The sequence below is a fragment of the Papaver somniferum genome, chromosome 4 (genome assembly GCF_003573695.1).
Source record: "Papaver somniferum cultivar HN1 chromosome 4, ASM357369v1, whole genome shotgun sequence".
Lineage (NCBI taxonomy): Eukaryota > Viridiplantae > Streptophyta > Magnoliopsida > Ranunculales > Papaveraceae > Papaver > Papaver somniferum.
Window position 1 is genome coordinate 118,313,553 of NC_039361.1, and position 144,179 is coordinate 118,457,731.

The following is a 144,179-nucleotide window of genomic DNA, read 5'->3' on the forward strand; positions in this document are numbered from 1 at the left end:
AATCATTCATCAACTCTCCAGGCCATGATGGATGCACCTTACCATTCTGGCCAACAGCGATGTACGACCGTGATGGCTGTACATTTCCGTCCTCTGCCAACCCGATGTCCAGCCATGTTGGCCGTCCTCTGCCAACCCGATGTCCAGCCATGTTGGCCGTCCGCTGCCAATCCGATGTTCAGCCATGTTAGCCTTCCCCTACCAACCCAATGTCCAGCCATGTTGGCGGTCCTCTGCCAACCCGATATCCATCCATATTGGTTGTCCGCTGCCAACCCGATATGCATCCATGTTGGCTGAACATTGTCAACACATTGGCCAAGGGCCAATGTTCCTTTTCCTACGCAATGGAAGCTTTGGATGAAGCTTCATCACAAGCAAATGGCGCATATTTTAGCATGATCCATGCTAAAAACACGGGGAGTTACATTGGCATTATCACCCTCTGCCGCGAGAGCCTCCGTTCTCTGAGGCTGAGCATTGCTACCCTCTGTTGCGAGAGCCGCCATTTTCTGACTACATGCAAGCTGAGAAAAGGCGTTCACGCCCTGGTTAAGGAATAAGGAAAGATTTTCAGTAACGAAAAAACTGTACAATCCGACTGAGTGGGCAAGAAAAAGAATACATACCCGAACGTTGGAAGAACTGAAAGTCAAAGAGCCGTTGAATCTGGTCGAAAACCACCCGCGCGATCTTTCGAACTTCGCTCCTTCTTTTGGGTACTGTCCGTGTCCGTGTTAAGAGATTTCCGTTTGGGAGAGGAAGGATCCCTTAACAATGGATGTCTTTCTAAAGTTGCAGCAGAAGGCTTACCACAGGTATTCTTCACTACGTCATTAACGAATTCATGAATGGAAAGGAACTTATCCTGCCAGAATATGTTATACTTAGAAGTTGTTGTCGGATTTCGTGCCGAGAGCAAAAAGGGAAGACTTATACCCGGCGCAAGAGCACTAGCATCAAGAGCAGCTGGCAAAAAGTTTTCTGGAACGGCCGAATGACGAGAGAGGGGGACCCCTTGGTCAAAGATACTGCCTGACAAGATCCTCGAAAGAAAGATGGTACATAACCAGGCGTGCAACTTCGCATGAACACTACCTCGCCAATGCTCGTATTCTTTTCAGAAAGAAAAAATGTATTCTGAACAGAGGAAAAAGTATTTATTTGAACTATGGAGCCGTGCAACGGAGCCCATGGACGAAATTTGATTGTGTAGGAGTTTTCAAGGAAGTCAACCAGGTTCGAGCCAGATCTTGGGCGCCTGTTCACCCAGCGAAGTGTCCTAGAACCACCCCAAGACTCGGGAAGTAAAGCCAGCTATTTGGGAGCGCACTTCTCGAAATGCTCCCACAACCACGCTTGAAGAAAAGCAACATGGACGTACGAGTCCACTTTTATGTAGCCGTTTGAAGCACGCATGTCCGCAACCAGATGATCCAAATTGTGTACAGAGAACCGAGAAAAAAGTCGCCAATGGGAAGAACAACACCTTTCGCTAATTTGATGGCAAACTTAATGAAACCCTATCTTATTTCCTTCTTACCAGAGCCGTCGTCAAAAATGTCCCTGGATAACCAAAGAACCAAGAATGTCGTGACATGAAGCGTACTATTCTTTTGATCTGGATCCGACTCATCTAGGAACCATTGAGACACCCACCAGCTGTAGAAACACCTCGTCTCATTTTCCTTCCGAACAAAACCTTTTGACTTTGCAACGAGAGCAGTGTGCATTTTTTCTTCATCTTCAGACAAGGTGATATCAAGATTCCCTTTTATGGGAAGGTTCAGCAAGATAGCCGCGCTTTCTAAAGAGACCGTCATTTCACCCCACCTGCATATGGCCGTTTGAGTGTCTGGACACCATCGAGAGACGAAAGCAACTAAGCTCGGGATATCTTTCCTGATTTGAAACCGCGGCAGGGATTTTCTCAGGTGACATCCTAACGAAACCTTCTTAAGCTACTTACGCTTTCAACTACAACAAAAGAAAGGGGTTTAAAAAAATTACTACTAGAAGGAGGGTGCACGAAGATTACTTTATCAGCATTGAAGAATTCATTTCGGTTGCAAGCCACTCTTTTTTCAACCACAAGTCGTAACACACATAACCGAAGAAAAGGAAACTAGCGAACCTTACGTAGCCACGGAAAGCACACTCCTTGCCAAAACCGTACCTCGCAGCGGAAAGTACGCGCCCAACCAAGAAAGTACGCTCCACCGCGGAAATTATACACACGGCTATACCAAGAAAAATGGAAACCCTAAAAGAAAGGTTTTCATGGGAAAGGAATTGGTGGCAGTCACCTGCCCGTGCAGGCCTACTATTGCATAATAATTGAGGTGTTTAACGTTATTGCGGTGTTCACGCTAAAATATTTCTACAAGTTCATAGAAGATATACCTATGGATAGGGTTTGCGCCAATAAAAAAAAGAGGAAAGAGATTGAAGGAGAAACCCTGGAGTACATACCTGGAATGCTTGCTTGCCTTATTGCTACCAGTCTGCCGTTAGCACAAGGACGTGAGAACAAGGGTACAAAATAAAAGGGAGAGCAACCCCTTTTATAGGCGTGACACTTTTGGAATTTGAATAAGGAAAGGATTCCCTATTTGAGCCACGAATGGGAAAAGGCAATTGGGCCCGCAAGAACAAGTCTCACGGTGCCCAACAGTCCGCGCCATGCCTTACCTCACGGTGCCCAAACAGTCCGCGCCATTCCTTGCCTCACGGTGCCCAACAGTCCGCGCCATGCCATGCTGGCACCGTGCCAAGAGTCCGCGCCATGCCGAGCGAGCGCCATACCAAGCTAACATTTTGCATCTCAACCAGCAACCGCCCCTACCATTCTCACGGTCTAGCCAGCAAAATCACGGGCAGGATTTACGCAAGGTCGTCAACGCAAGAATCATGGAATCTCAGAACACTCCCGAAAAAGGTTATACGGATCTTCCTGATCATCTTTTCATGACTTGCCATTTCGATTTTGTCCTTGCCTGTCACCATCTTATGCTTACCTCGCAACAATGCTCCTGTTCCGAGCTAAGCAGGGGACTTAATGTTGATGGTGTTTTTTAGCTTAGGGTTAAAATCGTAAAACCTTACATCTGATATGACGTCACTACGACCACTAGCACATTTATCGAATCATTCAACATGCTTACGTAAAAATTACCAGGGTACCTTTTTTTATATATGCTATATTCCACGGTAGAACCCTCAATATTGACTGGAAATATCTCCGCGCCAAGGCTTGCCAACCATGCCAGCCACACCATAGTGCCAATGGCATACCATGCCAGCCTTATCTCCGCGCCAAGGCATGCCAGCCGCACCACGGTTCCAATGGCATACCATGCCAGCCACATCTCCGCGCCAAGGCATGCCGACCATTCCAGCCGCACCACGGTGCCAATGGCATACCATTCTGGCCACATCTTCGCGCCAAGGCATGCCAACCATGCCAGCCGCACCACAGTGCCAATGGCATACCATGTCAGCCGCACCAATGTGCCAATGGCGTACCATGCCATCCACATCTCCGCGCCAAGGCATGCCAACCATGCCAGCCGCACCACAGTGTCAATGGCATACCATGCCAGCCACATCTCCGTGCATGCCAACCATGCCAGCCGCATCACAGTGCCAATGGCATACCATGCCAGCCGCACCACAGCGCCAATGGCATACCATGCCAGCCACATCTCCACGTCAAGGCATGCCAACCATATCAACCACACCACAGTGCCAATGGCATACCATGCCAGCCATATCCCCGCTCCAAGGCATGCCAACCATGCCAGCCACATCTCCGCGCCAAGGCATTCCAACCATGCCAGCCACATCTCCGCACCAAGGCATGCCAACCATGCCAGCCGCATCACAGTGCCAATGGCATACCATGCCAGCCACATCTCCGCGCCAAAGCCATGTCTGCCCTACCACATGCCGCTGGCTGCCAAACAAAGGGTTGTAACAATCAACGGCTACCCTTCTATTTGAGATGAAGATCTCAGCCGTCCAAGTTCGCCACCTAACGTATGGCAACTTCCGGCCCAAGGCCAAACATCACGGTTTTGTCAAAACCCTAATTTTGGCCGCGCCTAAAATATGCCAAAGCCATTCCGTCCCTACCACATGCCACTGGCTGCCAAACGAAGGGTTGCAACAATCAACGGCTATCCTTCCATCGGAGATGCAGATATCAGCCGTCCAAGTTCGCCACCTAACGCATGGGAACTTCCGGCCCAAGGAAAAACATCACGGTTTTGCCAAAACCTTAATTTTGGCCGCGCCTAAAATATGCCCATGTCGGCCCTACTACATGCCGCCGGCTTCCAAACGAAGGGTTGCAACAATCAACGGCTACCCTTCTGTCTGAGATGCAGATCTCAGCCTTCCAAGTTCGCCACCTAACGCATGGCAACTTCCGGCCCAAGGCCAAACATCACGGTTTTTCCAAAACCTTAATTTTTGCCGCGCCTAAAATTTGCCAAAGCCATGCCGGCCCTACCATATGTCGCTGGCTGCCAAACGAAGGGTTGCAACAATCAACGACTACCCTTCCATCTGAGATGCAGATATCAGCCTTCCAAGTTCGCCACCGGCCCACGTCCAAACATCACGGTTTTTCCAAAACCTTAATTTTGGCCGCGCCTAAAATATGCCAAAGCCATGCCGGCCCTACCACATGCCGCTGGATGCCAAAAGAAGGGTTGCAACAATCAACGGCCACCCTTCCTCCTGAGATGAAAATCTCAGCCGTACAAGCTTGCCACCGAACGCATGGAAACTTTTGGCCCAATGCCAAGCCCTAATTTTGGCCGCGCCTAAACTATGTCAAAACCTTAGTTTTTGCCGCGTATAAACTACGCCAAAATCCTAGGTCGGCCGCGCCTAAACCATGCCACTGGATGCAAACGAAGGGTTGCAACAATCAACGACCACTCTTCCTCCTGAGATACGAATCTCATACATACAAACTTGCCACCAAACAATTTATGGAAATCTCTTGGCCACGACGCCGATTCTTGACAAAGACGCCAAAACCCTAATTTGGTCGTGCCAAGAGCATGCAAGCGCTGCAACCATGCCGATGGTTGCCAAACGAAGGGTTGCAACAATCTACGACTACCCTTCCTCCTGAGATGCAGATCTCATCCGTATAAACCTTCCACCAAACGACTCGTGGTAATGTCTTGGCTGCGATGCTAAATCTTGGTCACGGCGCCAACTTGGCTGCGATGCTAACTCTCTGGTCACAGCACCAACCTGTCTACGATGCCTATTCTTTGGTCACGGCACAACTTGGCTACAAACGCCAAATCCTTTGGCCACACCACACGTAGAAACATGCTACACGTTTTCCACGAAAACACTCGAGACATCAAAACATGTCACAAACTGGAGGATGCTCATCAGGGTATTGGTCTGGCGGTTTACAGCGTGCGGCGTACACTACGCCCGTTACAGGAAACTGTCATAAGGGTGAGGCGGTTAGTAAATACAAGAAGTAATGGTGAAACATTTCCTTCATTATGGAAACATCAATTACAGGCGTTACCCTTTACCATTTTCTTCCATTTACTTAACCGTTTCAACTTCTTATGAGACCAGGGTACATTTCGTTGCGACTTGTATAAATAGATCTCACTTATTTCCACCAAAGACAAGTTTTTCTCAAGAGAATACAACACTCAGAAATCACTTGTTAGATTTCCCATCTGTTAGTTTTCCACTTTCTGATACAACTCGTCAAACAACTACTCTGCCCGAATCAACTATTCTGGTCTCAACACTCTTTTCGCTTCCCTCCCTAGACCAACCCTTCTCCTTCACTTTGTGACCGAAGCAAGTCTGGAACGATCATTTCTTGTTTTAGGCCGGATATGTACCGATTGATCTCTCGAATCAAAGTACTCCCTTGCAGTACATTGTTTAGAGTTTAGACTCGTTTATCACCCACACACTCGAAATTACCAAAATCAGCAGAAACTGTTTTCACCCTCAAACAACTGCTATTGCAAGAATTTGATTACGAAATCAAGGATAAAAGAGGTGTTGAAAATATTGTTGCTGATCATCTTAGTAGACTTGTTGTTCCCGAAGAAGAACTTCCTTTACTAGATCGTTTTCCAGACGAACAACTTTTCTCAATTGAAGATTCAACACCTTGGTACGCGGATATAGTGAACTACTTGGTTACAAGACAAGTACCTAGTACGATGTCTAATTTTCAAAAGATTAAGCTTAAGAAAATAGCCAAGCAGTATGTGTGGTATGAACCCTACTTGTGGAAATACGGTTCCGATCAAATCATCCACAGGTGCGTACCTAATTCTGAATTTCAATGTATTCTTACTTTTTGTAATACTTATGCATGTGGTGGTCACTTTGGTTCTAAACGTACCTTGAAAGCGGATTTTATTGGCCTACCCTATTTGAGGATGCACATATTTTTTTCCAAATCTTGTGATAGATGTCAAAGAACGGGCAATCTAGGTGCTCGAAATCAAATGCCACTCACACCAATTCTTGCTGTTGAAGTATTTGATTTATGGGGAATTGATTTTATGGGTCTTTTTGTCAATTCTAATGGAAAATTTTATATACTTCTTGTTGTGTATTATGTTTCGAAATGGGTGGAACCTAAAGCCACCCCTACTAATGATTCTCAAGTTGTTTGTGAGTTTGTGAAGAAATATATTTTTTCTAGACATGGTACACCAAGAATGGTTATCAGTGACGGAGGTTCACGTTTTCAGAAATCCTTCCATGCGCTACTCAAAAAGTACAACATAACACACAAGTTTGGTACGCCTATCACCCACAAACTAGTGGGAAAGCCGAAATCTCGAACCGAGAGATTAAATCCATTCTTGAGAAAACCGTGAACACTACACGGAAAGATTGGAGTTATAGGCTTAGCGATGCACTTTGGTCATATAGAACGGCGTACAAAACACCGATTGGTATGTCTCCATATCGGTTGGTTTATGGAAAAGCTTGTCATATTCCGGTTGAACTTGAACACAAGGCTTATTGGGAGATAAATATGTGCAACATGGATTATGACAATGCAGGGAAACAAAGGAAGTTACAACTTAACGAGCTAGAGGAGATACATAATGATGCTTACGGGAGTTCTCGTATATACAAGGAAAAGACGAAACTTTTCCATGACAAGATGATTTCTCGGAAGAGTTTTGTTGTGGGTCAAAAAGTTCTTTTGTTTAACTCTCGTCTTAAGTTATTTCCTGGTAATCTAAGGTCCCGATGGGGTGGACCGTTTGTTGTTACTAATGTTTTTCCTTATGGTGCAGTTGAAGTTACTAGTCTCACTACGGAGACAACTTTTAAAGTCAACGACCATAGATTGAAGTCATATTACGAGAATTTCCATACGGATAATGTAGACGTAATTGACCTTCAGGATCTGCTCCCTCTGGAGGAGTAATATCATTGGAATGCCAAGTCAGGCTGAGGACATTAAACTAAGCGCTAAATGAGAGGCAACCCATCGGTTTTGTATCTCTATCCCTTTTGTTTTTAATTTTCTTAGTTTTTCATATCATATTTTTCATTCCCATCTTAGATTTTACAAGTCCTATATCTATAAAGAAAGTTTTGACGAATTCTCGTCATAAAATTCTGACTGCGCACTTGTCACGAAAATAGCTCTCGACACTTCATACAGAGTCCGATTTGAGTGGTTGACACAAACTTTTAAATATGAAAGACTCACCTTTCTTTTCCAAAAATAAAATCTGAATTCGGAGTGTATTAAGTTGGAGCGATAGGCCTGGACATTTTAGTTTCGGTATTTTTCCAGAACCTTTTCAGATTGCATGACAGTCAGTCCGGTGGCCATAAAAGTCAGACCATTTATCGAAACACTGTACCCTTTTGGAAACATATAGAAAAGACGTAGACGAACAACTTTAGTTTAGGATGTTTATCCTAGTTCCCTACTTATTTGTACAGTTTTTGAGTTTTTCAGGGCTGTTATGTCAGAAATCAGAATTTTCGGTTTTGAACATTGAGGACAATGTTGAGTTTAAGTGTGGGGGAGCATTTAGTATCTACTATTTGTATATACAAATAAAAAAATAAAAAAATCATACTCTTTGATTTCTTGCATTCTTGAGACTTCATCTTTTGGAGTTAATTATGAGCTATTTAGGATGACACTCTAAACCTTTTTAAGGTTGAAGCAGTTCTTACAACTATAGATTGAGTTCCATTTATCATTCCACAATCCTTACATATATGGTCATAATTGATTGTGAAACTAAGATATGGTAGTCGTTTGAAAGATTCATCCTCGCAATTAATCATTACTGAATCACTTTCTTTTTATTTTTGCAGTTATATGTTTCTCTAAAGTGATTTGGTAGGATCCTGATACTGCCGTGGATGTTTTAGCAAGGTAATCATTGGTTGAGTTTATAAAAGCCCCATAAGACAATTGTCTTACACTCATAAAGAGTGAGGCGGAAAAAAAATAAACATATATAAGGCTCATCTTCATTTATCGACACTTGGATGGAAATACGTGTGAAACATTGTCCCTGTCTCCGTCGCATAAGCAAGCGTGGAATGCAGGATCTAAGGCAACTATCACGTATTTTCTGAAAAGGAACATGCTCTTAGAGTATCTAATCATGTAGTCGATGGAAATAAAAACCTACCATCATTATATAGCAAGTCAAAAAGACTATTGATGAGGTTCTTGACACTTGGGTGGCAGTATGCGTGAAACGTTGTCCCTGTCTCCATCGCCTAAGAAAGCGTGGAAACATGCGCTTAGATTATCTAATTATGTGGTCAAGTTAAATGAGTGCTTCTCTCAAATATTGCGCTATAAATAAGAGTCCTTTGACGACATTTATACAAGTATTGTGGGTAACATCTTTCACTTTAGTCAACATTTGCACACTTCACTTTTCTATTTCCATTTTCTTATCTATCCATGTGATTTCAGTATGCGAGTGTTGTAGCAAACATTTCAACAAGTACGATGACTATCTTAATAGAGTTTTGCAATCAGGTTGAATGTCGCACGTAAATAACTACTTATGTGTCATGATTGGAATGTGTGTGGAATGTTTGTGGCTAAAGAACTTGTGCAAGCTAATTATTTGACTTTTTACTTTGTGTTTATACTTAGTGGTTATTCCAAGGCGAGAAATTGGAGTATGTTTTTTGAGTATACCTCTTGTAATCCCTCACGAGACTATAACTCGTCCACTAGGGACACCTAGGGGTTTAAAGGCATGTTATTCATGCTAAGAGTAATTGTATCCTGACGACATGGATTTGTTGTATTTAGGATTGGTTTTGTTTAGTTTAATCGAGTACTAGCAAAATCTAAGTGTGAGGAATTTGATAAGTGCATAATTCATATGATTTTAGTGTCCATTCCATACTTGTTTTACATATTATTCTTGCATATTTTCGTATTATTACTCTTGTTTTCTCTCATTTTCCTCTAATAGGTGAATCATCCGAAAAGGAGATACAAAGTGATGAAAAGAGCTAGGAAGATAAGTACTCCAAATATCCAAGCACCCAAGACCAAGAGAAGTGGAAGAAGTGCGATGAAAAGGAGCAAAACGCTCAAAATCAAGAGAAGGGACAAAGAACGATCTTAACTCATTCAAATTAAGGATTTCTCATTATTATATTTAAGAGAATTGAAAAATAAAAATAATTCAAAAAGAATGAGTTCATTCCGAGTTCGGATGAAGAAGTTGTGGCCAAAACAAACTTTTATTAAATACCGAAGACAGTAAAGTTCGCGGACTTTACTGAACGGGAATTCATACTTTAATTCCGAAAATTTCTGCTGGAATTTGAAGTTTGCGGACTGGGTACGCGTACTTAGCTATTATGGAAACGTGTATTCATACATTGAAGGCCTACGGTCATGTTTGGAATTGTTATTACGTATTTTTGGGTCGGGTTCTTAAATAGAACTAAATACGTGAAGACCGAGCAATGTAAACCTATAAAAAGGTATTAGGCTATGTGAAATATTATCACATCAAGGGATCACGAACTTTTAAGTCTTGGAGAGGAGAAAAAAATCACACGGAGCGAAAGCTAGGATTTCTGAGCGATTCTCAATCGTAACGATATCTCTAAACTTTTCTTATATGTATATCTTGGATGCTTCTACATCCATGAGTAGCTAAACACCTATTGATTGAGGATGAATTCTAAGTTGTAAACTTGATTTGATTTAATATATGAATCTATTTTGATTTCTTCATATGATTATCGTTTGTTTATACTATGAGTAAATATTATGATTGATTGATTGATTGATCTAGGTGGCCAACTAAGTCAGTTTATTGATTAATCTAAAGCTATTAAAGGGTTAGGATATCCGTGTAATTGTTGAATAACCCTTACACAAGTAGAAAACGTGAAACCTTGCATAGGGATTCTGTGGAGCAATCACATGGAAAAGAGACACTAGAAAGTGGACCTTGCGCTAACAGTCTAAATACTAGGATTAACCTAAGTCACCAAACATAAAGCATTTGACAAGCTACACCTTGAGTGCGCTACTACTTGGTGGTTTGGACGAATAGAATCTAGTTTTCGAGCGCTTCGGTACCCAATGACCAAAGGACTTTAGGGAATATCACTGCTCTAGCTGCTTTTCTATGGTTGGTGATAATCTATGAGTAATGACGAATAGATAAATATATTAACTCATTGACGATTTATATACAAAGAAGGATTACTCGATCATATTTCTCTCTGTTGCTTACAACTTAATATTTTCAATTGTTTTTATTTACTTTATTCGAATCTAAAACAAAATCTCTCCTCTTGTGACACTTTGACAACTAAAACTCACTGCTCTTCGTGGGAACGATCCTTACTTCCATTATATTACCAGTTAATTGTGTGGAAATAAGATTATTAATTTGTTGAGCCTACGAAAACCATCATAATACGTTCATTGAGTCAGTCATTTGATTCAAATCTTATAGGTTGGATCGCACCAAACACAGATTGTTAGATCTTTTTGTGTTTGCCTACTCTGATACCAATTGAAAAGACGAGGGTACCCAAATACACCACAATCTTTTAAATATCAACCTATAATTCTGGTATCTTAAGTGATCGTCTATGGACAGAGTCGAGACAATACACTTATACCTTGTGTGATTGTCTATGGATGAGGTCGGGACAATACGAAATCAAGATATTTGCTTGACAATAGTTACGGTAAAAACTTATTAACTATTAGGATTAATGTCAAGTAATTCGGATTAACGTACAAGTGTATTTAATTTAAATTATAATTGCGAAATAATAAAGTAAATGAAACAACAAGATTTTGTTAATGAGGAGACCGTAAATGCATAAAAATCCCGGGACTTAGTCCAGTTCTGAATACTCTCAGAATTAAGACGCTATACAAAATCTAACACCAACTTCGTATAGTTGAGACCAAGTAGACTACCCCTAGATACTTAGTTTCCTCAGCCTTCGACTTCAAGAGTCATGCACGTGAATAGCTACTCCTTTGGATCGTATTCCAAACAGCAAAAGAATGAATCAGTTTGCTAACTACTCTAATTAATCTTTGGAAAAAGGTATTTTTGAGTTGTTGACTAAGGCTCTTCCGTTTAAATTAATAAACCCTTTGTCTAGTTAGATTAATCCAAAAATTGATTATACCGAAATAACCAATTTCTAGATTGAATATAAAACTCAAAGAGTAACTATAAAGCGATGTCGATCTTACACAATTAGACAATCAAGTCTATCAAAGATAAACATGATTCTAGTTGGATCCATGCCGATCAAGGTTTGTGCACAAAATTCACAAGATACAAAAACTAATAAGAAAATCTTTTTCATCTTCAAATCTTGAATTGCTTTCTCAATAACCTGCACAACACAAATTTGAATCCTCTTGTGATCAATCACACACAGAACGGAGTCTGTTAACAATATATTATCACGAGATGTCTTTAGATCCGCAAATAGTTCTAAATATCCCGTCGATACTTTGATCTAGTTTTAGTGACCTTTATGTCATAAAGGAATGTTCTCAAGAATAAACAAACTAGGTGCAATCAAAGTTTCAACACCCCGTTATTAGTCAATCAAATCAATAATCGAAAACTAATGTAACAATGCAATTATCTAGTTTCCCACAACGGTACTCATAGAGATTATTGATATAACATAAGTATTTAAACGAGAGGTCGTAAGAGATTTCGCCTAATTAGGGTATTTTCCTCTTCGAATAGACGGATCCACCAGAAACAATACGAATGAAGTTTGCCTGGCTCTTAGGATAGTATGCAAGAAATGCAAAATCAAGTATTTATAGACCAAGGTTGTTTGGACAAAAATGAAATTCCAGAACCGAAAATATTCTCAATACATTCATTAAAGTATCTAATTTCGGTTTTTATATTTCCAATTAAATGCCAAATCATATTTCTGAAATCTCTCATAGAAAACTTCTATTATAGATTTGCACATTAACTAATAACCTTTTCCCGAAGATATGCTTTAAGTGCTTGTAATTAAAACATATATATTTGAAAATCATAATTAAATGCTTTTCAACATTTTGTTTTTGGATCACCTTGAGCATCAAGGTATATCTTTGAACAATTAATGATAAGAGTTATGTACATGTTCAAATAACGTCGACATCTAGAAGTTTCTCTCAGCAAACCCTAATTCCGAAATCACACAAAACATAAAGACATATGTGAATGTTGGAAACTCAACTTTGCTCCTTGGGATCGTTTATACCATGACTCACAATTTAAGTTGTGACTGGTTATACCATGCTTTCCAAAATAGGTTGTGACTGGCTAAACCATGCTTCCCAAAATAGCTTGTGATCGGTTACACCTTGCTTCCAAAAGTAGCTTGTGATCGATTACAACTAACTTCCCAATGTAGCTTGTGACTGATTACACCTTGATTCACAATGTAGCTTGTGACTGATTACAACATGATACACATTATAAGCCATGACTGGTTATACCTCAATTCTCAACATAAATCAAGATAGGTTTTACCTTGTCATCTTGTATTGGTCATCCAAAAGATATTCAATAAAGAATCGGACCAACATGATTTCCCTTTCGATTATGAAACAAGTTCATACACCTACTTCCTTAAACCAATGTAATAATACGTAGTTTTCTAGGATGAAATCATACCTATATCTTACACATAATCAAGTAACTAAATCCATAGATTATGTTGATGTCGTATTTACGAAGTTCAAAAGATAAGCGTTATACTTCGTAATTCAATAAATTCCTTGACACTTTGATCATAGTGATATGACCAAGTTTAATCACTAGAGTATTATATATATACAGCTTCGCATATTATGTTTTCAATATAATACGACTTGGAAAATATGTTAAGAATGGAAACATGTCAAGTAAGTAGTACTAACCTCAAGTGGAAGGATTATGTCTTCGTTGTCGTTGTTACTTCTTCACATTCTTCAGGTCTTCAGAGTAATACTTGTATGTCTCAACATTCCTAGACTTTCTAGTCTAACCTAAAAGAAGTTAACTCTAGTATCTAATCAAGCGACTCTAGATGAGTTTTGATATTAAAATATGACAACCAAACTTGACATACCAACGCTTGGTGGGTTCAACCGATCTATGCTCTAACAATTAAAATTACATGGAAGAATATGCACTATGGTCTAAGGTTCTGGAACCGCGCACAATGATAGTTCATGGTGGAATGTATGCCTTTTGAACTTACAAGCACAAGCGATGTTCAATAACACTCAAGACTTAAATCATAATTCGCAAATCCAAGATATTTTGTGAGTAAAGTTATCTTAGCCAAAGAGAACGTCGTTGTGAAACAATTTGTGACCTTCTGCTATGTCAGAACTGGTTAGATATACATACCGGATACAAATAACTCTGGGAAGTTCACGAAGTTATGCTTGAGAGGTATGCCCACCTATGCCAGTTCAGGAAAGTCAAATCCAAGGGATGCGCTTGCCATGTATGCATACCTTCCCTTATTTCTGAACTTAGACTTAAGGGGTACGCATACCGGGTATGCGTACCTCTCCAGTTTGTGGAATTCCAGATTTACTTAAGTATGCATACCTTGCTCCAGACAATTCTGAAAACTCTATTAATAAATTTGAAACATCCCTAATAGCCATAGACAGTTTACACTGTCGTTTGAACAATTTTTAAATGATCAACTTAAAACAAAAATATTTCATGAACAACAAATCTTTCTTAACCAGATTTTTAAAGATCCAAGAACATCCATTGCTTGAATCAATATTTCGAGAGATTTATAAAGACAAGCTTGAACTCTAAATTTCTTCTTTCCAATGTCAAATCTACTAAAATCGCACGACATAGTCTCAAAATATAGAATGGTAAATACCGTGAGTAAATAGGATATGCACGTTTTCACATACCTCTTGTTGATGATGTTCTCGCAAATGTCTTCGTTTGTTCTCCAATCTTCGAGGGTTATTTAGTGATGTATGATACTCAATTACCGTACTATAATCCTAGTCCGAGAGTTGAATTTAGTAGACTAGAAATCAAGATATATTTTTGTGCAACTAACATTGACAACAAGCTTGAGATAGCAAAACTTGCAACTTTTTCCGAGAAGTGCTCTAATAATCTCACTCTTTGTCAATTTGAGTGACAAAACTATCAATACATATGGATTTAATAAAATAAACCTTTCATCTCAATAACCATCATGCTTGATTTCTTGAATCTTCGTCATCTGCTTGAATTCTTCATTCTTCAAGTTCTTCTACGGTTCTGCATATGATCGTTTCATCACCTCTGTTATTGAAGATCCGTAGCGATAACAACTTATGAGAACACTCATTTAAAACTTATGAAAATACTCGTTTAATTTTCTTTTGATATTTATGCAATAGTTGGCAGTGGGTTCTCACTTCGTCTGTTTGTTGTTAACTTAGTCATACTTATATGAATTATTAATGAGTATTAACTTAATTTTCTTTCTTTATTTATTGTCACTGCTCATTGCATATATATTTAGATTTCCTATCTGCATGCATAGTTCACCATTTTCAGAGTTGAAGCTTTTACATTGTATTTTGCTTCATGGAAAACAATATCAGAAAGTTATTGAAAATCCGGACAGTTGGTATATTTGAGGTAAGTTATTTTAGAGTTATTTTCATTGTTGCATATTTTTGACATTAGTCTTCCCTTACATTTCTTCTTCTTGTAGGATTGATTATCTCATGGAAAATTGTTATACATATGGATTTTTTTACCACAAGCAAAGAAGATAAGTGAAGATGGAAGTTGAAGTTGCACTGCTTTTCCATGGTTTGTAGCATATGCAAACCACTCACAGTATGGGCACACGAGCAACGGAAGAATTTCTCAGCTACATGGTCATCAGTTTGATTATGCTTTCAACATCTTCCTCGCACCATTGCAAGGTACCATTTTGCATCTAGAATAGATCCATAGACAATTAATAGGCTCATGTGTACCTCTCTCACACAAAAAACAATAGTTGACACTCTTTTTAATGCTGATTGATATCTCCCCTGAACTGCTACTGCACCATCCATCCAAAACATGCCATGTGTGAATTGTTCCTTAGAATGTACGAAAGAAATGTGTAGTTACGTCTGCAGGGGTTGTAGTTATATAGTGAAATCAATCAGACCGTTGGTGATTGGTCACGTTTTCTAGCCACAAAAATTACCACGTATGTGTCATACAACCACATGGATAAAAGTGCCACCTGCGTGGCTGTCACATGTGATTCAGTGCCACGTGTGTAGACCAGTGTCACCTAGATATGTGGTAATTATGGTTCAACTCATGCACTTAAAAGAGTGAAGGGGAAATATAATCACATAATTTACCGTTTTTCTGAAAACAGTCAAGTCGGACGGACAAATATCATTTTGCAATCACTACTTTAAAGTATGACTATTTTGTAAAACCAATTCGGGGAATATGAGCATTCTGTGAAACACCCTGAAAAAAACACAACAATATTAAAACTTAAGAAATTTATTCAAGTACACTCTTGAAAGATCAATAATCGGTTGATTTTTCGGTCAAGTCAAGCTTAGTTTAATTCCTCTTGTTTCCTTGAACCAAACCAGCTCCATATACACGTGGACGTGAATTAATCGGGAACTGATAGTCATTTTTAAGAAACTAATTTCTTCAATCTATCAGATATCCTTGGAGTCTCTACTCCAGCTCTAACCTGCAAATGAATTATGAAATCATGAATTCAACAAACATAGTTGGGATAACCCTGATCAAGAAACGTAAAAATAGAGGAGCCACTACATATATTACCCCACCTGATTACTATGTGGTGTTTTTGGTCCCTCGCCAAATCTGGTCTAATCCTACATCATCGACTTATATATAACAGGTGCTATACTAGTACAGGATAATGGCAACTGTCAAAGAATGAATGTTATCGGTGTGATATGAATTTACCTGAGAATGAACTGTATAGAAAATCTTGTCATTAACAGTAGCAAAACTAGCATTGACCACTTCAGCTCCTTCTTCTTCAAGGACAGTAATTAGTTGATAATACATGAAATGTTCGTTCATCCCGGTTATCAAAACTACTTCCAAAGTATTACTGTCAAAGTCCCTTGAAGTATCGGCAAATTTAATAAGTTGTCACCAGTCTTATTAAAAATATTTGATGAACAAGTAGAAGTAGCAGCAACAACAGCATTGCTAGTTATAATATCTTGATCACCACAGTGAATATCGATGTCGTCGTGTCTAGTATTATTTGTACACAAAATTAGTTAAAAAGACCAAAATCAACAATTCCTAGGTGAAATGGACAGTTAAGTATTGATATTGTTTAAATGGACAAAAATGTAAAAATAGGCAGGATGTAACCAGTTTCATCGTGCCCATTTTCAAAAGAAAATTCTTATTTTTAATTTACGCAGGATGTATCCAGTTTCATCCTTAGTATCTTTTTTTTTTGGCTATTTCATCCAATTATTTTTTACTCGTCCATTTGAACCGTGATTTAAAAATATTTGGACAAATGACCCATTTTCCGTTATTTGTAGTACTCTGGCAACCACGTTGTTGTTAATAAATCTTTCTTTCTCTTCAGTTTATCTATTCTCTTTCTCTGTTCTTGTATGTAATTAGCTGCTTGATCTATCAGATCTGTCTGTGGTATATCCTGCACAAGAAATAAAGTTTTAAGACGTAAATATGATCCGATGAGATTAGAAAGAGCATATGTATGCAAGTTTGCATATACTCGATACCTTCTTGGAGGAATGGTTTTGGTGGTCAGTACTAGTAGTAGGAGGGATTAGAGAGACAAGTTTGAAACAAAGAGATTTCATATGGATTCTTCTATTCTTTTCAATAGTTTTCCTATCAATTGCTGCTGCACTAGCAGAAGAAGAACCTTTACTTGAACTTTTCATCTCTCTCAATTTCTTTTATATACTGTGCTCAGATGATCTATGTTTCAGAGACAAAGTTTTAAGTTCCAAACTCCAAGCAAGCAGCAAGGAGAGTGATGATGAAGAGAAAGGGTACTGTTTGTTTTTAAAGGAGTTAGTTAAGAGAAACAGGAAGACGTATAGAGTTGGACCATATTTGACAAGGAAAAACCAAGAAATTTAGGGAAGAACCATTGTTGTTTCTTGGAATCACATCTTGGAAGAAGTTACAAGGAAGACGAAATCATCTCTCGTGCACTTAATTGCCTTTTGACCCGTGCAATTTAATACCACGTGAATAATTGGTCCACTCAATAAGTTAAAGACTTGAAATGGAGATTCATAATAATGGAAACTCACCTGCATTTTGACATTCACCGTATGGGCATTTATGAAGGATGATAGTATTCGCTCACGCGATTTTATATAGCAAATGTGAATGAGCCATATTAGAAGAATGTTGTGAGGTAAAACATGAGTCACGCAGGAGCTGGTCCCCGTGAAGTCTTTTTAAGTCAAAATATGTCTGGCATACTTAAAAGCCTGCTCTTTGACCGGCCAAATTGTACCGTGTTTGTTGTGGGTACTACTGGGTTGTCAGCAAAATCGAGGTAATTAGAGTTGAGCCCATCAATGGTTGCAGGTTTTCGCAACCACATCCCACAGGAATAACACCTCATGTGCAAAGACTGAGTCTGGTTTATGGATGTCATTTCACTGTCTTGTGATATGACGTGATGTCTTATGAAAGTTGTTTCAGAGTCTCTTTTAGGAGAAAAAGAATCGTTAACTTGTGATGCAAATTTTTGAATGATCTAAGATTTTGCAAGGGTGCTATGGGGTTATAAGGGCAGTTTAGTAACAAATCAAACAGTCGAAGTTAGTCTAGGACTTAAATGCATCAACCGCGTGTTCTACGGCCCAGATCCTAATATAACTAAAAACATGCGATCCTTTTACAAAATATCTCTTAGTACAACTACAAAGCAAGAACGACCCTTCGGTCATATAAAATTTGAAAACTCTGTATCAGTAGACGTGGGTCTGTGGTGTAGGATGTTAGTACCGGATCGATTGAAACACACACATTAAACAAACTTCTCAACTGGAAGTGTTTTTTTCTCAATCTCTAATTCACTATCTTCAAATAAAACCATCGTTGCCTTATAAAGGCTTACAACTTATCTTGACAAAACCAAAGGAAATAAAGAAAATCTAATCAAATAAAGGAAATAACCTTAATATCTAGCCTAATAAAAAGAATATAAGCTCCTGCCAAAAGTCGAGACATGCTCCTTATTCGCTAGCTAAAAATAACTTGAAACATACCAAACTAAACTAAACATCCAAAGTTATTCATTTCCACGTGCTCGGCGTTCTCTTTCTTCATGATAACACAAGGCCATCTCGTGCACTGCATCATTCTCTCCTGGAAAGAGGAAATTCGTCCTCGAATTGGGCGGGTCGTCAAGCGAATCTCCATAAGGAAGAAGGTCACTCACATGAAATACATCTGCAGCTTGAATATTACTTGGAAGCTTCGGACGGAAAGTATTAGGATGGATTGCTTCAATGACTTCCGAAGGGCCAATCTTGCGAAAATTATCTTTAGTAACTACTGCGAAAACAAAATCACCCACAACAACATCCACAGCTGACGTGTAGTTAATAGAAGATGCAAACAACTTCTGCCCAATAGCGATATAAGTTCCTTGGGGTTTCACCCTTTTTGTCTCATAATTACGTCCCAACAACATATTGGAAGCAACATTAGAGGTAGTTGCCGGGAACGACTCTTTTGTTGGAACCAGTGTAATGCGTGTGGAATCAAATGTAAGTGAATAAGAATGTAATGCGTGTTGACACCAGTGTAATGCGTGTGGAATCAAATGTAATGCGTGTGGAATCAAATGTAAGTGGAACGACTCTTTTGCTCCACTTCTCTATCATATTTCCATGGTCTTCCCAGCAGTAGATGACAAGCATCCATCACGACAACATCACACCAAACACCATCTTCATACAAAGAGCCAATTGAAAATTTCACTAGGCAACGTTTAGAAACGGTTACCTGAGAACCCTTACTGAGCCAATGGAGAGAATAAGGTTGAGGGTGTTTTTCAGTCTGTAGCTTCAACTTACGGACGATTTCTTCCGACACCACATTCTCACAACTACCGGAATCAATTATCATACGACAAATCTTTCCACCAGTGGTACAAGTTGTCTGAAAAATATTCTTTCGCAGCCATGGATCATCATTTTTTGGAGACAAAAACGACAGACGGAGAACCATTAAACACTCACCTTGATCTACGGGCAAAAATACTTCTTGAACTACATCTGTTTTTTCCTTTGTGTCAGCGACAGATTCATCCTTTATATCACCGTATACAAGTAAAGACTTGCCAGGCCTTCCAGCTTTGCGACAATCTTTCGCAATATGACCCGGCTCTCCACAACGATAACAGTTAACAGCCGTCTTTGACGATGAACTAACATCCTGTACTGCGGAAGCATGCTGTGACGGGGTCATAAGAGGGTGAATAACAGCCGAAGTAACATTCTGACCGGTCCATTATTTTTCCAAGCGCAAAGCCCGCTGATGGACTTCAGAAATAGAAAAATAATCATAGGAGGGTGACTAACAGCCGAAGTAACATTCTGACGGGTCCATTGTTTTTCCAAGCGCAAAGCCCGCTGATGGACTTCAGAAACAGAAAAATAATCAAAAAAAGTTCAGAGTATCTTGAAAAATTTGACGCAAACCACCTATGTAGCGATAAACAAGTTGTTCCTCAGGTTCCATAATACCCGACCTAGTAACCAAATCATAAAATTCCTTTACATACTCGTCAATGGAACGAGAACCTTGGCGGAGATTTTGAAGACGAATATATAACTCTTGAATATAATTGAAAGATAAAAATGTTGCATGCATACACTTTTCAAGCCTAGCCCAAGATGATATTGCTGGTTTACCTTGTTGTGTACGCGTTGCTTTTAATTGCCGCCACCAAACAACAGCCCTTCCTCGAAAGCGGGTAGTAACAAGAGGAACCACACGAGCATCCGGTACCCTCTTAAACTCGAGCACTTCTTCCACGGTAGAAAACCAGTCGATACAATCTTCCGGCGTCAATCCACTACCATGAAACTCAGGAATCTCCACACGGAATGCAGATTCCCACCTTCTAGAGTCACGTTCATGATGCAAGTTCCCCCGTTCATGATCAACAAATGGGTTTCCAACATCATCATCATCGGTTCGCTCGATGTCTGATTCATCAATAGGAAGCCGACGGCGCTCATGTCGTCGCAGCAAAGTAGCTACTTGACCGGCGAGCAGCTCAACCGTGCGTGAGAGTTCATCGTACCTAGTTCTCTCCATCACCTCATCAATCAAAGCTTCGCGAGGACCACCCAGACCTCTACCACGAACCATGTTTGAATGATCGATACCAGGATTCTGAATATCAAATGGTGTAGGATGTTAGTACCGGATCGATTGAAACACACACATTAAACAAACTTCTCAACTGGGAGTGTTCATTTTTCAACCTCTAATTCACTACCTTCAACTAAAACCATCGTTGCCTTATAAAGGCTTACAACTTATCTTGACATAACCAAAGAAAATAAAGAAAATCTAACCAAATAAAGGAAATAATCTTTAAAATATCTAGCCTAATAAAAAGAATATAAGTTCCTGCCAAAAATCGGGACATGTTCCTTATTCGCTGGCTAAAAATAACTTGAAACATACCAAACTAAACTAAACAGCCAAAATTATTCATTATCACGTGCTCGGCGTTCCCTTTCTTCATGATAACACAAGGCCATCTCGTGCACTGCATCAGTCTGCAACATTTACACCATCACAATACTAAAGGTTGAGAATCTTGATATTAGATTTGTTCACTTCAAGATTAACCCTGCACTTTCCATATCCCATATGTAATGATTGGGCGCATAAATTTTCATTAGAATTTGCATTTTGAAGACTGTCACGGTCACCTGCCGACACATCGTGTAAACTTTGAGTAGTGATTGAATTTGATTCCTTAACCATTTAAAAAAAAAGGTCCATTAACAGTGCGTCGTCCTTATCATCAGAGCTACTAATTTGGCAACTGTATGGTGAATAGAAAAGCGTAAATATATTTTCATGGGAAAAAAGAAATGCGAAAATTGTATGTAAACAAGAAATGCATGTTATGGACACTACGCAATGTAAAGGCAGAAAACCCAAAAACATCGATGCTAATTCAGCGGGATAAACCAGTAATCACATTCATTTGATGTCTGGGCCTGGGACTATATAATAGAAAAAGATTTTACTATTAGGATCTCAATGAGAGAAGGTAAGGTATCCAAGATTGCTGCTTATTAGCTCATCAATGCATGGAAAGAGGGTTTTAGTCTTTTAGAGTCTCCGGGAAAAAGATAATGACATAGAGTCTACCAAAAAAAAAAAAGATTGCATTAGAAAGAGGGTTTTAGAGTCTCCGGGAAAAAGTAGTTAAGATTAGCTAGCTCATCAATGGGGTATAATGACACGACAACTATATTATAAACAACCTGATCGGCTCATCAACTAAAGATAGACTACCTGCAATCTAAAGAAGATGAGTTGTTTGGTTGAAGGAAAAATAGCGACCATGTTGGAAGCGCTACTCATCGCATGTCCAGGTGTTGCTCCTATTATTTTCTTTTTTCTTGTTGTGGATGGTAAACGACTTTTACGCACCCGAGATTCATGAGATCAAACATATAATTGTTTTCGTTTGGATTTTTGGTATATTTTCGTGGGATAATACGAGAGACAAATAAATAAGCCACCTTAAAGCAGTACCACCAGTACATATTAAAGATATTGGACTACCATTCTTGAACACTCTTTATATCGATCCAATTTAAGTGAAAGCTAGATATTACTCAAAGATCTTTCTTGATTTGCCCATTGGCAATCAAACAATTTGCAAGTACATTCTAGTTGATTTTCTTGCGGATCCTAGTCGAGTCAGATGGAAAGAAGGCTAGCTCGTTGACTTCTTGCTCCTGTAGGGCAAGGAACCGTTGATAACAGTATGAAAACACTTCCCCGAGGCTAAGAGATCAATTGCTTCAATCTTTCACATACCCTTGAAGTCTCGACACCAAACGTAGCCTGCAAATAACATAATCAAATTCAACAAAGCAATGTAAGACGGAGATGGCATGCGAGAAACTGTGAAAGAAGAAGAATGTTACCGAAATGTTAGAAACTCACCTGCGAATGAATTGTGTGGAAAATCTTGTCATTAACAACAGAGAAAGTAGCATGGGTAACTTCAGCACCTTCTTCTTCCAGAAGTGTGATTACTCCATAGAACATGACGTTTTTGTTCAACGCAGTTATCAAAACCACTTCCAAAGTAGTATCGAAGTCCCTTACTTCAAGTATCGGCAAATTTAGCAAATTGTTACTGGCTATAATAATAACATTGCTAGTAATAATGTCTTGAGGATGGTCATCAATATCATGGAGAACATAGGTGTCTTGACTAGTCTTGTTTCTAATACTTGCCATCCCTAGTTGTTGTTTCCTTCTCTGCAGTTCATCTATTCTTCCTTTTAATTTTTGTATGTAGTATGCTGCATGATCTAACTGATCCATCTGCGTACATATATCCTGCAAAAATGGATGAACATCAAATTATTAGCTAGACAGTGATACATCTCAGAGAGATTCATATATATGTATGTTTATACGTACCTTGTTAGAGGAATTCTTGTGACTAGCAGTACCAGCAGCACTAGTTGGAGAGATAAGAGAAACAAGTTTGAAGCAAAGAGCTTTCATATGGATTCTTCTATTCTTTTCAATAGTTTTCCTGTCAATCGTACCACTTTTGCTACAAGTTTTCATCTTCTCTTCTAATTATAAATAAATTAAATCTCAAATAATCAATGTTGCGAATTCGAATACAAAGTCCAAGCTCCAAGCTAAGTAGCTAACAACAAAGAGAGTGATGAATGAAGAGTGTAATTTGAGTTGGGTTTTATAGAGTAAACAGAATCTCGGTTCCAGAAATCATTTTTAATGTAAACGGGGAGAAAGAAATAGGGAAGAACCTTCGCTAATTTCTCCACACCAAAAGCAATTACATGCATGATTAAGAAAGTAGAGTAGGAGTAGGACCACGTTTGAATATTTGATGACAAGAGATAAGAAGATTCTTAGACTTGGAGAGTCACTTATTTGTACTTACAAAATGAAAATGAAATTTGTGGTTGGGGGGATTAATTGCTTTTTCACCTTTTCACAGCAAAAACCAAAGGAAAAACACATATATAGTTGGGGGACAAGAGAAGACTAGAATAGGGAAGGAAGTCAGGAACTTAGACTGGATTTTGACCCGTTGAGCCGTAGACCAACTATGTTCACACAAGAACTTCCTCATCCACCACAATGTACAAAATCTTCGGGTGTTTTATTTTGGTTGTCTGGTTTGATGAACTTACCTTTTTTTTTTATGAGCACATATACAGATACTTATATAAAATGATTATAGCTTTGAATTAGGTCAATTGTGTGTAATATAAAATTGGACACCTCATGAGACACAAGGCCCCGAACAACAAAAGCAGATGACAGCACATCTTGCGGGTGCTCACTGCTTAGAGTGAAAGTAGAGCAAAAAGAACATAAATGAATCAGCATAATTCAAAATCAACGCATTTTAGATTAGATTTGGAGTTGGACCATACGAATTATTGTTTATTTTTATAGGTGGGCATATAGACTATTTTTGTTCACGCAAAAACTTCTTCCATCTCGATGAGATGTACAAAATCGTATGCCTTTTCTTGTCATTATTGTCTCTTTCTAGATGAGTTTAATTTTTTATAATAATTCGATGAATTAAGTACACATTGACAACGAAGAAGGCATCTTTACTTTCTTGCCCCACGTTTGTTTTTGTATAAAAAAAATCAAAAAAAATAAAGTAAATAACATTCCTTCACGTGGTTTAATTACTTCGTTTGGATTTGTTGGCCGAGCCAAATGACGCGGTATTTCTTAATCGCCTAAACTGCAGTACCGGTGACCACTGAAACAACCATCAACGTCGAAGATGTGAGAAACGATGAAACATGCCAGTCGATGCTTTGGCCAATCAATAGCAGTTATGGGAAGATGCGATTTGATCTCTTTATTTGTGGGTCGAGTGAGAAAAATGCTAGAACGTGAGAGAGACGCGCAACAGTTGGATGAAACAAAAAAAAATTACTAGAGTATTCAGCCCAGTTGAGAACGTGGGCATATTTAATTGCGAACTTGTTCGGCGGAAGTGAGGGCAAGGGAGAGAAATTCTTTATGGTAAGAAAGGCTTCGAAGACAAATTCCGTGATCTGTTGCCGAACATATTCACTTCAGCAAGTAGGATGTGCCTGGTAAGGAAAAAACATAGGAAGCAACCAGTCGATCATCATTTTTTTTTGGCAAAGCTGTTCCGTGGTGTGAAAAAGAGTAATGCTATTTTCTTGTGACCATTATTATATGCAAGACACTCAAAAAGATATGCATGGCCATGGTGTGAAGTGATAATCGAACTTTCTTCCAACCATAATACATATTTGGCAAACCTTTCTTCCCAATAACCATCAATATGTAGGTATTGCAGGCACGCTGGTCATTTTCATGAATCATTTTCTATGTTTCCAAGAAGCATCAAGGCAGTCAAGTAACAGTAATAGCCAAGTGTCTCTGGAACAGCAAAAGTGGAAGCTGAAGCATGAGTACATGCAAGTTGGCTTGTGCAAGAACAAAGTTTGAAAGTTGACGATACAATGGGAGGGCCTGAAAAAGAAAGAACTATTCTCAATTTCTTATAAAAGGCATGAGCAACTCCTAATTAAAAATGGTGGATTACAAAAGAGAACACTCGGATAATTTGACTTAGGGCTGTCAACGGGTCCGGGTCCTCCCGGGTAGTACATGGCCCAGAACCGGACCCGACATATCAGCGTCGGTTCCGGGTCCTAGCGGTTCCGGGGCCGGTTCCATAATGTGTTGGCCCAGAACCGGACCCGGTAAAGGTCACGGGTAATCACCGGGTCCGGGTACCCATCGGGTAAAAACACAAACTTATATCAGCTTATCAGTTATATGACTTCCCAAGTGACCATCTTTAACATACATACAAAAGTAGAGTACACTTGAGCTTAGAATCCTTAGATTAGGAAAATCAAAGTTACTTTCCTAGCTATAAGTAAGAATCTGCCATTATATATGATAGATACTAAATACAAAAGTTGGCAGACATGTTTTTAGCCGATAACTGCTCCATCAGTAGATTCAGTACCTGCCTTAATGGATATAGCCTGTCGTATTATAACCACAAAAGTTGACAGACATATCATTCTATAAACTGTAGAAGCCCCAAAAGATAAATGTGTTTTTCCTTCACAAGTACATATACAAAAAAGAAGGATGTAGTTCGCGCACTTCGCATGTTCTTTGGCTATGCCTATATAATATATATATACCAAAAAGAAGTTCCAACCATCATATTTCCAATTGTTCCTGCAAGAGAAACAAAAACAGTTGATCATATTCCCAATTGACCAAACAGAAGCAACCATATCACAATCAAAGACCTTGCCTGTGATTTAGTAATTTGCTCCATAAATCTTCTCTATTAGTATTATTCATTAGGGTTATCTGATCATACGTATGCAAGAAAACTATGAAATGTTGAAGTAATTCAGAGGGTCATTGTAGCAAAATATGTAAGAGGATGATTGAAAATGAATATACATATATACACAGTAACAAGTTTCTTGTTTCTACTCTTTTCATGCACTTTATCTTGTTTTGTTTTTCTACCTTTATTTACTTTATCTCATCTAATTGGAGACCTGGGTACAGGGTGCATATTCCAAGGTTAGCTGGTTATTTTACCTTAAATTGATAGTCAGTCAGTTAGACAATGTGCGATGTTGCATCATCAGCGTCTGACTCGAGCTCCTCCATTGCCTCCAAAAGAGTCTGAAGTGAAGTACTACCTAACCCATATCCCTCATCTAACACAATAAAATAGTTAGTTGACGTACAAGAACCATAGTAAATGAATCACTAACTAAAATTGATATAATAGCAAACATGAATTGAATATGTTACTTACTCTTCAGCGCACTTCTTATCCAATCTTGTGTGCATATCAGAGCTTCAATTGTTTCTGGAAGCATTGAAGAACGAAATTTATCTACAACTCTACCACTGGTGCTGAAAACAGATTCAGAAGCCACCGATGACGCAGGAATTGCTAATATATCACGAGCTATCACTGCTACAATTGGATACATTGGTCCATGAAATTTCCACCACCCCAAAACATCAAAACTAGAATCATTCAGATCAATACCACTTCCTTTACTAATAGGGTGAACATCAGCTGATAGGTATTGCTCTAGATCTGTGCGAACAACGTCATGTTGTGAACTTTCTTCCAGAAATGCCGTCAAACCTTTCCTTCTAGAAGTAAAAGAACTTTGAGAAGATAAAGTACTACCACTACTACCAACTGAATCTTCCATGTTCACTTGATTTGTCGAAATGTTTGCTGAGTATACATGAGCTGAAGAAGCATAATTTGTTGCATATTCATTATACAATCTTTTCAAGACTTCCATAACTTCTAACTTCTTCTCCTCGCTGTTACCAGGATATATTAATGGGAAATAGTAATCCAATAATTTCATTTTAAACCGAGGATCTAAAATGGAAGCTATTGCAAATGTTTTACTAGTAAGTTGCCAATATCTTTCAAACTTTTTCATCATATTCACTGCCATTTTTGAGATTAATGCATCATCGGAATCACACCACTCACGAAGTTCTAAATACAAAGAACAAGCAGTATCAAAATAACGATTAACTGTCACGTATGACGTACCTGAAAAGAGAATGGTGACTTCATAAAAGACCTTCAAGCAGATTGAAAGACTACTTGCATTATTCCAGTCTTCACTCGTTGGAGCAACATTAAGAAAATCAGGTTCAATCTTCCCGAACCGGTTAAATGCTTCCCGAAATAGAAGTGCTGTTTCAAGCATCAGATAGGTAGAATTCCACCTTGTATCAACGTCTTGAATCAACTTTTTATCAGGAGCATTGACTTGCAAGCAAACTTCTTTAAATTTTTGTTGTCTTTGTGGTGAACCTCTAATAAATTTCACTGAATTTCTAATTTTCTGTATTTCTTCTTTAATTTGCAGCATCCCATGATCAACAATAATGGCAACTACATGAGCAGAACATCGAACATGGAATAATTCCCCATCCAAAAGTAATCCATTATCTGGTTTTAGCTGAGCAAGAAGTTCACTTACCACGACTTTGTTAGTTGAAGCATTATCCAGCGTAATTGAAGCTATCTTCCTATATTCCACTTGTACAACTGCTCCATCAGTACCTTTGCAATGTTAACTCCTGTGTGTTGCACATCCACAGCGTTAAAAGATAAAATTCTCTTCTGAATCTTCCATTCTTCATCAACATAGTGAGCTGTCAAAGCCATATAACCTCTATTCTGAGTGGTACAAGTCCACATATCAGTAGTAAGGCTTATGCGACTCTGTACCTTACTAAAAATATCGTACAAATGCTTCTTTTCCATTTGATAAATCTTTATGCAGTCTGACTTCGTAGTGTTCCGCTTCACAAGTTTAATATTGGGTTGTAATGAAGTCAGCACCCTTCTAAAACCAATGTACTCTACAAATGAGAAAGGGAGTTCATGCAAGATAATCATTCTTGCAATACAATCACGAGTTACTTCTTGGTTAAACTTAAAGTTGTAAGCAGCTACTGACCCATCTTGTGTTTCACTAGCTTTCAAGAACATTTGGTTAATTTGCTGTTGTGCTCCTTTGTACGCCATACAACTATTTAGATGTTTCCTCAAACTGCTTGTCCCATTTTTGCTCTCCGCACCAATATTCCTCTTGCAGTGCTTGCATTCTCCGTGTGTTTTCCCTTTTATCAATACCTCTTGAAATTCAGCCCAATACTTTGAGGTTCTTTTGCGTTTACGTGTAGGTGACAGAACCACATCTGTTGTTGCCGCTTCTATATGATCAGAATCAGAATCACCAGTATCACTTGACTCACTGGCTACAGTTTCTACTTCTTTCGGCTCTGTTGAGTTTACAACTTTACTCTTCTTTGCAGCCTTCGAAACGGCAGCTTTAGGAGGCGGCATACACGGGGATTTCGAAACGGTAACTTTAGTCTTCTTTACAGGAACACAATGATCACCAACACTACTTCCTGTTTGACTTTTCATGTTGCCTCTGCAAGGAAAACCCAACAAACATCTGTATCAGCCTATCAGGTGTCATAAAGTAATCCATAACAAATTTTCAGAATCATAAAAAATTGCCCATTCACCAGTAATTCAAAATCACTAAAGTAACACCCAATACTGCAAATTAAAAAATTCTTTCCTCTTGAGTAAGAAGAAACAAAAGGGGTAAATTCAAAACATCCATTCACCATTCACAGATTCAATAATAACATAAAAAAACAAATTAAAACCTAAAATATCCAATTTCATAGACAAAATGTTACCATAATCATCATCATAATAATCCATGTTTTCAAAATCCCCAAATTCATGAAACCCTAAAACGAAAACATAACTCATAACAAAGAAACCCTAAAAACAATATAATAATAACCTGAAGAGAGGATCGATGAACCACCAATCAATCAATCAACGTTCTGCATAACATCATCAGTAGTAAACTTGGTACCCTTATCTTTTATCAGCAGCAGCTCTACCTTTGGCCTTACGAGTTACGATCCAAGAGCGACTTCCTATCCTTATCAAGTCTGAGCTTAGTAATAACAGTATAACACACTTTGAATCTTTGATGGATTAAGTGATTAACGCCAACATTAACAGTAGATCGGATTCATCGTAGTGGGTGGTGAAAGCTCTAACTACTTCTGCAGGCAGAGGCAGGAGAAGAAAGTAGATCGGAATGGGGGCGAGCTTCTCATCCTTTCCTTATATATGACCTAATTTCGTTGGGGATTTTACAAAATTAACCTTTATGAAATACCCGAATACCCGCGGGTACCCGACGGGTAGGATCCGGATGGACCCGTTCATAAACGGGTATATATGGGTAATTACCCGCCGGGTCCAAAATGGTTAATGGGTCCAATTTAAGGACCCGGAACCGGACCCGAATACGTCGGTTCCGGTTCCGGACCCGGGTAATGGGTACCCATTGACAGCCCTAATTTGACTGTTAAAATTAATTCACTGGAATAAATAAAAAATGACATACATATTCACGAAAATAATGGTAAGAAAATTCACAGAGAACAATATGCAATATAAAAAAAATACGCAGCCAATCTGACACATTATAGTTTTAGATAGAAGTCTAAACACTGTAAAATCATTCTTCCATATTTCCAAAATAACAAAGAGAATTAAAGTTATTTAACTTAATAGTCAGATCTTCGATAAATACCAGAAACATAAAAGCATCAACTAAACCCATTACAGTATCTAATCTTCTTATTGTCCCTCTGCATTGCTGAAAGGAACTCAATCATTATCCTGTGCCCATGTTTCGTTGTTGCTGTAAATCTTCCGCACAACTTAGAAGTTCCATGTAGTTGAAGCATTAATTTGAATCCCAACCTAAAATACAAATGGATGCATAAGACTGAGTTAGAAAAAGAAAGAACCTGATGGTCAAATAAAAGAACCCAAAATATAAGTGCAAGGGGAAGTATACGGAATTAGTAAAAAAAAGAAAAGAATACAATTGCACAAATAAAGAAACTTATAATGAGATTGAGTTTAAGTTACTGTACATTGCAAAAAGGCTTATTCTTCAACGACGTTGACGAGTTCATATTCCACCAATGAGAGGTTGTTATCTTCTTTCACAGTGAAACTAGCAGATTCAGTCACCTCAACGTGACCCCATTTGTCCACTGCAAGCCTCATTGATCCTTTGAACATGTCAATTTTAGCATTCCGCAGGATCACGGTACTACCTTCTTTCATCAAGTCGACTGAAAATACGATAAATTGGTAGTTAAGTAACGATGAAAATCATAATAGCTGCATAAAAAGTAAGGTTGTGCCTTCACAGTAGCACGTGTATGTTCTGAAAATGCATATGATCAGTTTCAGGTGGAGTGTCCTACATATCCTAACTGCTTGTTGGGCTCATAGCTAAAGTATGTTAAGAAATTACAGCAACAAAAGTACATGATATTGCTCATAGATACCACCATGAGGAGAGTATTAATAATGATATTACAACTCAACTTCAAAGCATTTTTAGTTATGACTGAAAGATAAAATTTCTTCAGCCTAACCAGTGTTTAAGATCATTTCATTATATACAGAGATTCTATTGTTTGTCTAAATGACAACGAATCACCCAAACAGACATCAAAGATGATCATAGTCAGTGACCTATTTGGAAAGTCCGATAACGAAAAACTCTCAAGTACTATTTAGCAGACAAGAATAAATTTGATAATGAAGAAGATATTGTGGACATACAAACTAACATGTATTTTCTTTTCCTATCCTAATCGGTGATGGAACTAGGGGGGTGGCGGCCGAATTTCAAAAAACCTACCCGGATTTTTTTTAATTTCAAGGGTATTTTCTTGAAAAAAAATTGTGCAGCCCCCTAGAAATTCAACACCATATAGCCCATCCTGCTGTTTTAGCCTCCTATACTTCCAATCCTACTTCCATCACGGATCGTCATACACACAAGCTCAGGAAACTACATCATCCTCATTTTAGTTATGCTGAATAATGCCCCTAAAAAAACTCCAACCTTATTCTGTATATACAAATCAGCAATCTTAACCATAGCGATTAGATTGACCAATTGCATCTATTAAAAGCAATCAAACACCAAGATCTTAACCATAGCGATTAGATTGACCAATTGCATGTATTAAAAGCAATCAAACACCAAGAAAGTATGACATAGTTGGTTGACTACAAGTACATAGAATATATCAAACGACAAAGAGGACTTCCATGGAGAGCATGATTTTATACAAGATGCATTGCATTGAAGTGCAGGATCATCATCTAATTAAACAAGATACCATCAAAACTCTAAAAAGCAATACCTTGATCATTCCTTGCAGTGAAAATAATCAACCCAGTTTCATCTCCAACCAAACATTCAGCAATACGCATTTGACGCATTTGAGGTCCACCTTTCTGTAACACCATCTTTGCATCTACAACCTTCACAGTTAGAGTATGTCCACTAGTCCCCGGACGCAGTTGATCTACCTTAGTAAAAATGGCCTTCCTCATTCCACTCTTTGCTTCAGCCATTTCCTCTACAAACAGCAAACATAACACAATCTTTTCCATCAAAATTCAATAAATACCCAAATAAAACATAAAAAGTAACAAACTTTCTTAATCAACATCACCCTAAAAAGCTAACCTTTAAATAAGAAATCAATCCACCGATGATAACAAACATTAACCAATCAAATCAAAAATTGCATGTCATAGACCCCAGATAAGAATCAAACCCTAGATGCATTAAGAAAGTTAATTGATTAGTAACCAGAAGAACCCAAGGAATTAAAATATTACCTTTGGTGGAGCGGTGAGATTATGAGACTGTAGAGGTTTGGGAAAGAGATCTGCAGAGGAGAAGGAGAAGGAGAAGACGAGAGTTGCTGTTGAGAAAAGAGACCTTCAGAATCGGCTTATACAATGAACAGTCAGAGTTTTTGTAACCGTTGGATGTTGAACCTTACTAAAACCTAATCCTTACCGTACGAGTCATATGGTTGGTGGGATACCATTATGTAGGTGCTGCAAAATTATGGGCTAAACTAATCCTATTCGTAACCAAACTAAGAATCATCAAGTTGTCGGATGGTTCTTCTGCTCACTCCCATACGGGGGAGATCGGTATTCTGTTCGAACCACCCCGTAATTGCCTGAAAATTCCTACTGAACGAAGAATTTAGGTTTAGGAAAAATCCAGGAAGGTATCTGTTAGGAAGTAGTTTGCGACCATTATTTCTTGTTATCGCGAAAAGAAAAAAGAAAAAAATGTAATCAAACTAACAATTTAGGAAGTAGGCTGGGGTCATTGTTTCATGTTTTTAATTTTCCTAACTGAAGAATTTAGGAAGTAGTCTAGGACCCCTGTTCCATGTGATGTAATCAAAAAAAAAAAAAATCGTAATCAAACTAAGGTATTTAATCTGAACGGCCAGGATTATAATTTAAAATTAATATATTAGGAATGAGCGACCAGGATTAATTTAAAACTCATAAATATTAAGAATGAGCTCGTAAAACTTTACCAGATAATTCGTACCTCGGCAACGATTAATCTAGCTAAACCAATTTTATTGTCTAAATCTCTTACCTATGCAATAAGATTTCCGCTTTTTCCAAAGACATGGCGAAATAAAAACCAAACTATAATGCCCTCTGCAAGTTTTAAATTAAATCCGATTTTATGGAGTTTTCTTTTAAAAAATCAATTAGATACCGAATTCTTAAACATTTACCTAAATTTATTCTCAACGGATTATCTCTTTTCTAATTTGTGCGTCAATTTTTTTGTCAAATTGCCAAATAATCAAGAAGTTGCGCTTATCTTCCATGTGTTAGGTGTTTTTAACCTTCAGTTGAATAATGTTCAATCAAAGGTTAGCTACGGTAGACCATCTCCCAACAATTGGCTCTGACCACTCTCCTATCCTTTTCATTTTCAAGCATTGAGATAATGGGCTATCTACACCTTATAGATTTTTTAATCTATGGCTTGATATCCCATAAGATCTAGAAATCATACAAAACTACTGGAATTCTCAGGTTAGTGGTTCCCCACCATTCACAATAATATTATCTAAGCTCAAATTGGTTAAAAAAAACATCTCAAAAAATGGAATAAGAAGTTTTTGGAGCGTTTAGTATAACATCAAACAAAACTTCTCAGTTATTAACTCCCTTCATGACTCAAACAATCTTAGCCAACATGATCGAAAATTAGAAGAAACTATAGCAAAATTAGAATAGTTATACGACCATGGGGATAAATTTTGGAAACGAAAAGCCAAGGATAGCCGACTCAAATTTGGGGATAGGAATACTAAGTATTTTAGTTTTAGTATCCATAGGAGGGGAAGTAGATAGAATCATCACTGTTCTTGATTCTCATGGTGATTCAACATAATCGGTCTTAGCTGTTAATTTCCAAAGCATGTCCATTGAACCTGGTGCTGGGGATTTCACCCCAATTCGCAATCACATATTTGAAACTAACGGGATTATTGTTATCTCTTCCGAAGCAGAAATAACCAAAGGAGTTAAAAACATAGCCTTGGACAAAGTCCCAGATCCTGATGGTATCAATATGCGATTCTTTTATTATCAATGGCCTTTAATCAGGCTTGATATCATAGCCATGGTTCGACATTTCTTTAGAACTAAAATCTTGTTAAAGGAAATGAATGCAACTTTTCTGGCCTTTATCCCTAACATAAATAATGTCATATGCATGAGAATTCTAACCTATTAGTCTTTGCAACTCCACGTATAAGATCATTTCCAAAAAATTTGATAACATACTGATATTAGTTTTAGCCAAAATTATTTCCCTATGCAATCCACCTTTATGCCTAAACAAGAAAATTACCGACAACAATTTGCTTGTTTTATATCATACCATGAATAAGAACAAAAAAGTTAAAACATGGACTTTAATCACTACAACATTTTTTCGGAATAACAACTAAAATTTGTAACAGCTCTTACGCAGTTGCAAATTTGCAACTGATTTTGCAACTCTTCTAAAACTCGCAACTACAGTTAGCCGTTGCGAAATTTTTGGCTCAGTTGCAATTCGCAACGGCTGACCATATCACATGTGCTGCCTGCTTGTGTGCAAGGCAACACCAGAATTGTACGCGTGCGATCCGGCTGTGTGGGTGGGAACACTAGTTTTATTCTACCCTTTCTTCGCTATCGTACATCCAAACCTGACTCCCTTATCTTATTTTTCATCGAGCAGCAGCTTCCTGCATCTTCCTCTCGTTTCAACAGCGCCTCATCTCAATTCTCTTCATCAACACCAACTGAAAAGAGGAGATTTATCAACAACATCATCTTTTCTCTATTATCTTCATCAAGGCCAAATGAAAACGAAGGTTCATCAACAACATCGGTTCTTGGAGTCTGAATCGATGAAGAATAGACGATGAGGATTATCAACAATAATCAAGAGTAATTCTATGTTGTCTAAAGCAATTGGTAATTGTACAAAAACTTAGATTACGTCTCTTCATTAGTAATTTGATGGTAATGGAAACCCTAGATTTGTTTCTGCTTTGATCGATGCTGGTGGTGATGTGAATTTTAGGGATCTATCAAATGGGAAATTTTTGTTGTTTGCAGGCTGCACAATCGTTGAATTCCTAAAATTAACATTTTTGGGAGTAAGTTTTCTCTTTACTTATATGATTTCCTTCACTTCAATTGGATTTTATGTTCTTGTATAATTAGGCATCTGAAAGTCTAATAAGCATTATGATATGTACACACAGGAATCCATTAATTGATGTAGATTGTGCATTTGAACTGATTTGTTGAATGTACTTCTCTTACAGGTATGGGATGAACCAGTTGACCGTGGGGGTTATTATAAGTGTGATGTTTCAAATTTGAACTTCCTATTTTAGTTAATATCCGATTTTACTTGTATTCGTTAAATTTATTAGACATGAAGGTATGTTAATTGTGTATTTGTTGTTCATATTATAAATGGAACATTTGCGTAAATTCAAGGGCACTTGAAAGGTTTCCAGGGTAAGAAACACTTGGAGGATTTTTCTGTTAGGTGCGTTCAAATCTTATTATGATTTTCAATCATATTGGACGCTCTCCTAGCTTGTATCAGCGCATTCGGACGATTTTTGTGACTCAATGTTTGAATCCTTGTCTTAAATGGTTGTGTACAAAATTGTTTGCATTTTTTCCCAAATTTCATTATTGTTTATAAACTACAAATGGTATAACTATTATACATTTGTTAAGTGTTGTTCGAACTTGTGGGGTATCATGATCTTTCCTGGTTGGTAGTATCGCTTGTTCGGAACTTGTGTAATATAAAAGAGGTCAAAACGCAACTGTCATGTAAATTGGAAGCAGGGTAAAGGTGGATTAGTAATGGTTGTTTGGTTGTATTGTGATTCTAGAATTTGCTTTTGAACCAAGCACGTCCTTTTGAACATTCACCATTAGTCATATACTATATCCATGCCATAGCCGCAAGCTCTTCGAGAGTCGACTTTCAATAGAATGAAACTTTATAAATACAATCTTCCAGATGTTATCTTTCTGGACGAGTTAGTAGAATATAACTTTAAAACCAGAATTGCAATCCGGATTCGGGAAAATTTTCTTCTAAAGAGTTACTTTCTTTTGATATTTTAGATTTGTTAGATTGCAGTATCTCAAGACCACGAACTGATTATGTGATGTCAATATCCTATTTCTGTATGTTAGTTACTTTACATATTTTTTTATGGTTGCAGTTTTCTTCGCAACCTAGTTTTGCTGAAATCAAACAAAAGGTCCTTGACATTTTTTCCGTACCTGCGTACATGTGAGTTGGCAACAAAACTTAAACCTCCTTTTTTGATCTGATTTTGAGTATTGACTATTTTATAAGGATCTATGTTACTAAAGATGTTCAATTCTAAAGAGCATTTGTAGATTTCTAAATAGTTTTACTTATGTTTCATTTTATACAACTAATTATGTTTCTTATTGCACGAGAAAATGGGGTCCGTAGGGATGAATTGACGGAACTCCTTAAAGTTCCAGTGGTGAAAATAAAGTAACTATCTCTTTCTCCTTCTCTCGCAGACACTTCAAAAGACTGTTTAACCCACTTTTCCTTCTTTGTTCTTGACATGGAATCTCTTGCAACTCTTGAGAATGAAGGTGCGGTTTATCCAACAATTGACAATTATCATTACAAATATTTTGGAGAGTAAGAACGATATTTCAAATTAGTCGCATAATCTTTATTAAAGTACTCTGAGTTAACCTATTATCTTCAACCTCGTCTTGATGTCTTCCCTCTCAGTTCTTCAAGTGATAGCCACATTTTTTTAAGTAAGGTGTCATGTTTCCATCACTGAGTTCTCCAAGGATACGCAGGAGTTCAGAAATAAAATTTTTGACCCTTGGGTTTGTGAAGTCGCAAGATTCAGCAAATATTAATGATATATAACCATCTTCTTAGAGATTCTTCTTGATGCTAAGCATGATGCGAAATCTCAGGGTGAAGATGGAAGTCTTAAGTTTCACTTCCAATAATTCGTGTCATTCAATGTGTCCAGTAGGTGATATATTCTTTCCTAAGTCAATATAGCTGAATTATGCATCAAAGTTTGTATTCGTATTCAACTCCCTTAAACCTTTCCGTGGTCAATTGTACTAACATCGCAAGTCAATTTGATTGTAGTTCATTGTAGAGAAAACAAGCCTTAATCCTAGAGCACAAAGGAAAAATGGCGGAAGATCGTCAAGATCAAGATAGGAAGGCTACTTCAGCTCAAACAAGACAGTGAAACAGATCAACGTTCTGAGGATGACCTCAGCGAAGTTTTTGGTACATATGGTCTGGTCACTAAGGTATGTAAGTTTTGTTTCTCCTGAAAACCCCCTTTTCCTATAATTATTTATCGATTTTGTTTTTGTTGTTGATTACTTTGGTGAAAGATGGGCTAATCGGGGTTTGACTTCAAATCATCCTTTTAGATGGATTTTAATAATGTTGTATTCTGGTGATTGTTTTGTCCTAGTATTGTGCACAACCTTTAGGTATTGTGGTATTGGACTGTGGATCTATTTTCTGATTATAACGCTTCTTTGAGTACATAAAAGACTGGAAGCTGAGAATATGTTGTACCTAGGCTTTCTTTGGCATTTTTCTAGGTCACTAACATGTTATTGTTTTTATCTTCAAGGCATTTTCAACTGTAGGTACGCCAGATTACATAGCTCCAGAAGTGTTGCTGAATAAAGGTTATGGCATGGATTATGACTGGCTGGTAGAACTTGGTACTTGTAGCTTCACCATCAGAATCACTTAAAGTTGCCTGAAGAGGCAAGGTTGACACCCGCAACAAGGAATCTCATTTGTAGATTTTTATATGATATTGACCAGAGACTAGATATTGGAGGGGCATATCAAATAAAAGTGAGATATTATTCCTTTTTCGAGTCTTTTCATATCATGTAATTTTGTTTCTTGTATTTACTGTAATGGAAACTTCTCAAGCTCATCCTTTGTTCAAAGAAGTTGTTAAATTTAATTTATAAAGTTTGTATGAGATTGAGATGCTGTGCATTTGATTTTGCGTGGAAATGTATCTTAAAGTGTTATCTATAATACAATTTCACGGAGTTCAGCTTCCTCCAGTATCCAGATCGATTAGAATTTGAAACTGCTATGCATTTGATATTACTTCTTACATTGGATATCTTGCTGAAGCGTGATATCGTTTCTTTATGTTATTATTTTTGTCTTGTAGGAGTTCTATGCTTTGAAAAAGCGATGTTCACTGTGAGATGGAAACTCATTGAAGTTCTTTTTCCTTGTTTCGGTCTGTACGTTCGTAGTATATATTACTGCTATTCATAGCTATTCATAGCTTGCTTTTTGCTTTATGTGGATATATTTATAATAGGTAAAACGTGTTGAGCTTACCCAGTTGATAATCATTTTCCTGCATATTATTTCTTATCTGCATATAGGTATATCATAATCTTGTTTCATGTTCCTGCTTTTCTTTTTTGTTGATTTCTTCAATCCCCATAATCTTTTGGTTGATAAATAAAAGTGCATACTGAAGATTGCATATCTTAGTTTCTTTTCCTAGGTGTTGAATCATATATAACTAGAAGAGGATTATGGGGTTAGCCTAGTTTCATCTTACTACGGAATGAGGGACCAATAAGAGGAAACCGATGTGAACATTAGCAAAAGCCTGAGAAGTAAACATGAAGAGGTAAAATATCTTATGCACTTCATTACCTTTGTCGTGGTTCTGTATGTATACAATTTTCAATGAAAGATGACTAGTGAGTAACTTAGAAAGCACCAAAATTATACAGTCCTTGAAAATTATGTTTCTTTATCTGTATAGTATATCTTTGAAAGATGAGTTATTTTCTTATTCACGCTTCAGTCTATAATTCTGAACCCCTTATGATTCACCAGTCATTTATCTTCATTCTTTTGTTCAGTAATATCATCTCTTTGTATACAGGTTATACATTACGAGCTTTCTAACACTTCGGAGATCTTTGTTCATAGGTCTGGTAGAATAAGAAGTGTTGGAAAGATGGTGATAATACAGCAGCATTAAGGAAGTACTCTTCTGATGCAGAACCGATAATGCAATAAAGTGATTCTATTCATACTCCTGTCATTTGTGCTCCCTGCTGACAGGTATGTGTTAATGAACTCATATGCTAGCTTAGTTATAATCATCCATATCATTAAGCTCAGGGTTGGTATTTGTTGAATATGAAGCCATAGTTGAGAATAAAAACTGGTACTACAATCTAGAGAACTAACAGAGACAAACTTATACTTGAAACAACTTTTGAAAAAGAAATGAGAAAAGATGTATCGTTACAAAACAAAATTACAAATTGTGTAACAAATTGGTGACTAAATGATCGTTCTACTAACGAAAGGAGAGTCATTTTAGAATTTGAACTCATAACTGAACTTCGTGAAATTTTCTATCTTTTGTTCATATCATTTTTCATAAATTTAAAAAATGTCTCCTGAAACTGAACTTTATTGGGTATTGATAGTATGTTATTGGCCTGAATATATTGTTCGAATAGAAGACTTTGTTGTTCTGTGTGGCACTCAATGTATCTCTTAGTTGTATTCTGCCTGGATTTGGCCTGAAAATGTAGCAGGGAACTCATGACTAGGTCAATGACAAGTTGATTTGACTTTTTTTTTTTTCTGTTGCAAGAAATTAGCAACAGCCAAAATTTGTTGCTAAATTTAGAACCAGAACAATGAAACCGGGTCCGGCTAAGTTTATCCATTCTGAGGTTTTTTGGTTCTAGATTTCGCAACTGCTCCCGAGATGTTGCGACAAAAATATAGCAACAGCAGCCAAAACTGTTGCAAAGCAGAAAAAACATGGGTGAACCGAAAACCGTTGCGAAAAAAAATTCGCAACGGTTTAGGCGCTGTTGCAAAAAATATTCAACGCCACGTTTCGCAACGGCTGCCTGCTGTTGCAAGTCCATTTTGCAACAACAGGCAGCCGTTGCTAATCCCGAAAAATGGTGTAGTGAATCCTTAAACTTGATATGAGTAAGGTGCTTGATAAGGTCAATTGGGACTACTTAATACAAGTGATGGACAAGTTAGGCCTTTATAGTATCTGGTGTGAATTTATCAGACCATACATAAGTATAATTGTAGTCCTATGCAATAGGATCCTTGAATCTTTTTCTCTCCTTTTAGAATCCTCAGAAAAAGTGACCCACTTCCATGTTACAAATAATAGTATGGCAATTACTCATCTTCTCTTTGCGGACGATTGTCCGATATTCCCAAAGGGACAATATTATAAGTTAGGAACCTTCTGAGCATTATCAACACGTTCATTGCTGCTACCGCACAGATAACGAACTTCCAAAAATCCGGTATGCTTCAATAAGTCTATGGCCAACAAGTTTGAGAAACTACTTATGAAGATTCTGAAGGTGAAAAATATCTCAATCTCAGATAACTACTTAAGAATTCCCTTTTTCATTGGTCCCTCAAAAGTGAAGACTTTGACTCCATGATACATAGATTCAGAACTGGACAAGTAGACTCCTATCCCAAGCTGTTATAAGTAGCAGAGAAATCAACCATGGAATCTTTACAAGTCTATAGCAAATAGGTTGTTTTAAGATCCCAAAAACCATTATTAGCTAACTTACTTCCATCCAACGGGACTTCTGGTGGAGGAAGAAAGAAGGATTGAGAGGGTTCTATACCAAGGTATGGAAAAATTTGAATAAACGTTTACACCTAGGAGTACTAGGATTTAGAAACATCACACCAAACAACATAAATCAGTTAGGAAGGTTAGCTAGAATCTCATCATCTATCATAACATTTCATGGGTTGAAACTCTAAAGGCAAATTATTTCTAAAATGTGAACATCCAGTTCATTCTAAGATCCCTAAGAGTGGATCGTGGATTTGGAATTGCATTCCAGAAAGGTTTGGACCAGATAAAAATATAATGCATATGAGAGGTTGGGTTTGGATTCTAGCATTCATTGTTTCACAGAGAATTGCATTCCACAAAGGTTCATCTCAATATATAACCCTTGCTCTCTTAGTCCTATCAATATTTATGTGAAATAATGAATGCTAGAATGGGGGACACCACTTGCAGTTTGGGATAAGGGAGCTGGTGAATGCGGTTCTCTCTGTGCAACAGTTGTATGACACATATGGAAAGCAAGATGCAACAAGATTTTCAGAGGCACAAATCCAAACCCAAGGATTACTTACACTGCATCGGAGCTGGAATGAGAACTCAATAGAAAGCTAGAAAACCTCTCTCTACTAACCCTTGTCATTTTTCCCCTATTTTAGCTACCAACCAAGGATGGACACCTCCACCTGATAGAGAAATGAAGATAAACACATAATACATGAGTTATTGTTATAATATTAAGGTGTTTTATTGTCTTGTATAGGGAGGTAAAAGTGATGGAGTCACAATCTGGATGAGATGGAGTCCCAAGATACTGTGGAGGATCTCAGCTGGACCAAGGATACTAGTCGTGATAAATTACATATTTAGAGAGCTTGTAGCAGGACTATATAAAACTATTACGGGAGACTACACCATTTTGGACTGAAAGGTTTATCTAGAATAACGATGATTAAGGAAACCATTAATGTTATGCACCTCGCAAGCAAGAATTATTTTTTTATGTTATATATTAAAAAAGATAATTAGGAAGCTTATTTTTTTGGTTTCAAGAACAACTATTATAGTACCTAGTGTTAGAGCATTGCGAAGTTCGAACTCGCAAGCGTTGCTATCTCAAGCTTGTTTTTCAAGTTTAGTTTCCAAAACAATAAGTATTGATCTCTATTCTACGTATAACTAAGTCTCAGATTAGGATAGTAAGTATAGTTGAGATTTAGACTCCACAGCGTTCATCAAATGAAGACGGAGAACTACTCAAGGGAACTTGTGGAACTTCATCGACAAAAGGTATGTGGAGACTTGAACTTATCTATCACTCAAAAGTCTATCTATTCTATCTCCTATTTGAGACAAAAATCGTATTGCTATATAGACTTCGATTATACGCATTTGCTATTTCGAGCCGAGTTTATCTCGCTTATCTATTTCTCGAAATATGTGTTGGTAAGCTTTCGCTTTGTCCAAGTTCATCTTTACTCGTAACGAAAGTCATGTTGATTATTTCAATAACTTGAAAAATGCTTTGATGAAAATAGTTTGTGGATAACAACTATTTTAACATCTTCTAAGAAAGTTTCAATGATTGAAATGAGAGTTTAGAACAAGTAACCATGTTTGGATATAAACATAGTGTGTTCTCACATTTGTGTAAAAGTCCAAAACCGGGAAACTAAAGTATGCGTACCGGCGGTTGTTGGAAATCCGGGCAAGTATGTGTACCCGTACGCATACTGGCAGAAGTTTCACGTCCGTGAATTTCTGCTGGAGTTTGGAATTTAGAATTGGTATGCCCTCCCGTACACGTACTGGCGTAACCAAACTCGGTCCGGCTACTAGGTATGCGTACCCGTTTGCATACTTAAGTAGGTTACTTTCTAAAATCGGTTTGTTCATGAACTAAGACATTTATATAATAAGGAATGCAATCTTTGCAAACCGTGGCTATAATGTTCATGAATTGATTCGAGTGAATCAAAATCGATTTTGCTTCAATTATGTCTTGTATCCTTCTATGAGATCTAAGCAATTGAACAACTCTGTAACTGGTTCATTTGAGTCATTTGAACTAGTTATGGTAAAGATGAATAACGTTAATATGAAAGTTCTCATATGGCTAACCATTGGTTAACTATTGTTGAACCGACTAAGCGTACACGTTTAGGTACGGTTACTCAAAACCTAAATGAAGGTGCATTTCATTTGTGTATAACAAGCTAAGTTCGATCTAACAGTTGAAAGATATTAGCTTGAATCTAATTAGGTTTTCATCTAACGATGAATATTAAATGCTTTGTTACCAAGGTAACTTAGATTGCAAACCCTGATTTGAAATCTATATAAAGGAGAACTCTAGCAACTAGGAAACCTAATCCCCACACCTCCTGTGTGATACTAGTTGTATAATCTAGAGTCGATTCTCCTTTAACCTTAGGTTTTTGACGAAACCTTGTAGGTTAACGACTTGAAGACTTCATTGGGGTTGTGAAGCCCGACCCAACTATTTTCCATGTAGTTGTGTGATCTGATCTTGCTGTTTTCTATCGTGATTGAGTACAATCGTAAGATTGGCTTGAGATTTATATCTCTGATAGGCAAGATAGAAAAGTAGTCACAAACACATTCGTCTCATCGTTTGTGATTCCACAATATCTTGTTTCGTTAATCGATTAGGATTATTGTGAGGTGATTGATAATACTAGGATGTTCTTCGGGAATATAAGTACGGGTTATCAATTGGTTCATGTTCACCTTGATTTATCAAAAGACGGAACAAAAATCGTAGGTATATATGTGGGAGACAGATTTATCTAGCCAGTAGACTTTTCTGTGTGATACAAATTGGTTTATAAAGTCTTCTACTTTGGGTCATAGAAACTCTTGGTTGTGGGTGAGATTAGCTAAGGGAATCAAGTGCGTAGTATCCTGCTGGGATCAGAGACGTAAGGAGCACAACTGTACCTTGAATCAGTGTGAGATTGATTAGGGTTCAACTACAGTCCAGAACAAAGTTAGATTTGTAGTAGGCTAGTGTATGTAGCGGCTTAATACAGTATGGTGTTCAAATCTGGACTAGGTACAGGGGTTTTTCTGAATTTGCGGTTTCCTCGTTAACAAAACTTCTGGTGTCTGTGTTATTTGTTTTCCGCATTATATTTTGTTATATAATTAAAATATCACAGGTTGTGTGTTGAATCGATCAATTGGTAAATCCAACCTTTGGTTGTTAATTGAAGTTGATTGATCCGTGAACATTGGTTTTTGGTACCGTTCAAGTTATTTCTCTTATATTCAATCAGGCTCGCAAATTCTTATTCGCTTGATTGCGGATTGAATTGAGAGATTGAGATATAACTCTTTGATATACTTTTTTTAAGATTGAGTCTAACTGTCTAGTTGATTCTCTTGTAAGTATATTGGAATTAGTCCATACAGATTTCTAAGCGAAACATTGGGTGAGGTTGTTAGACCCCGCTTTTTCACCTAGTCATCAACGTAGTTATCCTTCTGTTTTTATTTTCGACAATCTAACCTTTAGTAGGGTGGGTTCTTAAAACACCACATCTATTAGATGAAAACAATGTCACTACTTTTAATTAAGTTTTTCTTTCGTATCAAAAATAAATAATTAATCGAAGTTTAGCTTTGCCTCTGATTTCCAGTTTTTCTCTACGTTATCCAGTGTAGCCTCGATTTTTAACTACCTTAAATGTATCCAACCATTGGGGAAAGAGGCACTTAAAGTAAATCTTAAATGTATCCCACTTATAATTCGATCCTAGTGTAAATCTTCTTAGTTTTTTGATTTTTTTGGTATTTATGGGGGTAAATATGATAATATGATAGGTATATATACATATTTATTCTTTATGATGTCAAATATGTAAAATTTTGAAAGAGATTTTATTTGGCGCCACCCAAAAAAAATGATCTTTCAGTGCCAACCATAAAACCGGTTGCTCACATATCTTGCCTAAAGATAAATTTGACACCTTATCAGCTGAAAATTCCAAATTTTCAGCAGTTTAAATGCATTATAATCACTATAACATCTCTTCCCAAAAGTTTTTAAATGACATCTCTGTCTATCATTGTGATGGTAAGTTCGACTTAATTTTTTTGAAGTCATGGTCGGGCTCACAACATTATAGAAATCAAGTTCAAACACTTCATAGACTATGTAACCCAAGTCCGTTATCCCCAAGAATGAATAAAACCGCTCATGTGGTTGATATAGACATTTCAGGGAGGGGGACAAAGGCCTAAACTGACTACTCATGAGCCGCTCATAATTCTAGTTGATTTGGAATGTAAGTGTAGCAAATATTACGATTATTAGAACATTGCTCGGTTGAACCCACGGGTGTTGGTATGTCAAGTATGTTATCAAATTTAGATGTTTATTTAAATCGCTTTCTAAATTCAAATTTTGGAACATGTTAGGTTTAAGTTGTAGGGCATGGATACTGCTGAAGCTGCGAAATTTAATGCCAGTATATTCCGTCTTAACTGCACCTGACTAAAGTTTGATAGTAGGCCAGAGCGTAACGACTTATTTTGGTAAATTTTAAAAATTAGACTAGGTTTCAGAATTTTTCTACAGCTTTCCTCGTTTATAAATCTCTCTTGTCACTTTTAATTTTGTACTTCCACATTATATTGATTTCTCTTTATAATCAAAAGTGAAAGTCTAGATGTTGAACACCTTGTATATTCTTTGTTCTTCTCTTTTACCATTAGATTATTCACGGTATGTATTGGATAGGTTAACAAAAATATTTGTGATGTACTGAGTACCCTCATTTCAACAGTAATTTATTCAGTGAAAACATTTATGCAAATAGATCTTTCGGGATTCATGCAGTAATGATTATAGTTACGTTTTAAGGCAGCTAGTATTTATTAACGTGAGGCATTCATGGATGGTCGTTCAAAGAATTAGATAGTAATCTTTGACTTGTACTTAAGCTGAAATACGATGCGCCAATCGATACTCATATTTTTCAGTTCCCACCACTCAAAACCCATGCTAGAGATTCATCTCACAATCTGACGTCCTCTAACCGTAGAAAGTGTTTACGGTTACCAGAACACGAACTTCTAACTGTAGATAATTTTTACAATTAGAAAAAGAAATATTTTTCTAATCGTTGATTGTTGGTTATTATTGTTGAAATTGTTAGTTATGATTGTTAAAATCATGATTTTCTGTAAATTGGTAATTTATTTTCCCATGTCAACAAGCCAAAATATAAAGTTAGAAAACTTCATGATATACTTCTAAATTTTTACACATATATTGGCAACCTACCAAGTTGTTGGAATAATGAAGGGAAATCAGTCAATGTTTGAATAGGTGTAGACTGATCATCACTTGGTAAAATCTCAAGTACCATCTATTAAAAAATTACCACGGAGTTAATCAAAGATAACAAAATTTGCTACCAAAATCGGCTAGGTTTTATGATTATCAACCTAGCCGCAAATCACATTATGAGACAACATGAGAGTCTACAATTACGTATAAAATTTGTACATCTAATCGTAGATTTCATTTTATTCCTAACAACATTTCTGTGCAAGTAAAAGTTTATTCTACGACTAGCTCAAAATATTAAAATCCTAGTCGTAGAAGGTATTTGTTAACTCCCAAGAAAATCTACGACTAGGTAAAAATTATTTCAAACTAGCAAATTATACGTGGCATTAATTATCATTCAATGCTACCATGCATAATCGGTTGGGCCGAAAAAGTCTCTAGCTAGTCGTATACATGAACTACTTCATACCTGGTCAGGTTTTCTTGACAATCAGTTAACAGTTTATGAGTTTTTCAGCTCATTTAAAAAATTGGTTAAGAAATTTTATGGACCTAACCGATTTTGAGGAAAAGTAAAACATATCATAATTTTTACGTAATTTAAACAATCATGAACATTAAAAATAACATACGAGCTAATTTAGAGATATAGCTGACTATTTTTAGCATTTGATTGTTCATTTTTTTTTTAGTTTGATTCTTCAATTGGTTCATGAGAATCATGTATTTCACTTTTACTTTGGGTTAACTAATTTTCATATTAAAATTTGGCTAAGTGAATAGGACTAAATCATTATAGGTTGCCCTGGACAGGGATATGCCTAAAATGTAAGCCCGAATCACCCACTTCAAAAGAAATACATAAGGGGTAAAGTTAAAAACTTGGACAAAAATTGGACCCGCATATGTTGTTGATAAGTGCATAATTCATATGATTTTAGTGTTTATTCCGTACTTTCTTTAGCTATTATTATTGCATGTTTTCGTATTATTACTCTTGTTTTCTCTTATTTGTCTCCAATAGGTGAATTATCCAAAAAGGAGATACAAAGTTCTGAAAAGAGCTAGGAAGAGAATTATTCCAAGTATCTAAGTGCCCAAGTCCAAGAGAAGTGGAAGAAGTGCGATGAAAAGGAGCACAACGCTCAAAATCAAGAGAATGGCCAAATACCGATCTTAACTCATTCAAATTAAGGATTTCTTCATGAAGATAATTGAAATATAAAAAGAATGCAAAAAGAATGAGATCATTCCGAGTTCGGCTGAAGAAGTTGTGGCCAAAATTTTTTTTTATTGAATACCGAAGACAGTAGACTTCGCGGACGAGTTTCATACTTTAATTCCGAAAATATCTACTGTAATTTGAAGTTCGCGGAGTGGGGTCGCGTACTTAGAAAGTGGAAAACGTTTACGCACACCTTGGAAAGCCTAAGGGCACGTTTGGTTTCGCTAGTTCGTGTTTTCGGATCGGGTTCTTGAACCGAACTAAATACTTGGAGACCAAGCAATGTAAACCTATAAAAAGGTATTAGGTTTTGTAAAATAAAATATCATCGATCTCATATCACAAGTTCTACATCAAAAACCTAGGGTTTACCCCTTTAGGAGGAAACTACCATTATTGTTCTTCTTTGTAATATGAGTAGCTAAATCCTTTGTTGATTAAGGATGAATTCAATGTTCTAAGCGTGAAGATTTATTAATAATACAAATCTATTGAGAGTTTTTATCATCTTCGTTTTTTTTTTACCATATCTAGGGTTTATGAGTGATTCTTAGGTTGATTTGGAGTGCACTCTAGATTTATTTATTGATCGTTTTATTGCTAGTGGAAGTTAAGAGATAAGTAATCATCGAATAACTCTCTACACAAGTAGAAATCACGAGACTTTACAGAGGGATTCTGTGGAGGAATCATGTGTGAAAATATCACCAGCACGTAAAACTTGAGATAAGAGTTTAAATACTGGGATTAACCTAATTCACAAAGCTTAAAGCATTCGATTGAATTACACCTTGAGTGAGCTACTACTTGGTGGTTCGGTTGAATAGAATCTGATATTGGAGAGCTTCCGTATCCATGATTATAAGGAGTTTTTGGGATAGCACTGAGCTAGATGCTATTCTACGGTTGGTGATGAATGGTTCTTACGAACAATAGATAAGTATTCTAATCCTGTTAACGCTTGGTAACGGCGAAGGATTCCTTGATCATCTCTTTCTTTTATTATTATCTTTTTATTTACTTTAATCAAACAAACCCTCTTTCTTATTTACTTTATTTTGCTAATACAAATAACCTATCAATTACACAGCTCTCTGTGGGAACGATCTCTTACTACCTCTTTATTACCAATTAATTAGTGGGAAATATATTTATTAATTTGTTGTGCCTACGACTGCCCAACAAATTTTGGCGCCACTGCCGGGGAGCAGTCGCTAATTGATTTGTTATTTGTTTAGCTTGTTTTTAGATTTTTATTTTGATTTTCTATTTCTTGTGGGTCGTAATGTTTCCTTACAGAAATAACATGTACGGAGCGCAAGATCAATCATATAATAGTGGTAATCAATATGGTTTTAATCTTATTCATATGACAACTACCAACCATCCTATGGGTATAATCAAAACCAATTTTTTGTCTATGATCAATATCCCATGGAATCTTATGGATATTCTCATACATGTCAACAACCTTATGACGGGCATGTAAGTGAACAATCACAAGGATGGAAGGATAGTTATGCTTCTGATAAATTGTTTTCTAGTAATGTGAAGACGAAAGGGAGTTATGATACTGAATCAACACCTACTCCTCTTTATCGTGCTTTTCCTTCACTTTTTCCAAAAAAAGAGATACGGACTAGGCGTGTTAATCTTAGAAAACTTTTTACGCAATACGAGCAGCTATAAAAATCTAGAGCATCAGAAGAGACTCTTCAAGAAATTGATAGAGTCATACGAACCGAACTTCAACGTCGTTGGGATATGGAAGATGATGAAGTTGACGAAGATTATGATGAGATGAGCAACCTTTGGAAAGTGTTAGCAACAATGATAAGATTATTCAAACTCCGGATCATAATAAAGATCCTTCACCTATTCAAAAGGAGAAGATTGGGTATGACATATCTATTGTTATAAATGGTGTAACGTACTCAAACGAAGAAATTAGGAGTTGCATCAATGAACTAGATGTTTTAAGAGAGGATTCTGATTCCCATGATGAGGTTGTTGAAGAGATTGAGATTGAGAAAGAAACCAAACTGATTGAAGTCGTGGAAGACCCAATTGAGCTAGATAATAATAGTTCGATAGAGGACCACGATATACTTGAGGTAAATAATTCACTGGAGATAACTAATGAGGATCCGTCACAAGGTTTGTCTAATCCTTTGCTTAATTCTATATCTATTGATCCTTTCCATCCAATTGAAGTAGATTCTAAGAGAGTTGTTAATCCAACTTTTAAGAAAATACCTCACTTAGGATTGGAGTTGTGTTCTTCAAAAGTTTTAACGGATTATTTTTCTTCTAAGTATCCACCACTTAATGTGTTTGATTCGAGTATTGTGCAAGTTCACCAAGCTGAGGAACCTTTTGAAGTTCCCGAATTCTATGTTCTCTATCCACTTCCGAGTGTAGAAAGTACTAAGTGTGGGGAAAACTTCAACAAAGTGATAGGTTAAATATTTATATTTTGTGCTAATGTTTTTGTGAAGCTGTTACTTGAATTGCAGATTGTTATTTGGAAGGATTACCAAATTTTCATATTATTGATGTACGGATGATAACAATAACGTCGGGCTGACGACGTTAAACCAAGCGCTAAATGGGAGGCATGATGAGCGATTAATTCTTATATATTTACTACCCAAAATATATATTATTGGTGCTTATATTGGTATTTATTGTGTTTTTGTAGGTAAATGAATAAAATGGGCTCTTCCAAGAAAATCGGTTAAACCTAGGATTCCAAGAAGAAAATATGGACTACGGAGTACAAGGGTCGTGGATACTTTTGGATCTAAATGGGATAGGCCCAATTTAAGTTAGTGAAGGAGATGATGGGATGAAGTTGGTTTAAGAAATTAACATGCTCGGGCATTTTGGTCTCGTGGATTTTAGGATGAAGGACTTGGTGATTAGTTCTCGAAGGATTTAGAAGGTATCACGTAAAATGAAAAATCCTACTCAATGATTAATGTACGAGGTATGTCGACATGGTGGAGGAAGAAAGGAAACTAAATATCTTTTGCAACTAAAGAAAATTGATTTTGAGCATAATATATACTTCACCACATTAATACATGACATCTGTTTTGGAATTGAGATAATGACAAAATGAGTACTTACCTCGTACATAAGATCAGTATGTGCTCATATAATATTTTCTTTCCCATGAAAAGAAAAGAAAGTGGTCGGACATGTGGCGAGTCTTTATTAGGTGATATTGTGTATTCTTAGACAAGTGGCACACTCCCATTGGACATGACATGTGGAAGAGAATTAAAAGAGGAAGGTTAGATTTTTTTGAAATCTATATATTGATGTCGAGAACAGGAAACCGGGGAAGTTATTGGAGAGACGGTGAGCCGGTAGCTAGTTTCACAATTTTCTTTTATTTCTTTTATTTAGTTTTCTTTATAATAATGAGGAACTAGAATCACATGCTGGGATTATGGAGGAAGCGTTGTTCCAATAACACAGTGGTATTTTATTATTGCAATTTCTTTATGATTATTTGCGCTGAACTATAATTGATTATAATATTTTGATTAATTAGTTGTGTTCTCTCTTGATGGTGCATGCTTAGCTTAGAGCTCTTGATGTTCCATACTTGCGATTAACAATTAATATTTTGGAAATCTAATATTGGAAATATCTTAGAATCAAATTGAACGTATGAATTGTATAAATATTGTTGTTAACTGAATCACTTAAAAATTGGTCAATGGTGGAATCCATAGTCTCAGTTCTTTCCATAATCTTAAATCAATCTTCACAAGTCCGAGAGAACGACAATCTTCTTACCACTATATAAAATTCGATCAAGGTAACCCATCGGTTTTGTATCTATACCCCTTTTGTTTTTATTTTTATTAGTTTTTCATATCATATCTTGCATTCCCATCTTAGATTTTACAAAGTCCTATATCTATAATGAATGTTTTGACGAAGCTATTCTCGTCGGAAAAATTCTGACTGCACTTGTCACCAAATTTTCTCTAGAGACTTCATACGGAGTCCGATTTGAGTGGTTGACCCCAACTTTTAAAGAGGACAGAAATACATTTCTTTTCCAAAAAGAAAATATTAATTTGGAGTCTGTTAAGTTGGAACGATAGGCCTGGACATTTGAGTTCCGGTATTTTTCCAGAACTTTTTTCAGATTGCATGTCAGTCAGTCCGGAGACCATAAAAGTCAGACCATTTATCAAAACACTGTGCCCTTTTTACACCTTATAGAAAAGACGTAGGCTAACAACTTTCGTTTATAATGTTTTTCCTAGTTCCCTACCCATTGGTACAGTTTTTGAGTTTTTCATGGTTGTTATGTCAGAAATCAGAATTTTCGGTTTTGAACATTGAGGACAATGCTGAGTTTAAGCGTGTGTGTGTGTGTGTGTGTGGGGGGGGGGGGGGGGGGGGGGGGGATGTTTGGCTTGCATAAAATAATTTTTTTTTTTATCATACTCTTTGATTTCTTGCATTCTTGAGACTTCATTTCTTGGAGTTAATTATGAGCTATTTAGGATGACACTCTAAACCTTTTTAGGTTGATACATTTCTTACGGCTATAGATTGAGTTCCACTTTATCTTTCTACAATCATCATTATATAGCAAGTAAAAAGACTATTGATGAGGTTCTTGACACTTTGATAGCAGTATGTGTGAAACGTTGTCCCTGTCTCCGTCGCCTAAGCAAGCGTGGAACGCAGGATCCAAGGAAACTATCACATACTTGCTAAGAAGGAACATGCGCTTAGAGTGTTTAATCATGTGGTCGAGTTAAATGGGTGCTTCTCTCAACTATTGTGCTATAAATAAGAATCCTTTGACGACATTCATACAAGTATTGTGGGTAACATCTTTCACTTTAGTCAACATTTGCACACTTCACTTTTCTATTTCCATTTTCTTATCTATTCATGTGATTTCAGTATGCGAGTGTTGTGGCAAACCTTTCAACAAGTTGAATATCTTAGTAGAGTTTTGCAAACAGGTTGAATGTCACACGTAAGTAATTTGCTTGTGTGTGATGATTGGAATGTCTGTGGGATGTTTGCAGCTAAAGAACATACGCAAGCTATTTATTTGGATTTTTTCTTTGTGTGTATCCTTAGTGGTTCTTTCAAGGAGAGAAATTAGAGTAGGTTTTGTGGGTATACAAGCCCTCACGAGACTATAACTCGTCCACTAGGGACACCAAGGGGTTTAAAAGCTTGTTATTCATGCTAAGAGTAATCGTATCCTCATGACATGGAGTTGTTGTATTTATGATTAGTTTTATTTATTTTGCTCGAGGACTAGAAAAATCTAAGTGTGGGGGAATTTGATAAGTGCATAATTCATATGATTTTAATGTTTATTCCATACTTGCTTTAGCTATTATTCTTGCATGTTTTCGTATTATTACTCTTGTTTTCTATTCTTTGTCTCCAATAGGTGAATCATCCAAAAAGGAGCTTCAAAGTGCTGAAAAGATCTAGGAAGAGAAGTATTCCAAGTATCCAAGTTCCCAAGTCCAAAAGAAGTGGAATAAGTGCGACGAAAAGGAGCAAAACGCTCAAAATCAAGAGAAGGGCTAAAGACCGATCTTAACTCATTCAAATTAAGGATTTATTATCATCATATTGAATAGAATTGAAATATAAAAAGAATGCAAAAAGAATGAGGTCATTCCGAGTTCGGATGAAGAAGTTGTGGCCAAAACAAACTCTTATTGAATACCGAAGACAGTAGAGTTCGCGGACGGGTTTCATACTTTAATTCCGAAAATATCTGCTGGAATTTGAAGTTCGCGGACTGGGGTCGCGTACTTAGCAAGTGGAAAACGTTTATGCACACCTTGGAAAGCCTAAGGGCATGTTTGGTTTCGCTAGTTCGTGTTTTTGGGTCGGGTTCTTGAACCGAACTAAATACTTGGAGACCAAGAAATGTAAACCTATAAAAAGGTATTAGGCTATGTAAAATAAAATATCTTCGATCTCATATCACAAATTCTACATCAAAAACCTAGGTTTTACTCCTTTAGGGGGAAACCACCATTATTTTTCTTCTTTGTAATATGAGTAGCTAAATCCTTTGTTGATTAAGGATGAATTCAATGTTCTAAGCGTGAAGCTTTATTAATAATACAAATCTATTGAGAGTTTTTATCATCTTCGTTTGTTTTTACCATATCTAGGGTTTATGAGTGATTCTTAGGTTGATTTGGAGTGCACTCTAGATTGATTTATTGATCGTTTTATTGCTAGTGGAAGTTAAGAGATAAGTAATCATCGAATAACTCTCTACACAAGTAGAAATCACGAGACCTTACAGAGGGATTATGTGGAGGAATTGTGTGTGAAAACAACACCAGCAAGTAAACCTTGAGCTAAGAGTTTAACTACTGGGATTAACCTAATTCACAAAGCTTAAAACATTCGATTGGATTAGACCTTGAGTGAGCTACTACTTGGTGTTTCGGTTGAATAAAATCTGATATTGGAGAGCTTCCGTATCCGTGGTATAAGGAGTTTTGGGGATAGCACTGAGCTAGATGCTATTCTACAGTTGGTGATGAATGATTCTTACGAACAATAAATAAGTATTCAAATCCTGTTAACGTTTGGTAACGGCGAAGGATTCCTTGATCATTTCTCTCTTTTATTATTATCTTTTTATTTACTTTAATCAAACAAACCCCTTTTGTTATTTACTTTATTTTGCTAATACAAATAACCTATCAATTACACAACTCTCTATGGGAACGATCTCTTACTATCGGTTTATTACCAGTTAATTAGTGGAAAATATATTTATTAATTTGTTGTTCCTACCACAGCCCATACAGTTGCCTCATTAAAAAGCCTTACCAAGTGTTTGTGGGTGAAAACTGTTTGTGCTGGTTTTGGTAAATTTGGGTGTGTGGATGATAAACGAATCTAAACCCTAAACAATGCACTGCACGGGAGTACTTTTTGTTCGAGAGATCAATCTGTACAATCCTGGCCTAAACCAAGAAATGGTCGTTCCAGGCTTGTTTCGGTCACAAAGTGAAGGAGAAGGGTTGGTCTTAGGGAGGGAAGCGAATAGAGTGTTGAGACCAGAATGGTTAATTCTGAAGATGCGGCTTGTTTTATGACTTGTATCGGAAAGTGGAACTGGATTGCAGAGTGAAAAGCTATCAGTTCTTGGTGATTTCTGGATACTATGTTGTTGCCGACCAAAAACTTGTTTTTTTGGTGGAAATAGGTGAAGCCTATTTATACAAGTCATATTGAAACGTACATTGGTCTCGTAGGAAGTGGAAACGATTGAGTGGTGGAAGAATGGAGTAACGTGTAATCGTCATACATTATGCTTCCATGATGAAGGAAGTGAATCTCTTTACACCGTTACTTCTCAACATCACTAATTCTCCCGCTTCATGATACTTTCTTGTAACGGGCGCATTGCACGCCGCACGCTGTAAACCGCCAGATCAATACCCTGATGAGTATCTCCCAGTTTGTGACATGTTTGATGTCTCGAGTGTTTTCGTGGAAAACATGTAGCACTTTGCTACGTGTGGCAAGTCAAAGTCATGGGACTTGCCGCAGGAAAATAGCATATGATGCTATTAGGCTCGTTTTGGCTGGTCGCCTAAAACTTGCCACAGGCCTGTCAGTTCGGTAGCGAATTTGGACGGCCGATATTACATCTCTTGAGGAAGGGTAGCCGTTGATTATGGCTATCTTTTGTTGGCGCCTGATAATGGTACAGTGGCGCCTTTAGCGCATGCCAGTGGTACTGCGGCATGGCATAGTTCGTGCATGCCATGGCACAGTGGTGCCAGTGGCGCCTGGCATAGCCATGGACACTGGATTTAGGAGGCTGGTCGCCTAAAACTTGCCACAAGTATGCCAGTTTGGTAGCGAACTTGGATGGCTGAGATTGCATCTCATGAGGAAGGGTAGTCATTGATTATGGATACCTTCTGTTGGCGCCAAATAATGGCATAGCGGCGCCTTTAGCGAATGCCAGTGGCACTGCGGCATGGCTGGCATAGTTCATGCATGCCAGTGGCACGGTGGAATGGATGGCATAGTTTTTGCATGCCAGCGGCACTGTGGTGTAACTGGCGCCTGGCATATCCGTGGCCACTAAATTTTCGGCACATTGGTGTTAGACTCGAATGTAGTGTGGCAATATTAGTTTTAGTGGCCACATCGATCCCAATGTTCTGTGGAATATTGTTTGGCTCGGTTGGCGTAGCAACTTTGTCTAAATTAGGGTTTAGCATGCCGAAACCCTAATTAGAGCATATGTCATGCGGCATGTGGCCGTGGCATAGCGGCGTTTCATGTAAACGGTGCCAAAGCCATGCTAAAAGAACCATAGTCAGGTCGTTATGTGAAAATTGACACATGAGTCAATATTTCCACGAGTGGCATGTTGTGATGCCTTTATTAGGGTTTCATCCACCGCCACTAGAGCATGATCGTGCTTCTGGTTAGGATAGCCAAATTGAAGTCCATTGTGAAGATGGTCATGCACGGAGAGTGGTTTGGCAGGTTTGGCATGCTGTCACGGTAAGTGGCGCGTTTGGCATGTGCACTTGGCATGCCTGTTTGGCATGTGCGATTGGCATGCTCATTTTGGCATGTTTGGCATGCCGTTAGTATGTTGGCGCGGTTTTGGGAAGCTAACTTGGTATGGAGACCTCTTGACACAATTTGCACCTCTTTTAAAGTTGTGGCAGGTTTAGAGTAACCTGATTGGTCAATGAAAGTAGGGGGCCGGCCAAGCACGGGCGTGGATACCCTTTTGGCGCATGTGTTAGGTTTAATGTGACATGATTGGTTGAGATAGAGAATAGGGCCGGCAAATATGGGCCCAAACACAACTCATTGAGAGTGTGGCAGTTTTAAAGCGACCTGATTGGTCGGAAAAGGAATAAGGGCCGGTTGGGTAGCATGGGGCGTGGCCAAGTGGCGTCCGCTAGCCTATGGCATGGCCACGCTTCCCTCGTTGTTGCTCCTACTCCGCGGCTCTGTTTATTCTTTGCTTTATGACTGAGTTTTCCATGCATGGATCTTAATCTTGATACTTGGAAATTTGCGCTACTCTGCTGCGAGTGAACACAAATCCGTCATGCCATACCAATGTTAAGAGTTCTGCTGGGGAACTGAACACGGGAAAATCACTCAGGGAGTCGTATATTAATAAGTAATATAGGCAAGGCGCCAAAATTTACAGAGCATCTGGGATTGTTGCTACATGCGCCAGTCTGGATAAATTTTATATAAACATATTGAACGACTCAATAAGTGTGCCAGCGGAGAGGTTGACACTCATGTCTCCGCTTCCTTACAGAGTGACGTCACATCAGATGCAAGGTTTTACAATTTTAACCCTGAACTAAAAACCACCATCAACATTAAGTCCCATGCTTAGCTCGTAACAGTGGCATTGTTGCGGGGTAAGCATGAGATGGTGACAGACAAGGATAAAAATCAAAATGTCAAGTCATGAATAGATTGCTAGGAAAATTGGCTAACCTTTGGCAGGAGGCATGAAGAATCTGTGGGCTTTGCGTAACCTTGTCTTGTCCATAGGGTGTTGGCGTTGGCACTGCCACTTTGGTCACGGAGCTTTAATGATGGCGTTGCAGGTTCGGCTACATAATGCTAATGATGGCGCTGCAAACTTAGATACGGAATGGTGATGATGACTGAATTGACCATGGAATGGCGGAAACTGGCTTTAGTCCGCGGAATGGTGGAAATTGGCTTCAGTCCATGGAATGGTGGAAACTGGCTTCAGTCAGCGGAATGGTGGAAACTGGCTTCAGTCAGCGGAATGGTGGAAACTGGCTTCAGTCCATGGAATGATGAAAACAACACTTGGAACTTTGGCTACCTAACAGTGAGGATGGAGCCGTCTAGGTCGCAGAATGGGCAGAGATAGCACGGCTTTGATCACGAAGTGCCAGAGTCTTGGAGTGTTGGTGCAGCGAGCCTTGAATACAAAGACGAGTGTTGAGGCGGTGGAGCCTTGAGCACTATAATGTATTGAGGCAGTATGCATGACAACATAGTAGTGAGTGTTGAGGAATTTGCACGTCTCAACACCAAGAGGAGGGGTGTGTTGAGGCAGCTGATAGACACATCTTTGTGACCAAATTGTCCTCAATTTTCAGTATTGTTGGTACTCGATTTTCTACTTATTATGGTGTTTTATGTGTTTGTAGGTATTTTTGGAAAATAAACATTTTTGGAAAATTCGGCTCGAAAAGTTGGTATAGGCACCAGGAGGACACATGTTATTTAGACTCTCAGTTTTGGATAAGGGGCACCTAACTGATAAGGGGCACCCCAAGGAACCAACTGCTAATCGCACCCCATTACTGGTTAAGAGGGCTCCATCTTCTTCCTTGATTTCAAAAGAAAAAATTGGCGGGGAATTTGGTTTCAACGGTAAAGGATTTATTATCTTTAAGATAAGAATATCTTCTTGCCTTACAAACATGAAGTTTTGAAGAAAAAGGAAGTTATCTTGTATTAAACAAGAAAGATATCCTTAGAAGATTTTATCTTGGATTTTATTCTGCGAATTAAAGAAGATATGGGTTTAGTAAAGAAATATATAGAATAAAGAGAAGAAAAAATTCTGAAGATATTTTTAATTAAAAAGAAGAAGATTTTGGAGTTATGGGAGAATATATTTGAGTGATGTGTATTTGTGTGTATAAATAGAGAGCTAGAGAGTTTTTGGGAGAGAAAATAAAATCACTGTTTTATCATTGTTTCTCCCATTTCATCTTTGTAAACACCCTTTGAGCAATAAAAATGAATTTTGAGCGTGTTTCCATGATGATGAGCTAATTCTCGCGCAACCAAGGCAATGGATGAAGCTATCTATGCATGAATGATTGGTAACAATTTTATTTTCTCTAATTTACAATTTATAATTCATTCAATCACCGCTTTTGTGGAGTTCTAAATGTTCACATAATTTTCTTAATTACTTGTGATTCAATTTGATAGATTATACTTTGTTTAATTGATTGATAGTCTATTCTGGGAATACAATTAATATTTGGGAATATGTTTGATTATGTGTGAATTAAGAAATAAAGGACTTAAAGGATAGTTAGAGTTTTGAAACATATTTGGTATCGTTCATTCATGTGTAATAGTGGAATCTAGTGTCTTGGTTACTTTTAATATCTTGAAATCAATTTTGCAATAAGTTTTCTATTTTTAAGTTTTATAAGTCTAAAATCTTTTGCTTTCACAAGTCTCAACGAACTTATTACTACAACATCATTGAAATAAATCATCAGTTTTTGGCGTCGCCGACGCGGACTTGCCTGGCTAGAGTTTTTAGATTTTTTTTTTTAGGTTTTTATTTGTTTTTCATTTTTATTTTATTTGTTCTTCTTTACGTTTTTGAGTTTTTGTTTTTTCCTTACAGATTTTGGAATTTGGAGCGAAAGAAAAATTTGCCAAAGATTTTGGTGAATACTTAAATATTTGGAGTAAAGGCAAAGCGAAAAGAGCGAAACAAAAGGAGAATAAAAATTAACTAAAAAGAAAAAGAGAGAGATAGAGAAATTTTTTTATTTATTTCTTTTAGATTATCTTTTCCTTTTGCACTTTATTTTTGGACTGTGGGCTTTGGGACTTTATTTTTTTAAACCCTAAGGAAGGGTAGTTTAAATATCAACTGTTTGCAGAGAAGGACAGCGATTACGATATCGCCTCGGCCCCTCGGGTTCGTACATGACATAGGAGTCGTGGCCCGAGTCGACTTCAGCGGTTCATCCCCCGTCTGGTATGGGAGGTAAGTTTGTCGAAACACTCGCGAATCTCCTGTCAGCGAGTTACTGTATTCCTTCGTTTGCATATATGATGAGGATTTGAAAACGACTGCTTTAATTTCCTAGTAAAGGGCAAGGACTGGCCATACACGATAAGGGTTCGGATTTCATCACCGTTCCCTTCTTGCCCGCCTTAGGAAAACGAAACCAAACGCGAACCTAAGCCTAAAATTTGACTAGAACGAGACCTATAGGGTAACGAGCTTAATAGGAAAGTCATTCGAAAAATATGGGTTACTATTTTAAGCATGCTTCAAAGTTCATGATGGTTTCTGTTAGTTGAATACGCCGCCTTGTAATGCCGATGAGGCCTTGGGTATCAAATCTCCATTGAGCTTCCCTCGTCTCGATTCAACTTACTTAAACTCGGATTGGTTCTAGAGGGGTTTGCTTAAATTGTAACGAATTCCCTTTCGAAGGATTAGAAGATGGTCTAGAAACAATCTAAGTGGAGCCATCATGCTTTTTGTTTGCTAGAAATCTTTAGGTTTGCTTTGGTGGAGTCAGCCTTGTTTGTGATTGCATAGAACTTCCTTTCCTTTTAGGATTTATTTCTTTTTCTTTTGTTTTTCTAGTGTATGCCCAAGGTTATTAAAGAGCGGGCTTGGAAAAGAAACACTCTAGGTCGTTTAGTGATAAACCTAGTAGTTCTTCTTGTGAAGGCAGGGAGCTCGAAGACTCTTCGTTTGAGAGCCCTGTTTTTGGAAACTTCAGTTTTGAGAATCTGTCTCTTCGTGAGGAAAATACCCCTAGTACTTCAGCTGTGCCAGCGATGGCAACTTTGAAAGATTACATGTTCCCAACTAGGTCCACCCGAGCTTCATGCATTAAATTGCCAGCCATTACGGCTAATTTCGAGATAAAACCTAGTATTCTTCAGATGATCCATATATTCTTAGGGAAAGATGATGAGAACCCTTATTTTCATATTAGGGACTTTGAGGAAATTTGTGGGATAATTATATTAAAATATCTTAATGATGAAGTCTTGAAACTTAAGATGTTTCCCTTTTCTTTGAGAGATAAATCCAAGACCTGGCTAAACAACCTACCATCTGAATTCATTGAAACATGGCAGGAACTTATTGCTGCTTTCTATATGAAATTCTACCCTAAGCATAAAACTGTGTCTGTTAGGCAGAAAATTAGTGCTAGTGTGCAACAAGAGGGAGAGTCTCTTTATAGGTTCTTAGAGAGATTCAATGATCTCCTATCCCAGTGTCCTCACCATGGATTTGATAAGATGAAACTCGTAGAGATTATTTATGATGGTTTAGGCTATTCAACCAAAGCCATGGTTGAGTCTATGTGCGCTGGTGAGTTCACTAGTAAAAGTGCTGATGATGCTTTCACCTTCTTAGGAGCTGCCGCTGAAAAATCCCAACAGTGGGAGTCTTGTGTTGAACCCTCCAAAAGACTCTTGGTCAATAGAAGTAACACCAATGTGGTAGATACAAGCTTCAGGTCTGATGCTAAGTTTGCTGCTTTGTCTAGAAGGTTAGAAGCTTTGGAATTGAATCATCCTAAACATAGATCTCTTGTTGAACCTGATGATAGGTTTAGAGCCTCTCAAGTGTCTAGTTGTGGAGTAGAACCCAATAACTCGTTTTGGGAAGGTCAGGTTAGTGAAGAGCAAGCCCATGCTGTCTATAACAATGCTAGGTTTGAGAACCGACAGAAGTTTGACCCATACTCAGAGACTTACAACCCTGGTTGGAGAAACCATCCTAATTTTTCTTGGTCTAAGGGTCAGAATCAAGGACAGTCTAGTAATTCTCAGCCTCCCCTAGGTTTTGGTTATGCTAAGAACTCTTCAGGTCAACCCCAGTTTCAGAATGAGAAAAAGATCTCCACCTTAGAAGAAACCCTTACTATGTTAGCAAAGAACCATGAGATGTTATCAAAGAACCACTGTGGTTTTCAAGAAGAAACCAGGCAGAATTTTAAGAATAATTCCCAGTCTCTTGCTAACTTAGAACTTCAAGTCGGCCAAATAGCTAAGTTTCTTAGTGAAAGAGAAGATGGAAGGTTCCCTAGTCAAACTAATCCTAACCCTAAAGGAGAGAAATCGTACAATCATGTGAATTCTATAACAACCCTTAGGAGTGGAAAGAAAGTTGACAATAAGGTTGCATGCCTGATAGTGAACATGTTGTTCACCCTTCTGAGCCAGAAAATGAGGAGACTGATAGAGTCTCCAAAGAGACCAATGAGGGTCCTGCTGAGCCCGGTTTGTTCCCAGAGCCCCGTTCCCCCAGCTGCTAGTTCCAACTAAGAGGGAGTCCAACTTTAATGATATATTGGAGGTTTTTAAGCAGGTTACTATCAACCTCCCATTGTTAGATGCGATTAAGCAGATTCCCGCTTATGCCAAGTTTCTTAAGGATATGTGTACGCGAAAGCGAAAATTAGTGTCCAGAAGAAAGCCTTCCTAGCTAGTCATGTGAGTTCTATTATTCAGAATACCACTACTCCTAAGTATAAAGACCCAGGGTCCCCTACTATTTCTTGCACAATAGGTAACACCGTGTCGAGAAAGCTTTGCTTGACTTAGAGCCAGTGTGAACTTACTGCCATACCATGTGTACCTTAAGCTAGGACTTGGTGAGATGAAACCTACCCAGATGACACTTCAGTTAGCTGATAGGTCCGTTAAAATTCCTCGTGGTGTGATCGAGGACGTTCTTATTGAGGTCGACAAGTTTATTTATCCAGTGGATTTTGTTATCCTAGATACCCAACCTGTCCCTGACCCACAGAACCAAATACCAGTGATTTTAGGTCGCCCGTTTTTAGCTACATCCAATGCGATCATTAACTGTCGAAATGGTATTATGAATTTGTCTTTTGGTAATATGACTATTGAGCTGAACATTTTTAATATTAGTAAGCTACCCTCTGAACTAGATGACTCGAGCATAGAAGAGGTGAACATGATAGGAACATTAGTCGAGGAGTCATTACCAAACACTTTGTTAGAAGATCCATTAGAGAAATGCCTAGCTCACTTTGGGATTGATTTTGATGATGATAATGTGATTAATGATGAATGCTTTGTTGGACTCAACCCCTTTGTAGACACTAATAATGGATGGAAACCTAAGTTCGAACCTCTACCCGTTTCTGAGTCTACCCTAGTTCCTTCGTTAGAAAAGCCTCCTAAGTTGGACCTTAAACCATTACCAGATTCCCTGAAGTATGTGTTTTTAGGCCCATCTGAAACTTTACCTGTGATTATAGCATCCGACTTGGATAGTGATCAGGAAAGTAGGCTAGTGACTGTCCTTCAGAATAACAAGGAAGCTTTAGGGTGGACCATAGCAGACATTAAGGGTATAAGTCCTACTGATTGTATGCATCATCTATTTAGAGAGTGACACCAAACCTTCTAGGGAGATGCAACGTCGACTGAACCCTAATATGAAAGAAGTAGTTCGAACCGAGGTTCTTAAGCTGTTAGATGCAGGCATTATCTACCCCATTTCAGACAGTAAGTGGGTCAGCCCCGTTCAGGTTGTTCCCAAGAAATCCGGTATTACTGTAGTCCAGAATGATAACAATGAGTTAATCCCAACCGGGTGACCACGGGTTGGCGTGTATTGACTATAGGAAATTGAACAAGGTCACTAGGAAGGACCACTTTCCCCTTCCCTTCATCGACCAAATGCTAGAGAGATTAGCTGGACGTAGCCATTATTGCTTTTTAGATGGATACTGCGGTTATAATCAGGTTGTTATTCCCCAGAAGACCAAGAGAAAACCACTTTTACCTGTCCCTTTGGTACCTTTGCGTATAGACGCATGCCTTTCGGGCTATGTAATGCTCCTGCGACCTTTCAGCGTTGTATGGAGCATATTTTCTGACATGGTAGAACGGTTCTTAGAGGTCTTTATGGATGATTTTTCAGTGTTTGGTTCGTCTTTCGATGAGTGCTTGCATCATTTGTCATTAGTTTTGACTAGATGTAAGGAAAAGAATTTAGTGCTTAATTGGGAGAAATGTCACTTATGGTTCGTTCAGGAATTGTTCTAGGGCAATCGTATCTTCGAAGGGTATAGAGGTAGATAGAGCCAAAGTTGACCTTATTAAAACTTTACAGGTCCCAAAAACCGTAAGAGATATTAGGTCATTCTTAGGGCATGCAGGTTTTTATCGTCGATTCATTAAGGATTTTAGCTTAATTTCTAGACCTCTTTGCAATTTGCTTGCAAAAGACGTTAAGTTTGTCTTTGATGATGCTTGTTTAGAGGCTTTTGAGAAGCTTAAGAATTTACTCACTACCGCCCCCATAGTCCAGGCACCCAACTGGAACCTACCCTTTGAGATCATGTGTGATGCTTCAGATTATGCTATTGGTGTTGTGCTAGGTCAGCGAGAAAATAAGTTACTTCATGTGATTTACTATGCTAGCAAAACTCTGAATGATGCCCAGTTGAACTATACCACTACGGAGAAGGAACTATTAGCTATTGTGTTTGCCTTAGACAAGTTTAGATCCTACCTCTTAGGTTCTAAGGTCATAATCTTTACTGATCATGCTGCTTTGAAGTATCTTCTTTCCAAGAAGGATACTAAACATAGATTGATTAGATGGATCCTATTGTTGCAGGAATTTTCCTTAGACATCAGAGATAAAAAAGGTGAAGAAAATGTAGTAGCAGACTACTTGTCTAGGCTTGTTGTGGATACCCTTAATGATTCTCCTCCTGTTAGGGATAGTTTTCCTGATGAATAACTGTTCTTTGTTACCCAAGCACCTTGGTATGAAAATATGGTGAATTATCTTGTTACTGGTCGAATGCCCCAACATTGGGGTAAACAAGATCGTTCTAGGTTTTTAGCCGAGGTGAAGCACTTATTTTGGGATGATCCTTATATGTTTAACTATTGCCCAAACCAGAATACTAGGAGATGTATACCTGAGAATGACCAGTCCAGTATTATTTCCTTTTGTCATGATCATGCTTGTGGGGGTCACTTTAGTGCTAAGAAGACTGCTGCTAAAATATTGTAGTGTGGATTCTATTGTCCTTCATTGTTACTTGTGAACGTTACCAGAAATTAGGAACCATTTCCCATAGGAACATGATGCCCTTGAACCCTATTTTAGTTGTTGAGGTCTTTGATGTGTGGGGTATTGACTTTATGGGTCCGTTTCCTAACTCTTTTGGTAACTTATACATCCTTGTCGCTGTAGACTATGTATCTAAGTGGGTTGAGGCGGTTGCGTGTAAAACCAATGACCATAGGGTTGTGATTGAGTTCTTGAAAAATAATATACTTACACGTTTTGGTACACCGCGAGCTATAATTAGTGATGGAGGGTCGCACTTTTGTAATGGACCTTTTAGGCTTTTGATGAAGAAATATGGTATTACACATAAGGTAGCTACCCCATATCATCCACATACTAGTGGTCAGGTAGAGGTTTCCAATAGGGAGATAAAGTGTATATTAGAGAAAACAGTTAATCCTAATCGGAAAGACTGGTCGTCTAGGCTTACTGATGCCTTATGGGCTTACCGTACTGCGTTTAAGAACCCCATTGGAATGTCGCCTTATCGGCTTGTGTATGGCAAGGCATGTCATTTACCTGTTGTGTTAGAACATAGAGCTTATTGGGCTGTCAAGCATCTAAATTTTTCACTTGACAACGCAGGAGCCCATAGGAAACTCCAGCTCAATGAGTTGGAAGAGATTCGTATAGATGCTTACGATAGTGCGCAGGAGTATAAGAACAAAATGAAACTTGTGCATGATAAGAATATTTTAAGAAAGTCATTTTATCTAGGTCAAAAAGTTCTTTTGTATGATACCCGCTTGCATCTTTTCCCTGGAAGTTACGTTCTCGGTGGACGGGTCCTTTTATTGTTCGCACTGTCTTTCCTCATGGAGTTGTTGAGATCGAGACACCAAATGGTAGTAGTTCTTCGAAGGTTAACGGTCAGAGATTGAAACCCTTTTTAGAGCCCTTTCCTACAGGTGATGTTGAGGAGGTCCCTCTGGAGGACCCTGTTTACCCTTGATTGACCATCGAGGCGATTGTATGTTGTATATTAGTTTTTGATTTCTCTCTTCACCCAGGTACTATCTTTCCGAATTCTCTCTTTACTGATTCCTCGTGTTACCTTACTTTTTGGTATTTCTCTTTCATTAGAAACATTGAGGACAATGTTAGATTTAAGTTTGGGGGTGGGGAAAAAACTTTTTGTTAGCTTTTAGTTGCAATAAATAAACTCCAGAGCCTAGAAATTTATGCTTATTAAGGTTGGCACTAACCAATCTAAGTGGATGGGAACATCTTGGTTGTAGGAGTTGAGGAACCAATCTGATTAGAGGGAAACATCTAAAGAGTCTATTCATAAAAGCACAGAGCTCAGGTGTTAGAATTAGAAAAAAAAACATGGTAGTTTCTCCATAACTCGTTGAATCATAATCCCTTCTGTTTTTATTTCTTAAGTGATTTTGTGGGGAACACGACTCAAGTTGTTGCCTTTGGTAGGGTGAAATAGGGTGATTGAGATACCTATAAAAAAAAAAAGTTTGAGACCAGACCATCAGACCAACCGGAATAAAATCAATAAAGTCGACCACTGGTGCCCTTGTATATGCCAGTTGTGTTGACCTAGAGTTAGGTTTATCGACCTCTGGTCCCCTTGTATATGCCAGTTGTGTTGATATTAGTTAGACCGGTATCTCAGTCCATTAGGATAGGTTCATCTTGGCAGAGGCCTTCAGACAGATATGGGAAACACCGTTCACTTTGAACCATCTATTTTTCTCTTTATCCATCCTCTTAATCTTTCCATGTGATTGGTTGACTCCGATTATGATGTCTAGAAACTATCTGAGTAGAGCTCTGTCACTTATATATGAATTTTAGTATGCTGAGTGCAAACTCATGTACAACAATTGGAATTTCGCATCAGGGTACTTCCTCCTATAGTCAATGATTGTATGCCAACCGAGGAGATTCTTTAGTTCCTTCCAAGGTTCTGCGTACATAGCTAGGGTCTGGAGTAAAGGTTTTTGGGTACACCTTTGGTAAACCCTCCGGAGACAACACTCCGCCGCTAGGGCCACCTAGCGGTTTAACGGCTTGTTGCACGTGCTAAGTGTAGTCATTTTTATTTTTCTAGATTAGATTTGCTCGAGGACTAGCAAATAATAAGTTTGGGGGTATTTGATAGACACATTTTTGTGACCAAATTGTCCTCAATTTTCAGTATTGTTGGTACTCGATTTTCTACTTATTATGGTGCTTTATGTGTTTGTAGGTATTTTTGGAAAATAAACATTTTTGGAAAATTCGGCTCGAAAAGTTGGTATAGGCACCCGGAGGACACATGTTATTTAGACTCTCAGTTTTGGATAAGGGGCACCTAACTGATAAGGGGCACCCCAAGGAACCAACTGCTAATCGCACCCCATTACTGGTTAAGAGGGCTCCATCTTCTTCCTTGATTTCAAAAGAAAAAATTGGCGGGGAATTTGGTTTCAACGGTAAAGGATTTATTATCTTTAAGATAAGAATATCTTCTTGCCTTACAAACATGAAGTTTTGAAGAAAAAGGAAGTTATCTTGTATTAAACAAGAAAGATATCCTTAGAAGATTTTATCTTGGATTTTATTCTGCGAATTAAAGAAGATATGGGTTTAGTAAAGAAATATATAGAATAAAGAGAAGAAAAAATTCTGAAGATATTTTTAATTAAAAAGAAGAAGATTTTGGAGTTATGGGAGAATATATTTGAGTGATGTGTATTTGTGTGTATAAATAGAGAGCTAGAGAGTTTTTGGGAGAGAAAATAAAATCACTGTTTTATCATTGTTTCTCCCATTTCATCTTTGTAAACACCCTTTGAGCAATAAAAATGAATTTTGAGCGTGTTTCCATGATGATGAGATAATTCTCGCGCAACCAAGGCAATGGATGAATCTATCTATGCATGAATGATTGGTAACAATTTTATTTTTTCTAATTTACAATTTATAATTCATTCAATCACCGCTTTTGTGGAGTTCTAAATGTTCACATAATTTTCTTAATTACTTGTGATTCAATTTGATAGATTATACTTTGTTTAATTGATTGATAGTCTATTCTTAGGGAATACAATTAATATTTGGGAATATGTTTGATTATGTGTGAATTAAGAAATAAAGGACTTAAAGGATATTAGAGTTTTGAAACATATTTGGTATCGTTCATTCATGTGTAATAGTGGAATCTAGTGTCTTGGTTACTTTTAATATGTTGGATTCAATTTTGAAATAAGTTTTCTATTTTTAAGTTTTATAAGTCTAAAATCTTTTGCTTTCACAAGTCTCAACGAACTTATTACTACAACATCATTGAAAAATATCATCAGCAGCATGCCTGGCAACACAGTAGTGGTGTTGAGGAATTTTCTCATCTCAACACCAAGAAGAGGGGTGTGTTGAGGCAGCATGCCTGGCAAAACGGTAGTGAGTGTTGAGGAATTTGCACGTCTCAACACCAAGAAGAGGAACGTGTTGAGGCAATTTGCATGGAAACAGAATAATGGTGTTGAGGGATTTGCACGTCTCAACACCAATAGGAGGGTGTGTTGAGGCAGCATGCCTGGCAACACAATTGTGGTGTTGAGGAATTTACACGTCTCAACACCAAGAGGAGGGGTGTGTTGAGGAAGCATGCCTAGCAACACAGTAGTGAGTGTTGAGAAATTTACACGTCTCAACACTAAGAAGAAGGATGTGTTGAGTAAGCATGCCTACCAACACAGTAGTGAGTGTTGAGGAATTTACACGTCTCAACACTAAGAGGAAGGAATTGTTGGGGAAGCATGCCTAGCATCACAGTAGTGAGTGTTGAGGAATTTACACGTCTCAACACTAAGAGGAAGGATGTGTTGAGGAAGCATGCCTAGCAATACAATAGTGAGTGTTGAGGAATTTACACGTCTCAACACGAAGAGGAAAGGTATGTTGAGGCAGCATGCCTGGCAACACAGTAGTGAGTGTTGAGGAATTTACATGTCTCAACACTAAGATGATGTGTTGAAGAAGCATGCATAGCAACACAGTAGTGAGTGTTGAGGAATTTATACGTCTCAACACTAAGATATTTAAAACTTATTTGATATGAATAATAGATATAAAACATTAGTTTAAGGATAATTACTTAGCTCTGTATCCGCTAAGCATGTCCTTCACGCATGACTGGGCTTTAGGCGTATCAGGCTCTCCCGTGAGTAAGCAGCGTGACAAAATTCCTCATATGTAATTATCCTGAGCTTATTTCCTCGTGGAAAATGTGCTTCCATTGCATTCGCTGGTAAAGCGGTGACTGCGTTTAAACTTCTAAACGTGAAGGAGGCTTCAGTCCCCAAGTGTAGCTTACTTTGATTGTACCACCTTGAATCCATGCCTCTGTGATTTGATACAAGTTTATCGTACTCTCCTGGATGGGATGCTTGGAACATCACATGGACGAAATATTCTTTGTAGTGGTTGCTGCTATGGTGAAGCTCAAACGAGCAGCAGCGGTTCTTGGAAGCATCTTGGTAGGAAGGAGTGGCGGCTTCTGTAGAGAACGTCGAAGCGGCCTCTGGAGCGAAACGTTGAAGAGGAGCGGCTTCTGGAGGTGAGACATTGAAGCAGCTCCTGGAGAGAAATGTTGAAGCGGAGCGGCTTCTGGGGAGAACGTTGAAGCGGCTCCTGGAGTGAAACGTGAAAGCAGAGTGGCTTCTGGAGAGAAACTTTGAAGAGGCTCATGGAGTGAAACGTGGAAGCGGAGCGGCTTCTGGAGCGAAACGTTGAAGAGGAGCTGATTCTGGAGGTGATACATTGAAGGGGCTCCTGGAGCGAAACGTTGAAGTGGAGCGGCTTCTGGGGAGAACGTTGAAGCGGAGCGGCTTCTGGAGCGAAAAGTTGAAGCGGAGCGTCTTATGGGGAGAATGTTGAAGCAGAGCGACTTCTGGAGCGAAAAATTGAAGCGGCTCCTGGAGCAGAGTTCGAAGCGCCAACGCAACACGGGTGAGAGCTTAAAAATATATCTCGGTGCTGCACCTTGGAGAAATAAAAAAAGTCTCACACACATGCTCCATCATAGATTACATGGTTTTATGAACAGAGTCCCCAGAAAGCATTAATGCACAACTCCACCAATTGTTTTTGGGTCACATTTGGTTTAAGACAATCTAACGCCCGAATTCTGAATCCCTTGACTAATCATTCAGATGTTCATTGTTTCGCTCCTTTTGAGTTGTGGACATGTCCGTCTGAGCCTTAGCAAAAACTTCTTGTATTTCCATCAAATCAGCAATGGTAATAGGGGGTTGGCTTCCTCTGGCTCCTATGGTCTCTCGTCCTGATGGTGGAGTGACAACAGCTCTGGTGACGACTGGGAGCGTCACACTTGAAGAAACAATGGGGGTGGCGGCAACGACTCTGTCTATGGTGATCAGAGGTCTAATGCCTGAGGGAACGTTTCCTACGTCACTGGTATTGGTGGTAAAATCTGCGGCGCCGTGGGTGTTGATCATGCTGACAGGTGGTACATTGATGTCACTGGAAGGAACGTTGATATCAAGGGCGTTTTCAGCGCCGGTGGCATCAGGGTTTGTTGCTGACCCGGACCTGAGCTCTACCATCTTGAAATTGGGATTGAAAAATGAAATTGGAAATTAGTATTGCAACCGAAAGATTAGTTTCCTACTGCGGTCGCCAATTGTTTGTGGGTGAAAACTGTTTCTGTTGGTTTTGGTAAATTTTGGTATGTGGATGAGAAACGAATCTAAACCCTAAACAATGCACTGCACAGGAGTACTTTTTATTCGAGAGATCAATCTATACAATCCTGGCCTAAACCAAGAAATGGTCGTTCCAGGCTTGCTTCGGTCACAAAGTGAAGGAGAAGGGTTGGTCTTAGGGAGGGAAGTGAAGAAAGTGTTGAGACCAGAATGGATAATTCTGAAGATGTGGCTTGTTTTATGACTTGTATCAGAAAGTGGAACTGTCTTGCAGAGTGAAAAGCTATCAGTTCTTGGTAATTTCTGGATACTACGTTGTTGCCGACCAAAAAATTGTTTATTTGGTGGAAATAGGTGAAGCCTATTTATATAAATCAATAAGTCATATTGAAACGTACCCTGGTCTCGTAGGAAGTGGAAACGATTGAGTGGTGGAAGAATGGAGTAACGTGTAACCGTCAGACATTATGCTTCCATGATGAAGAAAGTGGATCCGTTTACACCGTTACTTCTCACCATCACTAATTGTCCCGCTTCATAACGCTTTCTTATAACGGGCGTATTGCACGCCGCACGCTGTAAACCGCCAGACCAATACCTTGATGAGTATCCCCCAGTTTTTGACATGTTTGATGTCACGAGTGTTTTAGTGGAAAACATGTAACACTTTGCTACGTGTGGCAGGTCAAAGTCAGGGGACTTGCCGCGGAAAAATAGCATGTGATGCTATTAGGCTCGTTTTGGCTGGTCTTCTAAAACTTGCCACATGCCTGTCAGTTCGGTAGCGAACTTGGACAACCGAGATTACATCTCGTGAGGAAGTGTAGTCGTTGATTATGGCTACCTTCTGTTGGCGCATGATAATGGTACAGTGGTGCCTTTAGCGCATGCCAGTGGTACTGCGGCATGACATAGTTCGCGCATGCCAGTGGTGCAAGTGGCGCCTGGCGTAGCCATGACCACTAGATTTAGGCGGCTAGTCGCCTAAAACTTGCCAAAGTCTGTCAGTTCGGTGGCGAACTTGGATGGATGAGATTACATCTCATGAGGAAGGGCAGCCGTTGATTATGGCTACCTTCTGTTGGCGCCTGATAATGGCATAACGGCACCTTTAGCACATGGCAGTGGCACTGCGACATGGTTGGAATAGTTTGTGCATGCCAGCGGCACGGTGGTGTAAGTGGCGCCTGGCATAGCCGTGGCCACTAAATTTTTGGCACATTGGTGTTAGACTCGAATGTGGTGTGGCAACATCAGTTTCAGTGGCCACATCGATCCCAATGTTATGTGGAACATTGTTTGGCTCGGTTTGCATAGCAACTTTTCCTAAATTAGGGTTTACCATGTCGAAACCCTAATTAGCGCATATGGCATGCGGCATGTGGCCGTGGCACAACGGCGTTTCATGTAAACGGTGCCAGAGCCATGCCAAAAGAACCATAGTCAGGCCGTTATGTGAAAATGGCCACATGAGTCAATATTTTGCACGAGTGGCATGTTGTGATGCCTTTATTAGGGTTTCATCCACCGCCACTAGAGCATGGTCGTGCTTCTAGTTAGGATAGCGAAATTGAAGTCCGTTGTGAAGCTGGTCACGCACGGAGAGTGGTTTGGCAGGTTTGGCATGATGTCGCGGTAAGTGGCTCGTTTGGCATGTGCACTTGGCATGCCTGTTTTGTATGTGCGATTCGCATGCTCATTTTGGCATGTTTGGCATGCCGTTAGTATGTTGGCGCGGTTTTGAGAAGCTAACTTGGTATGGCGACCTCTTGACACAATTTTCACCTCTTTTAAAGTTGTGGAAGGGTTTAGAGTAACCAGATTGGTCAATGAAAGTAGGGGGGCGGCCAAGCACGGGCATGGCTACCCTTTTGGCGCGCGTGGTAGGTTTAATGTGACCTGATTGGTCAATAGAGAATAGGTCCGGCAAATATGGGCCCAGCCACAACTCATTGGGAGTGTGGCAGTTTTAAAGCGACATGATTGGTCGGAAAAGGAATAAGGGCAGGTTGGGTAGCATGGGGCGTGGCCAAGTGGCGTCGGCTAGCCTATGGCATGGCCACGCTTCCCTCGTTGTTGCTGCTACTCTGTGGCTCTATTTATTCTTTGCTTTCTGACTGATTATTCCATGCATGGATCTTAATCTTGATACTTGGAAATTTGCGCTACTCTGCTGCGAGTGAACACAAATCCGTCATGACATACTTATGTTAAGAGTTCTGTTGGGGAACTGAACACGGGAAAAGTACTTAGGGAGTCTTATATTAATAAGTAATATAGGCAAGGCGCCGAAATTTATAGAGCATCTGGGATTGTTGCTACATGCGCCAGTCTGGATAAATTTCATATAAACATATTGAACGGCTCAATAAGTGTGCCAACGGAGAGGTTGACACTCATGGCTCCGCTTCCTTACAGAGTGACGTAACATCAGATGCAAGGTTTTACAATTTTGACCCTGAGCTAAAAACCGCCATAATCAGCGGCTACCCTTCCTCATGATATACAATCTCAGCCATCCAAGTTCGCCACCGAACTGACAGACTTGTGACAACTTTTAGGCGACCAGTCGCCTAAATCCAGTGGCCATGGCTACGCCAGGTTCCCCTTGCACTACTGTGCCACTGGCATGCGCGAACTATGTCATGCCGCAGTACCACTGGCATGCGCTAAAGGCGTCACTGTACCATTATCAGGCGCCAACATAGGGTAGCCATAATCAACGGCTACCCTTCCTCACGAGATGTAATCTCGGACGTCCAAGTTCGCTACCGTACTGACAGGGCTGTGGCAAGTTTTAGGCGACCAGCCAAAACGAGCTAATAGCATCACATGTTATTTTCCTGCGGCAAGTCCCCTGACTTTGACTTGCCACACGTAGCAAAGTGCTACATGTTTTCCACGAAAACACTCGAGACATCAAACATGTCACAAACTGGGGGATACTCATCAGGGTATTGGTCTGGCGGTTTACAACGTGCAATGCCCCCGTTACAAGAAAGTGTCATGAAGCGGGAAAATTTGTGATGGTGAGAAGTAACGGTGTAAACGGATCCACTTCCTTCATCATGGAAGCATAATGTCTGACGGTTACACGTTACTCCATTCTTCCACCACTCAATCGTTTCCACTTTCTACGAGACCAGGGTACGTTTCAATATGACTTGTATAAATAGGCTTCACCTATTTCCACCAAAAAAAACAAGTTTTTGGTCGGCAACAACATAGTATCCAGAAATTACCAAGAACTGATAGATTTTCACTCTGCAAGCCAGTTACACTTTCTGATACAAGTCATAAAACAAGCCACATCTTCAGAATTAACCATTCTGGTCTCAACACTCTCTTTTCTTCCCTCCCTAAGACCAACCCTTCTCCTTCACTTTGCGACCGAAGCAATCCTGGAACGTCCATTTCTTGGTTTAGGCCAGGATTGTACAGATTGATCTCTCGAATAAAAAGTACTCCCGTGCAGTGCATTGTTTAGGATTTAGATTCGTTTCTCATCCACACACCCAAATTTACCAAAACCAACAGAAACAGTTTTCACCCACAAACAATATGTTATCACAAGCAAGTTGTGGAGGTTGAGTGTCTTCATTCGTGATAAAACTATCAATATATGGTGTGAAGTCCTTCTACTAATAACAAGATTGATGGAGGTGTCACGATAACTCATATAAGATAGAGAATTTATCCTGTTGCCGGTTGAGAGTGTCGCAATAGGCTCTTCTGCAATCAAGGATTTAAAAAGTGAGAAATGTATCTCCGAAGAAATACAAATAGTTGTGTCACGATTTGTAAAGTCGGACCTAGTATATAACCAACATTGATTTCAACATCATGATGTTACACAAGAGCTGTCAGTTTTCCAATTTTTAATTTAAATTGAATAATTCTAAAAAGGAAAAACTCATAATCTAATAATTCATCCATTACAGGATCGTTGTCAACCGGCATGTACATTTTCTTTAATTTGCAAGATAAAAGTTCACCCACTTTAAATTTCTCATTAGACTCACCAATTCAAACCAACAGGGGTTAGTCTAGTTGGCCAAGAGCCTAACTCTAACTCATTAACTACGAAATTAATGTTGGGAAAATGAGTTTATTGTTTTGGTTTTATGATCTTGATGGGAATGGAACTTAGGACCTTTGGGTCTCTAAGAGCACTTACTCATTTTCTTAACAGTGCTTGCAACGGGCAATTTTATCATGGATATGACTTGACCGCAGGGTATAGGCATCACTCATTCTTGAGGCGTACCGGTCAACTATCGTGTTACGAACAGCGTGTTGAACACGTGACTCTGTCCTCTGTTTGCTGTCAATTGAGTGTTTATTTTTGCTTTCTAGAAATTTATTTCTAAAATTTTTCTTTGAGTATTTTATTGTTACAGTTGCAACAGTTAATCCTACCAACCTAATCAACAACTAACAATTAATTAACTTAACTTAACTATACTAATTCATCAACAAATTATTAAGCAGGGATAATTTAGTATTCCAAAAAAAACAATTGAATAAGGGGTTTTCCTATCTTATTTTGTGATCACCCTATCTCGTCTTATCGTGCGGCCTCTTTAAAATTTCTGCACCTCTTAAAGTAAAGTCGTCTTCCATCTTATTTATTTTTTCCTGACTCATCTGAATCTGATTCGTCTGGTTCAATATGTTTGTTTTTTGAGTCAGATCTGACTCATCTGATTCAAAAATATGTGAGTCAATAGCTTGGTCCCATGAGACATAAGCTTTTTTTAAGAGATTAGGTCTGAGTCAGATCACGAGTCAGATCTGACTTAAGATAAAAAAAAGCAAACGGGTTACTCAGATGACAAGGCAAGTCGGCAAAAAACAAACGCACTCTTTCGTTTCTGGAAAGATTCGGTTCTGGTCATACAATTTAACAGTTCTAAGACGGTCTTTCGTTCCAATTTTTTTTATCTTCTAATAATGATTTTTTTAAAATGGCCCCAAAAGAGAGAAGATGATAAATCTCTCTTAAAACAGCCTTAGAACTTGTTTGTTTGCAGCTGACTCGGCGTCTGAATCTGAGTCAACCCCTGACTCGGACCGAGTCAGCAGTCAGACCGTTTGTTTTCCATTTTGAGTCAGATCTGACTCGACCTCTGACTCAGACATAACCCCTGACTCGGACTCATTTGAGTCAGGTAACAAAATACCCCTGACTCATGGGACCAAACCACTGACTCACTTATTTCCGAGTCAGATGAGTCAGATCTGACTCAAAACAAACATATCGACTCAGATCCAGATGAGTCAGGTGATTTCACTCAGATCCAGATGATTCAGATCCAGACGACTCAGATGAGTCAGGAGTAAACAAACATGGTGTTAATTACCTACAAAACAAATTGCAACCAAGGAGAACTATAATAAACCTGACTGCAATTATACACATATCTGTATCCACTTCACCAAGCTGTTTACAAGATATTAGTAAGAAACAGAAAAAAAATCATTAGCCTGATGATACTTATCTATTACAACGTTGAAAAGTGGTTGGATGGGCTCCAATAGGTTGGTATAGGGACCAGAAATTGCAGGCGGCAAGGGTTGAGATTTGGCAGTCTTTGACCAGCTATGCTGACACACAGAGAGGCCGCTGAGGCAATAACACGTGTGGTAGTAATCTCGATGCTTTCCAGGTTTATCCTTGAGCCCTCCATGTGGATCCTGCAACAGCCAGTGATGGAAATTATTAGATGCACATTAAGACTCAAAAGACCATTCAGCAACAGATTCATGTTTCCCAAACTTGTCTGACCATAGCTAAAAAGTTGTTCACTTCACAGAACACTGTAGCAACCTAATTCCTAGGTAAGTTAATATGTAAAATTAATTGCGGTTTCCTCCATCAGTCGGTCGACTTTTTTCTTAGCAGTAAATAGCACCATAGACCTATGTTGTATTAGGCGCTAAGCGAGACGAGGCGCCAAGCCATTCGCCTAGGCGCCCGAGGAAAAATTTGAAAACACAAAAATTAGTCACACTTTCGCGCCATGGGCGCTTAATTGTCTAGGCGCGCCCCCTGGGAGACTAGTGCGCCTAGGCGAGCGCCTAGGGCGCCTTTTACAACATAGCCGTAGACTAGGTGCATGATATATATGTACATGTCATTCTCTATTGTCACACACCAGCACCCTACTAGAGTTTCAGACATGATACCTGAGAACATAAAAGTATGTATCGCTGCAGACCAATGGTGTCGAAGAAAGGATCTGCTTCTGCCGATCTATTCAGAAATGATAACCCAGCATCTGAAAGATTGCCTGCATAAAATACTCATGGTGATCCAAATGAAAAACAAAAGAAATTTGAAACAAAAACACAATGCACAGATCCTAGAGTATCCCGTCACATGTGATCTCACGGAATTACTAGGTCATGTTTAAAATGAGGACTTCCCTTACCTTGAGCAGGACTTCCAGCTGACGCGCTTCCTCCTCCAGACTCAAATTTGACAGAAGCTTTTGTTCTCCCTGTGGTTTGTTCTCCTTCTCCAATGAATGAAGACCTCATTTGAGCATCAATAAGAGAAGATAATCTTTGAAGTAAGGCCATTGCACCCCCCTGATTTATTACTTTATATATTAGATCACAATTCAGAGAATCAAAAGAAAAACACACTCATATTCAAGAACACACCTGCCAAAACGAATAACAACCGTCGACTAATTTGTTTGTTCTACCTTGAAATCCACTTTCAACCCCTTGACGAAATGCCATCCAGTCCTACAATTGAGCAGAAAAGTTACAAATACAAACATAACATGAAGTTATTACACATTGAAGACAATATGACTTGGTTGATCTCCTGGATTATGACTTACAGAGTTAACTTTGAAACAAGTAACATATTGCCAACGAATAATTATTTTTTATTGAAAACAGTAGTGCAGGCTTAAAATATGTGGTGCATGAATTCCTAGAACCATGTAATGTCATTTCTCAGTAGCATGAAGATCTTCGTAGGTCCAAGGAAATACTAGGTGGAGGTTGTCAGTTCAGTTGGGTTTTCTAAGATTCCAATACTACCATCTCAAAGTTGAGGTGCTAGTGGATATATGGAAGAACGCACCAGATTTTATACTGAAATGGTATTACATTACCTAATAAACGCACAAGATCACAAAAACACAAAACACAAAACAAAACAAAACAAAACAAAACAAAACAAAACAAAAATAAGAAGAAGAAAGAAGGATTTTTTTTTTTAGAAACTTATTACTCACAATTAGACTAAGCAAGTCCAACCGATCAACTTCATTAATCAAAATCATCGTCGCCAACCCACAAAAGGTGTACCTATTGCAACAAGAAACTGACGTTTTAAGAATTTAGTAGAAAGATGAGGTGCAGTTTTGAATGAAACCAAAGTTCTTTACACAGAAAGGCAACTTCTTCTGACATAAAAACATTTTAAGAAATTATAGATACAAAAGGAAGTTTGAAGCAGAATTTCTGAAACGTACCCACCATGAGCTTCAGTGCCAGGCTCCCCAGCAATACCACCTTCATAAGTCTGACAGCTGAAGAGAAGATGGGACAGAGAAAAAGTAATAAGCAAGAAGGAGAGAAATTCAAGTACAGAGTGCACAAAACAAATTGCAACACAGAGTATTGGTAGTTGGCAACCACCTTAGAATGTAATTTCCGACGTTTTCAGTTAGCTCCTCATCCAAAATGTTTAATATACTTGCTACCTGATAGAGATTGAAAAGAAAAGAAGGGATCCTTGTCAAGATACTGTAAAAGTAAAAGGAAAAAAGATACAAAAAAGGTTAAGGGAGAGGTAGCTGGAAGCAAGAATACTCACAGAAATGGCAGTATAACAAGCCCTAACATCAATTTCACCTGCATCGTGCATTCTGGGGAGAGAAATAAACTTAATATAGGATCTTTGACTCATAATGTCTCAAATACTTGAGATAAATGCCAGAGGTCTTGTGCTTGCAATTACAGTTGTTTTGTAGAATGAAAAGTCTAACCGGAAAACATGACACATACCTAAATCCACCAGATGAAACTTTCATCCTCAGCAGGAAGTTGTGCAGTTTATGTCTAAATATTCAAGGTAAAATAATATCAGGATATATAGCAGAAGTATTACAAAGCAAAAAAATCCGAAAGCTCAACTTAGTAAGAAAATGCACCTATTAATAGATGATAGTGCCTTGTCGCCACCCAGAGTAATCAGTGAATTTACCGCAGCATAAGTTGTTGCTAGATGGGGCAGCTGAGCATAAGATGCATATGAGTTAATCGTCAAAGGAAACATAAAAATACGTGATAGCAAAAAATATTACACGGAACATAAACTCCGACCAGACTACTACACCACGGAAACAATTCACAACTGCTCTGCGAAATTGGTAATGCAATTAATTTCAAAGAGAATGTATTCTCTGTGTAAATGAATCAGCACCATGACCTTGAGAGGAGATACAAAAATTAACAAGTCTATTATTGTACCATCCGAAAATGAAAAATAGCATGTGCAGTTACCGGTAGATTTAACTGTGTATAACAAACGCAGCGGATCTGTGGAACCAATAATGAACAAGCATGCATGAGATTAGAAAAAGAGTATCTTGCAAATGAGAAGAATGTACTTGCCTGCCCAGGTCCACCACCGTAGCCACCATCAGGGTCCTATATGAATTCGATAAAATTCTAAGTTAACTTGTTGGCAGATTATGAGTTTTACATGCAAGTATCAGAACAACAGCAAAGAAATTGTCATCGCGAGTATTTTCAAAGAAAAAAGGGGCTAATTGCAAAATACAATTGTTACCAAATGAAACTACTACGAGCTTAGACAACTAGGTTTATGAGCGCCAGCAAAAAACAATCTGATAGCTTTGAATACTTGAAAACCAATTCCACAGAGGGGCCTCTGGGTCACTGAGAATTTGTAGGAAAAATAGATTATAATTTATACTTATCAAGATTCTTTGATTATCAATCAAACTCACCAGAATCTTGATCCTTATCCAATTTATAAGGCACCAAAAACAAATACAATTATACAAATGAACTTTGAATAGGTCTGTTATCTAGATATTACCTATAAAAGAAAAAGGATTCTCATAGGATCACAATTCTCTAACTGAGTTTACAGGAAAACAAATTCATATCTGGTCTCAGATTTAGGATATTTGCTTTAGAGTTTTTCATTTTTGTGAGGGAGCTACTTTAAACTCTTCTTCTGCTTTGCTATCTCCGTGCTCTTCAAAAATGGTTTATCAATTATGTGTCCATCGAATACGATGAACTGTTGGCTTATTTCTTAGCATTTTACAGGTTGTGCCAGATTTTACTGGTTATGTTGTCTTATTAATTACAATTTCTCCGAAGAATTTGTAAAAGTGCCCCAGTGAGATAAAGTTCAAGTTTCGTCCTTGTTCTATCAAACTACTTACCGAAACATTGTTTTGCATCAGTAAACTAGCAAAGAATGTTATTTGTAATCAGGCAGTCTATAGAAAGTTTGAAACTAAGCTAAAACATATTCTCGTACTTTCGTATTTTGTGGGTTGCGAAATTACTTCAACACAATAACAGGAAACTCCTCGAAACCCAAGCTAATGTAAGCACCAAGAAATGGATTCCGAACCTGACAATGACTTAGAAAATCAATAGCATTATCCTCCAGATCACAATCCACAGACTCTCCCAGTAAAGCAATTGAATGAAGTATCCAATAACATAGCCAAGGTCGACTAGAACAAAAAAAAAATTATTATTTAATATTATTTACATGTCAACCTAAATCAATAACTGAAACAAGAACAAAAATATCTTACTTAGCATCTAAACAACAGAACCCAGGTCCAAGATGTTCGAGACCTTTAGTTAAATACTCAATATGATTATAACGCTGAAGTGTTAACCTGTAATAGAAAACAAACCCAAATTATACATCTAATAATTGAATCACAATTATTTTCTAACAAAATTAGGAAAACCTAATAAGTAATTTGAACTTTACCATTGGTTTTGCACATGATTAGGAGCTGAATCAAAGTGCTTGTACGCATAAAAAACTTCAGTTTGCACCTTCAATTGTTCAGATTGTGATGGAGTTTGTTTCTTTGATTCTTCCATTCAGAAAACTCGTCTTTTTCTATCTCCTAGACCAATAGTTCTTTTTACACGAATCCTATTGTTGGGCTCCAAGGATTTGGTTTGAGGGCTTAAGTAATTCCTATGGCAATGGCCAAATTCATTTTTTTGTTGAGCCATGTGGATGGTCAAACTGGTTTTTCTTCCACTATGGTAAAGTATTGTGCGTTAGATAACTAAGCGCGCGTGTTTGAGACAAATGCTGGAGTTTAAAGGAAAAGCGCGGGCGTTGAACAGACAAACTCGGGCATTGGACAGATAAACTCGGACGTTGGCCCTATAAACGCGCGTTGGTCCTATCAACGCGGACGTCAGATACAAAATCTCCAACGTTCATATCTCCAACGACCATAATTCCAACGTCTATATTTTCAAAACCTATAAATTGGATTAAACTCACTTCATTTCTGTCACACCACTACTATTTCCTTCTTCTAAAACTTTTCTAAATCAAAATTTTTTGATACAATATGAGCGGCCTTTTAAGAAAAGCGGTCAATAGTGTAAAGAAGAAAAGAGATCGAAGAAATAAACCAGCACCGCGGCCTGTCACAGGTGTAGATTTTTCTCAAAATCGAGAAGCAGAGTTTGCTGCGCCGAGTGCCGTTGTTGGTCCATCATTAGTCCAAGGTCATGTGTCGGGGCATCAACATCGGTCTGATAGTTATTTTTATATGAGAGGTGGATTTTCAGACTTAAAGGCTATTTATGAAGTTTTACCCCCTCAAGTCCGAGAAAGGATTGGCAGATATCGCTGGCGTGCGCTTTATAATGTGAAGCCTAGAAGACACAACAACAAAATTCCGATAACAGTGGTAGTAAGGTGGTGGGCGACGACGCACACACCATTTCATTGATTTTGAAATTGGTAAGCTTGTTTAACTTAACTTAAATTATATTTTTTAAATAATTATTAAATAATCAAAAGAATTAATCATAGTTGATATTATACTTGTAATAGAAATTACGTCCCTTGATTTGTATTTCATTTGTGGGATCCCAAGTGGAATAGGAGAGCCGCCACCGTTCCACCAACACGAATGGATATCAAATAGTAAATGGGAGACGCTTTTCCATCGTTTATAGATTCAGGAATACCTGAAGGTTATAAACAGTTGAAAGGAGGTGGGATTAAATGTTCAGCGTTGAAGTTTTTCCTTAACCAACTAAGAAATCCAGAGCATGTAGATGACTATCCTGAAGGATGTTTATCTTATGGGTACTGGGTCAAACGTTATTTCCAAACTCAACTTCTGTTGCTCGTGTTGGTTGGATTCAAGCGTTAGAATATCTTGACAAAGCACCAGATTATGACTGGGGATCTGCAATTTTAGCAGAATTGTACTGTGGGCTGGATGATGCGTCTACATGCGGAGATAACTTCACTGGTTTCTGGGGCATCATAGAGGTAAATATCAAAATTATTATTTTAAAATTTAAATAATTTTTATGAACAAATGTAGATTAAGTCAAAATACTAAAATTATGGAGTAATTTGCAGTATTGGTGGTATACCTACTTCCGTGTTGGTAAACCAATCCTTAACGACGATACCCAAAGATTTCTAATATTGAATATGTACATCTCGACCAACTTAGCGAAGGGAACTGACAGCGACATCTCGGGTTCCAGTTTTGTTCAGAGGTTTCATCAGATGACTCGGAGCCACAACAACGTCATTGTTCACCCTTACATTGATTTTCCTGAGTATGATGCTGATGTTGGACGAAGTATTCTTGATTATTCTCTGTGTAAAGTTGTTTTTTACACTCCACCATTGGATAGAGGGGTTTGGTACCTAGGAGAAAGACTGCAGTACCAAATGCAAGGTATATATGCAATTGCAATTAACCTGCCACAACAGATGCAAACCTCTGGATCAGATTTTGAACGGCTGAGAAGAACCAATTGGGCGAGGTATGAACTAAATACAAAGATGGATATTAATTAAGCGGAATATGTCAAATGGTACGCGTCGATTTCGCATCCTGTAATTGGGACACACAACACCCACATCTATGTCATAGAACTGCTCTTTTATTTATTTTTGGGTTTCTGTTTTAGGCACCCTTTAGACGATTAGGGAACCACCGTAGTTCTGTGAAATGGTTTCGTGTCAACCACACGTACTCAGCACGGGATTCTTGTGTTGTTTGGGATATAGTCTGTAATCGTCTCTTTGGTTGGATAATAATTAGTTAATCAAAAATTGTTTTCTCTCCTCTAAACTTCTTTCCTCCCAAATCTGATCTCTATCCTTAGAGATCCAGAGTTGTCTTTGTGCTAATTTGTAGTGTAGATCACTACAATTGGTATATGATCACTCGATCCGAGTGTTCCTGTGTAACCATGGTGACCCAAAAAGAGTTTGATGCCTTCAACAAAAGAGTGAATGAATTATCCAGAGAACAGAGTGAGGGTTTCAAGGATTTGAGTAAAAAGTTGGATGAATCACAGAATATTGTATCACCGGTGTTACTAGCAGGGTTGGGAAGTTTGTTTGATACTCAGTTGGCGTCGTTGGAGGAAAAAATTCTTAATCAACAACGTCCAGGTGGTGGAATAATGGAAACCCAAATTAAACCTGCAGCTCACTCAGAAGGAAAAAGTCCAGATCCTGAAGGTAACAGACATATTATTAGTAATCCTATTTCACATTCTTATAAACCCAAAATTGAATTTCCTAGATTTGATGGAAGTAACCCTAGATCCTGGATTAGGAAGTGCAATAAATTCTTTCAGCTACACTTGTTAGATGAAGAGCAGAAGGTAGTGATGGATTCTTTATATCTAGATGGCAAGGCTGATGTGTGGTACCAAGATTATCAAGTGGGTAGAGAATTGATATTATGGGAAGAATTTTGTTATGATGTAAACTTTAGATTTCAGGAATTATGCCATGATGATATAGTGGGTGAATTCAACAAATTGTTTCAGGAGAGAACAGTACTAGAGTATCAGGAACTCTTTGAGGATCTCAAGGCTCTCATGATAGCCAAGAACCATTATCTCACTGAATCTTACTTTACATCCAGCTTCATCAGTGGTTTAAAAGAAGAGATTAGGATGGAAGTTCAGATGTACTCCCCAAACACTCTTAATCAAGCCATCTAATTGTCTAGGATGCAAGAAGCTCTGCTGGAGAAAACAACCAAGAAATCTAGGTTTGTCTCCAATTTCCTCCACTGTCACTAGGAGGGAGCAGTTCCAAAAGTTTGTGACTACTCCTAAATCAAATTCTCCATCTCCAAGAGGGAGTCAAAAGATACCCCCCATCAAGAACTTAACATATGCTGGGATGAGGTCAAGAAGGGAGAGAGGTCTCTGCTACAACTGTGATAAATTTTATCAGAAAGGTCATAAGTGTGTAAAGCAGCAATTATATATGTTAGTGGGGAAGAAGAAGAAGCACCTAATTCAGAAGCAGAATCACCAGAAAATGCCCCACTGATACAAGAGCTTGAGGAAGAGGTAGTAATTTCACTACATGCATTATCTGGTAATGTATCACAATACACCATCAAAATACAAGGTATACTGTTAATAAGAGACCAGTTACCATTCAAATAGATAGTGGAAGTACCCATAGTGTCCTAGACCCTGAGGTGGCAAGGCTCAGTGGCACTATTATTGAACCCACTGCTGCTTTGCAAGTAGCTGTAGCTGATGGCAACAAGATGTTGAGTGAAGCTAAATGCCCACATTTCACTTGGAGCATGCAAGGACACAAGTTTACTTCTGATGTGAGGCTCTTAGCCTTGGGTGGATGTGATATGGTACTAGGAGTAGATTGGATGAGGAATGTCAGTCCAATTAAGTTTGATTTTAAACAACTCACTATTTTATTCATCAGAGATGGGGAAAATATTGAATTGAAGGTAGTGGTGAATAAGTGAAGATTTATGCTATGTCTGCTAAAGCCTGCAAGAGATATCTCAAGAATAGCACTCATGGGGTTATGGGACAATTATTCTGCATCGCAGCTAAAGAGGTTAAACCCCAAACACCTAAAGTTCTTGAACCATTACTAACTTCCTATTCCGTTATCTTTCAAGAACCAACATCATTACCTCCTCAAAGATTACATGACCATCATATACTCTTACATCCTAATGTTACCCCTCCTAATCAGAGGCCATACATGATACCCTATGTTCAGAGGGAGGTAGTGGAGAAACTGGTACAAGAAATGTTGAAGTCTGGAGTTATAAAGCCTAGCCACGACCATTCTCTTCACCTATACTACTAGTAAATAAGAAAGATGGCAGCTGGAGATTCTGTGTAGACTACAGAAAGGTGAATGAGTTAACAGTTAAGAACAAGTACTCCATTCCTGTCATTGAGGAATTATTGGTTGAACTGAAGGGTGCTAAGGTCTTCACCAAAATAGACTTGAGGGCAGGGTATCACCAAATCAAGGTGTTCTCAGGAGATACTCAGAAAACTGCATTCAAAACATACCAAGGGCACTATGAATTCCTAGTCATTCCCTTTGGTTTAACCAATGCACCAGCCAGTTTTCAAGCTCTCATGAATGGTGTGTTTAGACCTTACTTGAGAAAATTTATCCTACTGTTTTTTGATGGACATACTAGTTTACAGACCTAACATGGAAACTCACCTCCAGCACTTGCAACTAACTCTGGAAACACTCAAGGAGCATTCTCTGTTTGCAAAGCTCATCAAATGTTCATTTGGTCAAGATAAGTTGGAGTACTTGGGACACATTATATTTGAGGAAGGTGTTGCTGCAGACCCAACAAAGATTGAGAGCATGACAAGGTGGCTTACTCCAACAACTACAAAAGATCTTAGATGGTTTTTGGGGCTGACAGGCTACTATAGGAAATTTGTAAGAAATTATGGGGTCATTGCCAAGCCACTCACAGATTTATTGAAGAAAAATAGCTTCCACTGGAACAACTCAGATCAGTCAGCCTCTGAAGAACTTAAGAAAGCAGTCACAACCACTCTAGCCTTGGTGTTACCAGACTTTAGCAAACCTTTGAGCTTTCCACTGATGCATGTGACACTGGTGTAGGAGCAATTTTGATGCAAGGGGGCAGGGCCATAGGGATGGGACCCAGATTCTTGGACATGTCCACTTATGAGAAAGAACTGATGGCAGTAAACAAATGGAGGTCCTACTTGCTGGGAAACAAATTCACTATCTACATGATATATTTTCAAAGTTGTTGTAGTAATATGATTCGTTCAAGACTTGTGAAAGCGATTTTTAGATTTTTTAATAAATAAAAATAGCAAACTAAATTAAAAAGATGTTACGAAAATTATGGAGAGAATGGGACTAGGATTCCACCTTTGGTTGATATTAGTGATTTAATAAAACAATAATTATGCAACTCAACATTCAAATTGATTCTAATAGTATTGCCTAGACATGTAGATTTCCAAAAGAATAGATGTTAATCCAAGCATAGAATATCAAAACCCTAAAGCAAGCATATTCTATCAAGAGAAAATACATCCTACTAATCAAAATCATATAAATTTTTTTTAGTTCAATGCAAAAATCATAATAGAGTTGTTGTAATTAATTACTAAAAATATATCACTTTTACCAAAACAACGGCTTTCTCCATAGCCCCAAGGATTGGGTTTAGCTCCGCATATTGGAAACACACTCAGAATAATTTTTCATTGCTCAAAAGTGTTTACAAGTGATGAAATGTGAGAAAATAATGGATTAAACTGGGTTTGCTCTAAACGATCCCCAAACTCTCCATACCGCTTCTATGTGATCCTAGGAACCTATTTATACCCAGTAGCACCAAGAAATCTCGCTATAACTCAAGATAATTATCTCTTAACTCGGCCTTGATGAAAAATATTCTGGGAATATTTTCTTCCCTAATTTAGCTTCTCACGCTGTTTCCCCACGCCAAATTACTCTCAACGCATCCAGTCATTGTCCAGAAGTGTTCCAACATGCAGCAGCCACGCGAAAATCTCTTGGTCACTCAATCAGGACTCGGAATGGAAAACCAACCCGTGATGCTCTGATTTCATATCTTGGGTTATCTAACCAAATTTGATCGAAACAAACACCCATACCAGCTCTGTTAGGACATATCACAACTACCCATGAAGTTTCAGCGATTGAATCGCACAAAAGCTCCTCCAAAATCCGATCGAAAAATCTGCAGTGAAGTGAAGTTTTTTTTTCCCGCCATTTTTTATTTTTGAAATGTTGAAGATGAAGTGCCCCTATCCTTTTCTGGGGTGCCAATAGCAGATGGGTGCTGAGGAAAAATTTGGGTGCTGAGGATGAATTTGGGCTACGCATAACCTTGGGTGTCCCTTAGCCAAATCTGGGGTCCTTATAGCAAATGTCCTCCAGGGGTCCAAATAGCACTTTTTGAGCAACTTTTTCCACACAAGTGTATTTCTCCAAAAACACCTACACAAACATAAAAACACCATAATAAGTACAAAATCAAGCACTAGCAATACAGACACTGAGGACAATTCAAGCACAAAAATGTGTCTATCAAATACCCCCAAACTTATTATTTGCTATTCCTCGAGCAAATCTAATCTAGAAAATAAAAATGACTACACTTAGCACGTGCAGCAAGCCGTTAAACCACTAGGTGGCCCTAGTGGCGGAGTGTTATCTCCGGAGGGTTTACCAGAGGTGTACCCACAAAACCTTTACTCCAGACCCTAGCTATCTACGCAGAACCTTGGAAAGCACTAAACAATCTCCTTGGTTGGCATACTCTCATTGACTACAAAAAGGAAGTACGCTGATGCGAAATTCCAATTGTTGTACACGAGTTTGCACTCATCATACTGAAATTCATATATAAGTGACAGAGCTCTACTCAGATAGTTTCTGGACATCATAACTGGAGTCAACCAATCACATGGATAAAGAAAAAGATGGTTTAAAGTGAACGGTGTTTCCCATATCTGTCTGAAGGCCTCTGCCAAGGTGAACCTATCCTAATGGACTGAGATACCGGTCTGACTAATATCAACACATCTGGCATATACAAGGGGACCAGTGGTCGATAAACCTAACTCTAGGTCAACACAACTGGCGTATACAAGGGCACCAGTGGTCGACTTTATTGAATTTATTCCGGTTGGTCTAATGGTCTGGTCTGGTCTTATTTTATTTTATTTTTCATTTTTTTTGTCTCAATCACTCTATTCCACCCTAGCAAAGGTAACAACTTGAATCGTTTGCCCCACCAAATCACTTAAAAAAAATAAAAACAGAAGGATTAGGATTCAACGAGATATGACGAAACTACCATGTTTTTTTTTAATTCTAACACCTGAGCTCTGTGCTTTTATGAATAGACTCTTTAGATGTTTCCATCTAATCAGATTGGTTCCTCAACTCCTCTAACCAAGATATTCCCATCCACTTAGATTGGTTAGTGCCAACCTTAATAAGTATAAAGTCTAGGCTCTGGAGTTTATTTATTGCAACTAAAAGCTAACAAAAAGTTTCTTCCCCACCCCCAAACTTAAATCTAACATTGTCCTCAATGTTTCTAATGAAAGAGCAATACCAAACAGTAAAGTAACATGAGGAATTAGTAAAGAGAGAAGTCGGAAAGATAGTATCTGGGTGAAGAGAGAAATCAAAAACTAATATACAACAACATATAATCGCCTCGATGGTCAATCAAGGGTAAACAGGGTCCTCCAGAGGGACCTCCTTAATATCACCTTTAGGAAAGGGCTCTAAAAAGGGTTTCAATCTCTGACCGTTAACCTTCGAAGAACTACTACCATCCGGTGTCACGATCTCAACAGCTCCATGAGGAAAGACAGTGCGAACAATAAAAGGACCCGTCCACCAAGAACGTAACTTCCCAGCGGGTATCATACAGAAGAAATTTTTGACCTGGAGAAAATGAATTTATTAAGATATTTCTATCATGCACAAGTTTCATTTTGTTCTTATACTCCTTAGCACTATCGTATGCATCTCTATGAATCTCTTCCAACTCATTAAGCTGGAGTTTCCTATGGGCTCCTGCCTTGTCAAGTGAAAAATTTAGCTGCTTAACAGCCCAATAAGCTCTATGTTCTAACTCAACAGGTAAGTGACATGCCTTGCCATACACAATTCGATAAGGTGCCATTCCAATGGGGGTCTTAAACGCAGTACGGTAAGCCCATAAGGCATCAGTAAGCCTAGACGAACAGTCTTTCCGATTAGGATTAACTGTTTTCTCTAATATACGTTTTATCTCCCTATTGGAAACTTCTACCTGACCACTAGTCTGTGGATGATACGGGGTAGCTACCTTATGTGTAATACCATATTTCTTCATCAAAATCCTAAAAGGTCCATTACAAAAGTGCGACCCTCCATCACTAATTATAGCTCGCGGTGTACCAAAACGTGTAAGTATATTATTTTTCAAGAACTCAATCACAACCCTATGGTCATTGGTTTTACACGCATCCGCCTCAATCCACTTAGAGACATAGTCTACAGCGACAAGGATGTATAGGTTACCAAAAGAATTAGGAAACGGACCCATAAAGTCAGTACCCCACACGTCAAAGACCTCCACAACTAAAATAGGGTTCAAGGGCATCATGTTCCTATGGGAAATAGTTCCTAATTTATGGCAACGTTCACAAGTCACACAGTAACTGTGGGAGTCTTTAAACAACGATGTGCAAATATGTATAATTATTAGGAGTCTTAGTCTAGATATTTAGGCACCCTGATTCTAGCACAATTCACATAGTGATAAGAAATTTGCACGCGCACGATCTACCAATACATGTATGGCCTCGATCTTCAAGGTGTTTGATAGGAAGTTACGATTGCCAATCACTTTAGAATACTGAACGAAACTTGACTAGCTTATTCTTTGGTTGGTTGGGATAGAAGGTGGAGGTTACATTAAGAAAGACAACCATCGAATTTAACTGGGTGCATCAAAAAGGGCTACCTCTTGCAAAGTGTCATGTAATTTTTTGTTTCTTTTTGTTATGTATCAAAAGAGCTACCATATGTAAAAATCAATTCCTTCTTCAAAAAAATAAATAAATAAATATCAGAAAAAAAAAATATCAGAAAAAAAATCAAAAATCAAGTATTTATCAATTCCATTCTCTCTTGTCCAAAAATAAAAGAGAGTAGTCAATGTAAATAAGAGTCATGTAAAGAGTCATCTTTTATTGTAATAAGCAAGGAAGGGTGTATGCCATTGATGTACAACGCGAGTAATTGTGAAATACCTCCAACTCATTCACAATTCTCGTAAAGTCCGGACAGCTAGCTAGATTTCGACCTTGGTTCTTAGCCTGAGAAACTATCTCTTGGTGATTAGTAGTCATAACATCCGATCTTTCTTTACACATGTGTAGATACACTTTACACTCTTATCACATGTCTTTATTTGTTATCAGTGCTAGGATTGTGCCTTAGATAGCTAGATTGACATCTCCATTTTGCTGCGAGCTTAAACTGTCTTGCACATGTCACATTTGATGGAATCTGAGCTTATATTTTGTCCTAGAACTTTGTAGGTACGTTCTAAGCAAACCTTCACGAGACTTCACTCGTCCACTAGGGACACTTAGTGGTTTAAAAGGCTTATTGCATTCGCTAAATGCAATCGAGAGACCAGCGACAGTGGTATAGGTAGGATTTCCTTAGTTTTGTTTTACTTGAGGACAAGTAAAATTCAGGTTTGGGGGTATTTGATGAGTGCTAAAAAGTGCATATTTCTATATATTTCTCTTGGCATTTAACTCATCTTTTGTGCATTAATTCTACATTTTATCCCATATTCTGTATTTTCATTGTTTTCAAGAATAAATATTTTTCTTACTTAATTTTGCATTTTTAGGTAATAAATAAAGTTTGGATGAATAGCAGAGCGGAAAAGAGCAGAAAAGTAGTGAAAAGCCGGGAGAAATTACACAAGGAAGCCGCGAAGAATGTTGTGCACAAGACCAAAAGGCTAGAAGTGGGCTTGAAGAAGAAGAATTGTCCTTAAAGAAGATATGGGCTTGGCATACCCAAGGCCCAAAACCCTTACTCAAACACATTTCCACTATCCAAGCCCGTCTCGGATTTCAGCCGTCAGATCGAAGCATCTCAGCATCCTACGGTCGCTCCATCATCGCACATCAAACTCCGAAGCCCCCGCTTTACATCGCAACGCCCATCTCCATCTTGGGTCGTCCGTTTTGCTACATCCCTTCATCCGAAGGTCGCTCCACGCTTACCTCCGTATCGCCGTTGGATCCACCTACCATCTTCCCATCCATCGCTCCTTGTCGCAGATCATCAAACCGAGCTATCCCCGCTTCACACCCTAGCATCCAGAACCCATCGACCTAAAACAAGAATCTCCTTCTTCCCAAATCAATTTTCCCCAAATTTCTCTCTTCCTCCCCCGACAGTTGCAGTCGAGCTCTGCTCCTGCCTCTCTTCCATGTCCACTGCCACCCTCTGCCTCACTACCACCACAACCACTCGACAGCAACAAAGCCCGAAATCCCTATCCCCCTAACCTAGTTGTTTTACCATCTCTCACCTTTCCTCACTAAAACCTAGGTGAGGGCAGATAAAACACCTCGAGTTAGGGCATCAGTAGAGTTGTTGGAGCAGGAGGAAGAACAAGTACAGAGGAGTTATGGGTCGACAACAATTTCAGAGAATTAGGTGAGATTTCTCCAATTTCTAAAAGCCCTAATTTCTCAAATTTGGGGATTTTGATTGTAAACCCTAATTGGGTATTGGGTATAAATATGGGTGTGGGATTAGTGTTAAAGACATGCTGGAATAGCCAGTGTCCAGAACTTTGATGTTCTGTTAATGTTCCACTCTTAATATCCTGTTGATGTTCATGTGTGTTAGTTTCTTTCCCTGTTTTAATTTCCTGTTGATGTTCATGTTTGTTATGTTCCTGTTGATGTGCATGTTTTAATTTCCTGTTTTAAATCCTGTTGATGTTCCTGTTAAATGTGCATGTTCCTGTTGATGTTTGTGTTCCATGTTAGTTCACTGTAAATGTTTATTGTTATGTTTAGTTCACTGTTAGGTTTAATTCACTGTCAAGAAGTGGAATGCTAGGTTAGAGCTTAGAAGCATTGATTTGATTGAGCAATGGGAGAAATTAGTGCTCATAGCAAGCTAATTCTCTTTCCATTCCATTTGTATGCTTAGGATGCATTGTTTTGATTGAGCAATGGGAGAAATTAGTGCTCATAGCAAGCTAATTCTCTTTCCATTCCATTTGTATGCCTAGAGCCACTGCTACTACTTGCATTGTTATCACTGTTAGTTTCACCATCTTCCCTGCCCTTGGCTAACGGCCTTGGTTTATTTGGTTTTGTTTCCTGTTAATTGCCACTGATTTTTGCTTCTTTCCCATGATCATTGTTAGTTTGTTTCACTGCCATTGTTAATCCTTTAGTTATTGTTCCCTATTCTTCCCTGTTCCTCATCTCTGTTTGTGTTCTCTTTTATTCTCTTTCTTTTGCTATCTTTTGCTCTTCTAGTTTCTCTGTTTTGCTCCCCATTAGTCCATTGAAGCTCACTGTGGCCTAAGTGCACTGCTGAAGCCACTGCTGCTCTCCCTTTCCCTGCTGAGCATCTGCTGCTGTGCACTGCTTCTGCTCCTGCTGTGCCAATCCACCACTGCTGCTGTTGCTTCCTCTCCAAGGCCCAGACCACAGTTCAGGTTAAGGCCTAAGGCTCAATTCACAGTCACTGTTAGCCCAAGGCTCAGTGCAATTCCAAAAGTTAAAAGCCCAGGTTCATAGCTAAAAAGCCTAGCTCTAGTTCACGGCCCAAATCATTCAAAGGCCCAAGGCCTAAAGCACTTCATCATTACAACAAACCCATTAAGCCCAACAGTTCCAAAGGATATTCATAACCCATTGGTACCACAACCCTTTGATACCTAAAGCCCAATAGCCAACTAGAACCCAAATAGCTAGAAACTCCAAACACCCCCAGTCTCTGTGGATCGACCCGTACTTGCACGAGCTACAACTGACGACCGTGCACTTGCGGTATTACTGTAGGCCCGCGTTTTTATTACGCTTAATTTTTACACGTTCCCGGGCCCACCAAGTTTTTGGCGCCGCTGCCGGGGACTTGGGTCTGTGTTTTTTATTAGCTATTTTTTGCATTTCACTGGATAGCATTTGCATCTGCATCTGCTTCACTTCATTTGTTGTTGGACCTGCTGTTCTGAACCTGTTTTTCCTCTGCTGGGACGCCACCAAGGAAAAGAACCAAAGCCCAACTGGGCTTTTGCAACCAAACTGAGCAGCTGGGCTGTGCTTCAAAGGTAAGCCTAAACCCATTAAGAGAACCCAACCTGTGGGCTTCCATTTTTAATTTGTGGGCTTGTAATAATTTTTGTTTTTCTTTATTTTTTATTTGGGCTTGTAATAATTTTTCTTTTTCTTCTTTTTCTTTCTTTTATGGGTTTGTAATTATTATTGTTGTTTTTATTTTCTTTTATGGGTTGTGCTAATTTATGCTAGGCTAAGTGTAAAAAAAAAAAAATTGCTCCTTATTTCAAAAACCAAAATTTTCCCAAAAATCCAAACCCATTAAAAACCAAATTTTTGAAAACCCATTAAACCAAAATAGTGGGCTTTGTGTCTTTTCAATATGGGCCAACCTCGTGCTCTCCATGAATACATGTATCCCACAATAAAAATTCCATTATCATGTATTGTCTTACCTCAAACCAATAACCCTTTTAAAATAAATGCAAGCATGATACAAATACTTCCTTTATTTCGAGGGTTCGATTCTGAGAATCCCTATACTCAAGTAAGAGAGTTTGAACAAATTTGTCGGACTATGCAACCTGATCATATGTCCGAAGACTCTCTGAAATTGCGTTTGTTTACATTTTCTTTAAAGGAAAGGGCCAAAACATGGTTTTACGGTTTGAGACCACAATCAATCAACACTTGGGACCAACTCACAGATCTATTTTTCAAAAAATTCTTTCCACATCATAGGACCATCGCTATTCGTCAAAGTATCAATTGTTTTGTCCAATTGGATGAGGAAACTGTTTTTCACTATTTTGAACGTTTTAATGATTTGTTGAGTGAATGTCCGCACCATGGATTTGAGAAGTGGAGACTTGTCGTCATCCTCTATGAGGGACTAGACTTTAAATCTCGAACCATGGTTGAGTCTATGTGTAATGGTGAGTTTATTGATAAATCTGTGGATGATGCATGGAATTTTTTAGCCGAGATTGCAGAGAAAACCCATCAATGGGAATCCGTTAGGAAAACAGGAACAACACCACATGATATGAGTCACCCCCATGAATTAGAGTTTTATTCTTGTAATAGCTCCGACCTTAGGATTGAAAATTATCCTAGATTGCAAAATCCCTATCATGATGATGATGATGATTATGATGTTATGTTAGAAGAACATGTCTATACTGAAAATGTTATGGAACCTTTGGGTTCAAATACATTAGGATTCTCTGCCCCGACCTTAATGCATGATATTTCTTCTAGTATTCCATGTGATGTTTCCCCTGATGTGCCGATACACGAGAATCAATCTGTTGATGATGTTGAGGATTCTGATTGTGATCTTGCCAATTTGATTGATGATTGTGAGCATGATGTGACATGTGTAGATGAGTTAGGATATTTTGATTTGATTGATAATGATATGCCTATTCTTCTACCTAAGTCACAATCTGATGGCCTTCCACCCAACCTAGATTTGGTTTGTACCCATATTGTCAAACCGATTTTTCTGAAAATTCCTAATCTAGGATTGGAACTGTATGCTTCCCAAGTCCTTTTGGACTATTTTGCTTCTAAGTATAATATCTTTGAGGAACCACAGTTGGAAATTGCATGTTTGCCCGTCCCTAGCACAGTTCATTTTGAGCTAGACCTTGTGCATGATGAATCCCCAAAACTGCGCGATTTTGTTTTCAAACTATATCTTCTGTAAAATCCAGGTTTGAGGGTAGCTCATTTTGTTTCACAGTTTCACGTGAAATTTTTCCATTTTATTATTGTGTGAAGCTGTTGAAACCTCTACACTTCGTCTTTTGGGTTGATCCTCAACTCTTTAGATTGTTAGTGTATGGTGAATTTTTGTATATAATCCAGTAGATAAAACTTCTTAAAAACCCTTTTGTTCCTTTTGTATATATTTTGCTAATCCAATATGATCTCGGCTGAAATATGTTGGATTTTCTTTCTCCTTGAATAACGGAGTTTTAATCGAGCTTTCGCCGTACAATCGGGTATTCTCTCTCCTTTTACTCTACTCAGCATGTTCCTCTTCATATATTGTTTTATAATTCTTTCCATATTTTGAAACATTGAGGACAATGTTTAGTTTAGGTTTGGGGGTATAGAGTAGATACCACGATAAATTGCCATAATTGAAAACAAGAACTCCATCTTTTTGAAAAAATTGAAAAATTCCAAAAAAATTAAAAAATGAAAAATCATAAAAAATGGAGCTCATTTACCTTGAAATGTTTGACTCTTGTGCAAATATGTATAATTATTAGGAGTCTTAGTCTAGATATTTAGGCACCCTGATTCTAGCACAATTCACATAGTGATAAGAAATTTGCACGCGCACGATCTACCAATACATGTATGGCCTCGATCTTCAAGGTGTTTGATAGGAAGTTACGATTGCCAATCACTTTAGAATACTGAACGAAACTTGACTAGCTTATTCTTTGGTTGGTTGGGATAGAAGGTGGAGGTTACATTAAGAAAGACAACCATCGAATTTAACTGGGTGCATCAAAAAGGGCTACCTCTTGCAAAGTGTCATGTAATTTTTTGTTTCTTTTTGTTATGTATCAAAAGAGCTACCATATGTAAAAATCAATTTCAAGTTCTTGTGCAAAAAAAAAAAAAAAAAAAAATGATGTATATATTCAAAAAAAAAAAAAAAAAATCAAAAAAAAAAAAGGAAGAATGAAAAAAAAAAATCAAAAAATCAATCAAGTATTTATCAATTCCATCCTCTCTTGTTCCAAAAATAAAAAGAGAATATTCAATGTAAATAAGAGTCATGTAAATAGTCATTTTGTTGTAATAAGCAAGGAGGGTGTATGTCATTGATGTACAACGCGAGTAATTGTGAAATACCTCCAACTCATTCACAATTCTCGTAAAGTCCGGACAGCTAGCTAGATTTCGACCTTGGTTCGTAGCCTGGGAAACTATCTCTTGGTGATTAGTAGTCATAACTTCAGATCTTTCTTTACACATGTGTAGATACACTTTACACTCTTATCACATGTCTTTTTTTGTTATCAGTGCTAGGATTGTGCCTTCGATAGCTAGATTGACATCTCCATTTTGCTGTGAGCTTAACTAACTTGCACATGTCACATTTGATGGAATCTGAGCTCATATTTTGTCCTTAGGTTTTGTAGGTACACCTCTGGTAAACCTTCACGAGACTTCAACTCGTCCACTAGGGACACTTAGTGGTTTAAAAGGCTTAGTGCATACGCTAAATGCATTCGAGAGACCAGCGACAGTGGTATAGGTAGGATTTCCTTAGTTTTGTTTTACTTGAGGACAAGTAAAATTCAGGTTTGGGGGTATTTGATGAGTGCCAAATATATATATTTATCCCTTTTTGTTGGCATTTAACTCATCTTTTGTGCATTAATTCTACATTTTATCCCATATTCTGTATTTTCATTGTTTTCAAGAATAAATATTTTTCTTACTTAATTTTGCATTTTTAGGTAAAAATAAAGTTTGGATGAATAGCAGAGCGGAAAAGAGCAGAAAAGTAGTGAAAAGCCGGGAGAAATTACACAAGGAAGCCGCGAAGAATGTTGTGCACAAGACCAAAAGGCTAGAAGTGGGCTTGAAGAAGAAGAATTGTCCTTAAAGAAGATATGGGCTTGGCATACCCAAGGCCCAAAACCCTTACTCAAACACATTTCCACTATCCAAGCCCGTCTCGGATTTCAGCCGTCAGATCGAAGCATCTCAGCATCCTACGGTCGCTCCATCATCGCACATCAAACTCCGAAGCCCCCGCTTTACATCGCAACGCCCATCTCCATCTTGGGTCGTCCGTTTTGCTACATCCCTTCATCCGAAGGTCGCTCCACGCTTACTCCGTATCGCCGTTGGATCCACCTACCATCTTCCCATCCATCGCTCCTTGTCGCAGATCATCAAACGAGCTATCCCCGCTTCACACCTAGCATCCAGAACCCATCGACCTAAAACAAGAATCTCCTTCTTCCCAAATCAATTTTCCCCAAATTTCTCTCTTCCTCCCCGACAGTTGCAGTCGAGCTCTGCTCCTGCCTCTCTTCCATGTCCACTGCCACCCTCTGCCTCACTACCACCACAACCACTCGACAGCAACAAAGCCCGAAATCCCTATCCCCCTAACCTAGTTGTTTTACCATCTCTCACCTTTCCTCACTAAAACCTAGGTGAGGGCAGATAAAACACCTCGAGTTAGGGCATCAGTAGAGTTGTTGGAGCAGGAGGAAGAACAAGTACAGAGGAGTTATGGGTCGACAACAATTTCAGAGAATTAGGTGAGATTTCTCCAATTTCTAAAAGCCCTAATTTCTCAAATTTGGGGATTTTGATTGTAAACCCTAATTGGGTATTGGGTATAAATATGGGTGTGGGATTAGTGTTAAAGACATGCTGGAATAGCCAGTGTCCAGAACTTTGATGTTCTGTTAATGTTCCACTCTTAATATCCTGTTGATGTTCATGTGTGTTAGTTTCTTTCCCTGTTTTAATTTCCTGTTGATGTTCATGTTTGTTATGTTCCTGTTGATGTGCATGTTTTAATTTCCTGTTTTAAATCCTGTTGATGTTCCTGTTAAATGTGCATGTTCCTGTTGATGTTTGTGTTCCATGTTAGTTCACTGTAAATGTTTATTGTTATGTTTAGTTCACTGTTAGGTTTAATTCACTGTCAAGAAGTGGAATGCTAGGTTAGAGCTTTGAAGCATTGATTTGATTGAGCAATGGGAGAAATTAGTGCTCATAGCAAGCTAATTCTCTTTCCATTCCATTTGTATGCTTAGGATGCATTGTTTTGATTGAGCAATGGGAGAAATTAGTGCTCATAGAAAGCTAATTCTCTTTCCATTCCATTTGTATGCCTAGAGCCACTGCTACTACTTGCATTGTTATCACTGTTAGTTTCACCATCTTCCCTGCCCTTGGCTAACGGCCTTGGTTTATTTGGTTTTGTTTCCTGTTAATTGCCACTGATTTTTGCTTCTTTCCCATGATCATTGTTAGTTTGTTTCACTGCCATTGTTAATCCTTTAGTTATTGTTCCCTATTCTTCCCTGTTCCTCATCTCTGTTTGTGTTCTCTTTTATTCTCTTTCTTTTGCTATCTTTTGCTCTTCTAGTTTCTCTGTTTTGCTCCCCATTAGTCCATTGAAGCTCACTGTGGCCTAAGTGCACTGCTGAAGCCACTGCTGCTCTCCCTTTCCCTGCTGAGCATCTGCTGCTGTGCACTGCTTCTGCTCCTGCTGTGCCAATCCACCACTGCTGCTGCTGCTTCCTCTCCAAGGCCCAGACCACAGTTCAGGTTAAGGCCTAAGGCTCAATTCACAGTCACTGTTAGCCCAAGGCCCAGTGCAATTCCAAAAGTTAAAAGCCCAGGTTCATAGCTAAAAATCCTAGCTCTAGTTCACGGCCCAAATCATTCAAAGGCCCAAGGCCTAAAGCACTTCATCATTACAACAAACCCATTAAGCCCAACAGTTCCAAAGGGTATTCATAACCCATTGGTACCACAACCCTTTGATACCTAAAGCCCAATAGCCAACTAGAACCCAAATAGCTAGAAACTCCAAACACCCCCAGTCTCTGTGGATCGACCCGTACTTGCACGAGCTACAACTGACGACCGTGCACTTGCGGTATTACTGTAGGCCCGCGTTTTTATTACGCTTAATTTTTACACGTTCCCGGGCCCACCAGTCACTCTCAGGTATACATCTCCTAATAATCTGGTCTGGACAATACTTAAACAAATAAGGATCATCCCAGAAGAAGTGCTTAACCTCAGCTAAAAACCTAGAATGATCTTGTTTACCCCAATGTTAGGGCATTCGACCAGTAACAAGATAGTTCACTATATTCGCATACCAAGGTAATTGGGTAACAAAGAACAATTGTTCATCAGGAAATTTATCCCTTATAGGAAAGGAATCATCAGGGGAACTAACAACTAGCCTAGACAAGTGGTCTGCTACAACATTTTTCGGCACCCTTTTTGTCTCTAATGTCTGGAGAAAACTCTTGCAACAAAAGGATCTACCTAATCAATCTAGGTTTTGTATCCTTCTTAGAAAAAAGATATTTCAAAGCAGCATGATCAGTATATATGATGATCTTAGAACCTAAGAGATAGGGTCTAAACTTGTCTAAGGCAAACACAATGGCTAACAGTTCCTTCTCGGCAGTGGTATAGTTCAACTGGGCATCATTCAGAGTTTTGCTAGCATAGTAAATCACATGAAGTAATTTGTTTTCTCGCTGACCTAGCACAACACCAACATCATAATCTGAAGCATCACACATGATCTCAAAGGGTAGGTTCCAGTTGGGTGCCTGGACTATGGGGGCGGTAGTGAGTAAATTCTTAAGCTTCTCAAAAGCCTCTAAACAAGTATCATCAAAGAAAAACTTAACATCTTTTGCAAGCAAATTGCAAAGAGGTCTAGAAATTAGGCTAAAATCCTTAATGAATCGACGATAAAAACCTGCATTCCCTAAGAATGACCTAATATCTCTTACGGTTTTTGGGACTTGTAAAGTCTTAATAAGGTCAACTTTGGATTTATCTACCTTTATACCCTTAGAAAATCCGATATGCCCTAAAACAATTCCTGAACGAACCATGAAGTGACATTTCTCCCAATTAAGCACTAAATTCTTTTCCTTACACCTAGTCAACACTAGTGACAAATGATGCTAGAACTCATCGAAAGACGAACCAAACACTGAAAAATCATCCATAAAGACCTCTAAGAACCTTTCTACCATGTCAGAAAATATGCTCATCATGCAACGCTGAAAAGTCGCAGGGGCATTACAAATCCCGAAAGGCATGCGTCTATACGCAAATGTACCAAAGGGACAGGTAAAAGTGGTTTTCTCCTGGTCTTGTGGGGCAATAACGATCTGATTATATCCAGAGTAGCCATCTAAAAAGCAGTAGTGACTATGTCCAGCTAATCTCTCTAGCATCTGGTCGATGAAGGGAAGGGGAAAGTGGTCCTTCATAGTGACCTTGTTCAATTTCCTATTGTCAATATAAACACGCCAACCCGTGGTCACTCGGGTCGGGATTAACTCATTGTTATCATTCTGGACTTCAGTAATACAGGATTTCTTGGGTACAACCTGAACGGGGCTGACCCACTTACTGTCTGAAATGGGGTAGATAATGCCAGCATCTAACAACTTAAGGACATCGTTTCGAACTACCTCTTCCATATTAGGTTTAGTCGACGTTGCATCTCCGTAGAAGGTTTGGTGTCACTCTCTAAATAGATCTGATGCATACAAACAGTGGGACTTATACCCTTAATGTCAGCTATGGTCCACTCTAAAGCTTCCTTGTTGTTTTGAAGGACGGTTACTAGCCTACTTTCCTGATCACTATCCAAGACGGAAGAAATAATCACAGGTAAAGTCTCAGACGGGCCTATAAACACATATTTCAGGGTATCTGGCAATGGTTTTAGGTCCAACTTAGGAGGCTCTTCTAATGAAGGAACTAGGGTAGATTTAGAAACTGGTAGTGGTTCGACTTTAGGTTTCCATCCATTACTAGTATCTAACAAAGGGGTTGAATCTAACAAAGCATTCACCTCATTAATCACATTATCATCATCAAAATCAATCCCAAAGTGATCTAGGCATTTCTCTAATGGATCTTCTAACAAATTGTTTGGTAATGACTCCTCGACTAATGTTCTTATCATGTTCACTTGTTCTATGTTCGAGTCATCTAGTTCAGAGGGTAGCTTACTAATATTAAAAATGTTCAGCTCAATAGTCATATTACCAAAAGACAATTTCATAATACCATTTCGACAGTTAATGATCGCATTGGATGTAGCTAAAAATGGGCGACCTAAAATTACCAGTATCTGGTTCTCTAGGTCAGGGACAGGTTGGGTATCTAGGATAACAAAATCCACTGGATAAATAAACTTGTCAACCTCTATGAGAACATCCTCGATTACACCACGAGGAATTTTAACGGACCTATCAGCTAACTGAAGTGTCATCTGGGTAGGTTTCATCTCACCAAGTCCTAGCTTAAGGTACACATGATATGGTAGTAAGTTCACACTAGCTCAAGCAACGCTTTCTCAACACGGTATTTACCTATTGTAAAAGAAATGGTAGGGGACCCTGGGTCTTTATACTTAGGAGTAATGGTATTCTGAATAATAGAACTCACCTGACTAGCTAGAAAGGCTTTCTTCTGGACATTAAGCTTTCGCTTTCGTGTACACATATCCTTGAGAAACTTGGCATAAGAAGGAATCTGCTTAATTACATCTAGTAGTGGAAGGTTGATAGTTACCTGCTTAAAAACCTCCAATATATCATTAAAATTGGACTCCCTCTTAGTTGGAACTAGCAGCTGTGGGAATGGGGCTCTAGGGACAAAGTCGGGCTCAATATGACCCTCATTGGTCTCTTTAGAGACTCTATCAGTCTCCTCAGTTTCTGGTTCAGAAGGGTGAACTACAGCATGTTCACTATCAGGCATGGAAACCTTGTTGTCTATCACTCTACCACTCCTAAGGGTTTTAATAGCATTCACATGATCAGATGGTCTTTCACCTATTTCATTAATTCCTCTAGGGTTGGGTTGAGTCTGACTAGGAAACTCACCTCTTTCTCTTAAAGACTCATTTATCTGACTAACCTGGGTTTTCAACTCGGAAATAGCCTGAGAGTTAGCCTGACCTATTCTCTTATTTTCTTCTAAACCTTGAGCAACAGATTGCTGAAACTGCACAGTGTTACGAGTTAACAAAGCAAGATACTCTTCTAAACTCATAATCTTCTTATCCAAAGGGTTCTGAAACTGTGCCGGAGCTGAAGGATTCTTAGTGTAGCTAAAAGCTGGGGGAACCTGAGCATTACTAGACTGACCTTGATTCTGGCCCTTGGACCAAGAAAGGTTTGGATGGTTTCTCCTTCCAGGGTTATAGGTTTCTGAATATGGGTCAAACTTCTGTCGGTTATCAAACCTAGTGTTGTTATAAAGAGCATTGGCTTGCTCTTCAACAACATTGGCTTGCTCTTCAACAGCATGGCCTTCCCAAAAAGGCTCATTTCTTCCACTATTACCACTAGAATGACCTAATTCTAAGGCTTCTAACCTTTTGGCCATAGCTTATATTTTGGCATCCGACTCATGAGATCCTTCTACCCTATTAACATTTCCTCTACTTAGAAGTATTGTTTTCTGGGGTTCCCTACTATTTTCCCATTGTTGGGTCTTATCGGCGATTTCATTCAAAAATGTCATCGCTTCATCAACAGTTTTATTCTCAAACCCACCTGTGCATAAGGACTCAACCATGGTTGTTGTTGAATAATCTAAACCCTCGTAGAGGATTTGATCTAACCTAACCTTCTCCAAACCATGATGAGGACATTGAGATATCAAGTCATTGAACCTTTCTAAGTACCTATATAAAGATTCTCCCTCTTGTTGGGAAAAAGTACATATTTGTGTCCTAATAGACGATGTTTTATGCCTTGGGGAAAACTTATGTATAAAGGCAGAAGTAAGTTGGTCATAGGTTTCAATTGACTCAGAGTCCAAACTATACAACCAAGATTTGGCTTTATCTTTTAAGGAAAAGGGGAATAACCTAAGTTTCAATGCATCATCACTTAGGTTTTTAATTTTCAGAGTACTACAAACTTCCTCAAATTCCCTAACATGAAAATAGGGGTTCTCATTCTCCTTCCCTAAAAACATTGGGAGCATCTGTAAAGTCCCAGGTTTCAGTTCATAATTTGCCTCGGTTTCAGCTAACTTGATACAAGACGGTTGAGAGGTCCTAGTTCGGTTTAACGAAGCTTTCAAAGTTGCCATTTCTGGCACTACCAAAGGACTAGGAGTACTAGGGGTACTTTCCTCACGAAGAGACAGATTCTCAAAACTGAAGTTTCCAGAAACGGGGCTCTCAAAAGAAGAGTCTTCGAGCTCCCCGCCTTCACAAGAAGAACTACTAGGTCTGTCACTAATCAAACGACCTAAATTGTTTCTTTTCCAAGCCCGTTTAAAAACTTCGGGCATACACTAGAAAAACAAAATCAAAAAGAAAAGTCCTAAAACGGAAGGGATGTTCTATGCAAACACAAACAAGGCTGACTCCACCACATCAAACCTACTGATTTATAGCAAACAAAAAGCATGATGACTCCACTTAGATTGTTTCTAGACCAGCTTCTAATCCTTCGAACGGGAATTCGTTACAATTTAAGCAAACCCCTATGGAATCAATCGCAGTCAAAGTAAGTTGAATAGAGGCAAGGGAAGCTCGGTGGAGCTTTGATACCCAAGGCCTCACCGGTATTACAAGGCGGAGCAGTCACGCGTTCAACTTACAGAAACCGTCAAGAACTTCGAAGTATGCTTAAAAGAGTAACCAATATTTTTCGAATGACTTTCCTGTTAAGCTCGTTACCCTATCGGTCTCGTTCTAGTCAAAATTTTAGGCTTAGGTTCGCGTTTGGTGTCGTTTTCCTAAGGCGGGAAAGAAGAGAACGATGATGAAATCCGAACCCTTATCTTGTATGGACAGTCCTTTCCCTTTACTAGGAAATTAAAGCAGCCGTTTTCAAGTCCTCAACATATATGCATACGAAGGAAGACAGTAACTCGCTGACAGGGGATTCGCGAGTGTTTCGACAAACTTACCTCCCGTACCATACGGGGGATGAACTTTTGTAGTCGACTGGGGCCACAACTCCTATGTCATGTACGAACCCGAGGGGCCGAGGCGATATCGTAATCACCGTCCTTCTCTGCAAACAATTTATATTTAAACTACCCTTCCGTAGGGTTTAAAAATAATGTCCCAAAATTTAAAGTCCAAAGTCCAAAAAAAAATATAAAGTGCAAAAGAAAAAGAAAGTCTAAAAAAAATAAAAATGTCTCTTTTTTTTTCTTTTTTTATATAAAAATAATCTTCTTCTTTCGCTCCTTTCGCCTTGCCTTTTACTCCAGTCTTTAAGTATTCACCAAAAGCTTTGGCAAAATTTTCTTTCGCTCTAAATTCCAAAATCTGAAAGAAAAAGACAAAAAACCCAAAAACGTAAAGAAGAACAAATAAAAATAAAAACCTAAAAAAAAAATCTAAAAAATCTTGCCTAAAGACAAGTCCGCGTCGGCGGCGCCAAAAATTTGATTATTTTCAAAGTTGTTGTAGTAATATGATTCGTTCAAGACTTGTGAAAGCAGATTTTTAGATTTTTTAATAAATAAAAATAGCGAACTAAATTAAAAAGATGTTGTGAAAATTATGGAGAGAATGGGACTAGGATTCCACCTTTGGTTGATATTAGTGATTTAATAAAACAATAATTATGCAACTCAACATTCAAATTGATTCTAATAGTATTGCCTAGACATGTAGATTTCCAAAAGAATAGATGTTAATCCAAGCATAGAATATCAAAACCCTAAAGCAAGCATATTCTATCAAGAGAAAATACACCCTATTAATCAAAATCATATAAACAATTTTTAGTTCAATGCAAAAATCATAATAGAGTTGTTGTAATTAATTAATAAAAATATATCACTTTTACCAAAACAACGGCTTTCTTCATAGACCCAAGGATTGGGTTTAGCTCCGCATATTGGAAACACACTCAGGATAATTTTTCATTGCTCAAAAGTGTTTACAAGTGATGAAATGGGAGAAAATAATGATTAAACTGGGGTTGCTCTAAACGATCCCCAAACTCTCCATACCGCTTCTATGTGATCCTAGGAACCTATTTATACCCAGTAGCACCAAGAAATCTCGCTATAACTCAAGATAATTCTCTCTTAACTCGGCCTTGATGAAAAATATTCTGGGAATATTTTCTTCCCTGATTTACCTCCTCACGCTGTTTGCCCACGCCAAATTACTCTCAACGCGTCCAGTCATTGTCCAGAAGTGTTCCAACATGCAACAGCCACGCGAAAATCTCTTGGTCACTCAATCAGGACTCGGAATGGAAAACCAACCCGTGATGCTCTGATTTCATATCTTGGGTTATCTAGCCAAATTTGATCGAAACAAACACCCATACCAGCTCTGTTAGGACATATCACAACTACCCATGAAGTTTCAGCGATTGAATCGCACAAAAACTCCTCCAAAATCCGATCGATCTGCAGTGAAGTGAATTTTTTTTCCCGCCATTTTTTATTTTTGAAATGTTGAAGATGAAGTGCCCATATCCTTTTATGGGGTGCGAATAGCAGATGGGTGCTGAGGACAAATTTGGGTGCTGAAGATGAATTGGGCTACGCATAACCTTGGGTGTCCCTTAGCCAAATCTGGGGTCCGTATAACAAATGTCCTCTAGGGGTCCAAATAGCATTTTTTGAGCAACTTTTTCCACACAAGTGTATTTCTCCAAAAACACCTACAAAAACACCATAATAAGTATAAAATCAAGCACTAGCAATACAAACACTGAGGACAATTCAGACACAAAAATGTGTCTATCACTACACAGACCATCAAAGTATCAGGTACTTCATGGAGCAGAGAGTAGTACACCCATTATTACAGCAATAGTGGTTAGCTAAACTAATGGGTATGACTATGTACTGAACACACAAGAAAGGCTATGAAAACCAAGTAGCAGATGCTCTATCAAGAGTTCAATTAGAAGAAGAAGCTTCAGTCCAGAGTTTGAATCTGCTACAACCAGACTGGTTTATATAAGTAAAACAGAGCTACAAGAATGACAATGTTGCTGAGAAGATGATCCCACAGCTTATTGTACAAGGGATAGCAGAAGGTGACTATACTTACCAGCAAGGACTACTTAGGTACAAGGGTAGAATCTACATTGGCCAAGAAGGAGACCTAAGGCAAAAGATCATCCACTCCAGTCACTCTTCTGGTGTGGGGGACACTGTGGAGCCCGAGCTACATATCAAAGAGCTAAGTTATATTTCTTCTGGGTAGGTATGAAAAATGATATTAAGGATACTATAAGGACCTGTGATATCTTCCAACATCACAAGGTACTTAACACAACACCATCTAGCCTGCTTCAACCTCTTCCAGTACCAGAGCAAGCCTGGGAATATATCAGCATGGACTTTATAACTGGTCTTCCCAAATCTGAAGGAAGAGATGTGATACTGGTGGTAGTAGATAGATTTACAAAATTTAGCCATTTCATAGCATTGAGTCATCCCTACACAACAACATATGTGGCCAAGGTATTTATAGACGGTATATACAAACTGCATGGACTACCCAAATCTATAGTTTCAAATAGAGATGATGTGTTTGTAAGCAACTTTTGGCGGGCCCTGTTTGTTAGATTGGGTACAACACTACACTTGAGTACTGCAAATCATCCCCAAACTGATGGGCAGACTGAAAGAGTTAATGCCTGCCAAGAGTCCTATTTAAGGTGTATGACAAGCATCAAGCCAAGTAAGTGGGTAACCTGGTTAGATTTGGCTCAGTGGTGGTACAACACCAGCTACCATACAAGCCTGAAACTGTCTCCCTTTGAAGCTTTGTTTGGCTATGCTCCACCCCAGTTTGGGATCACTACCTCAACACATGGTGTTAATGCTGAAGTGGATAAGTACATTGATCAGAGGCAAGCAATGAAACTCTTATTGAAAGAATCTCTAGAGATGTCTCAACACAGAATTAAAAATCAGGCTGACAGGAAGAGAACAAAAAGAGCTTTTGAAGTGGGAGATTGGGTTTAGGCAGACCTCAATTCAGCTGAGGAGAAACTTAAAGTTGTCTGCTAAGTTTTTGGTCCCTATCAGGTAGAAGAGATAATTGGGAAGGTGGCCTACAAGCTGAGGTTACCAGCAGATTCCAAGATACACCCTACCTTTCATGTGTCACAGCTAAAGCCCAAGCTATGAGCTGGAATAATGCCTCAAACTAATCTGCCAGCTACAACCAAAGGAGAAGAGCTTAAGATGAAGCCATTACAGGTGTTGAGCATTAGGTTGATAAAAAAGAACAACCAGAAAGTTAATCAGGTGTTGGTTTAACGGGAAGATTTTGCTGAGGATGAGGCGAATTGGGAAGACAAACATACTCTGGAGCTGCAATTTCCAAAAGTGATTCTTGAGAACAAGAATCTGGAGAAGGATGGCGATTTTTCATAGACCTGCTCTTTTATTTATGTTTGTGTTTCTCTTTTAAGCACATTTTAGCCAATTAGGGCACCACCATAATTCTGTGAAATGGTTTCGTGTCAACCACACGTACTCAGCACGGGATTCTTGTGTTGTTTGGGATATAGTCTGTAATCGTCTCTTTGGTTGGATAAGAATTAGTTAAAAAATTGCTTTCTCTCCTCTAAACTTCTTTCCTCCCAATCTGATCTTTATCCTTAGAGATCCAGAGTTGTCTATGTGCTAATTTGTAGTGTAGATCACTAAAATCTATGGGTTTTATCTCACAGTGTTATCACGCCTGTCCCATGATGCAAATATAGTTCCTAACCAGCTACATCCAATAGAGCCAGCTTTACCCCACCACAGGTGCAAGTTCTTCATCATATTCGTCAAATTTTCCCAAAATTCGTTAGGAGATGCCAAGTAGTACTTCACAAGGTGAACCAACCACGATCCCCATTGTTTCCCAAGATATGGAACGTGATTATCCTTGCTACAATGTGAATGCCACTGAGAGAGAGTTGAGGATCCAACTGAACAATTTGTATTGGCTGACTCGGCAAATGATAGCTACACACTTGGATGTGTGTCGGAAATGGAACGAGAACACAATGTTTGGATTGGGTCCAACTTAAAATGATGATGGGAAGCGGTCTGGATTGAGTCCAACTGTAAATGATGATGAGCGGCGGTCACAGTATTCCGATTCCACCAGGAGCAATAGATCATGGCACGAAAGTCATGATACAGTGTTGGGAGAAACACAAGTACGGCAGAGTTCTTCTTCACCACACATACGTTACAATACTTATTCACCACAAACTGTGCCTGTATCTCAGCCTCAAGTATTTCGGCTAGATCCTAGGCGCATTTCATCATCATTCTCGCCCTACAACCCAAATGATTGCTACAATGTTATACCACCATCACAACAACAACAAACATCTTATATGCTTGGAGGACCGAGTGCACCGAGTGCTTTCCAACAATCGCCTAATGCTTTCCAATCGCCTAATGTTGGTCAACCAGGTCTATCCCCAGGTTTATCAACATATGGAAATTTATTTAATATGTTGGCACGTGGGGATGTCCCATGTCTATCCGCAGGTCTTGCAGAATTCTGGACTCCAGAAAATAACAATGGGGGAGCTAGCGATGAGCGACGTTAGAGACATTGCAATTTTTAATTCTACTACATATGTAATTTTAGTTTTAAAAGTACGACGGTCTTAATTAAATATAATTACATATGTTTAAAATTAAGCGTTTTACATTAGCTTCACTGAATTACGACGGAGTACATTAGCTTTAAAATTAAGCGTTTTACATTAGCTTCACTGAATTACGACGAACTACATTAGCTTCAAAGAAGGGGTTGAAACTGTTCAACACCTTAAGGATTTCGAAACATTTTTTGAAAGAAAAAGCCACATTTTTCCATCTTCGCCATTCATCCAAAGATCTTGTTACCATCTCAGCATCAGTTTCACCTCTCAGTCTATATCGATTGGCTTGTATGGTTAAAGCTACAAACTCACTTACTTCTTTCTTAATTATACGAAAACGATTTTCTATGTCGCATATAGCACGGCGACTCGGATTACGGGTGTCACTACAGATCCCGTCGTGAATAACCGCCCAGAAATTCACTCATGGATAGTTTGCTGAAGCAAGCTGAGTAAATAAAAAAAACATAGTTTCTGCAAATAGATTCATCTTCTTCTTTAGTATACGGAGCGCGCCGAACTAACAAGGGCCGAGACATGTTCAAGAAGTTAAAAAACTTGTTGAAGTTGAATAATTTTTTAAGCTCAGCAAAGAGTAAAGAAAACTAGATGTGTGAATGTGAATTTGAAGTTGAAATGAGGAGTATTTATAGAACTCAAAAATTATAGCCGTTAGATCACAAGAGTTTTCAGCCGTTGGCACTTCTATGAAAAACGCGGCGCTGGAAGGACAAGCTCTGGCGCATTAGTAAAGACCGCACGCTGGAAAGAAAAGCGCAAGCACTTTTGTCTCAAACGTCGGCGTTTGAGTCAAGCTCGCCCGACCTATCATCAAACGCTCGCTACATCCTCCAACTCAATGAAAAAACTAACAAATTTTTTGGTTTGAATATCCATTTTTTCATGTTTGTTGAGTCCATAGTGGGAGCAAAATGAACAAACTTGATAGTTTGTTCATTCCATAGGAACTGCTCTTACAATCGGGCTATTGGGCCGACTGAACGAGTGAAGCAAGGGAGAGAGGACCTTCAAAAAATATAAGTGATCAATTGACACAAAAAATTGGAAATTGTCAAGGTCTAAAAACCCAAAATGCCCTCTTGAATAAAAATTATCTTTTTTTTCCTTTAGACATTTTTGTCAATAAGCCAAACAGGAAAAGTGGATTTGTCAAATGAAAAAGAAGAAAACTCATAATGTTGCGGGATCGAATCCCGGCCATCTCAAAATGTTAGTTTTTTTTTTCCCCGTCCAAGTTCATATCTTAACTACTCCCATCTTCTTCTCAGAAGTTTCAGTCCACCACCATCATCTCCACCACCATCACCATCCACAACGGTGCCAGATTCTCCATCATCATCATCATCATCACGTCCATCGTTTTTACTATCATCAGAAGATTTAGGTTTTTTATTCCTCTTTCAAGTTAATTAGAGTGACATAATTTCTCTAGAAATTCAGTCCCCTAATTTCTCCGTTCATTGATGTGCAACTTCCCTAACTGTCCTACTCATTGATATGATTTTTCCTTCAATTTCAGTGTTGTTGAACTAATTTGTTTACCAAACATCGAAATTGAAGAAGAAATCGACAGAATTTCACGGCCTAATTGAAATCGACGGAACACACTCACAATCTTCAAAATAATTTTAGTGTAAGGTCTGACATGATTGTTGATTGGTGTTGGAATTAGATTCAAAGGTTTTGAGTGAAAAGAGTTCAGTTTTTGCTAATTTGATTGCTAATTGTCATAAGAATTCTGGGGGTTTGGCGAATTTGTGTAGAATTGAGGTTCATGAGGTTGAGAATTTGAGGGTTTATCATCAGAATATTGATCTTATGTTTGCAGATGATATTATGAAGAGTTTTGTTCAAATGGGTGTTCCGAAATCAATTGCTGAGGTTAGTTTTTGGTGTTCATTTATTCAGTTCAGTTTCCATTCCATATGTATTTGATTATGTGATAAATGTTAGTTATTTCGAAGCTTTACAAATTTATTTGATTGATTGTTGTTGTGCAAAGATGATTTCTGAAGTTGAACCTATGAGAAATGTTGGTGCATTAGGCTTACCCCATTGGGTGAACACTATTTCGAGCAAGGTTTTAAAAAGCGAAAGCGTGGGGCGAAGCGCTCTCATACCAAAGCGTAAAGTGAAAGCGAGCTTTTTGAAATATATAATAATATATATAAATAAGAAGTTATCAACCTAATAAAAGAAACCTAGGAAGTTCTATATAATGAAAGGAATAATTAGACTAACTAAATATATGGCATACTGATATTGCACATTCTACCCAAGAGCTATTTTAATATACTAGCCACGAATGTCTGCATCATTCATATCATCATGTAGATAGTCTCCGTCATCATGATCATCATGACCTATAAATTAAGTTTATTAGTATTTAGTTAGAAAACATGCCTACTGGGCTTCAAAGGCCGACTTTTCACTTTCTACAATTAACCAATTCGTAAAGCGGCGTTCTAGAAGCGCCTAGGACCTGAAGCGCAAAAAAGCGCCCAAGAGCACAATAAATTAGATGACTGTCAGTTGCACAAAGAAACCCAATTATGATGAATAGTGTTTGATCTTGATATGCCTTTTTTTTACACAAAATTGGTTAAAAAGACCAAAATCAACAATTCCTGGGTGAAAAGGACATTTAGATTTTGATACTGTTTAAATGGACAAAAATGTAAAAATAGCCAGGATGTAAACAGTTTCATCCTACCCACTTTTAAATACTTTTTCTTATTTTCAATTTACATCAGGATGCATCCAGTTTCATCCTTGCTATTTTTTAAGTTTTAAGTTAGGATGAATCCAGTTTCATCCTTGCTATTTTTTTGGTGTCCATTTTACCCATAATAATTTTTACCCGTCCATTTGAACCATGTTTTAAAAATATTTGGACAAATGATCCATTTTCCGTTTTTTTTATGCATAATTATGGGTGTCGTTAGATTTGAAGTCTATCAAAAACTGATATAGGGATTCTTTCTAATGTCTGTGTACTTATCACAATTTCTATATTTTTGTATCATGTAGCTTCAAACCAAAGGTTGTGGCGCGTTTGAAGTAGTGGTGGATTTAATAGGTTTATCTGGGCAAAAGGTCTACGTTTCCAATAGCCAGACGGAAGAATTTGCCTTTGAAAACATAGCTGAACAATTTGTTTTTGCTTAAGGGCCATCAAATTATAGTTTTAGAAATCTTGTTGGAATAAAGCATCACTTGTTTCCATAAAATTCAGCCTTTTTTATTTTTTATTACATAACAGAAGAAAAAACAACTAGATCAGTGGGTTCTTCAAACCTAGCCAAACCACCCGTTTTGGTTGTATGTGTAAGTGGTGAATGCCCGAATTATTTAAGTATCAAGTTAGTGCTCTTACCTCATTAGCTTGCCAGACTACTTCTCCTCCCTCAATCTACTGGACTTTGGTGTTGATTTATAAAAGAAACGTTTTTCTTTTTTTTGGTGCTTTTTTCTGTGTCTCTATATCAGATGGGTTTGGTCTAACCTGATGTGCGAAAGAAAAAGAAGCCAATCATTTCGCACTCACTTCCACCGTCTTTATACACCACGCAACATTTTTAAGCTCTTGTTTTGAATGACACTTCCATTCGTAGACCTGACATGGTGGTTTTCCATTTTAACTCCTTTTTCTTTTTAAATCGCAGCTGGTGTGTTAATCAACTAGCTAGTGCATTTTATCCGTTTTCAGTGTTAGCTAATTTCGCATCTCTTCGTTTAAAGGTTATCGCACTACTGCTAATTCTTAAAAATGCATTTTTGGTTGACGTACAAATTATACTGATGCATCTTGTCTATTTAGTTATGGATTGTGACTACGTTTTCTTATTGCAGATGTTGTTTTTTCTTAATTGGTGTTGATGATCTTTTTCAATTGCAAACGGTTGTTGTATTAGATTGGCTTCAACTTTTGTCGAGAGCCTTTTCCCGTTCAGAAGCACAAAAGAAGCAATAAGGCGCCTCACCCAGACATTCAACAATAAACCGAGTGATTCTCATTCTATAGTCTGACATTCGGGTAAGCATTCTCATTCTATATTTACAATTAAACACTTTGTGTTTATCTGGTGTAGATGTAACTAGAAATGCTGGGTTTCGGTCACAACCAAATCAAAATCAGGTACAGTTGAAGTATTGTAGTATCAGTGCAAGCTTAGTTCAGTTGGATTATTGTAGTAGTTCAGTTGGAGTATTGTAGTATCAGTGCAAGCTTAGTTTATGAATATTACCTGATCATTTCGTCAAGTTCTTCGGTCGGCCTTTCCGTGGCAGCGGTTGTACTAGTGTACTAATCCTCAAAACCTTTTGTCTTATTAATTAAAATGCCCTTAATTTGTTAGTGCTAGTAATTAGATTATTTTAAGGGATGTTTTGTGTGTTCCTACCATAAAAAAATTTAATTAGCAATATCTCCCCTCGTTACTTTTTTCATCCAAGATCCAATTAGCTTACTCAGCAATAATGCACGTGTGGTAAGGATAAAAAATAGTTTTCAACGAACTATCTAAAATATCCTTGTGCTCATATAGTGAAATTACTAACGAAGAAGATGAGGGTAGTTTGAAAAATTCACCAAAGTATTTTCATATTTGCCACGTCGTGCACCATTGATGAGTTATCTAATTGGAATTGGATAAAAAAAAAGTAACGAGAGGTGGTATCGCTAATTGCATTTTTCTAGGGGAGGTAATGCGAATTAGCGATCTTTAGAGGGGAGAAAACACAAAATACCCCTTAAATTAATGACTTGATTTATAGTTACATTTAAAAATCAAAATTAAAAAGTAGGATAAAATATATTCTGAACTGAACTTATGGTTAGGCCTATTCCTATGCACATGTTAAACACCATAAGTTGCCACTTTTACAGCCACTATGGGTACGGAAAAGTGGCTACACGTATGTGTCAAAGTGTCAAATATATCACTGACACACATATGATGGAGTTTCCAGCGAGCGATAGAGTCCTCCATCGCTCGTTGGTCATCCAATCTGAAAAGTGGGGGTCTAACAACCTCACCCAATATTTCGCTTAGCAATCTGTATGGACTAACTCCAATATACTTTCAATACAATCAACTAGACAGTCAGACTCAATCTTAAGAAAAGTATATCAAAGAGTTATATCTCAATTTCTCAATTCAGTATGCAATCAAACAAATAGGAATTTTCAAGCCCGATTGAATATAAGAAATGACTTGGACGGTATCAAAAACCAATATCCAAGTGTCAATCAATTTAATCAACAATCAAAGGTTGGATTCACAATTGATTAAACTTACGCACAACCTGTGATATTTCAATTATATAAACAAATATAATGCGGAAAAGAAATAACGTAGTGTTTGAGGGTGAAAACGGTTTCTGCTTATTTTGGTAATTTCGGGTGTGTGGGTGAGAAACGAATTTAAACCCTAAACAATATATTGCAAGGGAGTACTTTAGATTCGAGAGATCAATCTGTACAAATCCGGCTTAAACCAAGAAATGGTCGTTCCAGACTTGCTTCGGTCACAAAGTGAAGGATAAGGGTTGGTTTTGGGGAGGGACGTGAAGAAATTGTTGAGACCAAAATAGTTGATTCTGGAAGAGTAGTTGTTCCACGACTTGTATCAGAAAGTGGGAAGCTAACAGATGGAAAGCTAGCAAATTTTTTATGAGTGTTGTATCCTCCTGACCTGAGCTTGTTGTTCGGTGGAAATAGGTAATGCCTATTTATACAAGTCGAAGTGAAATGTACTCTGGTCTCATTAAGAAATGGAAAAAAGGGTGAGTAAATGGGAGGAGGTGGTAACTGGTAACGCTTGGAATTGATGTTCCATAAAAGAAAGCGTTTCACCATTACTCCCTGTATTTACTAACCGCCTCATCCTTATGACACTTTCTTATAACGAGCATAGTGTACGCCGCACGCTGTAAACCGCCTCATCCTTATGACACTCTCGAGTGTTTTCGTGGAAAAATGTAGCACGTTGTTGTTGTCTGGAAAGTTGAGCTTGGGAGACTTGCCGGCTCGGTGGTGACCTTCCACGGTCGAGATTTTGTATCTTAAGAGGAAGGTAGCCGTTGATTATTGCAACTTTTCGTTTGGTAGCCAGTGGCATGAAAGTATGATCGGTGTGGATTTAATATGGACCAGTTTAGGCGCGGCCAAAAGTTAGGGTTTTGGCTTTGTTTAGGCGCGACCAAACTAGGGTCAAAGGTTGCCATGTGTTAGCTGGTAACCTTGGACGGCTAAGATCTGCATATTATATGAAAAAGTGGTCGTTGATTGTTGCAGACTTTCGTTTTGGTAGCCGCATAGGGAAGGACGACATGGTATGGCGTGACAAGGTGGTTGGCATGCCATTGGCACATGTGGCATGGCATGCCTTGGCGCGGTTTGGTGTGGCCAAAACTAGGGTTTTGGGCCAAAGGTTACCATGCGTTCTTTGGCGACCTTGGACGGCTAGGATTTGCATCTAGGATGGAAGGGTGGCTGTTGATCGTCGCACGCCTTCATTTTGGTAGCCGCGTGGGGAAGGCCGGCATGGTATGGCGCGGCAAGGTGGTTGGCATGGCCAAAACTAGGGTTTTCGGCCAAAGGTTACCATGCGTTGTTTGGCGACGTTGGACGGCTAGGATTTGCATCCAGGATGGAAGGGTGGCCGTTGATCGTTGCACGCCTTCGTTTTGGTAGCCGCATGGGGAAGGCCGGCATGGTATGGCGCGACAAGGTGGTTGGCATGCCATTGGTACATGTGGCATGGCATGCCTTGGCGTGGTTTGGCGTGGCCAAAACTAGGGTTTTGGGCCAAAGGTTACCATGCGTTGTTGGCGACCTTGGACGGCTAGGATTTGCATCTAGGATGGAAGGGTGGCCGTTGATCGTCGCACGCCTTCGTTTTGGTAGCCGCATGGGGAAGGACGACATGGTATGACGTGGCAAGGTGGTTGGCATGCCATTGGCGCATGTGGCATGGCATGCCTTGGCGTGGCCAAAACTAGGGTTTTGGGCCAAAGGTTACCATGCGTTATTTGGCGACCTTGGACGCTAGGATTTGCATCTAGGATGGAAGGGTGGCCATTGATCGTCGCACGCCTTCGTTTTGGTAGCCGCATAGGGAAGGCCGACATGGTGGGGCCAAGGCCAATGGCGCGGATGGCTTGGCATAGTGGGGCCTAGGGTTTGGTACGGACGGCTTGGCATGGTGGGGCCAAGGCAAGGTGCGATTGGCTTGGCATGGTGGGGCCAAGGGTTTGGCATGCCATTGGCGCATGGTGTGTCTAGCATGGTTGAGGCCAAGGCAAGGCGCGGTTGGCTTGGCATGGTGGGGCCAAGGGTTTGGCATGCCATTGGCGCATGGTGCGGATAACATGGTTGGGGCCAAGGAAAAGTGCGATTGGCTTGGCATGGTGGGGCCAAGGGTTTGGCATGCCATTGGCGCGGTAGACGTGGATGGCATGGTTTTCCATTGGCATAGTGGTGCAGCTGGCATGGTTGGCATGCCTTGGCACGGAGATGTGGCTGGCATGGTTGGCATGCCTTGGCGCGGAGATGCGGCTGGAATGGTTTGCCATTGGCACAGTGGTGCGGCTGGCATGGTTGGCATGCCTTGGCGCGGAGATGTGACTGTCATGGTTTTCCATTGGCACAGTGGTGCGGCTGGCATGGTTGGCATGCCTTGACGCGGAGATGTGGATGGAATGGTTTTCCATTGGCACAATGGTGCGGCTGGCATGGTTGGCATGCCCTGGCGCGGTAGCATGAGAATTAGGGTTTGGCATAGATAATGTCGGTCAACGTTAAGGGTTCTGCCGTGGAACATGATACATAAAAAAAAGGTACCCTGGTAATTCTTACGTAGGCATGATGATCGATTCAAGTCATAGTGACGTCATGTCAGTTGTACGGATTTACGATTTTAACCCTAAGCTAAAAACCACTATCAACATTAAGTCCCCTGCTTAGCTCGGAACAGGAGCATTGTTGCGAGGTAAGCATAAGATGGTGACGGGCAAGGACAAAAATCGAAACGACAAGTCGTGGAAAGATGGTCAGGAAGATCCGACTAACCTTTTTAGAGAGGTAAGGAGAGTCCATGATCCTCGTGTTTGGCGGCCTTGCATAGATTCTATTCATGGTATAGACCGTGAAGTGGTGAGATGAAGATCGTCGGCTTAGTCTGGATATGCATCACCTTGGATGGGTTAGGGACCATCATGACGCTGTCTTGGCGAGTTGTCAGTATTGGTGCGGCAAGTCATGGCGCGGACGGCTTGGCATGATGGGGCCAAGGCAATGGTGCAATTTGGTGAGGCAAAGCATGCATGGACATCTTGGCATGTGGGACCAAGGCATGGCGCGGTCCTGGCGAGGCAAGCATGGTGGACGGCTTAGCGTGGTGGGGCCAAGTCACTGGCGCGGACGGTCTTGGCATGGTGATTGGTCTTCGCGGGCCCGGTCGCCTCTTTTCCTTACTTGAGTCAAATAGAAAGTTCTTTCCTTATTCAAACTCCCAAGTATCACGCCTATAAAAGGAGGGCCGGACTCTCCTTTTACTTCACACCTATATATTTTTTTTATTCTGGCCGTGTGGTAACAGTAAAGCAGACGAGCGAATCCAAGGTATGTCTTCCAACACTTCCTCTTTAACTTGATTTTTTTTTTTGTGTGTTAGTGCAAACCCTAGCTGTAGGCGTAGCTTTTCATTTGTAGAAATGTTGTCCTTCTGCGTTGGTATGAATCCTAGACGTAGGTATGCTTTGCACGAACTTGTAGTAACATTTAGGCGTGAATACCGTAGTGATGTTGGCCGCCTCAATTACTGTGCAAAGTAAGCATGCATGAGCTGGTAATTGTCATTCCCATACCGAAAAAACCTAGCTTCTAGTGTTTACTCCTTTTTCCTGGTGTGACCATGTGTATGGTTCCCGTGGTGGGGCGCGCCTCCTCGGCCGGGTGCAAATTTCCCGCTACAGGGTACGGTCTTGGCATAAGGAGGTGATGCAGGGTTTTTCAGTCCCAATTTCTTTGCCTATGAGCATTATGACTTTGAAACAAATTGGCTTGCGTCCAGGATGGATCTCCTGTGTCTGGTAAAATAATTTCCATGCACTTTCCGTAATAATTTCTCTTCGTATTGTTCCATTGTAGTTATTTCGAAGGTGGAAGTAGCGCGGGAGAATTTTCGTTAGGATGTCATTTGAGAAAAGTTCTGTCGTACCGAAAGATGTTGGCAATTACAAGACAAACATAGATGATGAGTTCTTTACAACATCCGCCACGATTAGGAGAAATCATCCCAAGTATGTGTCGATTTTTCTGACTGGTCCGGAAAGTGAAGGAGAGGCCTGCTCGGTTCGGCCAGGAGGTGTAATAAGGTTTTGTCTTCAGAGGAAAGAGTATCATGCTTATCCTATTGACTTTAAAACTCCTGTGAGTCCGTTGCGTCCCTTTGAGAAATGGATGCGATTCATGATGAGCCAGGAATGTGTAAAAGCCAGTTTGACCAAGGCGCAGATCATTGATGCTGTCGCGGCTTCCGCAGTGCTTCAAATTAGGAAAGATATTCCAAGCTTGGTTATTTTATTTCCAGATGGTGTCCAGACACTCACACGGCCATATGCAGGTGGGGTGAAATGACTATCTCCTTAGAGAGCGTGGCCGTGTTGCTGAACCTTCCTGTAATTGGAAACCTCGGTGTCAAATTGTCTGCAGATGAAGAATAAATGCGCGCCGCTCTGGTTGCGAGATCAAAAGGATTCGTTTGGAAAGAAAACGAGACGAGGTGCTTCTATGGATGGTGGGTGTCTCATTGGTTTCCCGATGGGTTGGAGCCGAATCAGAAGAATAATATGCTTCATGTCGCGGCGTTCTTGGCTCTTTGGTTATGCAGAGATATTTTCGATGACGGCTCGGGTAAGAAGGAGATAAGACAGGAACTTATCAAGTTTGCCATAAAATTGGCAAAAGGTGTCGTTCTCCCTATTGGCGGCTCGTTTTTTGGTTCTCTGTACACACACTTGGATCAGCTGGTCGCGGACATGTGTGCTTCAAATGGTTACATGAAAGTGGATTCGTATATTCATGTCGCCTTTCTCTAAGCATGGTTGTGGGAGCACTTCGAAAGGTATGCTCCAAAACCGTTGGCCGTACTTCCCGAGTCTTGGGGTGGCTCTAGGATACTGTGCTGGTCGAATAGGCGCCCAAAGATTGGTTCGAACCTGGTTGGATTCCTTGATAACTCGCACACGGTCAATTTTCGTCCATGGGCTCCGGTGCATGCGTCCATAACTCATATCAGTACCTTTGCTCCTGCTCCGAGCATGTCTTTGTCTTCTGATAAAGAGGATATCAGTGTTGGAGAGATGGTGTTCATGTGAAGCTGCACGCCCGGTTATGTGTCGTCTTTATTTCGAGGATCTTGCAAAGCAGTCTCTTATAATATCGATAGGGCGGCTCGGCATATGGGTTTTGACCAAGGAGTCCCACTTGTTCGTCAGCCGGTTGTTCCAGAAGTCTCGTTGCCAACTGTTCTCGATGCTATTGTTCTTGTGTCGGGTAAAAGTCTCCCTTTCCTGCTTGCGGAACGAAATCCATCAACAACCTCCAAATATAACATATTTTGGCAGGATGAGTTTCTCGTTTTCCATGGATTCGTGAATGATGTGGTAGAAAACCGTCGCGGTAAGCCTTCTCCCGCGGTTTTAGCCGAGCATCCACTGCTGAGGGATCCTTCTTCGCCCAAGCGAAAATCCTTTAGCCCAAATGCAGATAGTCCCCAAGTGAAGGAGCGAAGATCTAAAATCCGTGCAGATGGTTCCCAGTCAGTTTCGACAGCCCTACCGACTTTCAGTTCGTCCAATACGCGGGTACGTGTGATTTTCCTCTTGACTTTAGTTGGATCGTGTATATCCTTGTTTCTTTCCTGAGTATTCGTATTTGTATCTTGCCTAGGGTCTCAGCAGCGTGAACGCCTTTACCAAACTTGCAAGTCGTCAGAAAACATCGCTTCTCGAGACGGAGGGTGGCGGTGCTAAGCCTATCTGTGGCGATGGGGAACCATAGAAGGATGAAAGCTCAGAGTTCAGTGATGGCGAGAGTAGTTCTTACGACAGCAGTGATAAATCTTCCTCTAGCCAGTCTGAAAGCGAATCAGTGAGTCTCCCGCATGTTTTTTTTTCTTTCTCTTTGGAAAATATCTAATCCGTGATGTCATAGGGGGAAACCGTTTCTGAAGATGGCCCTGAGACAGAGACTAATGGTGATACAGCTTTGTCTCCAATTGTGGCAGTCGCACTGGGCGACCTTGAAATGGATGTTGATCGAGATGAAAACGTCGTTGTGACTAAAATAATGGAGAGTACTCCAGTGGCCGCAGGTGCAATTGTCGTTAGGAATCCCTTGCCGGTTGCCGATGTAGACGCGGGCGCCACTTTCAACCCTCCATACCTGGTTCCTTATCCGGATCATGTGTTGATCGGGGGATTTAGCGTACCAGCCAAACATGCGGCGCTATACACCAAGATATGGGAAAGCTACGGACATATCGCCACGACCAAGAAGGTTATTAGTCGATTTGCGTTGGTTAAGCGTGTGGAGGAAGCTTTGTCTTCGATTGACGACATGTGCAACGTGACCGGTAATATTGTTTCCGAGGATGTAATCTTGAGATGGAGGTTCCATCGTGACATGTGTGTATACTTTGAGTTCAATGTTCCTTGCATTGAAGGTTTCTCTGAGGTTGAAAAGTTGCTGGTCGAAATAGTCGAAGGTCCTTCTGCAGATATGGTGAAGAAGCAGGAAGCGGAAGTTGAAAAATTGTCCAGGAAGCTGAAGTTGAAGAGAGCGGCTCTCCAAAGCACGAAGGAGGCTCTTGCTAAGAAGAGCAAGCCATTGTTGAAAAACTATCCTTGAATGTATTTCTGTCTTATGAACTCCTTATTTTTAGGTTTTCTTTTTTTTTTTGAAAGGCAAATGAAACGCCTAGTTTATGGTTTTGATTTCCTGGATTTTTGGGTTGATAGACAAATGTTACCTTGAGGGTTTCATATTATTCTTTTGGAATGAATTATTTTGGAATGGATTGTTTTGGAATGGATTGTTTTGGTTACGATTGCAAGCGACGCAAACATCCCAGGAAAACCATGGAACCGTGAGCGTTGCGTGTCGGTAGATGACATGGGGTGAAACATAACATGGCTATCGGTTTTATCATTCCCGTGTAAACTTGAAATAGCAAACCATGTATTTTTTTCTAGGTAAGACTTACTCGGTTTTTCAGGTCTCCTGATGAAAAGGGAATCTTCCGGGTGTAAGACCGAGTTTTACGGGAGGCACCGCCGTGATTGTGGAAAGTCCCCAGTCGTCTCATCTGATAATCGAGTCGTCGATACCTGGTTGGATCGTTCACTTTTAACCTCTAGGCAGTCCCCAGTCATCCCTCGCCGTGTCAAGACTGATAATCGGATCGTCTGGTAACTGAGTCGTCGATCCCTGAGCGGATCGCCTGCTTCTACCGCCTTCATGTCTGAGTCAAAGCATGAGATCGATGGTCGAAAATTGACATTATAACCGAAAGATCAATCTCCCACCATGGTGCCAATTGTTTGAGAGTGAAAAAGGTTTCTGCTGATTTTGGTAAATTCGGGTGTGTGGGTGAGAAACGAATTCAAACCCTAAACAACGTACTGCAAGGGAGTACTTTAGATTCGATAGATCAATCTGTACAAATCCGGCCTAAACCAAGAAATGACCATTCCATACTTGCTTCAGTCACAAAGTGAAGGAGAAGAGTTAGTTTTGGGAAGGGAAGCGAAGAAAGTGTTGAGACCAGAATAGTTGATTCGGGAAGAGTAGTTGTTTCATGACTTGTATCAGAAAGTGGGAAGCTAACAGATAGAAAGCTAGCAAATATTTTCTGAGTGATGTATCCTCCTGACCTGAACTTGTTGTTCGGTGGAAATAGGTAATGCCTATTTATACAAGTCGAAGTGAAACGTACTCTGGTCTCATTCAGAAATGGAAAACGGGTGAGTAAATGGGAGGAGGTGGTAACCGGTAACGCTTGGAATTGATGTTCCATAAAAGAAAGCGTTTCACCATTACTCCCTGTATTTACTAACCGCCTCATCCTTATGACACTTTCTTATAACGAGCGTAATGTACGCCGCACGCTGTAAACCGCCAAACCAATACCCAATGAGCATCCCCCAGTTTGTGACATGTGTTGATGTCTCGAGTGTTTTCGTGGAAAACATGTAGCATGTTGTTTTTGTCTGGAAAGTTGAGCTTGGGAGACTTTCCATCTCGGTGGTGACCTTCAACGGTCGAGATTTTGCATCTTAAGAGCAAGGTAGTCGTTGATTATTGCAACCTTTCGTTTGGTAGCCAGTGGCATGAAAGTATGATCGGTATGGATTTAATATGGCTCAGTTTAGGCGCGACCAAAAGTTAGGGTTTTGGCTTTTTTTAGGCGTGACCAAACTAGGGCCAAAGGTTTCCATGTATTAGCTGGTAACCTTGGAAGGCTAAGATCTGCATCTTAGATGAAAAAATGGTCGTTGATTGTTGCAGGCCTTCGTTTTTGTAACCGCATAGGGAAGGCCAGCATGGTATGGCGCGGCAAGGTGGTTGGCATGCCATTGGCACATGTGGCATGGCATGCCTTGGCGCGGTTTGGTGTGGCCAAAACTAGGGTTTTGAGCCAAAGGTTACCATGCATTGTTTGGCGACCTTGGACGGCTAGGATTTGCATCTAGGATGGAAGGGTGGCCGTTGATCGTCGCACGCCTTCGTTTTGGTAGCCGCATGGGGAAGGCTGGCATGGTATGGCGCGGCAAGGTGGTTGGCATGCCATTGGCACATGTGGCATGACATGCCTTGGCGCGGTTTGGCGTGGCCAAAACTAGGGTTTTGGGACAAAGGTTACCATGCATTGTTTGGCGACCTTGGACGGTTAGGATTTGCATCCAGGATGGAAGGGTGGCCGTTGATCTTCACACTCCTTCATTTTGGTAGCCGCATGGGGAAGGCCGACATAGTATGGCGCGGCAAGGTGGTTGGCATGCCATTGGCACATGTGGCATGGCATGCCTTGGCGCGGCTTAAACTAGAATTTTTGGCCAAAGGTTACCATGCGTTGTTTGGCGACCTTGGACGGATAGGATTTGCATCTAGGATGGAAGGGTGGTCGTTTATCGTCGCACGCCTTCGTTTTGGTAGCCACATGGGGAAGGCCGGCATGGTATGGCACAACAAGGTGGTTGGCATGCCATTGGTGCATGTGGCATGGCATGCCTTGGCGCGGTTTGGCGTGGCCAAAACTAGGGTTTTGGGCCAAAGGTTACCATGCGTTGTTTGGAGACCTTAGACGGCTAGGATTTGCATCTAGGATAGAAGGGTGGCCGCTGATCGTCGCACGCCTTTTTTTTGGTAGCCGCATAGGGAAGGCCGGCATGGTGGGGCCAAGACCAATGGCATGGATGGCTTGGCATAGTGGGGACTAGGTTTATGTACGGACGGCTTGGCATGGTGGGTCCAAGGCAAGGTGCGGTTGTCTTGGCATGGTGGGGCCAAGGGTTTGGCATGCCATTGACGCATGGTGCGGCTAGCATGGTTGTGGCCAAGGAAAGGCACGGTTGGCTTGGCATGCCATTGGTGCATGGTGCGTCTAGCATGGTTGGGGCGAAGGCAAGGTGCGGTTGGCTTGGTATGCTGGGGCCAAGGGTTTGGCATGCCATTGGCGCATGGTGCGGCTAGCATGGTTGGCATGCCTTGGCGCGGAGATGTGGATGGCATGGTTTGTCATTGGCACAGTGGTGCGGTTGGCATGGTTGGCATTCCTTGGTGCGGAGATGTGGACGGCATGTTTTGCCATTGGCACAGTGGTGCGGCTGGCATGATTGGAATGCCTTGGCGCGGAGATGTGGCTGGCATGGTTTGCCATTGGCACAGTGGTGCGTCTGGCATGGTTGGCATGCCTTGGCGCAGAGATGTGGCTGGCATGGTTTGCCATTGGCACAGTGGTGCGGCTGGCATGCCTTGGCGCGGTAGCATGAGAATTAGGGTTTGGCATAGATGATGTCGATCAATGTTAAGGGCTCTGTCGTGGAACATGACACATAAAAAAATGTACCCTGAGTAATTCTTACGTAGGCATGCTGATCGATTCAATAAATGTGCTAATGGTCATAGTAACGTCATGTCAGTTGTACGGTTTTACGATTTTAACCCTAAGCTACACCACCATCAACACGTAGACACCAGAAGTTTTGTTAATGAGGAAACCGCAAATGCAGATAAACCTCAGGATCTAGTCCAGATTTGAACACCACATTGTATTAACCTTCTACAGACACTAGTCTACTCCAAGTTAACTTCAGAATGGAATGTAGTTGAGCCCTAACCAATATTACACTGATCAAGGTACAGTTGCGCTCCTTACGTCTCATAATCCCAGCAGGACTCTACGCACTTGATTCCCTTAGCTGATCTCACCCACAACTAAGATTTTCTACGACCCAAAGTCGGAGACTTGATAAACTAATCTGTCTAACACAGAAAAGTCTATTGAATAGATAAATCTGTCTCCCACAGATAAACCTATGAGTTTTCTTCCTTCTTTTGATAAATCAAGGTGAACAAGAACCAATTGATATCGCATACTTATATTCCGGAAGTACAGCCTAGAAATCTCAATCAACTCACAATAATCTTAATCGTATGGTAGCGAAACAAGATATTGTAGAATCACAAACGATGAGACGAAGATGTTTGTGACTACTTTTTATCTTGCCTATCGGAAATATAACAAAATATAATACGGAAAAGAAATCACATATACACCAGAAGTTTTGTTAACAAGGAAACCGCAAATGCCGAAAAACCCCGGGACCTAGTCCAGATTGAACACCACATTGTATTAAGCCACTACAGACACTAGCCTACTACAAACTAACTTCGGTCTGGACTATAGTTTAACCCTAATCAATCTCACACTGATTCAAGGTACAGTTGCGTTCCTTACGTCCCTGATTCCAGCAGGATACTACACACTTGATTCCCTTAGCTGATCTTACCCACAACTAAGAGTTGCTACGACCCAAAGTCGAAGACTTGATAAACAAATCTGTCTCACACAGAAAAGTCTATAGGAATAGATAAATCTGTCTCCCACAGAAATACCTACAAGTTTTGTTTCGTCTTTTGATAAATCAAGGTGAACATGAACCAATTGATATACCGGACTTATATTCCCGAAGAACATCCTAGAAATATCAATCACCTCACAATAATCCTAATCGATTAATGAAACAAGATATTGTGGAATCACAAACGATGCACGAAGGTGTTTGTGACTACTTTTCTATCTTGCCTATCGGAGATATAAATCTCAAGTCAATCTTACGATTGCACTCAAAACGATAGAAATGACAAGATCATATCACGTAATACAGAGAAAATAGTTGGGCCTGGCTTCACAATCCCAATGAATTCTTCAAGTTGTTAACCTACAGGGTTTCATGAAAAACCTAAGTTTAAAAGAGAATTGACTCTAGCTTATACAACTAGTATCACACAGGGGGTGTGGGGATTAGGTTTCCCAATTGCTAGAGTTCTCCTTTATATAGATTTCAAATCAGGGTTTGTAATCTAAGTTACCTTGGTAACAAAGCATTCAATATTCACCGTTGGATGAAAACCTGATTAGATTCAAGCTAATATCTTTCAACCGTTAGATCGAACTTAGCTTGTTATACACAAATGAAATGTAACTTCATTTAGGTTTCAGTAGCCGTACCTAAACGTGTGCACTTAGTTGGTTCAACAATAGTTAACCAATGGTTATCCATATGAGCACTTTCATATCAACCTTATTCATCTTCACCATAACTAGTTCAAATGACTCAAATGAACTAGTTAGAGAGTCGTTCAATTGCTTAGATCTTATAGAAGTATACAAGACACAATCGAAGAAAAATCAGTTTTGATTCACTCGAATCGATTCATGAACATTATAGCCACGGTTTGTAAAGATTGCATTCCTTATTATATAAATTTTTTAGTTCATGAACAAACCGATTTTAGAAAGTAACCTACTTAAGTATGCAAACGGGTACGCGTACTTAAGAAACCGGATTGAGTTTGTTATTCACTTTCAAACTCCAGCAGAAATTCACGGACGTGAACTTTCCGCCAGTATGTGTACGAGTACGCATACTCACCCGGATTTCCAACAATCCCCAGTACGTGTACGGGTACGCATACTTTGGGTTCCCGGTTTTGGAATTTTACACAAATGTGAGAACATACTATGTTTATATCCAAAGATGGTTACATGTTCTAAACTCTCATTTCAATCATTGAAACTTTTCTTAGAGGATGTTATAGAGTTGTTATTCACAAACTGTTTCTCATCAAAGCGATTTTCACGAGTAAATATGAACTTGGCCAAAGCTAAAGCTTACCAACACATATTTCGATAAATAGATAAGCGAGATAAACTCGGCTCGGAATAGCAAATGTGTATAGTCGAAGTCTATATAGAAATACGACTTTTGTTTCACTAGTGAAAAATGAGTTTTTTAAGTCTTCTTAGGATTTATAAATAAGAATACCCTAGGCTTTCTTTATATGTTAGTCTCGCTGAGGAAGTCATTTTTATAACAAAAAGCAAATCAAGATCCCATAGCAGTTTTAATGTAAAGGGGAAAATTCGTAAATATAAGAAGCATCCACGTGGATTTCTATTAGACTTTTGAGTGATAGATAAGTTCAAGTCTCCACATACATTTTTTCGGTGAAGTCCCACAAGTTCCTTGAGTAGTTCTTCGTCTTCAATCGATGAACGTCGTGGAGTCTAGAGTTCAACTACACTTACTATCCTAATCCGAGACTTAGCTATAAGTAGACTAGAAATCAAGACTTATAGTTTTGGTAACTAAACTTGACAAAAAATCTTTTGATAGCAACGCTTGCGAGTTCGACTGAGCAGTGCTCTAACAATCTCCCCCTTTGTAAATTTTAGTGACAAAACTATCAATACAAATGGAATAAAAAATAAATAAACTTTGTAGATTCTCATCCAAATGTTTGATCTCCTTGGTTGTTCAACATTACTTGAAATCTTCGTCACTTCCAAGTGCTCCAATGATTCTAAAGATGTTCAGTTCAACATCATCGTTGTTAAAGATCCGTATCCATAACAATGAAAAAACAATAGCTCTCAATCATTGTCATACAGTGTCATAGTATTATTACACAACATCAAAGTTCAATTATATCACAACTTCGACAACAATACTATGGTGATATGTATCACTCCCCCTTAGTCAATACTTCATATCACATGAAAACCACTCCCCCTTACATAATGATCCGAAAACCATATGTATTTGTAGTGTCAACTATACATTAATTCTCCCCCTTTTTGTCAATAAAATTGGCAAAGGTACGAAAATTAGTGGGATCCTAATGAAATTTCCTTAGAGATACTGCATGACCAAAAGGAAGCACATATCAACTTTTGTAGATGCAATCATATAGCCGAAACTAAATGCATTCATCAAGGATTTTATAAAGATACAAGATAACCCCTATAATATTCCACAGCCGCGCTCCCCCATAAAGATTTGGCAATTAAGCACAAGTTCAATTAAGAACTCTCCCCCATAAAATGTCATTCCCGAAAGAACAACAAGAGCGACCTTACTTTCACAAGAAAAGAAGGATTTCTTTGGACATTAAAAAATCACATAAGAATATGAATTTGTATCCAAAAATCTAACTAACCACAAGAGAACCCATGATTAATTTAATCGAAAATGCTCACATAAGAAAACTTACGGAGCCGCACAATATTTACATAAAAATATGGATCAGGCAAGATCAACACTGCGGAATAAACAAAGATTCATTCTATTCTTCATCACTATTTGCACAATGACATATAATATACCTTAGTCTTTGTAAACAAAAGCTCATTCTATCTTCCCTCAATATCTGCATAATGACATAATAGGCTTATTTTTTTTTGTCAAAAATTCATTCAATCTTTAATCAATACTTGCATATCGACATATGAAAGACTTAACTTTTGACCACGTATGGGACAATCATAGTTCACGGACGCAAACACACATATCCCATAACAAATTGCAATATATGAAACCATAAAGATTAATACTGCAAAATCATCTTCCAAATAAAATTTAGAATTTAAATAAATAAATCTAAAAACATTGCAAGATGAAAATCGTTGGAAATAACTATGTGTACTCACAATAATGGCTATTCCAAACCCTAGTTATCCTTCTTAAAAACATAAGAATAAATTCTTATAAGAAGTTTCCTAGACATTAAGACCTTTGAAAAATTCTTTATCGTCCCCGAACTCCTTGTCGCCAACAACCATTGGGACATAAGGTTCATGAAGATATGAGTTGATATCAGCAAACCTTCTTGACTGATGTCGAACCAGGCCTTCTGAATTTCAAGAGTCTTAAATACAAAATCCTTTATTTGCTGAATCTCCTTCCTTCAAGAACATCAGAAAACTTCTGAGAATTTGAAGGAATAACTCTTGGCTTCCTCACATTCCTTCTTTTTCTTTTCAAAGTTGGAGGTAACGGAGATTTAACTTTTTCCTTCATGATTGATGGCTTAACAATCATACTAACATCTTTTCCGTCAGAAGTTATGATGCTTGGAGTCTCCATAACAATATGGGTTTGTGAGAGGAATTTCTCAGAACAAGCTCTACAAGCAAACTTGTGATAAAAGAGTTTCTTAGGGAAAGAAAAAGGAATGTAGGGTTATGGAACCTTTATATACTTAAAGGATTCACCTACGCACAACTCTTACCCTATAAAAGGCAGAATTGTTTATTTGAACCCTCTTTGTTGATAAAACAGAGAAGACTTTTCCAATATCAATTAGATATGAAAAGCGGCACGAATTCTAGACTCTAAAATGCTCACAGAGAAAAAGCAAATCAAAACAATCTAAAATACTTTTCTTTTTCTAAAGCTTGAGGTGTGCAAAGTCTTCTCTCTTTTGATCAGGCACGTGAGAAAAGATGCACTAACCAACACAATTTAAGTTGTGCTGGGGTGAACAATAATTTGTCCACCATATCCTTATCGAACGGAATTCATAGAGCCCTTTTTCTCATAGTGTTTATACCGTAAATTTCTTTCTAATGATCTAGAATTTTCTTTGGAAACTAACTTCTTTGAAGAAGAGATGCGATTACATTCCTCTGATGTTTTTTGAAAAAGTTTTAGCTTGTTTGCTAATTGATTCGCTTTTCGTTGAAGTTTGTTGACATATCTTATCTTATGTTTGTACTTGAAACGTTTTGATAACTCATCACCTCTGAGAGAACAATAAGGACATGTCAACCTGGTAGATGATTCAGACGCCCGAGATGCGTACGTGGCTAGACACATTGTGGAACCTGAAAAATCAGAAAAAGAGTTTCCAGTAGAAACAAGTAGATCAATTTTTTCTTCCAGATCAGTTGAGATTTCTTCTGAAAGAGTTTCAAGATTGATGTATGTATTGCTACAATTATCAAAATCAATATTTTCACAAAGAAGTGCAACACTTGAATTTTCGTCTTCATTAGAATCATAGTTTTCAGACATTTCATCAAGAGTTGCAGCTAGAACTTTGTTCTCATTGTATTTCTTACGATTTCGACACTCATTTGCAAAATGGCCAAAACCTTTACACTTAAAGAACTGAGGCATATCCTCGTCATCAGTTTCATCATTATCCTTGTTTTTAGGAGGAATACGATTATGGGGTTTGTCTGATGACCTAGGTTTATCTCTAGAGAACCGTTTACTTCTCTTCAAAAGAATGTCCCTAAACTATCTTGTGTTAAACGAGACTGACTTGTCAAGATCTTCATCTGATGAATCAGCCTTAGAAAGATCATCTTCAGAGATGCAAACACTTTTACTTTTGTCAAGTAATTTAGTGTTCTTTTGTGCTTTGAAAGCAACATCCTTTCTGGATTTGGATGTATGCTCATGATCAAAGATCTTTAACTTCCCAACCAGAGTATTTCTGGAAAGAGTTGCGAGATTGTTTCCTTCAACGATGGGATGCTTCTTAGAATCGTATCTGGATGGCAGAGATCTGAGAATCTTCATCCCAATGTCCTTTTCAGGAATAGTCTTACATAATGCAAAAGATGCATTAACAATTTTAGAAACTTTTGTGATTAAACTCTTCAAATGAATCTTCATCTTCCATAGGAAGGTTTTTCCAATCAGAATTTAGGTTTTGAAGCCTAGCTTATTTTTCACAGGTATTCCCTTCAAATACGGTTTCTAAGATATCGCATGCTTCTTTAGACTTTGTGCAAGTAGTCACATGATGCTGAAGATCTGGGGTAATGGCATGTATGATAGCATTTAAACCGTCAGAATTTTGCTTTGCAACAAGGATTTCTTATGGACTATATCTACCAATATCCTTAGGTATAGATACATCGCCTTCTGTATTAACCGGAGGATCATAGACATTAACAACACATACCCATGTTTGAAAATCACGAGCTTGAAGAAAAGCACGCATAGCGATTTTCCACCACATGTAGTTTGAGCCGTCGAAGACTGGTGGTACGTTTATGGGGATAGAGTTTCTGTCCATAGAGTCAGATCGCTACAAACACAGACTTATAAGGTCTTTAAACGTGTTTGTCTGCTCTGATACCAATTGAAAAATGGGGGTCTAACAACCTCACCCAATATTTCGCTTAGCAATCTATATGGACTGACTCCAATATACTTTCAAGAGAATCAACTAGACAGTAAGACTCAATCTTAAGAAAAGTATATCAAGGAGTTATATCTCAGTCTCTCAATTCAATCCGCAATCAAACAAATAATAATTTGCGATCCCGATTGAATATAAGAGAGATAACTTGAACGGTACCAAAGACCAATGTTCAAGGATCAATCAATTTCAATCAACAACCAAAGGTTGGATTTACCAATTGATCGATTCAACGCACAACCTATGATATTTCAATTATATAACAAAATATAATACGGAAAAGAAATCACATAGACACCAGAAGTTTTGTTAACGAGGAAACCGCAAATGCAGAAAAACCCCGGGACCTAGTCCAGATTGAACTCCACATTGTATTAAGCCACCACAGACACTAACCTACTACAAACTAACTTTGGTCTGGACTGTAGTTGAACCCTAATCAATCTCACACTGATTCAAGGTACAGTTGCGTTCCTTACGTCCCTGATTCCAGCAGGATACTACGCACTTGATTCCAGCAGGATACTACGCACTTGATTCCCTTAGCTGATCTTACCCACAACTAAGAGTTGCTACGACCCAAAGTCGTAGACTTGATAAACAAATCTGTCTCACACAGAAAAGTCTATAGGAATAGATAAATATGTTTCCCACAGAAATACATACAAATTGTGTTCCGTCTTTTGATAAATCAAGGTGAACATGAACTAATTGATAACCTGGACTTATATTCCCGAAGAACAACCTAGTATTATAAATCACCTCACAATAATCTTAATCGATTAAATAAACAAGATATTGTGGAATCAAAAACGATGAGACGAAGGTGTTTGTGACTACTTTTCTATCTTTCTTATCGGAGATATAAATCTCAATCCAATCTTACGCTTTCACTCAAAATGATGGAAACGACAAGATCAGATCACCCAACTACAGAGAAAATAGTTGGGTCGGGCTTCACATTCCCAATAAAGTCTTCAAGTTGTTAACCTACAAGGTTTCGTGAAAAACCTAAGGTTAAAGGAGAATCGACTCTAGCTTATACAACTAGTATCACACAGGAGGTGTTGTGATTAGGTTTCCCAGGTGCTAGAGTTCTCCTTTATATAGATTTAAAATCAGGGTTTGCAATCTAAGTTACCTTGGTAACAAAGCATTCAATATTCACCGTTAGATGAAAACCTGATTAGATTCAAGCTAATATCTTTCAACCGTCAGATCAAACTTAGCTTGTTATACACAAATGAAATGCACCTTCGTTTAGGTTTGAGTAACCATACCTAAACGTGTACACTTAGTAGGTTCAACAATAGTTAACCAATGGTTATCCATATGAGCACTTTCATATCAACCTTATTCATCTTCACCATAACTAGTTCAAATGACTCAAATGAACTAGTTTGATAGTTTTTCATTTGCTTATATCTCATAGAAGTATACAAGACACAATTAAAGCAAAATCGGTTTTGATTCACTCGAATCGATTCATGAACATTATAGCCACGGTTTGCAAAGATTGCATTCCTTATTATATAAATGTTTTAGTTCATGAACAAATCGATTTTAGAAAGTAACCTACTTAAGTTTGCAAATGGGTACGCATACCTAAGTAGCCGGACCGAGTTTGGTTACGCCTGTACGTGTATGGGTGCGCATACCAATTTGCACTTCCAAACTCCAGCAGAAATTCACGACCGTAAAACTTCCCGGTTTTGGACTTTTACACAAATGTGAGAACACACTATGTTTATATACAAATTATTTGTTCTAGACTCTCATTTCAATCGTTGAAACTTTTTTAGAGGAGGTTAAAATAGTAGTTATCCACAAACTATTTTCATCAAAGCGATTTTCAAGTTATTGAAATAATCAACATGACTTTCGTCACGAGTAAAGATGAACTTGGCCAAAGCGAAAGCTTACCAGCACATATTTCGAGAAATAGATAAGCGAGATAAACTCGGCTCGAAATAAAAAATGTGTATAATCGAAGTCTATGTAGAAAAACGACTTTTATCTCAAAATAGGAGATAGAATAGATAGACTTTTGAGTGATAGATAAGTTCAAGTCTCCACATACCTTTTGTCGATGAAGTTCCACAAGTTCCTTGAGTAGTTCTTCGTCTTCATTTGATGAACTCCATGAAGTCTAAAGCTCAACTACACTTACTATCCTAATCCGAGAGTTAGCTATAAGTAGACTAGAAATCAAGACTTATAGTTTTGGCAACTAAACTTGTCCAACAAGCTTGAGATAACAACGTTTCGAGTTCGACCGAGCAATGCTCTAACAATCTCCTCTTTGTGAATTTATTGACAAACTATCAATACCTATGGAATAAAAAATGAATAAACTTTGTAGCTTCAAACCCAAATGCTTGATATCCTTGATTCTTCAACATTACTCGAAATCTTCGTTACTTCCAAGTACTCCAATGATTTTAAAGATTTCCAGTTCAGCATCATCGTTGTTGAAGATCCGTAGCTATAACAATGAGAAAACAATAGCTCTCAATCATTGTTATACAGTATCATAGTATTATTACATGGCATCAAAGTTCAATTGTATCACAACTTCGACAACAATACTATGGTGATATGTATCACTCCCCCTTAGTCAGTACTTCATCTCATATGAAAACCACTCCCCCTTACATAATGATCCGTAAACCATATGTATTTGTTGTGTGAACTACACATTAATTCTCCCCCTTTTTGTCAATAAAATTGGCAAAGTTACGAAAATTAGTGGGATCCTAATGAAATTTCCATAGAGATACTTCATGACCAAAAGAAAAGCACATATCAACTTTTTAGATGAAATCATATGGCCGAAACTAAATGCATTCATCAAGGAGTTTATAAAAATACAAGATAACCCCTATAATATTCCACAACCGCACTCCCCACAAAGATTTGGCAATTAAGCACAAGTTCAATTAAGACCTCTCCCCCATAAAATGTCATTCCCGAAGGAACAACAAGAGCGACCTTACTTTCAGAAGAAAATGAGGATTTCCTTGGACATTAACAAATCACATAAAACATGAATTTGTATCCAAAAATCTCAATTAAATTAATCACAAGAGAACCCATGATTAATTTAATCGGAAATGCTCAGATAAGAGAACTTACAGAGCCGCACAGTATTTTCATAAAGATATGGATCAGGGAAGATCCATACTGCGGAATATACACAGATTCATTCTATTTTTCATCACTATTTGCACAATGACATATAATAGACTTAATCTTTGTAAACCAAATTAAGTCCATCCTTTCTTCCATCAATATTTGCATAATGACATAAAAGGCTTAACTTTTGTTTGTCAAAAGTTCATTCAATCTTTTATCAATACTTGCATAATGACATATGAAAGACTTAACTTTTGACCACGTATGGGACAATAATAGTTCACGGACGCAAACACACATATCCCATAACAAGTTGCAATATATAAAACCATAAATATTAATACTGCAAAATCATCTTCAAATAAACTTTAGAATTTAAATAAATAAATCTAAAAACATTGCAAGATGAAAATCGTTGGATATAGCTATGTGTACTCACAATAATTGCTATTCCAAACCCTAGTTATCCTTCTCAAAATACAAGAATAAATTCTCATAAGAAGTTTCCTAGATATTAAGACCTTTGAAAAATTCTTTATCGTCCCCGAAATCCTTGTCGTTAACATCCATTGGGACATATGGTTCATGAAGATAGGATTTGATATCAACAAACCTTCTTGACTTATGCCGAACCAGGGTCTTCTAAATATCAAGAGTCCTAAACACAAAAGCTTTTATTTACTCCCCTTCATTTCTTAATTCCTTCAATCTTCAAGAACACCAGAAATTTTTTGAAGATTTGAAGGGACAACTCTTGGTTTTCTCACATTCCTCCTTTTTCTTTTCAAGTTTGAGTGAACAGGAGGAATGTCTTTTTTCTTCATGATTGATGGCTTAAAAATCATATTAACATCTTTTCCATCAGAAGTTATGATGCTTGGATTCTCCATAACAATATGGGTTTATGAGAGGAATTTCTCAGAAAAAATTCTACAAGCAAATTTGTGATAAAAGAGTTTCTTAGGGAAGGAAAAAGGATCGTAGGGTTACTGAACCTTTATACACTTAAAGTATTCACGTACGCACAACTCTTACCCTATAAAAGGCAGAGTTGTCTATTTTAACCCTCTTTTATTGATAAAAAGAGAATAGTCCTTTTAATATCAATAAGATATGAAAAGATGGAAGAATTCCAAAAAAAAACTAAATCAACTACAAAACCAAGAAAAAACACTTTTTCTAAATCCTGTGGAGTGCCAACTCTTGTCTCTTTTGAACCAGGCGCGTGAGACAAGACACTTAACTAACACAATTACTTTGTGCTGGGGTGAACAACAAACTGTCCACCGTACCTTTCTTAAATGGAATTCATAGTTCTCTGTTTCCCAGACTGTCATACCAATATTTTTTTCTTAATGGTCTCTTTGGATATTAACTTCTTAGAAGTGGAACTAAGATTACATACCTTATTAGACTCTTGAACAAGTTTGAGCTTGTTAGCTAATCGATTTGCTCTTCATTGAAGTTTGTTGACATATCTTATCTTATGTTTGTACTTAAAACATATTGACAACTCATGACCTCTGAGAGTACAATAAGAACATGTCAAACTGTAGGAAGGCTTATACATCATATCTGTGCAGGCTGGTAGACACACGGTGGAACCTGCAAAATTAGAAGAAGAATTTCCAGAGAGCAAAGATAAATCCATTTTATCCTCCTGTTGATGGTGGTTTTTAGTTCAGGGCTAAAGTTATAAATTTCCCGCATTTAATATGTTGTCACTCTGCAAAGAGACAGAGCCATGTAAAAGTGATGAGTTTTCAAACTTTTCACTGGCGCATTTATTGAGCAATTCAATATATTCACATGAAATTTATCCAGAATGGTGCATGTAGCAACAATCCCAGATGTTCTGTAAATTTCGGCCCCCTGCCGATATTATTCATTAATATAAGACTCACTGATACTTTTTTGTTCTACGTTCCCCGGCTGAACCCTTAATATTGATATGACATGACAATTAATGTTCACTCGCAGCGGAGTAGCATGAATTTCCCGAAGTATCAAGGTTAAGGTATTTGCATAAAAGTACTCAACATGAAAGAATACTGCTCTCCGGCAATAAAATTAAAAAACTCTATACAGAGTTCGATCAATTTTGTGATAACTCACGAAAATATCCTAACCCATATAATTTGCAAAATTAGGGTTTTGCGTCCCGCGCAGTATATCAGACCTTGCTGGTCGAGACTAAACCTAGGCAAGCTAGGAAATTGATCCTCCATGGATTAGTAGGTGCAAAATCCTACCCAAAATCAGAAAACAAGGAATAAAAGAGGATCCTCGGAAAATATGAGCAGCAACAAAGGGAGGTGTGGCCGTGCCATAAGCCAGCCGGCGCCACTTGCCAATGGCCACGCCCCCATGCTGCTTGACCGTCCCTCTTCTTTCCCATCGACCAATCAGGCTGCTTTAAATCCACCACACACACACACCAGAAGTGTGGCCACACTCATACCTGGCCGGCCCCTCTTTTAATCGACCAATCAGGTCGCTTTAAATCCACCACGCGGACACCAGAAGTGTGGCCACACTCATACCTGGTCGTCCCTCTTTTAATCAACCAATCAGGTCACTCTAAACCTGCCACAATATTAAAAGAGGAAAATTTGCGCCAGATGGTCACATACCATCGCCAATATGCTATTTGTCATGCCAAACATGCCACTTTTCCACAGAGGCATGCCGAACGTGGCAACGTACCATAAATAACGCGCCAACGTGCCAACCCACCTTCTATTCATAGCCAACGCCATAACAGACTTCAATTTGGTTATCCTAACTAGAGACACGACCTTGCTCTAATGGAGATAGTCGAAACCTTAATTTCCAGTCGTGGTACAAATTATGCCACTCCGGGCCCCACAACATGCCACGAGCCGTGCGGGACCCAGGAAACCCTAATAATAGCTTCATATCATAGCCACTCGTAGCAACCCTTTCTCATGTGGTCGTTTCCATATGATGTCCTGGCTATGGTTCCTTTGGCGTGGCTATGGCATCGTTGCACAAAACGTCGTTGTGCCACGGCCACATGCCACATGCCGTATACACTAATTAGGGTTTCGACATGCCAAACCCTAATTTAGGAAAAGTTTTTACGCTAATCATGCAAAGTAATATTCCACAGAGCATTGGGATTGATGTGGCAACTGGAACTGATGTTGCCACGCCACATTTGGGTTCAACACCAATGTGCCAAAATCTAGCGGCCATGGCTATGCCAGGCGCTACTTGCACCATTGTTCCACTGGCATGCGCTAACTATACCAGCCATGCCGTTGTGCCACTGGCATGTGTTAATTATGCCAATGGCGCCACTGTGCTACAATCAGGCGCCAACAGAATGTGGCCATAATCCATGGCCACCCTTTCTCATCAGTTACGAACTCAGCCGTCCAAATTCGCCACAGAATTGACAGGCCCGTGACAAGTCTTAGACAACCAACTAAGACAAGCCTAATAACATCACATGTTATTCTCCTGCGGAAAGTCTCCTGACTTTAACTTTTCACACATAGCAATCTGCTACGCGTTTTCTACGAAAACACTCGAGACATCAAACATGTCACAAATTGGGGGATGCTCATCAGGGTATTGGTCTGGCGGTTTACAGCGTGCGGCATGCAATACGTCCATTATAAGAAAGTGTCAAAAAGCAAGGGCAGTTAGTGGCGGCATGAAGTAATGGGTATAAACTAACCCGTCTCCTTCATAGTAGGAACATGGTTTCTGGCATTTACACACGACCCCACTTCTCCATCACTCAATCATTCCCAGTTTCTACAAAATCAGGGTGCGTTCAATATGACTTGTATAAATATATTTACCTATTTCAACCAAACGACAACAGTTTGGTTAACAACAACACAATATCCAGAAAATACCAAAGAAATGATAGCTTACATTCCGCAAGCCAGTTCCAAATGCGCATACAAGTCATAAAAATCCACACCTTTAGAATTAACCATTCTGATCTTAACACCTTCTTCGCTTACCTCCCTAAGACCAACCCTTCTCCTTCACTTTGTGACCGAAGCAAGACTGAAACGGACATTTCTTGGTTTAGGCCAGGATTGTATAGATTAATCTCTCGAATCTAAAGTACTCCCGTGCAGTGCATTTGTTTAAGGTTTAGGATCGTTTCTCACCCATACACCCAAATTTACCAAAACCAACATAAACAGTTTTTATCCATAAATAATTGGCGACCACAGTGGGAGTTTAAATCTCTCGGTTACCAATTCAATTCTCAATTTCATTTTCCATCCCAATTGGTCTTAGGCCAAATTCAATCATTAGCCATAATTCACTTCAATCTCCGATTCATGATGCATCCCGGCCATCAGAAACACTTCCAAAGCCGCCAATGCTCGAAATCCAATCATCATGAAAGTATAGAAAACCAGCTGTAGCAAGAGCCAGCAAACATTCACTTGGAGAACGCCACCAAATTTCGGAGACGACACAAAATGTTGAATCCTTGTCTGAAGTCTGTGCATCCGCCAACGACGATGCCGACAGAGTATGTGTACGTATCGAACGAGAGCAAAGGGAATGACCAACACCAATGTACCGTCCGCAAGCGTAGTCAACACATCCCATGGCGTTACATCCTTTAGCACCAACATTGATGGCGCAAGAAACATCGTTCTGGCGTAACGCCCCTGTCACCAGAGTCGGTGCCACTCCACTACCGAGATGAGAGACTGGAGGAGCCAGAGGAATCCAACCTCCTCTTACCATTGTTGATTTTATGTAAAGACAAAAGTTTCTCGTAAGGTTTAGACATACATGGCTACAACTCAGAAATAGATAGCTATTTTCCTCAAGACACTAACGAAGCAGCTACCACAAGAGTCACGACAACCCCAGATGGAGCTGACAAGGAATACTTTTAACATCCGGCGCAGGCACTTCATCAGGACGAGCGTTTATATATGAAGAGGCTCGCGTTGCTCCTGAACACCCAGTAGAAAGGAATCAGCAATCCAATTTCATCACACGTGAAGATCAGGAACGACTTCTCCAAAATCGAGGCAAAGAAAATCAGCAACCCTTCTGAGTTCACGGAGACCCTCTTCCAGTCAAAAGTTGCATGATTTCTGGGGACCCCTCCCACAAAAGTGTACAGTCTATGATGAAACATTTATGCGAGATTCTGTATTTCTCCAAGGTGCAGCGTCAAGACATATTTGCAGCTCTCAACCGCACCGCATCAGGAAAGCAACTGTTTCCATCCAGAGAAGCCGTTCCCAAACCCCAACCTCTCCTAGAAAGCACGATTGATAGATGAACTGGGGACTCCTAACCAATGTTCACTTGAAGGATGTTGACAGCACGCTGATTGACGCGGCCTCCGACTTCAACATTGTAACCATCAAGTCTCTGAGAGTTGCAAGGGAAAATCAAACAAAAGAAGCGTATTCTTTCCCATGAGGATTAAAAACACGACTTGCCGACCAGCACTATTTGTGCCGTCTTCCCATACGCTATATCGTATCAAGTCATTTTTCAAAATCAAGGTTTAATAGCGCCCTCACTGGAGTTTTCTCCAGGAGCCGCTTCGACGTTTTCTCTAGGAGCCGCTTCAACGTTCTCTCCAGAAGTCGCACTGATTCAACGTTCTCCAGCAGCCGCTACGCTTCGACGTTCTCTCCATAAGCTGCTCCATGATCCGAAGACGAAGCTTCAGCATTCTGCTCCATAAGCTTCAACGTCCTCTCCAAGAGCCGAAGCCGCTTCAACGCCTCCTTCCTGCCAAGGATAGTGTCGTAGCCGCCACTTCTTCCTGCCAAATATCGTATCGTAGCTACCACACTCCTTGCTTCCAAGGCTCGTGCCCGTAGCCACCACACTCCTCCCTATCAAGGATCGTGATTGCAGCCAGCCAAGGTTCATAGTTGTGGCCATCTTTTGTTGCATCCCATCAAAGACCTGGAGACTTTTGTCCGTCTATCAACCCGTCATCATCCTGATGCCATCACTAAAGCCTGATGCTGCTCACTCATGGGGAGCCTAAAATACCCAAAGCCCAATCATGCGCGAAGGACATGCCTAGTGGATACAGAGCTAAGTAATTATCCTTAAACTAAATGTTTTATATCTATTAGGCATATTCAATAAATTTTAAATATCTTGGTGTTAGGACGTGCAAATTCCTCAACACCACTATTGTGTTACCAGGTATGCTGCCTCAACACATCCTTTCTCTTAGTGTTGAGACATGCAAATTCCTCAACACTCACCATTGTGTTTCCAGGCATGCTGCCTCAACACATCCTTTCTCTTAGTGTTGAGACGTGCAAATTCCTCAAAACTCACTACTGTGTTGCCAGGAATGCTGCCTCAACACATCATTTCTCTTAGTGTTGAGACGTGCAAATTCCTCAACACTCACCACTGTGTTGCCAGGCATGCTGCCTCAACACATCCTTTATATTAGTGTTGAGACGTGCAAACTGTTAAATTAACCAGTGTTCTGTTTACAATTGAATGCGTATCAGTTGTAATTGAATCAGTAAGCGCAGCAGATCCGGATGATTCCTCAACACTCACCACACTCACTACTGCGTTGCCAGGCATGCTGCCTCGAAACACCCTCCTCTTAGTGTTGAGACTGCAAATTCCTCAACACCACCACTTTGTTGCCAGGCATGCTGCCTCAACACATCCTTTCTCTTAGTGTTGAGACGTGCAAATTCCTAAACACTCACCATTGTGTTGCCAGGCATGCTGCCTCAACACATCCTTTCTCTTAGTGTTGAGACGTGCAAATTCCTCAACACTCACCAATGTGTTGCCAGGCATGCTGCCTAACACATCCTTTCTCTTAGTGTTGAGACGTGCAAATTCCTCGACACTCACTACTGTGTTTCCAAGCATGTTGCCTCAACACACCCTCCTCTTGGTGTTGAGACGTGCAAATTCCTCAACACCACCACTTTGTTCCCAGGCATGCTGCCTCAACACATACTTTCTCTTAGTGTTGAGACGTACAAATTCCTCAACACTCACCACTGTGTTGCCAGGCATGCTGCCTCAACACATCCTTTCTCTTAGTGTTGAGACGTGCAAATTCCTCAACACCACTATTGTGTTTCCAGGCATGCTGCCTCAACACATCCTTTCTCTTAGTGTTGAGACGTGAAAATTACTCAACACTCACCACTGTGTTGCCAGGCATACTGCCTCAACACATCCTTTCTCTTAGTGTTGATATGTGCAAATCCCTCAACACTCACTACTGTGTTGCAAGGCATGCTGGCTCAACACACCCTCCTCTTGGTGTTGAGACGTGAAAATTCCTCAACACTCACTATTGTGTTGCCAGGAAAACTGCCTCAACACATTTTTCCTCTTGGTGTTAAGAAGTTCAAATTCCTCAACACCACTGTGTTGCAGGGCATACTTCCTTAACACATCTTCCTTTTAGTGTTGAGATGTACAAATTCCTTAACACTCACTATTGTGCTGTCATGCATACTGCCTTAATATATTATAGCATTTGAGGCTCCACCACCTCAACATTCATCTTTGTATTCAAGGCTCGCTGTACCAACACTACATGGCACCAGTACTCCGTGGCCAAGATAGAAGCACGTCAGCACGAAGATTGCAGAATTCTCATGCCTCTTGCCAAATGTCAATCGAATTTTCCTGGTAATCTTCTCATGTATTGCCCTTTCGATTTTTTGTCCTTGTATGTCACCATCTCATGCTTACCCCGCAACAATGCTATTGTTACATGCTAAGCAGGGGACTTAATGTTGATAGTGGTTTTTAGTTCAGGGCTAAAGTTATAAATTTCCCGCATTTAATATGCTGTCACTCTGCAAAGAGACAGAGCCATGTAAAAGTGATGAGTGTTCAAACTTTTCACTGGCGCATTTATTGATCAATTCAATATATTCACATGAAATTTACCCAGAATGGTGCATGTAGCAACAATCCCAGATGTTCTGTAAATTTCGGCGCCCTGCCGATATTATTCATTAATATAAGACTCACCGAATACTTTTTTGTGCTATGTGATATGATTTTCAATTGAGTTGTAGTAAAAAGTTCGTTGAGACTTGTGAAAGCAAAAAATTTTAGATTTAATGAAATTTAAAAACAAACAAAACTTAATTCAAGATTATTAGGAATAACCAAGACACTGATTCCAATATCACACATGAATAAATTATGGCAAATAGTCCAAAACTCTAATTATATTTTAAGTCCCTTATTTCTTAATTCACAAATAATTAGGCAAATTCTCAAATATCAATTGTATTCCCTAAGCATAGATTATCAATTGACTAAACAAAGTATAACCTATCAGATTGAATCACAAATAATTAAGAAAATTATGCAAACAATTTAAAACTCTGCAAAAGCAGTGATTGAGTGAATTATAAATTAGAGAAAATAAAATAGTTACCAATTATTCATGCGTAAATAGCTTCCTCATTGCCTTGGTTGTGGGAGATTTAGCTCATTATCATGTTGGAAACACGCTCAAAAGTTGATTTCATTGCTCAAATGGTGTTTACAAATGATGAAAAGGGAGAAATAATTCAAAACCGGGTTTGTAACGCTTATAATTGTTACAAACCAACGAACAATACAGATGATGTGTCACTGTTACTGTAGCTCTAAGACTGTCGCTGAACAGTCGCAAATACTATAGAAAATGAGACTGCTTCTTGAGGTCTTATGTTCTTCGTATTCTTCAGTGGCAGCAGAAGCAGAAGGTTTCTCTGGTGATCGTATTTCTCCTCTGTGATGTTCCAAATCCTTCCCAAACTCTCTGTCCACCATCTAAGATGCCAGAACACGCTTTATATACACAACAACTTCAAAATATCTCGTAATAATATCTCCAAATTCTCTCACAGCAAAGCCATTACTCGGGAATATATTATTTCCAAATTTATGGTTTTAAATCCTTCTTTACGTCCTTCACGCGTCTATTGCAAATCATAGTTCTCCATACATGTGCAGTACACGAATTAGAGTCCCAGCAGCACACGGAATTCATAGCAAGTCCCGTGAAAACTCTCCCACGAACGTGTTGCTCTGTTTGCTTCAAACCCACGATGCAGCCAACTCTAACCGAAACCATCGACCATACCATCCATGTTTGGTCCAAACAGGCCCAAAGCAACCAAACCCAGTGATTGATTCTCTCTCAAACTCCTCGGAATTCGAAACAGAGCTTTCCGTTTGAAGATAAACCTGAGATTCTGTTTTTCTTCAACTCCACCATTATAGCCAACTCTGGTCGAAACCATTGATCATACAACGCATGTTTAGCTTAGTCAAGAAGTCCCACGAAGTTTCAGCCATTGAGTCCTTCTAAAACACCCCCAAAATACGAACCCTAATTCTGCCACCTGAAGAGCACCATTTACCGCCAAAACCAGAATTTGAAATGTAGGAGATGACCTGCCCCTAACAGAGATGGGGGTGCAAATAGAATCTGGCGCCTATGGGTGCAAATAGCAGGTAGTGTGCCCCTTAGTAATTGGGTGCCCCTTATCCGATCTGAGAGTCCTCATAGCAAATATCCTCCGGGGGGTGTTCCACATAATTTTTCGAGCCGATTTTTCCAGAAATATTTATTGGCCAAAATAACTACACACATAAAACACCATAATTAGTACAAAAATCGAGCACTAACAATACACACATTGAGGACAATTCAGACACAAAAATGTTTCTATCAAATACCCTCAAACTTATTATTTGCTAGTCCTCGAGCAAATCTAATCTAGAAAATAAAATGACTACACTTAGCATGTGCAGCAAGCCGTTAAACCGCTAAGTGTCCCTAGCGGCAGAGTGTTGTCTCCTGAGGGTTTACCAGAGGTATACCCACAAAACCTTTAATCCAGACCCTAGCTATCTACGCAGAACCTTGGAAGGCACTAAAGAATTTCCTTGGTTGGCATACACACACTGACTATAGGAGGAAGTACCCTGATGCGAAATTTCAATTGTTGTACACGAGTTTGCACTCAGCATACTATAATTCATATATAAGTGACAGAGCTCTACTCATATAGTTTCTAGACATCATAACCTGAATCAACCAATCACATGGAAACATTAAGAAGATGGATAAATAAAAATAGATGGTTTAAAGTGAACGGTGTTTCCCATATCTGTATGAAGGCCTCTTCTAAGATGAACCTATCCTAATGGACTGAGATACCGGTCTGACTAATATCAACCCAGCTGGCATATACAAGGGCACAGTGGTCGATAAACCTAACTCTAGATCAACACAACTGGCATATACAAGGGCACTAGTGGTCGACTTTACTGAATTTATTCCGGTTGGTCTGATGGTCTGGTCTCGATTTTTTTTTGTATCTCAATCACTCTATTTCACCTAGTAATGGTAACAACTTGAGTCATGTTCCCCACCAAATCACTTAAAAAATAAAAACTGAAGGGATTAAGATTCAACGAGTTATGGCGAAACTACCATGTCTTTTTTTTTTTTTTTTTAATTCTAACGCCTGAGCTCTGTGCTTTTATGAATAGACTCTTTATATGTTTCCATATAATCATATTGGTTCCTCGACTCCTACAACCAAGATGTTCCCATCCATTTAGATTGGTTAGTGCCAACCTTAATAAGCATAAATTTCTAGGCTCTGGAGTTTATTTATTGCAACTAAAAGCTAACAAAAAGTTTCTTCCCCACCCCCAAACTTAAATCTAACATTGTCCTCAATGTTTCTAATGAAATAACAATACCAAAAAGTAAAGTAACATGAGGAATCAGTAAAGAGAGAAGTCGAAAAGATAGTACCTGGGTGAAGAAAGAAATCAAAAACTAATATACAACATATAATCGCCTCGATGGTCAATCAAGGGTAAACAGGGTCCTCCAGAGGGACCTCCTCAACATCACCTGTAGGAAAGGGCTCTAAAAAGGGTTTCAATCTCTGACCGTTAACCTTCGAAGAACTACTACCATCCGGTGTCTCGATCTCAATAGCTCCATGAGGAAAGACAGTGCGAACAATAAAAGGACCCGTCTACCGAGAACGTAACTTCCCAGGGAAAAGATGCAAGCGGGTATCATACAGAAGAACTTTTTGACCTGGATAAAATGACTTTCTTAAAATATTCTTATCATGCACAAGTTTCATTTTGTTCTTATACTCCTTAGCACTATCGTAAGCATCTATACGAATCTCTTCCAACTCATTGAGCTGGAGTTTCCTATGGGCTCCTGCCTTGTCAAGTGAAAAATTTAGCTGCTTAACAACCCTATAAGCTCTATGTTCTAACTCAACAGGTAAAGGACATGCCTTGCCATACACAAGACGATAAGGCGACATTCCAATAGGGGTCTTAAACGCAGTACGGTAAGCCCATAAGGCATTAGTAAGCCTAGACGACCAGTCTTTCCGATTAGGATTAACTGTTTTCTCTAATATACGTTTTATCTCCCTATTGGAAACCTCTACTTGACCACTAGTCTGTGGATGATACGGGGTAGCTACCTTATGTGTAGTACCATATTTCTTCATCAAAATCCTAAAAGGTTCATTACAAAAGTGCGACCCTCCATCACTAATTATAGCTCGCGGTGTACCAAAACGTGTAAGTATATTATTTTTCAAGAACTCAATCACAACCCTATGGTCATTGGTTTTACACGCAACCGCCCCAATCCACTTAGATACATAGTCTACAGCGACAAGGA

The 144,179-nt window shown here is 39.1% G+C and overlaps 4 protein-coding genes and 2 long non-coding RNA genes across 11 annotated transcripts; 1 reads left to right on the top strand and 5 right to left on the bottom strand.

Moving 5' to 3' along the window:
* Positions 1-16,212: 16,212 nt before the first annotated feature.
* Positions 16,213-17,516, bottom strand: LOC113273046 (transcription factor bHLH162-like). Its single transcript, XM_026522816.1, has 4 exons — positions 17,324-17,516; positions 17,111-17,235; positions 16,515-16,677; positions 16,213-16,272 (listed from the first exon to the last, which is right to left on the bottom strand). Exons 1-4 carry the CDS (start codon positions 17,486-17,488, stop codon positions 16,213-16,215), a joined length of 513 nt encoding a protein of 170 aa, XP_026378601.1. The 5' UTR covers positions 17,489-17,516.
* Positions 17,517-22,327: 4,811 nt separating this feature from the next.
* LOC113274220 (transcription factor bHLH162-like) lies at positions 22,328-23,665 on the bottom strand. The gene is made up of 3 exons (XM_026523680.1): positions 23,265-23,665; positions 22,779-23,180; positions 22,328-22,676 (listed from the first exon to the last, which is right to left on the bottom strand). The coding sequence occupies exons 1-3, from the start codon at positions 23,415-23,417 to the stop codon at positions 22,617-22,619; spliced, it is 615 nt and encodes a 204-aa protein (XP_026379465.1). The 5' UTR covers positions 23,418-23,665; the 3' UTR covers positions 22,328-22,616.
* A 1,997-nt stretch (positions 23,666-25,662) lies between these two features.
* Positions 25,663-26,913, bottom strand: LOC113276433. Its single transcript, XR_003324386.1, has 3 exons — positions 26,680-26,913; positions 26,457-26,578; positions 25,663-26,078 (listed from the first exon to the last, which is right to left on the bottom strand). It is a non-coding gene; the product is annotated as an uncharacterized LOC113276433 (long non-coding RNA).
* A 2,959-nt stretch (positions 26,914-29,872) lies between these two features.
* LOC113276434 (uncharacterized protein At4g28440-like) lies at positions 29,873-32,485 on the bottom strand. Its single transcript, XM_026526032.1, has 4 exons — positions 32,170-32,485; positions 31,686-31,904; positions 30,393-30,596; positions 29,873-30,216 (listed from the first exon to the last, which is right to left on the bottom strand). Exons 2-3 carry the CDS (start codon positions 31,897-31,899, stop codon positions 30,406-30,408), a joined length of 405 nt encoding a protein of 134 aa, XP_026381817.1. The 5' UTR covers positions 31,900-31,904; positions 32,170-32,485; the 3' UTR covers positions 29,873-30,216; positions 30,393-30,405.
* Positions 32,486-34,585: 2,100 nt separating this feature from the next.
* LOC113276435 lies at positions 34,586-38,024 on the top strand. 4 transcript variants are annotated; one of them, XR_003324388.1, is made up of 8 exons: positions 34,586-34,848; positions 34,958-35,033; positions 35,205-35,434; positions 36,132-36,202; positions 36,466-36,543; positions 36,689-36,947; positions 37,070-37,239; positions 37,575-38,024. It is a non-coding gene; the product is annotated as an uncharacterized LOC113276435 (long non-coding RNA). The 4 variants fall into 4 exon arrangements; XR_003324387.1 differs by having other exon boundaries at positions 34,586-35,033; XR_003324390.1 differs by having other exon boundaries at positions 34,586-35,033; positions 36,689-36,943.
* A 37,066-nt stretch (positions 38,025-75,090) lies between these two features.
* Positions 75,091-79,914, bottom strand: LOC113276436 (protein farnesyltransferase subunit beta-like). Of its 3 annotated transcripts, XM_026526033.1 has the most exons (15): positions 79,731-79,914; positions 79,546-79,632; positions 79,356-79,461; positions 78,356-78,391; positions 78,245-78,280; positions 77,893-77,975; positions 77,747-77,800; positions 77,556-77,607; positions 77,378-77,442; positions 77,216-77,268; positions 76,972-77,060; positions 76,385-76,471; positions 76,150-76,309; positions 75,905-76,008; positions 75,091-75,412 (listed from the first exon to the last, which is right to left on the bottom strand). In XM_026526033.1, the coding sequence occupies exons 1-15, from the start codon at positions 79,844-79,846 to the stop codon at positions 75,173-75,175; spliced, it is 1,368 nt and encodes a 455-aa protein (XP_026381818.1). In that variant the 5' UTR covers positions 79,847-79,914; the 3' UTR covers positions 75,091-75,172. The 3 variants fall into 3 exon arrangements, with proteins under 3 accessions (XP_026381818.1, XP_026381819.1, XP_026381820.1); XM_026526034.1 differs by lacking the exon at positions 78,245-78,280 and having other exon boundaries at positions 79,731-79,913; XM_026526035.1 differs by lacking the exon at positions 78,245-78,280 and having other exon boundaries at positions 76,972-77,044; positions 77,212-77,268; positions 79,731-79,913.
* Positions 79,915-144,179: the final 64,265 nt, after the last annotated feature.

Bases quoted from the DNA above. Each gene is read 5' to 3' on its own strand.
- LOC113274220 (XM_026523680.1), bottom strand. From the start codon at position 23,417: ATGAAAACTTGTAGCAAAAGTGGTACGATTGACAGGAAAACTATTGAA. The intron at 23,181-23,264 runs GTACGTATAAAC...CCATTTTTGCAG, and splicing joins ACAAGAATTCCTCTAACAAG to GATATATGTACGCAGATGGA. The intron at 22,677-22,778 runs GTGAGTTTCTAA...TGTTATTTGCAG, and splicing joins TCCACACAATTCATTCGCAG to GCTACGTTTGGTGTCGAGAC.
- LOC113276436 (XM_026526033.1), bottom strand. From the start codon at position 79,846: ATGGAAGAATCAAAGAAACAAACTCCATCACAATCTGAACAATTGAAG. The intron at 77,443-77,555 runs GTGAGTATTCTT...AATCTCTATCAG, and splicing joins CTTGTTATACTGCCATTTCT to GTAGCAAGTATATTAAACAT. The intron at 75,413-75,904 runs GTATCATGTCTG...TGGCTGTTGCAG, and splicing joins ACATACTTTTATGTTCTCAG to GATCCACATGGAGGGCTCAA.
- LOC113276434 (XM_026526032.1), bottom strand. From the start codon at position 31,899: ATGGCTGAAGCAAAGAGTGGAATGAGGAAGGCCATTTTTACTAAGGTA. The intron at 30,597-31,685 runs GTATTGCTTTTT...TCGTATTTTCAG, and splicing joins CACTGCAAGGAATGATCAAG to TCGACTTGATGAAAGAAGGT.
- LOC113273046 (XM_026522816.1), bottom strand. From the start codon at position 17,488: ATGAAAAGTTCAAGTAAAGGTTCTTCTTCTGCTAGTGCAGCAGCAATT. The intron at 16,678-17,110 runs ATAACGGAAAAT...CGATACTTCAAG, and splicing joins TGGTTGCCAGAGTACTACAA to GGACTTTGACAGTAATACTT. The intron at 16,273-16,514 runs GTAAATTCATAT...ATTCATTTGCAG, and splicing joins TCTATACAGTTCATTCTCAG to GTTAGAGCTGGAGTAGAGAC.